The sequence below is a fragment of the Nelumbo nucifera genome, chromosome 4 (assembly GCF_055504915.1).
Source record: "Nelumbo nucifera cultivar China Antique chromosome 4, China Antique-T2T, whole genome shotgun sequence".
NCBI classification, from domain to species: Eukaryota; Viridiplantae; Streptophyta; class Magnoliopsida; order Proteales; family Nelumbonaceae; genus Nelumbo; species Nelumbo nucifera.
Window position 1 is genome coordinate 93,569,975 of NC_142652.1, and position 144,179 is coordinate 93,714,153.

At 38.1% G+C, this 144,179-nt stretch overlaps 9 protein-coding genes and 1 long non-coding RNA gene across 19 annotated transcripts in view; 6 read left to right on the forward strand and 4 right to left on the reverse strand.

Annotated features, from left to right (window-relative positions):
- Positions 1-465, reverse strand: part of LOC104610611 (putative receptor-like protein kinase At2g42960) — a 4,367-nt gene extending 3,902 nt beyond the window's left edge. Inside the window, exon 1 of one of the 2 annotated variants that reach the window (XM_010277322.3) lies at positions 249-465. The gene's annotated coding sequence lies outside the window, so the exon portion shown is untranslated. Of the gene's footprint in view, positions 109-248 lie in introns of those variants that run through there. The other variant, XM_010277314.3, reaches the window with a different exon arrangement.
- A 9,536-nt stretch (positions 466-10,001) lies between these two features.
- LOC148800866 (uncharacterized) lies at positions 10,002-37,869 on the reverse strand. Its single transcript, XR_016068589.1, has 2 exons — positions 37,594-37,869; positions 10,002-15,676 (listed from the first exon to the last, which is right to left on the reverse strand). It is a non-coding gene; the product is annotated as an uncharacterized LOC148800866 (long non-coding RNA).
- On the forward strand, positions 10,234-19,196 carry LOC104610605 (26S proteasome non-ATPase regulatory subunit 14 homolog). Its single transcript, XM_010277311.3, has 6 exons — positions 10,234-10,368; positions 10,614-10,791; positions 17,421-17,502; positions 17,917-18,093; positions 18,191-18,358; positions 18,616-19,196. Exons 1-6 carry the CDS (start codon positions 10,239-10,241, stop codon positions 18,805-18,807), a joined length of 927 nt encoding a protein of 308 aa, XP_010275613.1. The 5' UTR covers positions 10,234-10,238; the 3' UTR covers positions 18,808-19,196.
- Positions 36,811-69,834, forward strand: LOC104610595 (putative starch synthase 4, chloroplastic/amyloplastic). Of its 5 annotated transcripts, XM_019199967.2 has the most exons (17): positions 36,811-37,649; positions 38,238-38,381; positions 43,351-43,594; positions 44,671-44,752; positions 44,887-45,979; positions 46,133-46,184; positions 58,720-58,842; positions 58,965-59,040; positions 59,244-59,428; positions 59,533-59,724; positions 59,799-59,870; positions 61,181-61,390; positions 63,874-63,999; positions 66,813-66,962; positions 67,730-67,791; positions 67,901-67,976; positions 68,104-69,834. In XM_019199967.2, the coding sequence occupies exons 2-17, from the start codon at positions 38,245-38,247 to the stop codon at positions 68,281-68,283; spliced, it is 3,060 nt and encodes a 1,019-aa protein (XP_019055512.1). In that variant the 5' UTR covers positions 36,811-37,649; positions 38,238-38,244; the 3' UTR covers positions 68,284-69,834. The 5 variants fall into 5 exon arrangements, with proteins under 5 accessions (XP_019055512.1, XP_088742602.1, XP_010275603.1 ...); XM_010277301.3 differs by lacking the exon at positions 36,811-37,649 and having other exon boundaries at positions 38,156-38,381; XM_088886475.1 differs by lacking the exon at positions 36,811-37,649 and having other exon boundaries at positions 38,156-38,381; positions 63,904-63,999.
- LOC104610587 (chlorophyll a-b binding protein 3, chloroplastic) lies at positions 68,764-69,851 on the reverse strand. The gene has a single exon (XM_010277291.3). It carries the CDS (start codon positions 69,790-69,792, stop codon positions 68,983-68,985), a length of 810 nt encoding a protein of 269 aa, XP_010275593.1. The 5' UTR covers positions 69,793-69,851; the 3' UTR covers positions 68,764-68,982.
- Positions 69,852-74,679: 4,828 nt separating this feature from the next.
- On the reverse strand, positions 74,680-75,267 carry LOC148800867 (uncharacterized). The gene has a single exon (XM_088903855.1). It carries the CDS (start codon positions 75,265-75,267, stop codon positions 74,680-74,682), a length of 588 nt encoding a protein of 195 aa, XP_088759981.1.
- A 17,134-nt stretch (positions 75,268-92,401) lies between these two features.
- On the forward strand, positions 92,402-105,224 carry LOC104610569 (proteasome assembly chaperone). 4 transcript variants are annotated; one of them, XM_010277263.2, is made up of 7 exons: positions 92,402-92,667; positions 93,011-93,143; positions 93,605-93,789; positions 102,964-103,032; positions 103,112-103,187; positions 103,266-103,330; positions 104,739-105,224. In XM_010277263.2, exons 3-7 carry the CDS (start codon positions 93,613-93,615, stop codon positions 104,826-104,828), a joined length of 477 nt encoding a protein of 158 aa, XP_010275565.1. In that variant the 5' UTR covers positions 92,402-92,667; positions 93,011-93,143; positions 93,605-93,612; the 3' UTR covers positions 104,829-105,224. The 4 variants fall into 4 exon arrangements, with proteins under 4 accessions (XP_010275565.1, XP_010275575.1, XP_010275556.1 ...); XM_010277273.2 differs by having other exon boundaries at positions 93,018-93,143; XM_010277254.2 differs by lacking the exon at positions 93,011-93,143 and having other exon boundaries at positions 92,404-92,667.
- A 6,561-nt stretch (positions 105,225-111,785) lies between these two features.
- Positions 111,786-112,906, forward strand: LOC104610563 (chlorophyll a-b binding protein, chloroplastic). Its single transcript, XM_010277242.3, has one exon. It carries the CDS (start codon positions 111,881-111,883, stop codon positions 112,694-112,696), a length of 816 nt encoding a protein of 271 aa, XP_010275544.1. The 5' UTR covers positions 111,786-111,880; the 3' UTR covers positions 112,697-112,906.
- An 11,285-nt stretch (positions 112,907-124,191) lies between these two features.
- Positions 124,192-128,734, forward strand: LOC104610548 (receptor-like serine/threonine-protein kinase At1g78530). 2 transcript variants are annotated; one of them, XM_010277222.3, is made up of 7 exons: positions 124,192-124,414; positions 125,712-125,853; positions 125,951-126,289; positions 126,405-126,659; positions 126,754-126,887; positions 127,802-128,037; positions 128,401-128,734. In XM_010277222.3, exons 2-6 carry the CDS (start codon positions 125,718-125,720, stop codon positions 128,000-128,002), a joined length of 1,065 nt encoding a protein of 354 aa, XP_010275524.1. In that variant the 5' UTR covers positions 124,192-124,414; positions 125,712-125,717; the 3' UTR covers positions 128,003-128,037; positions 128,401-128,734. The 2 variants fall into 2 exon arrangements, with proteins under 2 accessions (XP_010275524.1, XP_010275531.1); XM_010277229.3 differs by having other exon boundaries at positions 124,274-124,414; positions 125,611-125,853.
- A 6,639-nt stretch (positions 128,735-135,373) lies between these two features.
- LOC104610542 (major pollen allergen Ole e 10-like) lies at positions 135,374-137,073 on the forward strand. Its single transcript, XM_010277208.2, has 4 exons — positions 135,374-135,531; positions 136,372-136,400; positions 136,508-136,742; positions 136,897-137,073. The coding sequence occupies exons 1-4, from the start codon at positions 135,465-135,467 to the stop codon at positions 136,920-136,922; spliced, it is 357 nt and encodes a 118-aa protein (XP_010275510.1). The 5' UTR covers positions 135,374-135,464; the 3' UTR covers positions 136,923-137,073.
- The last annotated feature ends 7,106 nt before the right edge of the window (positions 137,074-144,179 follow it).

Sequence of the window (144,179 nt, forward strand, 5' to 3'; positions counted from 1 at the left end):
TTGGTGGGTTTTCGTCCTTGTGGACGAGAGAGTGACCTGTGATAGCCAGAAATAAAGCTTGGTTTGCAATGGAGGAAACCAAGAGAGAGAGAGAGAGAGAAAAGCAGTAAGAGGAAAGCAAATGAGGTGAACAGGACTGGCATTTATAACTCGGTAGAGAAAATGTCAAAATAGAAAATACAGAAAAACCAAAAAAAAGAAAACTCAGTAACATGAGAGAGAGAGAGAGAGAGAGAGAGAGAAACAACCTCAACCCATGCAGGAGGGAACTCCAAATTTTAGTATTCCAGCAATCCAGCTTGCATGCTGGTTAAGCTTATTGGCCAAACCAGCCTTTGAATCAATGGAAGGTAATGGCCTTCTGTGAAAATTTTTAATAGAAACTTTATGATAAAGCCAGGGTTGTCATAACATCAATGTAGACAAACCAATGGACGGCCCCAATTTACTGCAACAACATGGTAGCTTGCTGCTCGATCAATCAAGCTCACATTTAATATACTACAGGGCACTGTACATGCATCGTCATCACCCATGGATTTGGTATCAGAGAGAATCATGGTGATACATGGTGGATATATGGGTGTTAAATATGTGAATTTCAATCCAAATGTCTCCTCCCTGTGGGACCACTAGATGGTGGGGCCTGACCCTCCATGGCCATGGGTGGGATGTCTTCTTGAATTCTGTCTCAAGACTCAAGTTACGAGAATTGAGATAATGAGATTATTTTCTTACTTCATTTTCTTAGGCAAATTTATTTATTGGGTCTTAATTAGATTTTTTTTTTCTTTTTTCTGAAAAAATTAGAGCTTATCTAGATTTAATTAGCAGGGCAGACATTGACTGGCATACGAAAATTTAAAATTGTAGAGTTATAACGGCTCCAAAGGGCATCTTTGTCAAATTATAAAACTTTGACCAATACTCAGAGACAAACTTCAACTATTAAAGTTGGAGGGGCATTTAGGTTGTCAAATGACTCAAGATTGGAAGAACTTTCTGAAATATAAAGACCTGGGAGTCTTTTAATTATTTAAAAAGCAAGAAAGAATAAAAGGGCACAAGAGAGAGATCTTACTTTATAAACAAATGTACCTTTCTTGGGTGTCATTTTAACTTGAGGCTGGAGATAAAGCTTACAAAGACTGATTAGAAGCATAACTTTGGATTAAAGTATGTCTTAGAGAAACCATCTCTCTCTCTAGATCAAAACTGTCCATTTTATGAGTCCCCGCGTGAAAGAACTCTAATGCTAGAAATTGACTTGAAAGGTTGATCTAGACCATGGTTGCCAATTTGGTGGTGCTTGTCAAAAATCAGACATCCCACAGGAATTAGTTAGACTTTCACTTCAATTTCATTGGATAATTGGACAAAATTATATTTGATTCAGTTTGCATTAAAAGCCCTGGACCAACTCACTAATTTTGCATCAAATACATAGGAACAAGGATCCCAAGTTTCTTACCATGTCATTGACTTTTTCTTTTTCTTTTTCTTTAGTCAGAACAAAGAACCCTAGCTTCAATGGGATGTGTTGTTGATTCCTTCTTGAGGGTTTTGGTTCAATGGGGATACTCTTCACATGAGATGTTGATTTTCCATGTCCAGTTGGAATCCATTTAAAAACCCCACATGCCTATTGGTGTTGGATTGAATCCCTTTTGAGTTTTTGACACCAATCCAAGAGTTCAAAAGTGATAATCCGGAAATGACCCATGAAAGAATCAGGACCTTTGATTTATGCAAAGTTGGGGTTGTGATCCATTGAATGGGCAGGATCTCTCTTGGTTTCAATTTTTGGGACCCAATGGAATGGTGGGGTCTGTCGACCTTCCACAAACACAACATGGGTGGCACGAGGTGAGGACCACAGAGCCATTTCCCCATCTCTCACAGTGATCACATAACATAAATGGCATTTAATAAAAGATCGAAAGCAACTTTTTTTTTTCCAAGTCACGAATCTCTCACTCATCTTCCCTTCTTTTTTCTTTCTTTCTCTGGTGTATTATTAATTAGCCAACACAAGCTGATGGAGGGTATACAATTCTTTGGCCTATCTGAGATGCAATTTATTCTTTTTTAAAATCAAGTTCTTCTTTAATTTAAGCAGGCAATTCAGTCTCCCTATAATCTTCTGCCACGTGGCAAAAAAAATCATTTTTCCTTTATCTCTATTGAAAAATACGTACTCTAGATTTTCAAGGATTAGTGTGCTTTGAAAGCTTGTAAGGCTTTGTGGTTTTAATGGATTGGCATTGCTCTTGTTCTATCATCATCTATGTATGTATTAATTTTCAAAAAGTGTTTTGAGCATTGGGTAATAATTACTTTTAAAAACACTGTAATAGGCCAAAATACTTGTAAGCCCCAAAGTAAAAAGCCTAAGATTGGTGCTTTGAACCCTGAAGCTTATCCAAACACAACCTGAAACTCATGACCTGTAAAATATTGTCTTTTGCCACTATAATTCTCACCAAAATCTCTTCTATAAATCTTTCCCCTTTTACAGCTAAGAACTATCTATCCCCATATCAAATAGCTTGCATTGACATAGGATTCCATATTAATAAAATCACCACTTGAACTGTAATATCATCAGAATTTTCTGTTTTCCATTTATCACTATTTTTTTTAATTTATAAAATTCGAAAAACCTTGTCAGTGTGTGACGTCCACTTGGCACATGCAGGGGTGGGGACCCATCTAAAAGCTCCATGGTAGGCCAAAAACCAACAGCTGTTATAATGATCCTAACATTCTACTCATATACCTTTATATACCTGTCAACACAGAATAATAGAATAGGTCAAATTGTAAGCATCATCAGATGATTCAGATCCCTAAACCATATCCTGCCAAGCATTCATCAAATGGTTGAAATTTTTTTCCTATTATTTTTATGAAGATCTTCCAAATATTATATAATTTAGCTGCAGGGGTTGAGGGCTGAGGTTCTGTAGGTTTTTGAGAGATGTTTTAGTTGGTTTCTCAATGTGCCCTCAACACCCAAGTGAGATGCTCCTTTCCTAGATGCTTGCACGAGGAGAATTCTTCACTTTAGCACATAAAATTAGAATAATTTATATTTTTTTAATTGTCCTCCCACACTCAGCCCATTAGCTAACCCTCATGTTTCATTAATTAATTTAATAATAATAATGATCACCACTATTTAGAATCTCTTTATATTATATATATAAAACAATGCAAATTTCATGAATTCAACTAAGATTCCTGCACAGTTGCAGCCATTCTATAGCAGTTTTATGGAAAATATACAATACATAATGGTCCCAATATGTATACATTTTCCCAACTAAATATCTATTTTATTTTATAAAAAAAGCTAAGGACCCATTACATTTCTCTATATGGCCGTTGTCTTTAATCAAATCGACTACTGTTAGATTAGGGTTTTGAAATTGCCACATCCTCTCATGTGTTCAAGTCTTTATTAAATACTTGGAGTACTAGTCCTTCCCCAAATAGTGATGATTACTATCTGATATAATAAAATTTACAGAGAGGTACACTGCTACCCATTGCAGAATTTTGAAATTACAGCCCCCCATAGTTTATTAGTAGCCCCTCCCCTTATAAACCACATCCTGTCCATGAATTTGGCATCAATCCATGGTTAAGATTCATCCCACCTGTACAGTAGGACTAAGAATTCTAAGCTGAGCTTAACAGTCATTCTCCCTAAAATTTATCTCGGTAAGTAGAGAGCGATGATTAGACTTGTTGATGGGTTGGATCTATCCAATAGAACTGAACCACCGAACCAATCTGTTGGTTCGGGTTCTGTGGTTTGTGTTCCAATTAATACTTGGGGTGGGATCAGTTCTCGTTACTCTGAACCGATTGAATTGTTAATTAAATTTCAAAGACAAACAGTATATTAAAAATACTTGTTTTATCATTTATTGTCATTTTTGTTAAGTTTATTTCTTGAGAGATGAAGTTCCAAGTTGTTATTATCATGAGTAATTATAAATATCAAGTATAATAGAGACTAATCAGGTTTAGGGATGTCAACGGGTCAAGTTCGGCATGCATGGTTTGCCTCAACCTTAACCCAACCCTTCAGTGTCCCAACCCAATCTGACTTAAAAATTGCACAATTTCGGAACCTGACTCAACTCCATAGAGCCTAACCTGATTCAACCCATAGCATTTTAATTGTATTTTTTTTTTAACATGTTTTGAAAATCAAATGACTATTAACTTAAAGTTAGAAATTTGTTTTATAAATTCTAAGGTGTTATTTTTTTCATTTTAAAAAAGAAGAAAATCAAAATCATCATGTAAAGAAATCCTAAACTCTAAGACTACAGAATTAGAAGTCAAAAAGTTAAAAAAATACTTTGTATATATACACGGATATGTCTAGATAGGGTAGAATCAGACAAAACCCGAATCCAAAAGTTAACCCAACCCTATAAAGTCACGTTAAGCCAAATTTACCATTTAACCCAATCCATTGACATCCGTAATCCAGTCAAACTCGATTATCCTTCCGAATAATTGATTTAGTTCTGAATCTATTTTATAGAACTGATTAATAACTGGTTCGAGACATGTCCAAACCCCTAAAATCATACCCGATTCATTGACAATTGATGAACACATTTAGCCCTTATTGTCCATCAAATAGAAGATTCCTAGGCTGTCTAATTATGTTTTCTAAGACAATTAGTCCAACTGCCACACATCTCCATTACCTAAGCATCTCTGGTCGTCCTCAGAGTTATTAGAGGTTACAGATACATATTTTTTTTTAAAATATTTTGTTAAATTACATTTCTTCAATGGAACCTCCATTTGTTTAAAGGAAATGCAGAGTGTGGCCACCAAAAAAGGAGATTCAGTTATTGGTGTCAGTCTTCAAAGGAATGTTTTAAAATATTGTTTTGCAATCCGATGCTGGTGATAAAAATTATTACATTTTCTTGTGCCAATCCACCGTTTTGGTGTTAAATTATTCACAAAATGAGTTTTCTCTTGAAAACCGTGTTCTTTGACTGGGCTGGGCTCATTTAGTTTAACATAAACATAGACTTTGGAGCTTCTCCCTGTGCTATTTCCCTTCATATTAAAGTATTGGATTCTCCATGTAAATTAGCCATCTTTTTGTTTAATCGATTCCTTTATTTAGTGCTTCATTTAGTCCAAGTGGGTGTATTAATTAATGATTATTTACATTTTGATCAATACATAGATCGGTTCAGAGAAAAAAAAATAAAAAAGGAAAAGAGGACGATCATCTCTCTCTCAAACACCCCATCAGGTATTCATATTTGCATCCATCCTATTGCACCATTTTGGTTCGAATAGGTCCTTCATATTTAGGTATTTATTGGGAGGGATGGACTGGATATATAGTTATATATTTGGTGTCTTTTGATAACAGTTGAAGTTGTTGAACCGAATGGCTTATTACATTGTTTTTAGTAGATAAAATAGCTCAATAATAAAATATTCGAGGATATAGTGACCTATCCAAATTCAGCTTTCAGCCATTAAAGAGTTTTGATATTCTTAAAATCTTATTCACTAAAAGATAAAGCAATTAGCTTTTCAGTTCAGCCACTTCAGTTATCATCAAATGCCCTTAAAATCTTATTCTTAAGACCGTCAGTCTACCATTGCATCAAGCAACAATTCAATTCAAACGGTTGTTATGCCCGACTCGAACTAATCGAATGTGATGGCTGTTTGACTGGCTGTGAAATCAATGATGAGGTTCCATGTCAATAATAAATTCATGAACCCCACTGTGAAAAGGTGCAAGACCCATATATTATATTACTGACATATAATCTTATCATTGATTTCACAGCCTGCTGAACAGCCATCCCATTCAACCACAGCTCTGTTATGCCACTCGGGGACTGCTACTCGCCATGCTGTGTGTAACAAGCTATATAATCATTACGCCAATGTTCCATAATATAGGTCTGTCATGCCACACCTGAGCTTTAATTTAATTACAAAAGTATCTATTTCTTAATTTTAGGTTATGGTATTTCAAGTTTTATTTATGACAATAAAACTTAAGGTGTCCATGTTTTGAAAAATTTTATATATACATACATACATACATACATACAATACATACAATACATACATACATACATACATGTTTTGATTTTTCGAGTGGATTTACTTTGACATAATGTTTTTCAAGCCATTAAATTTATATTAGTATGAAAACTTTATTTTTTTTTGGTGTATGAAATCTTTAATTTAGCAATTGAAATATTCAAATACATTAAGGTTTAGTTTGAAACTATTTCATTTAAAATATCAAGAATAAAGAAAGAGTCTATTTAATTATTCTTGTTAACCATAGGGAGAATAAATATTCTCCCAATTGGTGTATCAAGAACAAATATTCATTTAAAATATCAAGAATAAATATTCAAATACATTGGTGTATGAAATCCCAATTAGTATTCATTATAAAAGTCTCTTCTATCTTATTAACCAATAGGAGAATGACTGATCAGCCCAGCTCAGTATTCTTAAATTCTGCAGTGAGCTGCAGAGTACTTTTCCCTTTATTCCAACAAAACATTTTGACTAAAAGTTCAATTACTAAGTACAAATGTATGGGAAAATTTGTGATATTATTAGGTGAATAAGTTTTGGGGAATATGAAATCTGTATTAGAAACAAATGACCTCATATAAAAATGAGTGGTGATCAGTGCTGAGAGTAAAGTGTAATTACATCTTACAACTTTACAAGGGATATTCTTAAAAATGAAATTCTGTACAACCTAAACAGTTAAAGTAGAACAAAGAACAGTTAAATCACATGATGATCATTTAACAGTTACTAGGGATATTCTTAAAAATGAAATTTGTCCTTAACCACATGATATTGACAAATCCCCTTTCATATGGAAAGGCAATTAAGACTCAGTTTGGAAAGAGTACAAATATAAATAGAATGTAAAATCAATTAATGAAAAATGAGATAAAAAAAAGGGTCAGATCCACATGCCCATTCCTTCGTTTCAGATCTCCCATAAATGTCTTTCTCCTTTTCTTGAGTCTCAAGTAAAAGAGAATTCAATTGTACACTCTGAAGTCCCAAAACAATACTAAATATTTCTTAAAAAAATTCTAGATAATGTAAAGGATATAAAATTAAATCCAACCCCCATAGGCCATAGCCATTCCTTGATATCCACTGTAAGTGGGGAAGTGGGGAACATGAAGTGGGTTTTAGAATTTTAAGCTTCTCATGTCTAATTAGTGATGTTAAGTGTCAACAAATGGGATTTGGCATGGGCTTGACTCAACCCTTAACCCTAGTTATATTTACAAATATTTCAATGCTGTCTTGACCCGACCATAACCCGATAGGGTCAAATCGATGTGGGTTTACCATTTGGCATACTGTTTAAAATAGGGGTTAGTTTCATCAAACACATTTTGTAACAAAGGTGAAGCCGGGAAACCATAGACAGTTTTTCTTCTTCCAAGGCCAAAATTGATCATTGTTTATTATACTAATCTTGTATAGGTTTTCCTACCTCTCTTCCTTTTTCTATCTTTTCCTCAAATCAAACATAGCCTAAAAACTCGAAGAAAAACCTCAGAAATGAATACATCACACGTGTGATTAGGTAAGGTATGAAGCTGGATGAGCATATATAGTTAATCAAGATGGTCAACCATGACCATCTGGATGGATAAGTTTGATTGACTTAGTCCCACAATTCCATGTTAGTAGCTAAGGAGACAAGAATCTTGCGTAAATTCCATTGACTCGATAAGTCTGATGGATGTATAACTGAAATACCAACAAAAACAAATCTATTAACATGATTGAAATGGTCCATAACAAGGGATTTTAGTATTTTTTTTCCTCATACCAAGGATGATCCAATAGAATCCATCACAACTGAGGAACTCAAGTGGTGGTCCAGATTCTAGAAAGACACTGCATGCCCGTTGGATGGGCTGATCTGAAAATTCGGTTAAGTTTGGTTCAGCTGTTTTGAATCACTCTGGATGAACTATTAAAAGAGGCTAGAGTGGATAACCCTTCAAATGACTGACAGTCGACGTGGGTTATTCTGATTTTTTACCAAACATAGCTTATACGCTGTCTGTGTGGAGTCCACGTGGATATAAAACATAACTCGTGTCAAGATTTATCCCTTCAAGAGTGTAAGTTATCATTTTCAATATCTATATATAGATGCATTCCACGTGGATATAAGATTGGCAAGCGTCATTCTAATGAGGCCTACGAGGATGATTTTGAACAATCAAGATCTCCTACTCACAGGACACCACGGCTGCACATTGAGAAAAATACATCTCCCCATGACTTTAAAGTGTTTTGTCAAACAGTCCAGACATTTATAAGCCCACGGTTTTTTTTTTTTTTTTTCCTCTGGTTCTATGCTCTCTGTTCCTGCTTCCTACTGAGTTGAGTCCTCTGGTTCTATGCATTTCCTTAGCTTAGTGAACAAGGAGGTAACAGACACATCAATCTATCTAATGCTTCATTCATCCACACATGCCGGAAGCCTGCCTTCTCTGGCTTCATCCACAGTCATCTGAATAGAATGTTTCAATATCCCTACCATTAATTTCCTTCCTTTCTCTACCTTTTTTTTTTTATTATTTTAAACCAAACACAGCCTTATCGAAAGGAACATATATCTCTCATGAAGTGCATCAAACCTATTACTCTTCAAAATAGGTTCTACAACACTCATCCGCAGGAGGTGCAACTTGGGTTGATTTGAATTAGCATTTTACATTGCTTTGGATTTAAGGCTTTGGATGATTGGATCCTTTAGAATTTACAGAGCCCAACCCAAGCCCAACTAAGTTGCATCCCTATTCATCCGTAGCGGTCAAATGGTCTCATTTTGAGAAATGGAATTAACATTAAAGATCCAAATTAGTAAAATGAGAAACAAAAAGAAATCCTTTTAATTGAACATACATTAGGGTTAAAGTGTCATTTTACACTCCCATCTAAGAAAACCAATCTAATATACATGATTACAAAGTACATGGGGTATCTTAGGACATGGTCCTATTATTTAATATATTATAATAATCTATATAATATATGTTTAAAACATACATTATATTTTATCTAAATATAAAATATTATATGTATCGTTTTTAAGCAAAAACATGGTTTGATGATTATAAAAATTTGACATAAATAAAGCTTATGATCAAATAGAATGGTGTTTGTTAAAGGATATTATTACTGTTAAATGTGGAGCCGTGGGGAAACAACACAATTTCTTGTGTCTAAGACCAACGGGTCCAACCTGTTGAGAGAAAGAAGATTTCAGAAGTTGGTGATGAGTGGTTAGAATGCATCCGGCCGACATCCGCGAAATGGTTAAGATGCATCCAACCAATGCTACATATCGAGATGTATACGTCGGCCAAATACCCCTGAAAACTTTGTAGAATGGATTATGCAATGCTTGACTACTGTTCCTTATTGTGTGTTAATCAACGGTAGTCCTAGCAATTGTTTTGTCCCTTGGAGAGGAGAGGTCTCTGTCCCCCTTTCTTTTTCTCATCGTTTTTGAAATCCTATACGTTCTTTTTAAAAGATTAATGTTCAAGGTGAAATATTTAAAATGAGATTAAGATTATTCTTGTCCTACTATTACACACTAATTTATTTATTTTGTTTTTTGCGATTCATACACGTGGGAAGTGGATAGAGATCTTCAACAAATATAAGTTTAAGCCGTGCAAGCAGGTAAATCTCAATAAATTACATTTACAAGGGTAATTTATCAGAAATCCAAGGGATGTTTTTATAATTTTCATATAAAACATCACATATTCTAGCCCGGCCACAAATTTTCCGATCCGGGCCTTTGTGGCCGGGCTAGAATTGATCCTACATTACATGGCTACTTCAAACTCGGACTAGCGTAGTCCTTAGTACCATTCTAATATATCAGCAGTCTGGACGCAATGGCATATGGCCATTTGCGTTACTTGGGGAGTACTCCACATGTCCATTCCACACACAGAGAGAGAGAGAGAGAGGATAGGTAGCAGGTAGTAGATAGTAGTTCTTCCAGGTTACAAGTTCCATCCAGTCCACAACTGGAAGCTGCTCGATGAAAACTGTAATCTGATTCCAGTCTTTCCCAGATCAACCAGAAGAACAAAGCATAGTAGCAGGGGCAAGGAAAGTTATCTCAGGGTCTAAGAAGAATGGAGAGATTGCAGAGGATTTTCTCGGGTGCAGGTGGGATGGGACACCCTCCACCTGATTCTCCCCTCCTCGATTCCTCCGAGCAGGTTTACATCTCCTCGCTTGCCCTCCTCAAGATGCTCAAACACGGTATCAATCCTATAGATCGTTTATCCCCACATTACATATGGAGTTTGAATTTCGTGATTCGTTGGTTTAACTAAGTATGAATGTATAATTAGGGTTCTTTTAGACATACTCGGTGGTGTAAATATTAGAATTTTCTTTGATAGGTGATGATTTTGTAGTACTGTTTCCGTTATGTAAGTTGTTTGTTCTTTTCGTCCGTTGATGTATCATATGGTTTAAAATTGTCGAGGTTAATGGTATGACAGGAAGAGCTGGTGTTCCCATGGAAGTCATGGGATTGATGCTTGGTGAGTTTGTAGATGAGTACACTGTCCGCGTCGTGGACGTTTTTGCTATGCCTCAAAGTGGTACTGGTGTTAGTGTTGAGGCCGTTGATCACGTCTTTCAAACTAACATGCTTGATATGCTCAAGCAGACGGGGAGGTACTTCACTTGGATTTCACCATCCATAGCTTGTGATTATGCTTTTTTTTTTTTTTCTTGGTTTTTATTTTGCTTTTAAATACTGTTACTTTGAAAATTATGTATATAACAGGAAGAACGCTTCTCTTGTTTTTCTTTTTTTTTTTTTTTTGATCAATAACTTCTCTTGTTTTTCTTATTAATGCTTAATGCATATAGCTTAGTGTCTTTTCTTCAAATTGCATATGTTGGGTGTATGAACTGCTGACATCGATAAAAGAGTATAAATTGGCAACTAACAACACTCTCCGGAGCTGCAGCATGAATTCTATCGATTTCCAATTCTGAATTGTATATTATCATTGGATGTTTTCCCAGCCAAGACTGCCAAGTGCACTTGGGAGGTGCTGGTACACTGAACCTGATTATGTTGGAACTAATAGCTGGGTTCAGATTTCTTTGCTTCTTTAAACTCCTTCTCACTCAGTGACATACTTAAATATATTTTGGCCTCTCATATCGATTTTGGTTACAAAGGCCTTTATAAAGTCTAATGACAAAACATGATTCTTTTTATTGATAGTCAAAACAGGACTTATGTAACTGACCTAACATGGTTTGTATAAGGATATGTTGATTTCCCTTGATGTGTATGTTTATGTTTACTATCAAAAAAAAAAAAAAAAAGAAAACTTTATGTTGATCAATTTAGTTGACCTTTGGTTTATTTTCTAGTTAGCTTGTTTCTAGTATTTCATCTGTGCTTGTATTTGTACTTGTTCCTTTCTGCTAGCTTATAGCCAAGGCGGTTCTCTATCTTATGATTAATAAAATCTCCTTAATTTTGTTGCTGATAAAAAATTGCACCTTATCTTGCGCTGAGATCATTTGGCTACTTTTGTATAGTGATCGGACCATACCCTTATAATCATCAAGGAGTTTGTTATGTTCTTTTCTGCTGTACATTGTCTGATGTATTCGTTCCAATTTCTCTATTATTATTATAACTTATCTTTCTCAAAGAAAATCTTTAAATGTGTCAGCTTAATACTTCTCTCCTCACTACATATTACTAGTTACATTTTGTTCTTCTTAGTATTTTATGTTACTAGGTTTCCAGAGAAAGATGAATACTATTGTTATTAAATGAGATGGCAAACTGTCTACATCATTATGGGCTGGCTAAGAGACAACAAGCAATCTTCTTGGCAATACAGGCATGTGATGAGGGAGATCAGGCATCTTTCAACATAGCTGGGTGTCGCTTTTACATGGGTGCAAAGAACAGCCAACAGCTTGGCTGATCCAATGGGAAAACAAGGGGTGAATAGAGCACCATAGAGCACCACGCTTTTGGGGGGAGGGGGACATTCCGTAATGATGTACACACAGAATTGAAAATAGTTGGGATCTGATCTTTAACTAGCACAGCAAGACCTTATGCATTCTGTTGTACAAATCATTCTTTATTCATGTTAACAAAATTTCAAACTGTATAGCAGGAGTTGATTTGGAGGGTGGAATTGTAGAGTGTAGACTTGTTAGCAGCTTGCCTGGAGTGTTCTGTCACTTGTTGGCCAATAACCTATCTAGGTCTTAGGTGCTAACCCTAAGGAAAGCTATTTTTGGAACCCAATTTTAGAAAGGTGTGAAAAGAGGTAGGATCGTTGTGATAAAATCCACGCTAGCTAAGATGCCAATTTACTTTCTTTCTATTTTTAGGATTCCACTGAGGGAAGCAGACAATCTTGAGAAAGCGATGAGGGGTTTCTTATGGGAGTTGGGGGAGGTCGTGTGTGGAAGTAAAGAAGAGAGTGAGTTGGGGATTGGAAGTATGATTAAAAAGAATTTAGCTCTTTGTAGGAAGTGGTTGTGGAGGTTCTCGTTAGAAAGTGAGAGATTGTGGCATGGGATTATAGCTTGTATTCATGGCAGATTGGAAAATGGTTGGGATGCTTGTGTATCTCGTCAGATGACTTTGGCAGTTTGTTTGGGTTGGTAACTTTGTTCTTAAGGACCTTTTTCCACCATTGTGTTCTATTTCCTTGTACAAAAAAAAGGTTATTTTGAAGTTCCTCATTACTTCTTCACATGTTGTGGGTCTCAATTGGGATTTTGGTTTCCCATAGGGGTTAATGGGTGAAGAATCTGTTTCCATGATTGAGCTTTTACAACTTGATAGAGTGTGATTGGAACCTAATAATCTGGACAAAAGGATTTTGATTCCTTATTCTAAAGGTCTCTTTTATTGCACCTGCTTTTCATCTCCCTTTACTAGTCTCCCAATCGTCAGTTCTTTCTCTTTAAGGAAGTTTGGTGCAAGCCAATTCCCCCTAAAGTTACTACTGGAATGTGTTTTTATGGGAAAGTAAACACCTTGGATTTATTGCAAAAGAAGAAACCCTTTCTTTTTATTTCCCCGAATTGGTGCTTTCTTTGTAAAACTAATGGTTAATCTTGTTATCGCTTACTAATATCTTGTCCTTTTTCTGCAGACATTTGGGATTTGTTTTCTCTTTGTTTGGGTGTAGGTGAAACTTGCCAATGGATGTGACTATGCTATTTGATTTATCAACCTTTGCCTAGTCAAAGAGAAGGGAGAGAATAATTTGGAGGTGTATGAGAGCAGTAATGAGTTGGACCTTATGAGAGGAAAGGAATGCAAGAATTTTCCAAGAAAGGGAGAGAAATGCGCAAGAAATCAAGGAATGTGTAATGACTAGGGTTATTCATTGGAAGATTGTGGCAACAAACTATACTAAGGAAAATAGGGCCACCTTGGTTTGGACACCTCCTTTTGAAGATTACGTCAAGCTAAACTTTAATGGAAGTAGCTAAGGTAATCTAGGCCCTTTTGAAATTGGAGGGGTTATGAGAGATAAGGAAGGAAAAGTATTGTCTTTCTTCTTGGGACCAATGGGCGTTGGAGATTCTATAAAGACTAAATTGTTTGCTGCTTTCAAAGGAATTCGGATTGCAAATGGGTTGAACATAGAATGCTTGATTGAAGGTGATTCTAAGGTGGTAGTGTGATGGTTGAAGGAACCAGAGTCAGTAATGTGGTGCTTTAGGGAGGAAATTAAAAAGTTCAAGTGGCTAACAAGAAATATGAACCTAAGAATAGAATGGGTAGGGAGAGTGGCTAATGATGTGATGTCCTAATTCTATTTGTGGGAGAGGCTGCACCTCACACCACTCCAAGGGATATTTGTAATGCTTTTATCTATGATGTTTTTAATAAAATTTTCAATTATCAAAAAAAAAAGAAAAAAAAACTGTCTACATCATTATTAAATGAGATGCCAAAGTTATATTTTTTTAGATAAGTAAATGGCAAAAATTTTATTAAATGAAAGGGAATTACAGATCAGGGTGATGAGACAGCACCCGAAAACAAAGAAAAACAAAAGTGCTTACTACCAAATTAGATAACATCTCTCATGGGTTTGGGATAAATGGCTTCAGTTCTCCTTGGTTGATGTTCTACTACAGGTTCTTTTACTTGTCTATAGAGATCTTCCTCACTCTCAGTTATATGCTTCAATGTCTATGAATTACAAAGTCAGATTGGACCACGCAATCAAAGATCTTTTCTTTTGGTTCGCAGATCTAAGAAGTATATCTTCTTCTACATTTACTTTTTCCTGCCAAATGGAATGAAAGATGCAAGAACTGTACTGATTAGGGAACCCGCTTTCTATTTTGACTTTTTAGAAATAATTCCCTTCATCTGAGATCCATGACTCAAGTATTATGCCAGATCATTTTTTTCCTCTCTTTTTAAGGAATCTCAAATCTGACAAGAAAAACTACAAGAAATCTTAAGACATTCTGAACCAAGGTAGTAACTTAATGGCATAATTGATAGCTTATCAATAGCTGATTTGGCAAGCAAGTCAGCCATGGCATTGAGCTCTCATCCATCTAGCCTGGATATATCCATGGATTTTCTTATATCACTAAGGTAATGCACCAGCCCCCATGGGCACCATTTGATTGCATTATTGGAATCACCTTCAATTATCAAGGAGGAGATTTAGAGTTGTCTAGCTTACAAGCTCCCATAAGAAGAATCATATTTGATCAGTAAAGAAGGATAATTTTATTAAAATGAAAAAAAGATTATAGCCAGCAGGAGAACACAAAACACAACAATCGAAAGGAATTACAGAACTGCCCAGAATAGATCTTGTCTGTACACTCCTTGTTTTGCTAGTGAGTCAACCATCCCATTTGCAGTCCTTCTAATCCAAGTGAAAGTGGCATTGAGCTCCCTGGCTAAACTTTCAATCTCTTGCAAGGAATGTCTATAAATCCAGGGAATGTTACCTCTGAAACTGGACCAAGAAATCACCAGTTTTTAATCTCCTTCAACTCCAAATTTTTAAAATCTGCTTGTTTGGCAAGTTTTAATCCCTGCAAAAGAGCATGAAGCTCAACCTTTATGGAGTCATCTGCCCCTATAGGCCCTGAATACATAGCCAGAACTTTGTTTGTTGAGTCTCTGAACACACCCCATATACCTGCCAATCCCGGATTCCCTATGGAACTGCCATCAAAGTTCAACTTTAACTTATTTGCAACAGAGGGTTTCCATTCCATCACCATCTTTTCTTTCTTCTTAGTTGAACATGCCATTTCTTTCCAAGCCCGCAGGATATCAGCCACAGAGAAGCTTTGGAACAGCTTGAGTGTTTTTATCCAATGAGCAGCTTTTATCTTTACAGCTTCTACCAACTCTTCCTTTGGTCTGCATTGGCCATTGAATATTCTTGCATTCCTTTCCTCCCAAATTGTCCATGCCACAGCTGCCCTCGCTGATTTCCACATTGTTCTTCCTTTCTTTGTTGGTTGCCTTAGGAAGTTTGGGCTGAAGAGGCTCACTACATCCTGTGGGGAGCTCCACCTGGAACCAAATAGAGAGCAAACAGATTCCAAACAAAAAGCACATAAGGACAGTTGATTAGTAAGTGAGAGAGGGATTCACCATTCGCAAAACAAAGAAAGCACACATGAGGGGAGAGGCACAAATGAGGTCTCCTCCTTTGAAGCATATCACAGGTGTTCACCTTTCCGAGGAACATCTCCCAAAAAGTTTGAACTTTGGGTGGAATGGGCTTACTCCAAATCTCTTTCACTGGGATATCCTCTACCCCCCCCCCCCCAAAAGAATGCACAAGGGAGTTAAAGAATGCAGCATAGGAAAAAGAGCCATCGGAAGAAGTGGACCAGACTCTAGTGTCCTCCAAAGATTGGACTAGAAAAGCTGAATTGAGGTTATCAAAAAGGTTTAATAAGCTTTCATATTCACAATCCCTTAGACCTCTCCTAAACCCAAAGTCCCAACTCAAGGTGATGAAACTTGAGATAGGTCTCTTCTTATAGTCAGAAATCAAGTAAAGATCGGGGAAAAGAGAACAAAAAGGAGAGTCACCCCACCAAAGGTCTTCCCAGAACAGAACCCTGGACCCACAACCCACATATACTTGGGTATATGTCATACTTGAATATGATTGTTTTTTCTTGCAATTTGGTAATGGCAGCTAGCTTGTGCTTGTTATCAGCAGTGGTAGTTCCATCTGATCCTGAGTATGGATTATTTGAGGCACAAACCTGCTATTATTAACTGTTGCTATTATTAAATGGGCCTAATAAATATGTTCAGGGTGCTGTGAAATCAAGTATGGATTATTTAAGGCACAAAACCTGTTGTTATTAACTGTTGCTATTATGAAATGGGCCTAATAAATATGTTCAGGGTGCTGTGAAATACTCTATTTCCACTAGTAGCAAAGAATATTGGAACAATTAGGGATTTAGGTTAAAGGGAATTCCTCAGTTCTTGAGAAACATGGGGGACCATCTTTGAGTTTTTGAGTGGTGAGAATCTGATTGTTGGATACTGGTAAAAAGAATAGCTTTAACTTTTGTTATTATGGGCTTGTATGTGCTTTTTCTGTTCTTACTTCATATGTTTTTCTTATTTCTGATTGTCCTTGGAAGCATGGAACTTTAGGAAGACAATCTGGCTTTGTTTGAATCTACATAAGCCAAAAGACCTGGGAGGTGAGATAGGATACATCAAACAAGTATCCAATAGAGCAAATAGATTGATTTGTGGGAGATGCGGTTACTCTCTTTGGTGGAGTGGAACTGACTTGGTAGTTTATAAAAGAGCTTCTTTATTGGATTAATTTTTCCTAGGAAGCTTTTGTTGCAAATGCATCGAACTTTGAAAAATGCATAAATTGTCGTTTGTACGTAACCATGGTTTGGCAGTTTTAGTTATTGACAATCTTTTCCTTATTGGAGCTGTTCCATTAATTATCATGTAATTCCACCAATTTCTCTGTAATTTTTATGTCTCTAATTTGAAGACTCATACATTTATGATTTACCAGATTAAATGATCTTTTGGGTATATGCCTTCTTAATTCTTATCATTGCATAGTACTGTGATTTTGATCCTAAAACATGTCTTAATTTGTGCTTGGAAGACAAACAAGAGCAGTGGTTTTATATTAGGTCCTTCTGGACATGCATATTTCTGCATTCTGCCTTTTCTTATTTTTGCTTTCATAAGCATCTCTGTGATTAATTCCCCATCCCCCTTTCTCTCTTTTCTGTTAAATTTTTTTTTTTCATTGCAGACCAGAAATGGTGGTTGGTTGGTACCATTCACATCCTGGCTTTGGCTGCTGGCTTTCTGGGGTTGATATAAATACACAACAGGTAGTTTTGTTGCTTAAATAATTTCTTTTTATTATGTCACTTATACTAAAAACCATAAATGCAGTTTATAGGTTGTATGTATTCTGAAATGGCATTGGATGTGGTGATTTTGGGCTATTATTACATGTTAAATATTGTCATCAATAATAAAAAGTAATATCATATCTATTATATGTTGCACATAATAAGGTATCCAAGATTAGAAAGGAGGCGTTACAGCACTATGGTTTTCAGATCTAATATTTGTTCGCTTACTAGCCAGTCTTTCTCAATTTTTGAATGGCCCTGTGGGAATGGATTGAAGATACATGGTTTCATGCCTTTATTCAGTTCCTAGAGTTACATTACATTTTATGTTAAGATTTTAATGTCGATTGATTCCAGTGGTGTTCTCATTTCATTTATGTATCGCAGAGTTTTGAGGCTCTGAATCAAAGGGCTGTTGCTGTGGTGGTGGATCCAATTCAGAGTGTCAAAGGGAAGGTGGTTATTGATGCCTTCCGCTTGATCAACCCACAGACAATGATGCTTGGCCAAGAGCCACGCCAAACAACTTCCAACCTTGGACATCTGAACAAGCCATCTATCCAGGTAAGGGCATGCAATTGTGCCCCTATTAAGATATTATTGATCTATACACCAACCAGTTTTCACAATATGACTGTTTTTCTTTTATGATCAATTACAGGCGTTGATCCATGGGTTGAACCGGCATTACTACTCGATTGCCATTAACTACAGGAAGAATGAACTTGAGGAGAAGATGTTACTAAACCTACACAAAAAGAAGTGGACAGATGGCTTGACACTACAGCGGTTTGATATCCATTCAAAGACCAACGAGCAAATTGTCCAGGTAAAGGAAGTTGAATTTTTTGAGGTGGCATTTTTTCTCCGCTGCAATATTTTTGAATTCTTCTATGTAGCATGTGTTTTTTACTTGAAAAACTAGTTGAGCTCTTGTGGCTGATAACTCTCTTATTCTACTTCTCTCTCAAGCTGACTTCCTATTCTGTTTCTAGTGTGAAATTAACCAACATAATTTTGGAAACTTCTATACTTAACTATATATAGCTCAGTACTGAAATAAGTTTTATGTTGGTGAAATATCAGGAGATGCTAAGTTTGGCCATAAAATACAACAAGGCAGTCCAGGAAGAAGATGAATTGCCTCCTGAAAAGCTTGCTATCGCAAATGTAGGCAGGCAGGATGCGAAGAAGCATTTGGAAGAGCACGTATCCAATTTGATGTCATCAAACATAATTCAGACTCTAGGGACCATGCTTGACACAGTGGTATTTTGAGGGGAAATACTCTTGATTCCACAAGGTGGTAGATCCTGTTGACAACATCCACCAAGAGAAAACTTGAAGATTCAAAATCCATGTAACTATGGCAAGTAATCGGAGCAGAGTAATGGTGAATTTGTTGTCTTTCAACAATTCAACCTAAAGACCAAGGATCATATTTCTTATTTGTATTTTTCATACCAAAAAATTATGGGTTATAGTGATTAGGGGAATTTAATGTGAGAAAGTCAATTAGACAAATTTGAATTTGAATAACTAATGCTTGAATAGTTGTCGATACATCCACAGTCTACCATGTAAGTATTGAATGGTACTCCTGTAACGCTGTTGCTGGTTTGTCTTTCTCTTGATTGATGGAGTTTGGTTGCTGTCAATGTTCAAAATTTTGTCATGCATTGGGCGTATTGTATTGTATCGGCGATTGGCCAATTAATAGGTGTTTGGGGTTTTCGATATTTAGGGGTAGGCAAATTTAAAATTAACCCCTTGTGAGATTTTGAAAAAAAAAAAAAAAAACTAAAAAAAGGGAGTGTGTGATCAATTCCCCCGATACGCATATTCATTCGTATTGAGGTATGTTGATACTTTGAAGTTTGAACCTTTATTGTCTTTTCTCGTGGTGTTTGCCGAATTTTCTATTCACCGTCTCCTACCTTTCGAACACTGACCAAGAGCTTTTTGTTTCCAAACACCACTTCCATTAACGGTTGACCTTTAGAACTTAACTATTCCATCTCCTTTCCAAATTGCTAATAAGAATTACTCACCTAAGTTATTGTTTATCATTTTCCTTGTTTGAGTGCATACTCTTATCAACTAAACTTCGCAAGCAAAAAAGAAAATGAATCAAGCAAGAGAATCCAATGTTCGTCTTCTTCCTTTAACAACAGTGAATAGAGAATCAAATCAACTTGCCATCCTTCCAACGTTCTTTCTTCTTCTAAGTGTAGATCCATCATATAGAAACATCAAAGATACCATAAGAAGTGATCTAGGAGCATCCACAATCAAATAGATAGCCCCATTTTAGGGTGCATCTTCACTTAAATATATATATATATATATATATTACAGAATAGATACGCTCATCGTGCAGGAAAAGGAATCTACTCGTGTGAATAGATTAACAGTCTCACTAGGCGAACAAAGATTATATGTTATTCGAAAATGGCATAGAAATCCCTCTATACAAATACAACTTTGTTACTTTTGATAGTATTGTAGAATATATTGGCAAAAATGTTTTATAGGAATGTTTCATTTTGCTCTTATCATAGATAAATGTATTATGATATATGCTTTACCTTTTTTCTAACTTTTTTTTTTATCTATTATAGATGTTGGAGCAATTATTTACATGAACAACACTCCCTACTATATCCAAATTTAAAAAAAAAAATTATTATTATATCAACAATAAGTTTATGTAACATGCTCATGCATAATGTTTAATATGAAATTTGTGACATTCACTAGGACAAATTTTTCTATTCAAAAACTTTCAAAACTAAGGTTCAAGAACCCATGAATTGAGTAGGAAAATAACAAAATCACATGAGAGAAAACTAGATTTTCTCTTCAAGGTCAGTTTTGGGATTTGAACTAAATCAAATTAGATTTAAAACTACAAGAAAGGTTAGAATTTTACTTGATAAAAATGCCCTCACAAGTGCAAGAGCAGATGTGGTGTTCACACCTAAGAAATCAATCTCCTTTCTCTCGATTCAATCCAACTAAAAATGGTGCAACCTTTGATATTAAATGACTCGATCTCCTTAAAGAACAACTATGTTTGGTCATCCAAATCACCTCTATCAATGAAGAATTCTTATAGAAGAACTTGAAAAATCCCTTCTTAAATGTGGTTCAAAGTGATGAAGAAAGGAGGACAAAATGGATGAACGTGTAACATATTCCAACCTCTAATGGGTATTGATGAGGGGCATTTTGGTCACCCCGCACAACTACCGATATGTGGACACTATTGGCAACACAGTGTCCAACTCAAAAAGGCAGCTCGACAAACCAATACGTGGCAATCGACATCAAGTGTGTGATCGAGATGGGGTGAGCTTGGCCTGTCGACAACACCAGCTCACCCAAAACTGATCCGCGTGCCACACCCGCACGAACACCATTACCGCGATTATAGGAACAGCTCACCGAACCATACGCCACAAGACCTGTGGGCGACTTGTAACCGCCACGCGAATCTAGCAACTGACAGTCCAGCATGCCCTAAACCGCGGAAGCAGCTCGGTAGAAGACTCAGAGACGTTGATTGATGGCAACTGAACCTCATATAGCTATAAAAAGACCTCAGGATCCCTCTGAAAAGTATGCGCACAGAAACTCTTAAACTCTCTCACATATCCTCACTAAAATCTCCTTACTGACTTAAGCATCGGAGTGTCCTCCTAGGTAAAACCTACCCAGGCACTTTAATTCTTCCCTTTTTACAGTTCTTTCCAGCTCGGACCTATAGTTTCCAGCTCGACAGTACAGCTCGGCATTGGCAGATTAGAACTTGGTTTGGGCCCAGTCATTGACACGAGGAAGAGAGCAAATAGCGCATCATCAATTGGTGTCGTCTATGGGAAACACAACGAAAAACTAGCATTCCCTTCTTTCATTTCTTCCTTTCTTTTATTCTTCTCTAAGAAACCCTTCAATGGCATCTTCCGGCAACCCTTCTGCCAACAATATCAATGGCTAGATTCCTACTATTATGATTGGCCAAATAGACGTTCTGTTACCACCAGCTGTAGCACAAGGCAACATGAATGTACCTCCCCCAATAGCTAACCCTGCGGCACCTCCCACAATAGTCGATGTGCAACAGTTCAATGACCTAGCACAGTGTGTTCAGACCATGACCGAGCAAATTAGGTCATGGGAGAGCAGATTCGTCTTCATTACTGGACAGCAACAACAACATCAACACCAACTGTAGCAACAACAACAACAACAACAATATCAACAGCAGTGGCATCCTACAACGCCCAATCAGCTCGTGTCACGAGATAGCCAGCAGTTACCGCGTAATAGCTAGCAACAACCATTTAACAGCCAGCAAGTGCCAGCCAACAATTAGCAGGTCCCATATCACAACCAGGAGGTTCCGAGGAGTAGCCAGCGATTGCCTCCTCAGAACAATGGCCCGAATAATAAAGACCCACCTCGCCCACGGGTACGTAGTCAGATTCAGGTCCCAGACAGAGTAGACCCAACAACCCAGAATGAGCAGGCCCCATAAAGAGACAAGCTGAGGTTCCTACTAGGACCGATGCCGCTAGTTCCACCGAATGCACCAGGAGGAAGAGCAAGAAGTGCACACACCGTGCAGGAAGAAAGGTGCAGCTCGCCCACGCAAGTGGCGATGCCCAACATGGGGAGAACAATGTAGTGACCAGTAGGATAGTCTCCCTCTCAGAACCACCTAGCCTAACATGTGAAACCCCACTAGCACCTAAAATTCTTAAAGCACCGTGTCCAAAGAACTTTTGAGCCCCAACTTTAGAATCCTACGGGAGGAAGACAGACCCAGTGGAGCATGCAAACAACTTTCAGGCTTTCATGCTCCTCCATGGGGCAAACGACACCTGCATGTGTATCACATTCCCCACGACACTGAAGAAAGAAGCTTGGCTTTGGTATTCCAGACTGACACCAGGATTAATAAAAAATTGGGATCAATTCGCCAAACTCTTCATCAATCAATTCGCTACTAGTAAGAGACATTCCAAATCAGTGACCTGCTTGTTCAACGTTGTCCAGAAGTCAAATGAGACGCTCAGAAAATACATTCAAAGGTTCAACATGAAGCATCTACAGGTCCATGACCTGGATCCCGTTGTGCAGCTCATAGCAATGAAGAAAGGCGTGAGGAATCGCAAGATGAAATGGGAGCTCGAACTACACCCTCCAGCCACCATGGAAAAATTTCTTGATGTAGCCCACCGCTTCATCAAAGCAGAGGAAGCAGTAGGGATAGAGTCTGACATAGCAGGAAAGAGAAATCGTATTGAAGAAGAGGCGAGTACATGTAGAACCAAGTGAATGAGCAAGTTATAGAAGATAAGCAGATCGCCAAGGAGAAGGCACAACAGCTCGCCACACTGCAAGAGTAGGTCACTAGTCAGAAGATCAGGCCGATGGTCAACGATGCCACCAACATACACTAGAGTGTTTACCCCATTGAATGCTAAGAGGAAGGAGACCTTGATGCAAATCCAATCCAATGATTACGTGAAATGGCCACCAAAGATGAGGGGGATCCTATTACTCAAAACCCAAATAAGTATTGCCATTTTCACAAAGATGTTGGACACGATACTGAGCATTGTTGGAACTTAAAGAACGAAATTGAGAACCTCATCAAAAGAGACTACATGAGGCGCTTCATCAAATATGAACGGCAACCCGAAGTAGGAACCAACAGGGAGGCACCTCAGAACAGCAAACAGCAGGAGTCGACTCCCCAAAACCAGCAATTACAAGAATGGTAGGCCCAAGGGACCATAAAGACCATAAATGTAATTACCGGAGGCTCAATAATAGTAGGTTGCACCATGTTAGTGGGAAAGAATGCGGTAAGAGAACTAGAGCAAGAAGACAGCCAGCCATGCAAGCGCCCCCAAAAGGAGGAGGTTATTTATTTTACAAAGGATGACATGCATGGGGTCCAGTACCCCCATGACGACACCCTAGTCGTAAAGCTACTAATAAATGACTTTAGAGTGAAGAGGATTCTAGTGGATTCAGACAACTCGGCAAACATTTTGTTCGTAGAAGCTTTCAAGAGAATGGAACTTAGGCCGACCTGCATCCTGCCAACATACCACTAGTGGGATTCGGCAGTGAGATAGTTTGCCCGATTGGCAGAGTAAGGGTGCCAATTGAGGCGGGATCACTGCCCCACACAGTGCGCTTTGAACATGAATTTCTGGTGGTTGCTGCCTCATCACCTTATAACGCAATTCTGGGAATATCGATCTTACATGCAATGTAAGTTGTGGTCTCAACGTACCACCTTGCACTAAAATTCCCGACGGACACAGGTATAGGAGTGCTACAAGGAGACCAACTAGAATCTTGAAAATGCTATGTAGCTTCGCTGAAGGCCAAGGGCAAGATGACAGTTGATATTGACCTGGAAGCACCACCAGAGAACATAGAAGAAAGAGCTCTCCAACTAAAGAAACCATTGCAGTCCAAGTCTCCGAACTAAACCTGAGAAAACGCTCCAGATTGAAGCTCGCCTAAAAGAACCCCTGCAATCTGAACTGGTAAGCTTCTTGTTAAATAATTTAGATATTTTCTCTTGGTCAGCTGCTGAAATGCTTGGTATAAACTTAATGTTGACCTTACAGTTAGACCCGTCCGAAAGAGGAAGAGAAACCTCGCCCCAAAAAGGTGACACATAGTGGACGAAGAGGTGGGGAAGCTACTAGCAGCAGACTTCATTAAGGAAGTCCAATACCCGAGCTGGATAGCAAATCTAGTCCTAATAAAGAAGGTAAACGACAAGTGGCGGATGTGCATAGACTTTACAGACTTGAACCGAGCTTGCCCAAAGGACAACTTCCCCCTACCTAGCATAGATCGCCTGGTGGATGCGACCTCGGGATTTGAGCTACTCAGTTTCATGGATGCCTACTCAAGCTACAACAAGATCCTACTGGATCCAGAAGACAAAGAGAAGACAACTTTTATCACTAAAACAGGCTTGTACTACTACAAGGTCATGCCTTTTGGTTTAAAAAATGCTAGGGCAACCTTCCAGCACTTAGTCAATTCTGTTTTTTCTGATTTAATTGGTAGTAAGGTGGAGTCTTATGTAGATGACATGGTTGTAAAAACACTTTATTCAAAGAATTTGATTTCTGATTTAAATCTTGTGTTTAACATTTTGAGGAAACATAATTTAAAATTAAACCCAAACAAGTGCGCTTTTAGTGTGACCTCAGGTAAGTTCCTGGGTTACATCGTTAGCCAACGTGGTATAGAAGCCAATCCCGAAAAAATCCAAGCTATCCTAGACATGAGACCACACAGCTTGGTTAAGGAGACCCAAAGACTAACTGGACAAATAGCAGCTTTGAACCTGTTCATCTCTAAATCGGTTGGGAAGTGTCTTTCCTTCTTCAAAGCTATAAAGAAAAACCAAGCCTTCGAATGGACTAAGGGATGCTAGTTCGCCTTTGACGAGCTAAAACAGTACCTCAGCTCTCCACCTTTACAGACCGGGCCAAAGATTGAAGACAAGCTTAAACTTTACCTCTCCACGAGCGACGAGGTATTTAGCTCAGTCCTTATAAGAGAAGTAGACAAAGTGCAACGACCAGTGTACTACGTAAGTAAGGTCCTCCATGCCGTTGAAACAAGGTACTCCAACATAGAAAAGCTCGCCTTCGCATTGGTGCTAGCTGCTCGAAAGCTAGGACCCTATTTCCAGGCCCACACCTTTGTGATACTAACCGATCAACCTCTAAAACAAGTTCTTCAGAAACCTGAGGTCTCGGGGAGGCTTACCAAATGGGTAGTCGAGCTCAATGACTACGATATCTGGTATGAACTACGCACAGCGATAAAAATACATGTTTTGCTCGACTTTATTACCAAGTGTACCTTCCGTTCGCCATTGCCCGAACTAATAGAGCTGGAAGCAGAAGCCACATCCATCGCGACACCTCCCCCAGCTCGCGAGATAGCAGGCTGGGACGAGGAGCCCTAGATACTTCATGTGGATGGCTTATCCAACCAAGGCGGAAGTGGAGCTGGGTTAATGCTATACGGACTTAGCAATATAAAGTTGGAGTACACGCTCCAATTCCAATTCTGAGCTTCGAATAATGAGGGCGAATACGAGGCACTACTAGTAGGCTTGGCATTGGCAAAAAAAGTGGGATCTAAACACATAATTGTCTGTAGCAACTTGCAGCTCATCGTGAACCAGGTAAATGGGGTCTATGAAGCCCGAGAACCCTCCATGGCAGCATACCTGGCCAAAGTAAGAGAACTCCTTCCCAATTTTGACTCTTGGTACCTCCAATCTGAGATCGAAAAACACAGAGGCTGATGCCCTTTCTAGACTAGTAAGCACGATTGACTCGACGAAGCGAACTATCTACATCGAAGAATTACCTCGCCCTTCAATAAAAAGAGGGGGTGAGGAGGTTGCCAACATAACCGACGTGGAGCCATGCTGGGTCGACCCAATCTACAATTACCGGAAACATGGAACGCTACTAACAAAAAAGAACGCGGCTCGCCGAATAGAACGACAAGCAGCTTGCTATGTGATAGTAGGCGAGCTGCTCTACAAGAGATCCTTCGCACTACCTTATCTACGATGGCTAAGGTGAGCTGAAGCGAGCCAAATTCTACAAGAGATCCACGAAGGCCTCTGCGGAGGACACATAAGGGTAGATCCCTCACTCAGAAAGCCTTACAACAAGGATACTACTGGGCCACCATGAAAATAGATGCAACCGAGTTGGTCCAACGATGTAATAAGTGTCAACGACACGCGAACATCCTACATCAGCCCGCCACCGACCTGAGATACTTGACCAGCCCATGGCCATTCGTGCAATGGGGCATAGACTTGTTGGGACCCTTTCCACCAGCTAAAGGATAGAAGAAATTCCTGGTGGTAGTAGTGGATTACTTCACCAAAAGGGTAGAAGCTGAGCTTCTAGTCATAATAACAACTCGTAATGTCCATAATTTTTTCTGGCCGAGTATAGCTTGCAAGTTTGGCCTACCTAGAGTACTAATCTCAAACAACGAGAAGTCGTTTGAAGACGTTAAATTTCATAATTGGTGCGCTCAAATGGGGATAAGAAAAAACTTCACCTTAGTGGCACACCCTCAAGCTAATAGACAAGCTGAAGTCACCAATAGAGCTATTCTACGAGGACTCAAAGCTCGACTTTCTCGAGCTAAGGGTTTGTGGGTGGATGAGCTATCCAGCATGCTATGGGCATATAGGACCACTGTCAAAACAGTAACAGGTGAGATGCCACTCAAATTAACTTATGGAACCGAAGTTGTAATACCAACTGAGATAGAGATTCCAACTCTGCGATCTAAAGTATATGTTGAAGACTCAAATGAGGAAGAGCTGTGAGCTAACCTCGACTTGATAGAAGAAGCTAGAGACCTTGCCTACATTTAGACAGCAGCATACCAATAGCGTGTAGCTCGGTACTATAAATCTCGAGTCAGAAAATGCAACTTCAGAGTTGGCGACTTCGTGCTCAGAAAGGTTATGGTACTCGAAACTAGTATAGGGAAGCTCAGCCCGAATTGGGAAGGCCCCTATAGAGTTTCTAAAACCATAGATGGGAACACATACGAGCTCAAGAAGCTTGAAGTAAGGCAGTACCTCAAGCATGGAGCATGGACAACTTGTGTCGGTACTTTGTTTAAGTAGTGTTTCAAGCAGCTTTCCAACCGACAACCTGTTCAGCAGTGATAAATCAACAGTCACACGGTGAGCTCTCCAAAGCCAACTGATAGCCCGGTTAGCGGTAAGAAAGAAAAGCAAAAGTATCACCGTAACAAAAGGTAGCTGAACCACATTGATCAAGCAAGCATAAAGTACTAGAAGAAACAACTATTTCCATTAGCAAGAAGGGGAAGAGGGCAAAAATGGCCTTACAAGAAGCAAACCAAGTGGCCGCTTAAAAAAAAAAAGAGAGAGAGAAAAAGAGACAAAGGGAAAGTTTGAATAGCTTCGGACAATGCGGGACACGCAGGCCCCAGAAATCTTACAGGAGCATGAAGCTCCCGGAATAGTAGAGAAAACCACCAACACCACCATGGAACTGCCGACCGAGCTGGAGAGCAGACTACTCGTCACCACCGATATCATCCCGAGCCTCCTCGTCGCCTTCTCCCTCGACCCCCTCTTCGCCATCCTCCTCCTCCTCTTTTGGGGTCAAAGGCTCCTCGTCCACCCACATGATGAGCTCGCACGGGACCTTCCGTGCAGTGACAGAGCTGACGTCGAGATCAAGAAACTGGGACTTGAGATAGCGGCGACATAGCTTGAACCCTCTCTTCATTGAGGGGATACCATTTAGCACCCGCTACTTTCCGTACTCAGGAGACTCCAAGTAAGAAGCAATGGCCTCCTCCTAGCTCACTCAACTCTAGAACACACCTTCTAGGCACACTTCAAGTTCAACTCGGTCAGTTCACGCTGCAGGTTGAGGTTCGCATTATACAAGCGCTAGCGCTCCACACGCTCTTCCTCCGAATCTAGCCCGAGTTTCTACACCTCAACTTTGAGCAAACCAACACTAGCCTGCACTAGAGTGAGCACGGTCCAGCAAGGCCTAACCATAGGAGTTCTCCTGTGAAACCAAAGACAAAGTAAGGCACCTTGCGGAAAGAAACTAAGAAACCTTACGAAGGAAAAGATGACAAAACCTGAATAATGCACTAGGTCATCTGAGCCCCAGCTTTCGCAAGATCCATCTCGCCAATTCGACGCACATCCTCGGGAAGAAGTATGTCCCTGCCAATCCGGGGAGCTACTCGGGTATCACTCGACCGATCTATCACTTTCATGTCTAGAATGAAAGGAATGAAAGGGGGGATGTCAGATACATAAGGACTTGCCTTCCATGCCCCCTCGGTGAGCTGGGGATCCGAAGGGCCCTGCTCAGTGCTCATCGGGTCTCCCTTCCCCTCCAGGTCGACGATGGGAGGAGTCCCAAATGAAGAAACTCTCCTCCTGGGCAGCCTGCAATTAGCTCGGTGCTTCTTACGAGAAGACCTTAGCTCCTTCTCAGCAAACATCATAGAAGCCAAGCTCGCCATGCCTATAGAAACAGAAACATTAGTTGCCAAGCTAGAAAAAAGAAGAAATGAGTAGATGTGCGACCTGACAACCAACCCACCTATATGGCTCAGGCATGCCTACACAAGCATTGGCTTGGCTTGAAACTCCTCAATTCTAACGCATTCCTAGGAAACTTGTTGAACAACGACCTATAGCTCGACATCCTTGCACTCATCACCAACTTCCTGAGGATTACTGTACCAGGCAATGTTGACATCCCAACCGCCTTCCTTCTCAAGAAAAAAGAATCTCTGCCTCCAGCCTCTAACTTTGTTGGGAAAGTTAAAAATCTTCTTCCCGCTACGGAAGCGAAGGTAGAAGCAGAATGGGCCAAAAACTCTTTTCATTTGCACCAAAGCCGAGAAGGCCTCGAGACTTAAAGGGAAGCCACGGTGGTGGCACAAGCTGATTAGCCCAACTAGCATCCTAACCCCATTAGGGGCGAGCTGACCCAGTGACACCCTATAACGCCTCAACACAACGAGGATAAATGGATGGAGGGGGAAAAGGAGGCCAGCCACCAAAGACTCCTCATAAACACACAACCCCTCTCTATCGTGGCCCCAAGGATAATGGCTAGAAGCAGGCACAATCCATTGATACTCATCAGGAATCTCATATTTATGGCACAACTCAACTATCTCTTCCCTGGACAGCTGGGTCCGCCCATATGAACCTATCATGGTCTCTACCTCATCCCTTTTATCCACCAAAAAATGACTCAAAAGCATCTTCACCGGAGGAACTAGACTCCTCTTCTGACCTACGGCCGGATACCCTATTGTCGGCTAAGTTATGAGACATGACAAAAAGATAGAAGGAATACTCACCAGAAAATGCAAAAATGACTTGTAATGATAGCAATCAAACTCGAGAGAAGAAGGAACTATAGCTTGCCGACAAAAAATAGAGCTCGCCTCAATAGACCAGCACCGGAAACTCACTTGCAGATCAGTCTCCTCTCTCTAGAAAAATCCAAAAACAGTGATAGAGTGGAGACCTCGAGGGCCCCCGTATTTATAGCTCGCGGATGGAGAAATCAACAATCCAGATGGAGAGCCATAGCTGGCAGAAGTGCGCTGCTAGGAATCCAGCAGTGCCAGTGCATGACAGCTTGGCGACAGTAGGAATTCGGCATGCGTGCTTCACCCATTAATGCGCCCATTTAAAAAATTCAAAAGAGGCGTGCAAGCCTTCAAAATTCGAAAAGCCTGCCACCCCGCACACGTGGAATCGTGCCATTAGCACAAGAACTATCTAGAAAGAGTGTTCTAGACCAAACCTGAATCGGGTGAACTAAACCACCAGCCAAAGCGAGCAAGCCCAAAATGCCCCAAAAGGTCCTACTCTCTTTGCCTATTGGATAGCGGCTGAAGAGTGGGGGGCAATTGATGAGGGGCATTTTGGTTACACCGTGCAACTTCCAACATGTGGATGTTGTTGGCAACACAACATCCAACTCAGCAAAAGGCAGCCCGACAAACCAACACGTGGAAACTAACATCAGGTGTGTGGCTAAGCTGGGGCGAGCTCGACCTGCTAACAACACCAGCTCACCCAAAACCATTCCGCGTGCCGCACCCGCACGAACCCCGTTACTGTGACTATAGGAACAGCTCGCCGAACCATACGCCACAAGACCCGTGGACGACCTATAACCACCACGCGGATCTAGCAACTAACAGTCTAGCATGCCCCAAACTGCGGAAAAAGCTCTGCAGAAGACTAATGGCAATTGAACCTCAAATATCTATAAAAAGACCCCAGAATCACTCTGAAAGGTATGCACACAAAAGCTCTTAAACTCTCTCACATATCCTTTCTAAAATCTCCTTACTGGCTTAAGCATCGGAGTGTCCTCCTAGGTAAAACCTACCCAATCACTCTAACTCTTCCCTTTTTATAGTCCTTTCCAACTCAGACCTACAGTTTCTAGCTTAGTAATACAGCTTGACATTGCCAGATCAAAACTTGGTTTAGGCTCAGTCATTGACACGAGGGAACAAGAATATAGCGCATCATCAAGTATTTATAGACTTGTAGTAAGTTATAAATAAACCTTGAAAAAGTCAATCGAACTAGGAATTTGCTTGGTTAAGATAGACCATTAATTTAGTCTTAGTTTGACTAGTTTAGGCTAGTCAAGTGTCTAATCAAACTAGAAGACATGCAACTTTGTTTTGAACCACTTCTAATAGGTCTCTAGTTTCTCAAAAGATAAGAGAGAAGACATTCATGTATGGCATGGGTCCTACATGCCAATTGGTTCAAACCGTCATTGAACCTATTAACCCATACTAAGTGGGTTGGGACCATAGGTTGAATTCACTCTAATTAAAGAGTGGATCACTTATTAAGTTATGGGCCTAAACATTTCAGCCGATTAGTACTTAACATTAATCACTTATGCCTTAAACACCCTATGAGCCCATGTCTAATGGTCCAAATCCAATTATATGTCCATTGTTAGATAGTGTATGCCCTTAGCTCCAATCAGATTAATGTACCATTTACATTTATTGTAAATGAATAATAGTACATAATTGATTTATGTTATATTTGGTGTGTTTTTGTGTAATACCCTTAAACTGGATACTTATGAGACTCGTGTTAGTTTATAATGTTCACAGCCGTTGGATAGACCTGGGGAGGTTTATCCTGGCAAGGCTGACACTAATGTGTTGCTAAGTCGGTTGGGGTGGCTTGTCTCAACTGCCAGGGTAAAACCCGAAGCACATGTACTGTGGGTTTTCTTAAAACTCTGAACTTGACCAGTTTCCAATTGTGCTCTGGACCTTGGAGATAGATGGGCAAAACTGGAAAGTTACACTTAACCCCTAGACTCAATTATGGTACTGCACTAGGTGTTGGATTGGGTTGTCTTTGACATGCCAATCAGTGAGATCCTTAGTAGGGGTCAAAACCTGGATATGTTGGGGCAAACTGAGAATTCACCTAAGTGGGTGATCATAGTGATAGAATCAGCCCCTTTTTCGGACAAAGTGAATGATCGGGGACAACAGTCTCTTTGATGAAAACCTAAACTGCCGGTAGTGGATTTTAAACAGTCTCTTTGATGAAATTTGTAAGAATCATTCCATTCTTACAACCGAAAATTTTGCAAGAGAGGAATCGTTCCATTTTATCATGGACATCATCAAATTCGTCTACAATGTAATGTTCATCAGTTTTCATCAGAGTATGCGGAAATTTACTTTCTTCAAGAAGAGAGTTGAGAGGTGTTCGTGCTTGACCGTTGGACTAAAACCATTCCAAAAGACTTGTCTAGCAAATGCCCCTATAAATCATTTGTCGACTACAAGATTAAGTTCACAACAAGAGCAATGAGTGGAAGAAGATGAAGTTGACGACTTTCCTACTTGTAGTACTTACTATGCATCTAAGCTACCTTCGTCTCTTTTGAGGTGAGAGCTCTTGGTTGGTGGATTTTCTACTTATGAGGATGTTTTTGTGGTTGTATATTTTTTCTACTTATGTGGTTTTGGTTTCATATTTTTTTGGTTTTGGGTTGCACATCAACCACCTCTTCAACAAAGCATTTGTTCCTCACGAACGTAGGGGAACAACTGTCGCCATTATGAACCTATTAAGCCATGTCACCATTCCCAACCCAACTACCTAAAAATATTCATAGAATCTCTCTTTTAAGATATCACCTCTAAGTCATTAGGAACGTATCATGTTATTCCCGTCTCAAATCAATTCCTAAAATCTCTCCCCCAATCTATATCCACTCTCTCTCGCTTAAAGTATTCATATTAATTAATAAATTAGTTAGATGTGGTTAATATTTAATTGAACCCATATTCAATGAGTATTAAATAGTGTTATTACCAAAAGTTAATTAACACAGTTAGTAAATTACAAAAATTAATAAATACTATTATAAATTAACTCATCATGACTTTTTAAATATTTTGGGTAAATGCTGTTATATCCATGTTAATTAAAAACATTTATAAAAATTGAAAACTCTTTAACTAATTTCTATAAAATTGAGAATTATATTTAATAATTATCTAAAAACATAAAATTTTAGTTATTGTTATTATTATAGTTAATAACTAAATGCAGATGGGGGAATAAAATATTATGATGTTGGAAAATGAAATTATTAATTAATTTATATTGGAAAATAAAAGATAAATTAGTGTAATTTTGTTAGTAAACTACTTAATAAAAATAAATATTTAATAACAATTTAAAATAATTTTCAATAAATCTCCATAATTACACACATGTAATAAATTTTTCAAAAATTTTCATAAAACCACATTTTCGTAAAATAACATTTTGGAAATTAAAAGATATAATATTGTACTTTTGGAAAATTTTTGAAATTTTATTTAAAATGTATTAAATAATTATTGAAAATTATAGGAATATTTTAGAAATTTTAGAAAAATTTATTACATTTGATAGATTTTGGAAAACTATTGAAAAGTTATGTAATTTTCATTATAAATTATTTGAAAAATATAAAATAGAAATGAGTATGGGAAAGGGAAAACTGAAAATTGAACCAATAATTACACAAATTTTTAAGATAAATTAGTATAATATTGGAAAAAAGAAATTATTGATTAGTCTATATTCGAAAATATTAGATAAATTGGTGGAATTCTGAAAGTGAACCATAAAATAAATTATTTAATAACAATTTAAAAATAAATTTAAATAAATTTTCAAAATTACACAACTATAATAAATTTTCCAAAATTTTCATAAATTACATTTTTGAAAATTAAAGACACTTTAGTGTACTTTTAGAAATTTACCATATGGTTGATGCTCAATATATCCTTTTGATCATTTTGTCATCAAATTGAATATTGGGTTGATAGGGAGTGGGTGCCTTGCCTTGGACCTACCCAACATTAGGGACAGGTGGGGAAAATTTGAGGAATTTCCATCCTTGATGAGGAGTGGGTGCCTTGCCCTAAACTCGCCCAATATTGAGGATGGGGCTGGAAATTCGAGGATTCCCCATCCCTAACAAGGAGTGGTTGCCTAGCCTTGAACATGCTTACCACTAGGGACAAGGCAAGGACAAGGGTGGGGTGCTCCGCCCTATTGCCATTCCTATATAATTGTTAATTATTAGTGAAATTAATAAAAATGTTAGCTTTTGTAATTATTTTTATTTGTTTAAAGTCAATCAATATTTCATTTAAAAATAATGAAAATAATAACAATTATTAAAATTACTATAAATGATTAACAAAATTAAATTTAGTAAAAAATATTTGCTCATATTAAATTAACAATAATTATTTTATTATTAAAATTTTAAATATTAACAATAAATTTGAATAGTTTTAGTTAATTGTTATAAAATTTTGGTTATTAATTTATAAATTAATCAATAGTAAATAAAATTATTCAATCTTTCAGATTTTCTCGTGCATCACACATGTCCCTGCTAGTTATATAATATAAAATATGTACTATGGGTGTTATATTATAATATATATTTATAAAATATAAATATATCGTAATATAATGTATCTATATATAAATAAATAATATATATGGAAATATATGTAGGCTGGGCCAGATTTGAAGTATTGGGCCCAAAGCCCAGCCTAAAATTTTGTGGACCTAACATGGGACCGGCTGTGAACATTAACCTAGGAGCTTCCGGGGCGAGCTGGGCTAAAATTGGTCACTCTGGATCTACTATCCACAAATTGTTCCCACTTCCCTACCCACAAAATAATCAAATTCCTACCTGAATTTGGATGAACATTGTTTTCAGTATTTTAACTACCATACCTTTTCAGTATCGAAATGAAAAATATGGAATGGCAGCAATGGCCAGAAAGTGAATGGTCATGTGATAAGCCATGCATACTTCCATGGGAAATGCATAAAGTGTTCGGGATTTTTCAATGTAAACAAGTTATCTATGGAGCAAATTGAGGGCCCATAGTAACCCAATTTCTAACTATTGGATCAAGATAAGAGATACCAATCCAACAACTGATGAATAGGTCCCAAATCGCCTTCCAAAGTACTCCTCTGTTCGGAAAAGAAACCCCTATCAGCGGTTTATGCATTCTTTAACAGAAAATTTTGATAGGATATTGATGTAATCGTTTCTGGTCACGTACCAATTTTTTTTTTTTTGTGATGTATCAATTTTTGGCTAAGTACTTCGTCATTTGACTTGCTTCCAGGTGGCTTGTGGTGAGCTACTTGGTGACGAGCTCCCTGGTGGTGAGCTACCTGGTGACGAGCTCCCTGGTGGTGAGCTACCTGATGACGAGCTCCCTGGTGGTGAGCTACCTGGTGACGAGCTCCCTAGTGGTGAGCTACTTGGTGACGAGCTCCCTGGTGGTAAGCTACTTGGTGACGAGCTCCTTGGTGGTGAGCTACCTGGGTGGACTCGTCATTTGACCTGCTCCTAGGCGGCCTGTAACTCAGAGGATGGTGGAGCTCCCTGGTGTAGCGCAACCCGACTGCCCTCTGCATGAGGTGATCTCCTCTCTTTTGTAGGCGGCGAGAGCTGAGGGACATGCAAGAACTCCATCTTTTCCTCCTCTTTGTAGGTGGCGGGAGCTGAGGAACCTGCGAGAACTAAATCAGAGAACCCGGGGGTATTTTCCCGGTGGGGACTCTCTGATGCCTAAGTTAGCATTCTGATTGTAGGGAGCTTGGAGAGAAATGAGAGAGCTAAAGAGCAGGGATTACCTCCATTTTTTCATTCTCTCCCCTTGTCTTTGGGGGTCGGAGTCCTTATATAGTGGTGTCCTATCAAATCAGGCGTAACAGCCTCTGTCAAGTCAGGCGTAATCGCCTCTATCTCTCTGTCACAGCCGTTACTGCCAGAGCTGAGGTGGAGGGTGCAGGCGGCTACTACAGAGTACGGCTCTGCCAATCAAGGGACAGCTCTCAGGACTGGCAGGCACGACGCCGCCTAGCGAGAGACGTGGGCGCAGGTCTCCGGATCTTTCAGGTACGGTTGTCAAGCAGGAGATCTTCCTGCGATACGCCGAGCTGCCCCTAAGTGTCGAGCTACTTGTAAGTGCTGAGCTGCCCCTAAGTGGCGAGCTCTTCGTAAGACACCAAGCTGCCTGCGGAGTGGCCAGCTGCCTATGCCGAGCTACCTGTAAGTGCCGAGCTGCCCCTAAGTGGCAAGCTCTTCGTAAGATGTCAGGCTGCCTGCGGAGTGGCCAGCTACCTGTGGCAAGCTACCTATGCCGAGCTGCCCCTAGCTATACCGAGCTCCCCGAGCTATGCCAAGCTGGCTGTGGCGAGCCATGCCGAGCTGTCTGTAAGTGGCAAGCTGTGGCAAGCTCTACCGAGCTGCCCGAGATTCCCGAGCTACCTAGTTGTCAAGAGGCTGCACTTGATTTGCATGAGGTGCCAGGTGTCACAATTTCACTGGAGGGCCAAATCTGCCCTCATTAGATATTGTGCGATTTTTACATTATAAAAAGACTAGTAAGTGTGCACGTGCTTTGCATGTGGCAATTTTAGATGATGATAATAATAGTAATAATTGAATTATACACATTTATGATATTTTACTAATCAAATTAAAAAATAATTAAATTATGATAGTAATTAAATTGGATACATTATTGAAAAATTTGGATACATTATGATCATCTAGAATTGAAAAAAAAATGCTACTAATTTTCTATAATGATTTCTATTATAAAATTTTCTATTTTAATTTTTTTTGAATTTTTATATTAGAACTTTTAGTTTTATTTTAAAAAAATTATTTCTAAAAACTAAATTAGACACATTTATGATTTTTTATTAATCAAATTAAAAAATAATTAAATTATGATATTAATTAAATTGGATACACCATTGAAAATTTTGGATACATTTTGCACATGACAATTCTATATAATGATAATAATAGTAGTAATTAAATTATACACATTTGTGGTGTTTTTATTTCTATTTTTATTTTTTTAACCCCAAAGTTTACTCCCAAGGGAGGGGTGGTCATTGAAGATTTATTAAGATGCAAGAAAAACCTGGGGGGGGCGGGGGGGACGTAAAGCCTTACCCCTCAAAATCTATATAATGCTGGAAACCCAACTCATATATATGTCCAAGAAACCTAAAGTCAACGAATTCTTAGAAAAGGAATCCTAAGACCATCTGCATTAGCCAAATTCTAGATGTGGGAAAAAAGATTCTCTATGCAATCATAAACAATTTTCCGTAACTTCTCTATAGAAATGTACACAAAAGAAATCCAAACTATTCTTGAACTCTTGTACCTATAAAAACCAAAACCAAAGCTTCCAGGAGGCTGTACAAACTCCATTGATAACATCAACCAGAATTTTTAAATCCCACTCAATCATGATCCTATTCACTCCTAAAGCAATTACAAGGTGTAGGCCATCCAGCAGTGCCAATGCTTCTACAACCAAATGATATATCACTACTTAAGGCAGAACTCTATAATGTCAAGGAAACAAATGAATGTGTGTTAACACTGGAGAAAGAATACTCGTCTTTGCTAGCTAACTTGAAGGAGTTGGAGTCTAGAGTAGCAATTGCTCAGGACGATGTTTTAAAACTTTCCATGCTGAAATCTGAATGTAAGGACTTATGGAGGAAGATAGGAATTTTGCAAGGATTGCTTGAGAAGGCAACCAAGAAAGCAAATCAAGCTATTTCAGTGTTACAGAAAAATCATGACCGCAGAATGAAGGTTGATGGGTTGGAAGAAACACTGGGAGAAGTGGATGCATATAGGTTATCATCAAAAAGGCTAGTGCAACAGAAAATTAGAATTTTTGAAGAGCGTCTTCAAAGATCTGACCAAGAAATACATTCTCATGTTCAGCTGTATCAGGAGTCTATGAAAGAATTCCAAGATATACTTAATAGTCTTATAGAAGAAAGCAAGAAAAGGGCATCAAACGAACCTGTGGATGCCAATGTCAAGAAAGCATCTGCAGCGACTGATCTCCAGCGCCTAGAGGTAATTGCTTCTCAACTGCTTTCTTGAGCAACTATATGCGCTGCTCTATTTCTGCAAGGAACAGAAAACAGAAGAAATCGGGAAAAAGAAAGGGGAAGGGGAAGAAGAGAGATCCGGGGAGAGAGAGAGGGAGGACTTTGGAAGTCCGCCGCCGCTACAACAGCTAACGCCACTGCTGTTCGTGTATTGTGAGGTTGGGAAAGATTAACAGTATTTTTCTCCAAATAATTATTATAAGGGTAATATGGAAATTAAAAAATATTACAACGGCAGACTTAAACAAAAGACTAACCAAAGGGGTCTTTATCTCACGGTCATAGTACAGGAGGTCTTTATTACAAAACAAAATAAAGGGGTCTTTGTTACATATCCATAATACAGGGGGTTTTTGTAATTTATCCAAATACCCTTTTAAGAAATAGTCAAATAGAGAGTAATTTACTCCAACCAAACTTCCACTCTACATCCACACACTTTTATAATTTTATATATAAAATAGATTTGGTCGTTATAGTGAAGCAAACAGTTTTTCTAATTCTCTCTCTATCTCTTTGTGTCGTTCTTTTCTTGTTCTCTACACATTTACAGAGTTTTCATGGCGACAAAGCTATCTACATTCTTTTTCGGTGCTGACTGCCATGGACTGAATGGCAACAAGTTTAATACACGGCTGGCAGTTCGTTATCCTCGCTTGCTGCCAATCTACTGCAAGATGCGACCAAGGAATTTGAGGTATTCGTTTCTTTATATTTGTTGTTTGATTTGTCATTCGGTTCTCATCCATCTTTTCTATTCAAGAAATGAAGATACGATTCAATCGTGTCAGTTTTCATTCATTTTGGCTTGCTTTAGCTTGAATCTTGAGTTTCATTGAGCTTGGAATTCTTGTTTCTTGACGTTTTAATATTCTTTCTTCTTTAGTTTTTTAGAATTCCTATTTTTGGAATTCCTGAAAATGCTGAACGTAATAAGAAATTGTACTATTTATTTTCAGTTGTTTGATTTTTCGTTGATTTCTCTTGAATCTTTTCTATTCAACGAATGAACATATGGTTCAATCTTTCTGTTTTTCACTCATGTTGACTTGTCTAACTTGAATCTTGAGTTTTGTTGGGCTATACTGTGTTGTAGTTAAAGGTGTTGAACGAAATAAGAGACTATACTGTGTTGTTTGATTTGCCATTTGGTTCTCTTCCATCATTTCTATTTAAGAAATGGAGATACGATTCAATCGTGTCGGTTTTCACTGATTTTTTCTTGTTTTAGCTTGGATCTTGAGTTTCATTGAGATAGGAATTCTTGTTTCTTGAAGTTTTACTATTCTTTCTTTTTTTTTTTTTTTTGAATTCCTGAAAATGCTGGACATGATAAGAAATTGTACCATTTGTTTCAGTTGTTTGATTTTTTCGTTGATTTCTCTTGAATCTTTTTCTATTAAAAAAATTGAAGATATAGTTCAATCTTTTTATTTTTCACTCATGTTAGCTTGTCTAGCTTGAATCCTGAGTTCTGTTGGGCTCGGAATTTCTGTTTCTTGAAACTTTACTAGTCTTTCTTTATAAAGTTTTTGGAATTCATGAAAATCCTGAATGTAATGGGAAACTATATTATTTTTCTCTGCTTGATTTTTTTGGAAGAAAAACGTCATTCATTACTGACTGTCTGCTTGATTTATCATTAAGTTCTTTTCAACCTTTTCTATTTAACAAACGAAATATGGTCTAATTTTGTTGTTTCCACTGTTGGCTTGTTTAGCTTGAATCTTGAGTTTAGTTGAGCTTGGAAATCCTGTTTCTTTAAAGTTTACTAGTCCATTATGCTAAACTTGGTTTGAGAATAATTCGTATTTAATTAAATTGACAAATGAAAAGAGAAACTGGTGATTATCAAGTAATCTTTAGAAAGGCTGCTCTTATGAAATCGAGATCATAATATATTTCATTCTTTCCCCTACCAGATGTATGGTTGATATGAAATCTCTCATTTCACTTTGTTACTATTAATGTTGCACAGGCTGACGAGCTGTGGATTTGACTAGGATTATCTGGTTGTGATGTTGTTTCTGATCTATCCTATTCTATTCTTATAATCTGTGTACCTTTAATGCTGATTTTTGTTAGGGACTCTTTCGAGGGAGCCTGCCTCCTGAATGAGAGAGAGAGAGAGATTGTATTCCCAAATCGATAAATCCCCTCCTAGCTTCCTTTCCTTTTTTATATACTGATGTTACAATTCTGTTATACCCGCTTCTCCACTTGTCCAGATTGTTAGTTAGTTTGTTCTAGTGGTTGGTTGTTAGTTACATTCTTTAAAGGCTGGCGTGGCCTTTTTCTTGTACACTTGTATTCCCTTTATTTGTGTCTCAATAGTCCCTCCTCCCTTGAAAGCGACCTTTCCCTCAAGGTCAAGATGTGGAAATCTATTATGTAAATCCAAGTAAGGTTCCCAAGTTGCATCCTCAATTGGGAGACCTGACCATACCACCAATGCCTCTGGTTCGATGTGATTCCCTTTGCGTATCCACCTGAAATCTGTTCCTTAGGTTCTTGGAAGATCACTGAGAACTTCTGAAGTAGCTGCTGTAGTTGTGTGCGGCCTTCTTCGGATCTGCTTCCTTGGGCTAGAATGGAGCCGTTCCCGTGGGAGTCTATCTGCATTAAAACGATGTGGGCTGGGTTTGTTGCCTGTTTCCTTAGGGAGGCGAGACTAATAGGTCCTAGACCCTTGGACAGCTGCCCTTGAATATGCACCTATGAGCTGCCCACTTGAAAATCCATGGTGAGACATGCCCAATTACATATCACGGGCCCTAGTTGCCTTAACCATTGGACTCCGAAAACTACATCTGCTCAACTGATTTCCGGGGGGTGCAAATCGACCTAGAACTCATGTCCTTGTATCTTCATCTTTAATTTTGTGCACGTACTGTCGCATACCAGGTTGCTCCCATTAGCTACGTGCACCTGGAAGGCTGTATATGATTGGACCAGAATCCCTAGTTGTCTGACCAATGTTTGGGTAATGAAATTGAGAGTGCTGCCACTGTCTATCAGAACTGACACATGGCGCCCTTGTACCAGTCCGGTTACTCTCATAGTTTGAGAAGAAGCAAGACCGGTCAAGGCTTGCAGGGATACTTCCGGGTATTCCTTTGTCCATTGCCCCCATTCTTGGTTGTCCATTGGCTCTTCAATGTCTGTTGATTGCTCGACATATTCGGTTTCAGGTTGAAGGAAGAAAACTTGAGGGATCTTACAGCGATGGCCCGGCCCGAATTTGTCTCCACATGCATAACAAAGGCCCTTTTCCCGTCGGGCTTGCATCTTAGCCCAGGTTAACCTCTTGGCTGAGCTGGGGCCTGAACCAGAGTTGGCGTCCTTGCCTGTGATTCCTACTCCTGATCTGGGCTCCGATTTACCCAAGATACATGGTTCTGGGTTCGGTATACCTGGTATGATCGCAGCTCCCAGAGGTTGATTAATCCTTCTTGCCCGATTCAGTTTGTCTTCATGTAGTCGAGCTAATGCTACTGCTTCAAGAACGGTGGTGGGCTGCATGGCTTTTACCTCCAGCTGCAATTCTTCCCTGAGTCCACCAACAAAACTGCCGACAAGCGCGTTTTCTGGCCAGCCTTGCATGCGCACAGCTAATCTTTCAAATGCCATCTGATAATCTTGGACGGAGCCGGTCTGTCGTAGCTTAGCAAGGCTTTCATCATAGTTCTCAAAGGCCGAGACTCCAAATCGCATGGTTAAGGCGTCAGTGAAGTCTGCCCATGTGGCTCTTGGGTGCCGTCGCCGGTACCACTGGTACCAGACGACCGCTTCTCCTTCCAGGTGTGCAGAAGCTAATGGGACACGATCAGGTCCCTGTGTGTCGTGGTAATCGAAGTATCTTTCTGTTCGCAGAAGCCAGGATGTGGGATCTCCCCCTACGAAGATGGGAACTCGATTCTTGTTGTTCTTGATCCGCTTCGATGACTGGTGTCACTGCGCTCTTCCTGATTCGGCGTAGGTGGTGCCTGTGCCAGTCGTCAAGCAAGGATGTGAAGCTTTCTTTGATTTCTTTGACGTCAGCCGATATTCTTTGCATTTCTCCTTCCATGTTGTCGACTCTGTTCTCCATTGCGGATGACCTTGTGCTTGGCATCTTGGCTCTGATACCAACTTGTTAGGTACTGCCTAACTCAGGGACTCTTTCGAGGGAGCCTGCCTCCTGAATGAGAGAGAGAGAGAGAAAGATAGATTGTATTCCCAAATCGATAAATCCCCTCCTAGCTTCCTTTCCTTATTTATATACTACTGTTACAATTCTGTTATACCCGCCTCTCCACTTGTCCAGTTTGTTAGTTAGTTTGTTCTAGTGGTTGGTTGTTAGTTACATTCTTTAAAGGCTGGCGTGGCCTTTTCTTGTACACTTGTATTCCCTTTATTTGTGTCTCAACAATCTTTGACAGAATTTTCTGATTATTTGATGAAATATATGATGAATTTTCTGGAGTCCCATATTTTACAGGTGACTTTTTGTGAAATGGTTTAAATTGGGGTTTGGTGCTTTGGATTAAAGTGGCATCTATATAAGTATTATTCTGAGCCCTGTATTTTATGAGCCCTCGAGAAATCTTTATCTACTATTAAAGAAATATTTAGGTTATGTCTGGTGTTCTAAATGATCCCTTCAGTATTGAGCTTTTGTCTTGCATTTCTAGTTCCAGACCCAGTGAAGAAGGGTTTTATTGGTTGGGTCTCTTCCAGAAGTCTTTTAGATGAACTTGTCTCAATGTTTTGACTTATGCTGAGGGTTAGATAACATGAACTTAGATAGACTGGAATAGCAGAACAGGGTTGGTGTTGTTCACTCTTTGTATGTGGAACAATGGTTGGATGATGTTCAATCTAAAGGACTTGTCCTAAGCTCTTTGATCATTGACTATAATCCCCATATGTTTCATCATTGGTAGTTGACACCTGATTTGATTAGTTTTCTTCAATGTGGTTGAGCAAAGACAATTCTGAAACTCAAACTGATCTCATATCTGTTCCATTACTGTGAACATTTTTTTGGTACTGCATAACTAATATAGAACTTCTGTTTCTGCAACATTCATCATGACTAATAACTGAAAGCTGTAAAATCTAAACTTGTAGGTCTCCCATTGCTTGGATTCTCTGCATTGATATGTCTCTCCTCCACTAGCATAATTCCAAGCCTTTTTGTCCTCACATGGACATGCTTGATATGAATATCATAGGAGAAGGTTTATTTGCATAATGCCCTCAAGAAATCTTAAAATGTAACTTCGATCATAATATTTATATTGATAGTTGTATATGTAGAAAAGTTACTCATTTTAGAGGGGTGATTTTTCATCATATTTAAAAGAAACATTTGGTTTATTTTTTAAAGGGATAATTGTAAGTCACGTTTAAAACAAACTTACTTATGGTTTAGGTTATTAAATAATTGGCAAGTCAACTTTAATAGCATATTTATTGTTTCTATTGAAATTATGACTTACCAGTCATGCTATTTTGGTTTAAACTTTCTTAAATCTTTCTTAACCAAATAAGGTAATCTCAAGCACTTATTTTACTTAACTTTTTTGTGTACTTCTTGTGATTTGTAAATACTGCATCATAACTGTTTCTTATAAGTAGCTTTGCAATGTCCAATTGTCAAGAAATTGTGATTTTTTTTTCAGTTCCCAAAGTTCCCAACATAAGAGGCAACAGGAAAAGAAGTTTTCTCCTGAACGCACACCAATGGATGGGGAAATTCAGTCAAATGATGATGAAAGCAGTGAAATTCAAATTTCTACTGAAAATAGAATCTCAAATACAGATCAGGGAACCACATCTCATGCTGATGATGACACTACTATCACTGTCAAGAATATTGACTTGGTAGATTTTAACAGCTCAAGTCTTCTGGCTGAGAATTCTTTGGTATTCATCTTCAACCAAATAATTGCAATATAGTCATTTCTGAATATATATGTTTTATTATTTATTGTCTAGTTATAACCATGGAAAAAGTTTTGGCCCTTCACTGATGATGGTAAAAACATTGTAATTGTTCTTTTGAAAATTATTAAATAAGTAACATTTTTTTATCAGCAACAATAAAATAAGCATTTATTAATATGAAGAGAAAATCCAGCCATAGAAGATCCAACACCATGTTGGACACCCCCCTGTTCAGAAGCCTATGAACAAAAGGTATGTACTTGCAAAAAAATAATCAAATAAAAGAGAAGGGATGAATCAGGCCAAACTCTGTACATTTTATAAAACAAAGGCAACATCATATCTATGACAACTCTTGTCTTCATGCATATACTTGATAGACTTGTCTTTTTTTCTTAATATAGCTAATTGTATCTATGGAAAAGCACAAGACATAGGGGAGTCTTTTATAATGTTTATTTGGAGGTTGGCTACATTTATCTTGATTCATGTTGTTTAAGTCTACATGGATTAGTGAAAGTAAATGTCTTATGTCTCACACAGACTGTACAGTGCTTGCCATTACATTTAACACATTGCCTTTTTCTTGAAAGAACTGCATCTGTAGTTTGTGCATGCTCAAGAGCTAGGATCTTATCTCATATTTAATACCGTGTACTTTGATATATCCATGTATGGAATAGATTCGGCTCTTTTTGCTTTCTATCGCTCTTTCCTTTTATTTTTCATGGGAATTCTGTTATTATTTCTTTTACCCACTCAATTATTTACTATTTTCTCATGCAGCTAAAGTTAGAGTTAAGCTTTATATATGTCAATATCATGAAAGGTCTAATATGCAGAAATGCTTGGTTTCCCTTGGGCATTTCTATATTTTAAGTTTCTATTTTGTGCAGCTTTTATTCTATTTCTCATTGCAGATTTTTATGTATATTTGCAATTCCTTTTCTCATTGTACCTCAGAACCTCAGTTGACTTGTATATTTTGATTTCATATTTATCTTTTCTCACCCAAAAATAATACAAACTTAATAAGGACTGTATTCATCCAACAGATGGATAAGGCTAATCATGGGGAACAACTTTTAAAAGTTCAACTTGAGGATTTGATTGGCATGATAAGGAATTCTGAAAGGAGTAGGCAACTTCTCTGCTGTCTTGCTGAAATAGTTTATTTATTCATTCCTATAAGGAAAGGCTTCTCTTTTATTGCCATCTTGGTTTTAATCCATTTTATTGAAAACTACTTTTCTTTGGTGATTGTATGTTAGATATCTTGCTTCTTAATCAAGCTCGGGTTCGTGCGCTTCAAGATCTTGACAAGGTTCTTGGTGAAAAGGAGGCTTTACAAGGAGAAATGAACATCTTGCAAATGAGGTTAGCAGAAACTGATGCCCGGATTAAAGTTGCAACCCAAGAAAAGATACATGTAGAAATCTTGGAAGGTCAATTAGAGAAGCTTAAAAAGGAACTCTCTGAAAGGGTTGGCACTGAAGGGAGTGCAACTAGTGCATATAACAATGAGAATGACATTTTAAATGACAGAACCCTTCAATCACATGTTAATCAATTTAGTTCCCTCAGTGAGGAGCTTAGTTCCCTTAGAATGGAGAATGTGTCCTTGAAAAATGATATATCACTACTTAAGGCAGAACTCTCTAATGTCGAGGAAACAGATGAACGTGTATTAACACTGGAGAAAGAACGCTCATCTTTGCTGGCTAACTTGAAAGAGTTGGAGTCTAGAGTAGCAATTGCTCAGGATGATGTTTCAAAACTTTCCATGCTGAAATCTGAATGTAAGGACTTATGGGAGAAGATAGGAATTTTGCAAGGATTGCTTAAGAAGGCAACCAAGCAAGCAGATCAAGCTATTTCAGTGTTACAGGAAAATCATGACCTCAGAATGAAGGTTGACAGGTTGGAAGAAACACTGGGAGAAGTGGATGCATATAGGCTATCATCAGAAAGGCTAGTGCAATACAACGATCTAATGCAACAGAAAATTAGAATTTTGGAAGAGCGTCTTCAAAGATCTGACCAAGAAATACATTCTCATGTTCAGCTGTATCAGGAATCTATGAAAGAATTCCAAGATATACTTAATAGTCTTATAGAAGAAAGCAAGGAAAGGGCATCAAATGAACCTGTGGATGATATGCCTTGGGAGTTCTGGAGTCACTTATTACTTATTGTAGATGGTTGTTTGCTTGAGAAGAAAATATCATCAAAGGATGCAAAGCTTTTGAGAGAAATGGCATGGAAGAGAGATGGACGTATTCGTGATGCATACTTAGCTTGCAAGGACAAAAATGAGGGTGAAGTTGTGAAAGCATTTCTCGGACTTATTACATCACCAAAACAGTACTACTATTTCTATCTTTTCTCTCCTACTTTTTAATTGTTACTGCATCCAATTTTGTGTTCATCCCTATAGTTAAGGTATTCCATGTAAGATTCCTATATATTATCTCAATAGTTGTTGTTATAGCTTATGCTCCTTTTTGATCATCGCAGTCCAGGATTTCATATCATCCATATTGCAGCAGAGATGGCACCAGTGGCAAAGGTAAACTTATATTTGTTCATTTGTTGCTAGCATTGTTCAAGTTCTGTAATATATAAATATAAATGTAGATATGTTTGCTCTGTTTTTTCTTATTTCCTTTATGTCCTATTTGTTATGTTTGCAATGTTGTCTTAGATCTTGGAATTATGATTTGCAAATTGTGGGTATAATAAATATGAGTTACATGGGTATCACCATCTTCTACTTTTTTCTCTGTAAAAAAGCTGTCAAATTTCTACGTATCTTGTGCTTATATTTGTCAAATTGTTTCACTGGATAAAACTAAGAATGCTAAAAGTGAGCTGCTTGATTTACCCCAATGTGAAGGGTGGATGATTCAAAGAATAAAGGTTGCTTAGTAGCCATCAATGTCCAATTTGGTCCTTGAGCCTTATATCCAAAGTGTATTCATGGTATTATGCTTTATGAGGTTGAGTAATTGGTTCCTATTCACAAAAATTCATGAATTGCATATTCCTATTCACAAAATTCGGGCATATGTAATCTATGTTTTTGTCATTCTTGTTTCTACATTATTTCATCATGTGAGCTTTTAACCTAGATTTTGGTTTATGTTGAAATGCTGCGTTTTTGTATGTTTAGTACCGCAGGGGTACTTTAGTCCTTTCAGCATGTTTTATTTTAAGTTGTGTTGCCCTAGTATAAATAACAACAAAGCTGGCGCCGCCAGCAGCTTTCTGAGACTCCAAACTTTTGTCTCTCTTCTCTCTTCTCTCTTCTCTCTTCTCTCTTCTCTCTTCTCTCTCTCTCTCTTCCTTCTCCTCCTCTGGATAACATGGTATCAGAGCTAGACTGTTAGATCCGAAAGAAGAGATCGAGCACACCTTCCCTGTCTTCTCCATTCGCCAGATCCAGATCGAGATTCATTGAAGATCCAGATCCAGATTCAGATCGGACTGAAGTACTCTCTCTCCCTTCTCTTTTTTTTTTATTTTCTGGTTGTGTGCCAGAACAGAACCTGCAATTGGTTCAGACTGTTAATGTGAGGTGAGCAGTCCCTCTTCTTTCCTTTTTTGTGGGATCGGCTGATCCTTGTAACAGACTGTAGGTCAGTAATGACCTTTACATGCTGAGGCAGCAGCTTTTTGGTGAACTTCTAGGTCAGGTGATGACCTGTATATGCTGCAACAGCAGCCAAAATTGATTTGTAGGTCAAGAGAGGACCTGTATATGCTGCTACAGCAGCCATACCTGATTTATGGTAGGACAGTGATGACCTGTGAGTTCAGTAACAACAGCTAATTTTAGTTGAAGAACTGAGTTTTAAAAGAAGGGAAAGGAGGGGAGTGGTTGTTTCTATTTCCCTAGTACAAAAATTTTTTTTTGGGTGTACGGTTGCTTCTTTTTGGCCTTCCTTGTGTTCAGTTGAAGTGTAACCTGAAGTTGTGATTATGAGTGGTGAAGACTCTGCCACATCTGGAGTCTCCTCAATGCAGAACGGAACAAGTGGGGGAATAGATTTATCCTTCCCTATGGCTGTTATACCCCTGGATGGTCTGAATTACTTAGAATGGTCGAGGGGGATCAAGTTATACATTACTGCAAGGGGAAAAATAGGGTATCTAAATGGGAGAATTAAAGAACCGAATTCCGGGAGTGCTGAGTATGACAAATGGAACCAGGAAAACAACATGGTTACGTCCTGGCTTTTGGTGTCTATGCAACCTCAGGTGAGAAGGAACTTTATGTGGGCTGAAACGGCTTATGAGATTTGGGAGCAGGCAAAATCGTCACTACACAAAAATCTATCAGTTATAGGCAGAATCATCCACTTGTAAACAGGGGGAGAGGAACCTTTTTGCATACTATTCAAATTTGACCTCCGTTTGGAAGGAGTTAGATCACCATCAGAGTGTAGATTGGAAGTGTGATGAAGATTCAAAAGCATACAAGAAGCTTGTTTCCCAACAAAGAGTATTTGCATTTCTCCATGGTTTGAATCTAGTATATGAACCCATCAGAGTCCAGATCCTAGGCAGCAAGGATCTTCCCTCTGTCCAAGAGGTTTATGCATTGGTACAGTCGAAAGAGAGTAGAAGAAATTTAATGAACAGCTTCGGAGGGGATGCAGTTGTGTTGGCAGCAAAAGGGAACGTTACTACAGGTGGGGGAAATTTTTTTAAGAAGGGGGACCCTCAAAAAAGGGTGGAAGACAAAGACAAACTATGGTGCACCCACTGCTGGAAACCCCGACATACCCGGGAAACATGCTGTGATCTTCATGGGAAGCCCAAATGGACCAAGGATTTAAGCAAGAAGCAAGGTTCAGACCTGAATAAGAAGTTAGGACAGCAAGGTCCAAGAAAGTTCACCACAACAAATGTGGATTCTCAGGAGAATCAACCCCCTACTACTGCTATGACTCAGACATACACTTTTGGTTTGACCCGAGGGAGGGTATTATCAATTCCTTCCATGGCCATTTGGAACTCTATGGCAGAGCAATTCGTCAGATGGATTCTTCTCCTCCTTCAACTTCATTTGCATCTACATCAGGTAACTCTGCCAAAGTTTTCCATGTATCATTTCATCCCCCTGACTCTCCTTGGATAATTGATTTTGGAGGGTCAAAACATATGACTGGTAAGTCCACTTATTTTCATACCTACCACTTCCTCTCTGGAAGAGACAAGGTGAGACTAGCTGATGGTTCATATTCTACCATAGCTGGTCAAGGAACAGTAGTTGATCAAGACTACAATCAGTCTTGAATTTAAAAGAAAAAGAATGAAGAAATTTCAGAAGAGAAGAAGAAGAGAAAGAGAGAAGAGAAGAAGCACACGAAGAGATTTTGGAAAAGAGAGAGGGTTGGTCTTGACATCAGCCGACCCACTCTTAATATTTATATATGTTGACTAATTGTAAAAGGGCTTAATTGCCCTTATTGCTTACATGGCAAATAAACTAATAATAAAGCTGAAATAACAAATTGAAATTACTACCAACTAACACTGGCATAACTAACAGAAATATGCTGCCATACAAACACAGTGGGGACCACATCAGTGGGGTCCACATCAGTGTTCTCTACACTCCCCCTCAAGTTGGGAATAGATATTTGTCATTCCCAACTTGCATAGGTCTGCCTCTAACTTCTTCCTTGCAACAACCTTGGTGAGAAGATTTGCGAGCTGCATGCTGGAGGTGATATACGGGAGACACACTTCTTGAGATAAAACCCTTTCTCTGACAAAATGTCGGTCTACTTCAATATGCTTAGTTTTGTCATGCTGTACCGGATTATAAGCTATATTAATAGCAGCCTGATTATCACAATACAACATTAAGGGCTTCTCATAAACAATACCCAACTCCTCAAATAATGACTTCAGCCATAGGATTTCAGCCACACCGTTAGCCATAGATCTATATTCAGCTTCAGCACTAGAACAAGAAACAACACTTTGTTTCTTACTCCTCCAGGAGACAAGGTTACCTCCTACAAAAGCACAATATCCAGAGGTAGACCTTCTATCATCAACACTCCCAGCCCAATCAGCATTTGTATAAACCTCTATCTTCATGTGATCATTATTCTTGAATAATATACCTATACCTGGACACCTCTTCAAGTATGCTAATATCCTCTCAACTGCAAGGAGTTGAGTAGTTCTAGGAGAGTGCATATATTGACTGACAACGCTGACTGCATAACTGATGTCCGGTCATGTGAGACAAAGATAGAGGTGTTTTCCAACTAACCGTTGGAACATAGCTTTATCTTCAAGTGGCTCTCCACCCTCTGCATTGATCTTGTGATTCTGTTCAATAGGTGTATCTGCAGGCTTAACACCCAACTTTCCAGTTTCTTCCAATAGATCTAGAACATACTTTCTTTGAGAAACAAAAATCCCATGTTTAGATCTAGCTACCTCAATACCCAAGAAGTATCGTAGCTCTCCCAGATCTTTCACCTCAAACTCTTGATGAAGGAGTTGTTTAAGAGACTCAATCTCACTGTTATCATTCCCTGTCACTACAATATCATCCACATATACAGCAAACAAAGTCAAGGAAGAGTCCACTCTCTTAATGAACAATGTATGGTCGAACTGGGCCTATACGTAGCCGAATTTTTCAAGGGCTTGTCTGAATCTATCAAACCAAGCTCTGGGGGACTGCTTTAGTCCATACAAAGCTTTGTTCAACCGGCAAACCTTCTTTCCTGTCTCTGCATCATAAAATCCAGGAGGTAACTGCATGTAGACTTCTTCCTGTAAGTCTCCATTGAGGAATGCATTTTTAACATCCATCTGGAACAAGGGCCAAGAGTAACTAGCTACAAGGGATAACAAAACACTAATAGTGGTCATCTTTGCTACTGGAGCAAAAGTTTCCAAGTAGTTTATACCATAAGTCTGAGTAAATCCCTTTGCAACTAACCGGGCCTTGTACCTTTCAATGGAACCATCAACATTATGTTTCACAGTAAATACCCATCTACATCCAACCGGTTTCTTCCCTTTAGGCTGGTCAACTAGCTCCCAAGTATTATTCCTCAGAAGAGCATCCATTTCAACCTTCATTGCATCTTTCCACTTAGGAACTGACAAGGCTTCCTGCACTGTTCTAGGGATAGGAATATCAGCAATGGATGTGAGAAATGACCTATAAGAGGGGGACAAGCGATCATAGGACATGAATTGGGAAATGCAGTGAGCTATGGATGTGGTGCAATGTCGGTTGCTTTTACGAACTGCAATGGGGAGGTCAAGGTCATCCAAAGGAGGTAAGGGTGCAACAGTGGAAGGTATCTCAGTGGGACCTGGATCTGATAAAGGGACTGTGGTACCTGGATCTGGATCCGTAGAAGGAACTAGGGCTGGCCTAGACTGCTGATGATCGAAATCAACCTGCCTCCACCGCCTATGATAGACTCTCAAATCCTGACACCTCTGACAACCCCTCCCCATTACATCCCTCATCACCCAATGGAATAGGTAAAGGAACTTCTAATGAGTTAACCCCACTCTCACTACTCTCCCCCTGAGGAGAAACCCTAGGATAATAGGGTACCTCCTCAAAGAAAGTAAAATCCATCGAGACAAATCTCCTCCTAGAAGTAGGTTCATAGCAACAATAACCCTTTTTAATTTGTGCATAATCGAGAAAAATACATTTGGAGGCCTTAGGATCAAATTTGGAACGATGAGGTCCAAGAATCTGAACAAAGCAAGTGCAACCAAAGGTTTTAAGGGGAACAACAAACAATTCTTTATCGGGGTATAGAAGGGTAAATGGAGGCTTCATGTCAAGAACCCGTGAAGGAACTCAATTAATGAGATACACTGCTGTAAGAATAGCATCTCCCCAGAAACGAATAGGCACATTGGAGTTAAACATAATGCTTCTAGCCACCTCCAATATGTGCCTATTCTTCCCCTCAGCATCCCCATTCTACTGTTGTGTATAAGGACAAGTACTTTGGTGAATAATCCCATAATCAAGCAAATAAGAGGCTAATGAGTTGGTAAAGAATTCTTTCGCATTATCGGATCTGAAGATTTTGATTTTGACCCAAACTGGGTTAAAATCATCTGATGAAAGATCTGGGTCAAAGCAGGAACCTCATCTCGAGAATGCATAAGGTAAACCCAAGAAAAATGGGTATAGTCAGCAACAAACAACAAGAAATATCTGTATTCCCCCATAGCAGTGATGTGATACGGGCCCCAAACATCGGTATGCACAATATCAAAAGAATTACTACTTTTATTACTCAATGAATAAGATATTCTACAATGCTTTGCAAGCTCACAACTCTCACATCTCAAATTGGACATCTGAATAGACTCAGATAAATTTGGAAACAAACTTTTCGAAGACCAAAAGGATAAATGACCCAACCGATTATGCCAAAGCATAACCTGACTAATAGACTGAGAAACAAAAGACTTCCTATCTTCACTATCTTCGCAATGAGAACTCTCTCCAAGCAGATAGATCCCATTCGTTTCACGGCCAATCCCAATCACCTTCCTTGTCTCCAAGTCCTGAAAAACACATTGGTCAGGGAAAAAAGTTACTGAACAATTCTGATGTTTTGTAATGCTACTGACTAAAAGCAAGTTAGTATTAAGCTTAGGAACATGAAAAACTGAAAATAAGGAAATGGTATTAGACAACTTGATGTCTCCCTTGCCAGAAATGGAAACAAGGGAACCATCAACAATGGACACTTTATCTCTGCTAGAAAATAAGTGATAGGTAGTAGTGAATAGTGATGGCAAGCCAATCATATGGTCAGATGCACCTAAGTCTATTACCCAACAATGTTCAGTATTACCTGGAGCTGAAGCATGATAAGCTGAGGCCCGAGTACCTAAATGAGCAAAGGCTGATGTGGGAGGAGCTAATGGCGGCTGAGATGATTGAGCTGAATTCCCAACTTCCTTTTCCAACTGAGTCAGGGCAGCCCGGACAGCAGCTAGGGTGTCTAGAGGCGTGCCTTTTGTGCCCGATGAGGATGCACAATCAATATTAACAGCTGTATTAGCATTACCCCTTTTGTTCCTGAGTTTTGTTGGAACTAGATGAGGGTGCAGCTTCCAACATGTGTCTTTAGTATGCTTAGGTTTCTTGCAATGTTCACACACTAGATCCTGCTTATCTTCCTTCTTTATATCCCTCTCCGTATCACCCCCAGACTTAGGTTTAACTGCTGTCAAGGCTGGTGGGAAGGGCTGATGCTGCATCATGACCTTTCTCCTAGTCTCTTCACTATGCACTAAGGAGTAGGCTTGAGATAAGGTCACACTGTCCCTTGTTAGTAGTTGTTGTCTCGCAATATTAGTCAGGATTCAGACCAGCTAGGAATTCAAAAACCCTATTAGTTTCAACTTGCTTTCTATGAGTCTGTGCATCCTTCTAACTTTCCCACTCAAGTGTTTCTAGGTGGTCAATTTCATGCCACAGAGATTTCAAGGTAGAGAAGTAAACCGAGACTAGTTTCTCTCCTTGCTTAAGGTTGTTAACCTCACACTTCAATTCATAAGCCCTAGCAACATTAAGGGGTTGGGAGTAAGTCTCTTTCATGACATCCCAGATTTCCTTGGCTGTTTTTGCCCACAGATAGTTCCGAATGATATGTGGCTGCATAGAGTTGCACAGCCATGTCATAACCAAATAGTTCTCCTAAACCCATTTGGTATAAGTTTGGTCCTCCTTAGTTGGTTCTTTCACATCTCCCAACAAGTAGCTGAGTTTTCCTCTACCCCCAATGGCCATCATGGCCGATTGAGCCCATTCTAAGTAGTTTGATCCATCAAACTTCATAGTTGTAATCTGAAAGGCATTCTCAGACATGTTACCGAATTGCTAGTCCCAAAAACACCTTCCCCTTGATTCTTGAACTCCATTCTTGGTCAAGAATTAATAAAAAAAAACTTTTTTAAACTACTGTAATAGAAAAACAACACCCAAACAACTGATAACAGCCGGCCTAGGTCTTCGAAAGAATAAAGAAAACAGAATTCTGTACGAAACCAGTTCAAAATCTGATCTGAAACCAACAATAGTTCTGAATTTTAGGGTTTTCTCTCAAAACCCTAAAGGAAAAAACACAGATTTTCCAGCCGCACCTCTCAGAATAGACCAAGATGATTTTTTTCAAAGTTATTCTCAAGAAAAAACTTACTTTATGAAAGAAAATCTCTGGCCGCCACCTTTTGTCTGATGCAAAACCCTAATCTTGAGGATCCGAAGCCTTTTTTTATTCTTCCTGACTACTGGAACTCTCCCAGCCTTCTACAATCTTCTTAGTAGCAGCCACACACTACCAGTAACCTCCAAGAATCAGCCGATCCTCCTTCTTTGTTGAAAAACTTCTAAACCTAGGAGATTCTCATGTAGTCAATCTAATTAGACTAACATAAGAGCTCCTAGGTCGGCTCTGATACCAAGTAGTCGATCAAGACTACAATCAGTCTTGAATTCAAAAGAAAAAGAATGAAGAAATTTCAGAAGAGAAGAAGCACACAAAGAGATTTTGGAAAAGAGAGAGGGTTGGTCTTGACATCAACCAACCCACTCTTAATATTTATATATGTTGACTAATTGTAAAAGGGCTGAATTGCCCTTATTGCTTACATGGCAAATAAACTAATAATAAAGCTGAAATAACAAACTGAAATAACTACCAGCACTGACATAACTAACAGAAATATGCTGCCATACGAACATAGTGGGGTCCACATCAGTGTTCTCTATAGGAACCATCTCTCTTCCTTTTGGCCTCACCCTGACTAATGTCTTACATGTTCCAAAATTCCCCATTAATTTGTTCTCTGTTAGTAGTATCACTAATTCTTTAAACTGCTCAATAACCTTTTTCCCTTCTCATTGTGTACTCCGGGATTTGGCCTCAGGGAAGATGATTGGTAGAGGACTTATGGTGGATGGACTCTACATGCTGGAGAATAAGGCTGGTCTTACAATCACAGAGTCTAAGAGTCAGTCTAGTACAAGTCAGGTTTATTTATAGCATAGTCGTTTCGGTCATTTGTCCTTTGAGTCTTTAAAATTGGTGTTTCCAGAGTTGTTTAAGTCAATGTCAATGTCACAGTTTACATGTCAAACTTGTCAATTGAGTAAGCATTGTAGAACTCATTTTTCTTCAAAGAATAATAAATCTGAATTTCCTTTCCATATTATTCATTCTGATGTTTGGGGCCCTGTTATTTTACCGTTCGAGAGTGGCTACAAATATTTTATTACCTTCATTGATGATTATTCCAGATACACATGGATATATCCTATGTGAACCAGGGATGAAGTTCCCAAAATTATCCAAGATTTCCACCGAATGATCTTCACCCAATTTCAAATTGAGATCCAAATTTTCCAATCCGATAACGCAAAAGAATATTTTCATAATGATCTCACAGAATTCTTTGCTTCGCATGGATCACTTCACCGTAGCTCCTGTGCCCGAACACCACAACAAAATGGTGTTGCTGAAAGAAAGAACTGACACCTTCTTGAAGTAGCTAGGGGTTTACTCATACATATGAATGTCCCAAAACGTTTTTGGCTTGAGGCGGTCCTTTGTGCTACTTATCTCATTAACCGTATGCCCTCTCACTAGTTAGAGTGCAAAGCCCCACATCAGCTTCTTTTTCCCAAAGCTCCTCTTCTGTCTATTCCTCCTCGTGTGTTTGGTTGTCTTTGCTTTGTTCAAAATCTGGCTCCCACCCGTGGAAAATTGGATCCCCATGCTATTCCTTGCATCTTCTTGGGGTACTCCCTCACTCGAAAGGGGTACCGATGTTTTGATCCCGTCTCCCAGAGATATTATGTTTCTATTGGATGTCTCTTTCTTTGAGAGTGAGCCTTTCTTCCCTATTTCTCCTTAGGGGGGAGTGTAGAAATGAGGAGAAACTAGTTTAGTTGCCCCCCTATTCCTGATCCTCCTCCCTTTCATGTTTTCTTTCGACGTCACAAAGGCCAGCCAAGTTCAAGCGTTGTAGAGCATTCAGAAGCTATACCACCAATACCATCAAACTCTTCGGGGGTGGATCCTTTCCAACTAGGTACCTTGGTTCCCATTGATGTTCCTGACCCTATTGCCATTGATACCTTTATTGTCGATGACCTTAACCTTCCTATTGCTCATCGGAAAGGTGTTAGGTCTTGCACCACTAAACACCCCATGTCCCACTTTGTTTCCTATGAGAACATTTCACCGTCCTTTCGGGCCTTTCTCTCTGCCATTGACAATGCTCCTATTCCTAAGAATTTGGCAAAAGCTCTTTTGATACCTGAATGGACAGATGCTATGAAGGAAGAGATTAATGCTTCACATAAGAATGGTACATGGGAACTTGTAGATCTTCCTGAGGGGAAAGAACTAGTTGGGTGTAAATGGGTTTTCACAGTAAAACATAAGGTTGATGGCACAGTGGAGCGGTATAAAGCTCGTCTAGTAGCAAAGGGGTTTACACAAGTGTATGGAGTGGATTATGCATAAACTTTTGCACCCGTTGCTAAGATGAACTCCATTAGAGTTCTTTTCTCCTTATCTACTAATCTTGACTGGGAACTTCATCAACTTGATATCAAGAATACATTCTTGAATGGTGACCTTGAAGAGGAAGTATACATGGTGCAACCTCCTGGTTTCTGAGCTCAAGGTAAGGAATAGAAAGTTTGCAGGTTAAAAAAATCATTATATGGCCTAAAACAATCACCGAGAGCCTGATTCAGTAGATTCCATGTAGCAGTTCAGCAAAAAGGATACAAGCAGTGTCAATCTGATCACACCACTGTTTGTGAAAAGAGGGGAAGGAAAGGTTGCAGCACTAATAGTATATGTTGATGATATAGTTATCACTGGTGATTGGAATGATGAAATTCAAAAGTTGAAGAGTTTCCTTGCTACCCAGTTTGAAGTGAAGGATCTAGGTCCTCTAAGGTACTTTCGTGGGATTGAAGTGGCCCGCTCAAAAAAGGGTATCCTCATTTCCCAAAGAAAGTATGTCCTAGATCTAATCTAGGATACAGGAAAATTGGGAGTGAGGCCCGTTGATTCCCCTATTGATCCTAACCACAAGTTAGGAGACTGTCAAGGTGAACCCATCAAAGATGTGAAACAGTTTCAGAGACTTGTAGGAAGACTGCTAGTTCTTAGCCAGTTCATGCATGCCCCTAAGACTACCCACCTTGAAGCAGCAAAAAGAGTTCTCAGATATCTTAAGAAGTTCCTAGGTGTAGGCTTGTTGTTTCAAAAGCACGGGCATTTGAAAGTTGAAGTGTATACCGATGCTGATTGGGCAGGATCTTTGAATGACCGGAAGTCAACAAGTGGCTATTGTACCTTTATAGGAGGGAACCTAGTTACCTAGAGAAGCAAAAAGCAAAATGTGGTAGCTAGGTCTAGTGCTGAAGCTGAATATCGGGAAATGTCTCATGGAGTGGCAGAAATCATGTGGTTAAAGAATTTGTTGAGTGAGTTGGGCTTTCCAGTTGATGGACCTATGACTCTTTATTGTAATAACAAAGCAGCCATAAACATCGCTGGTAATCCTGTGATGCATGATAGAACTAAGCATATCGAAGTTGACAAACATTTCATTAGAGAAAAGGTTGTCACAGGGGAAGTGTGTACTCCCTATGTCAGTTCTGAAGACCAACTTGCAGGCATCTTCACAAAGGGGTTACATCACTTGCGACGTTATGATTTATGTGACAAGTTGGGCATGGTTGATATCTATGTCCCAACTTGAGGGGGAGTGTTGAAATGCTATGTTTTTGTATGTTTAGTACCACAGGGGTACTTTAGTCCTTTCAGCATGTTTTATTTTAAGTTGTGTCGCCCTAGTATAAATAACAACAAAGCTGGCGCCGCCAGCAGCTTTCTGAGACTCCAAACTTTTGTCTCTCTTCTCTCTTCTCTCTTCTCTCTCTCTCTCTCTCTCTCTCTCTCTCTCTCTCTCTCTTCCTTCTCCTCTGGATAACAGTTTACATATCCAAATATATCATTCAAAGTTTGAGATTTGGTGTTTTCCTCATTCCTTCTAGTATTATCTACAAACTATGCGATTAGAGCTTTATTGGCAAGCTGGAACTATTTTCTTTTCTTTACTAATTATTATCTTACTTGTGTTTCTGATACATGCAAAGATACCAAATTCTTGGTGTTGGTGTATGTGGTCACGGATATAGGGAATGGGATGACTTTCCATTTCCTAAAATCCCATACCATGCTTTCTTGTCTAGTAATCAACTCAATATTTCCATTTAACCATTAAGAAACTCACAACCTACTTAACAACTTATCCACTAAAAAGACACAGCAAGAAGTCATTCATTTCATCCACTTAAGTTGTTAACTTGGTATCCGTACAGTATCCAGTGTCATATTGGATTAGTATCATGTTTGACACTGGTACACTAGGTATGTACATGTATCTAGGTATCATTCCTTATAATCTACTTATGGTCTTAGGGGTCATTGGATAATGGCTGGAGTGCTAAAATTTGAATGGCTTATTTCTTTGCCTTTTAGTGAATAAAATATTTAGGGTTTTAGTAATCAACTCAATATTCCTTTCAGCCCTTAAGGAGCTCACAACCTACTTAATAACTTATCCACTAAAAGACAAAGCAATAAGTCATTCATTTCAGCCACTTAAGCTGTTATTGAATTGCTCTTTGTATGATCATCTGGATAACTCTTTATACATATTAACTCTTAATGTTTAAGTTATTCAACATCCTAGTATTTTGGGCTTGTGTCTTAAACTTGGTATCCATGTCTTTGTCCCCACTCCTTGGAATGTCTGTTTATTTTTTTTCTTGAACTGTTCTAAATTGTTTTTTAGTTCATTTTGAGTCTGGAAAAGTTTAAACATTTTCCTGTCATTCATTCTTATCTGTGTGTATTTACTGAAATATGCTCCACCAAATGTCTTCCTTTGCCTCTTTCCAATGTGTTTGATTTGTTTAAGGAGAAACTTTTTGGTGTTAATTTTAACTTCCACAGTAGATGCTAATCTATCTATTCATTGTTTCAAAGGTTGGTGGCTTGGGGGATGTTGTGACTGGTCTAAGTAAAGCACTACAGAAGAAAGGACACCTTGTGGAGATTGTATTGCCCAAATATGATTGCATGCAATATGAGCGTATTGGTGATTTAAGGGTATGCTAATTATCTGCTGAGGTGAAAAAGTTTCATTGAAGCTCTTTATATGGTTTGCACTGACATAATATATATAAAGATGAGAATATGAAAATGTTTATGTGGACAAATTTTTCATGCAGGTGCTGGATGTGATAGTGGAATCATATTTTGATGGCCAACTATTTAAAAATAAAGTCTGGGTTGGAACAATTGAAGGTTGAGATCCATTTTTTTTTTTTTTTAGGATCCATTTATTTCAAAGTAGAAGTGGCAATTTTTTTTTTCAGTTGAAATATTTCATCTGTATTTTCACCCTTTTTGTAGAAAAGTCATTGCTTTCCAATCCTTTTACATTAGAAAGAATGAACTCTAATAGGATGACATGATGGAGCATACTCACTTGAATTGTGACAATGCAGGCCTTCCTGTCTATTTTATTGAACCTCATCATCCAGATAAATTTTTCTGGAGAGGACAATTTTATGGGGAACGTGATGATTTCAAGCGTTTCTCATTTTTTAGCCGTGCAGCACTTGAGTTGATTCTCCAAGCGGACAAGAAACCAGATATCATCCATTGCCATGACTGGCAGACAGCTTTTATTGTAGGGACAACATATTTCAGATCTTAGTTCCAGGCTTTTATTCTTTACTTGAACATATTTATTTTTCCAGTCATCTAAAGTATCAGCAATTTTTGCATTTTCAGGCACCACTCTATTGGGATCTATATGTACACAAAGGCCTTAATTCAGCTCGAATATGCTTCACATGCCACAATTTTGAGTATCAAGGGACTGCACATGCTTCAGACTTGGCATCCTGTGGCCTTGATGTTCATTTAAATAGACCAGATAGGATGCAAGATAACTCAGCTCATGACAAAGTTAATCCTGTTAAGGTAACTGAATCAATGGTTCACCAATAACCAAGTTCAACTGATTTCTTAACTTCTCCCCATCCATGTTCATCTAGGGTGCAGTTGTATTCTCAAACATTGTGACAACAGTGTCACCCACATATGCTCAAGAAGTGCGGACAGCAGAGGTATAGATGATGCCTTGTAGAATTTAAATTTATTATTATTTATTGAATGCTTTCTTTGTTTGTTGAATGTTTTCTCTGTAACAACAAGATGGATTAACTGATGTTATTGGAACTATGGATTGAGGAACAGTGGGCTTAATTGATACTATTGGGGCTGTGGGAAGGCCCAATCCATTGCTTATCCCTAGGGAATCCATTATTAAAGAGAAGCAGTTTTTTTGTTTACTCCTGAACCAACTAGGACATTTTTTGTTAGTAGAATGTGAAAATAGAATAGGTTCAAGTCTAAGATCAGCCACTTTGTGTGGGAAAAAAAATGCTAAAGGTTAGATCTGTATACAGTGTACTCCTCCCATGAAGCAGTAGAGAAGACCAAACCTTATATAAGGAGACAACAGAGAGAAGTAATTGATCAAAAAATAAAAAAGGAAACACCAAAGAGAAAGGTACAAAAATGAAGCCCTATAACAGTAAGAAACCCAAGGGTTTAACTGTCAGTTGCATTTCATATTCAAAGGAGGAGACAATCTGAGATTCTAATGGTCTATCTATCCTAAAGGATCAGATCCCGAGAATAACTTATTCCAATCAACTGTGCCTGATTAGAACCCATATAAAAAAGTATTCATCCTGAGGGGCTAAGGACATTGCTTCTCCAATATGATGTCTCAAATGACAAGGTCATCTATCCTCAGGAGGTTACACTTGTACATATATTTCTGTTCATATTTAATAAAATTTGTTATTTATCAAAAAAAAAAAAGAAAAAAGGAAATGTCATCTAGCAAGTTGGGCATCCATCCTATGACCTCCCGAGAGTCCCTTATCTTCAATTTCTAAAATCTAATAGAGAAGAGGGTTGGCTCTGGAGTCCCCTTCCTGAGTGGGCCCCAAGTAAAAGAAGGTGATATGTGATTTGATATCTGAAAGTAGGAATTGGAATTAAGTTTCACCATTTGTGCATGCAATGAAAAACTAGCCCTGTTTGACATCCTCTAACAATTATATCATTGATACACCTAGCCATTACCCAACGATCTATTTGGGTTATCATTACCTGTTCATGGTTGAATTGTCATTTTATTAGAAATTGATGTCCAGACAGAACATGTGGATTTCTTTCACTGGCAAGCCTGGTTAGTAATGGGGTTATAAGTTATCCTTGAATGATTTAATGCAGGTGGTCATTTTTGCAATCATTTTCATGCATCCGTTTAATTATACATAGAAGAGAAATTAATTCTTTGCTCCTAGCATAAAGGCCTGATCCTTTATTCCTGTTCTCTGACCAAATTGTATTGTTTTTACAGGGAGGAAAGGGTCTCCATACAACGCTAAGTTCTCACTCCAGAAAGTTTGTTGGAATTCTTAATGGGATTGATACCGATGCTTGGAATCCAGCAACTGATGCTTTTATCAAAGTCCAGTATAATGCCGATGATCTTCAAGGGAAAGTAGAAAATAAAGAAGCTATAAGGAAGCACCTGGGACTCTCTAGTGAAAACTCCAGGCAGCCATTGGTAATTTTCTATCCTCATTCATGAGCATCTCAAGAATAACCTGATGAACTACAATGTGGCAATCTAGCAGCACAGTAATGGTATCTCTTCAAAACTTATTTCATAAGGGAAAAAAAAATCAAAAGTGGACATAAAGTGATTTAAAAGTATAAACTAAATCTCATAATGACCATACAGTAAAATAATGGCTTCTATCATACTATGATTGGCTTTTAATATTGACACGGAAAATCATTTGTGAATGAACACATTTCAGTCTGTCCTCCCAACACATTTCAGTTTGAAATTCCTTAAAATCAGAGATCTTGGCACTAATTTAAAGATTAAAACGTGTTGTATCAACTAGCTGCACGAAAATACTTGTTAAAAGGGGAGCTTCTACCATGGTTCACAATTTTTATATCAACGGACATTTCATTATATAGAGATGCGAAACTTTTGGGATATTTCACTAATTTCTCTAAGATATTAGGAATATCTAAAAAATCAGGGAAATTTTCTAAAAAAATATGGAATTAGTTAATAAACCTTCAATGAATTGTTAGAAGTAGTTGCACGTTTAAGATTCAAAAAACCATATTAAACAACCATATAAATCAAAAAATTAAGTGAATTAAATAGGTATCATTCACTTTGTCTCCTTTTTAGTTTTTTATCCATCTTGTCTTTATTACATATGTCATTTACTTGCCATTTTAACTTTTGTCTTTTTTTTTGTTACTGTACTTTGATAAGATTGAGAATCCTGTTAGCGTGCATTGTTTCTTTTCTTTTGAATTATAGTGACTTAGCAAGAGATTATATCAAAACAGTAAGCCAATCATCAAAAAACTGATTCATCATTGGTTATTTTAAGAAAATATTTAAAAAAATTATGATGATTTTAATGAAATATTGAAAATTTTTTAATAATATTCTAAAACTTTAAACCTTAAATGTATAGTCTATCAAAGAATTCTGAAATTATGACACATTGGAAACACTAGGGAACCTTTTTCTTGTAAATCCTTATACAAGGCTTTGAACCCCTCTCCCCAAAACCTCATTCCATTTCCTTCCAAAGCAATGTGGGAAGGCCCCTCTGCCCCTAAAGGATTTTTGTTGGGAAAGCATCCTCAACACTGGTGAGATGCTTCACAGAAGGAGACTAAACTGGTGAGATGTTAGAAGCATCCATCATTTAACGTTTGCAGCAAAGGTTTGGATTCACATATTTCATTTATTTGGCTGTTCTTGGGTTGCTTCATACATCTGCCTCCACATACAAAAAGAGGAAAACTAATGTGGCAGTGTATCAGAGCAGCCAACATTTGGGGCGTACAGAATGAAAGGAATGAGAGTTTTTAATGGAAAAAAAAAAGTAGGAATTGAACATCCTTATAGGGAATCTATCTTTAAAGATTGTGTCGGCTAATTGCAAGAGAAGAGTTCAAAGTAATACCAATGGACACCATTCATAGGGAATCCTTATAGGGATGCTAGCAAGCTATGTGCCATGAAGACAAACCTGCTTTGATGTAGAGAGGCCAGAAAATGCAAAGTGGTAAACAGAAACTCTCAAATTAGATGGTCTAGGTAATCTGGGTAGTCTCAAATTGAAGGAGCAATCAGAAATCATGAAGGCAAATTGAAGCTTAGTTACTTTGGACTAGCTAGAGAAGTAAACTCTTTGAAGACTGAAACAACAGCACTTCAATGGGCTTGGCCAACATAATCATAGAAGGTGACTGTAAAGTTGTGATTGGATAGCTTACAACGGAAGCTCATAAGAGAAATAGAATTATTGGTATCCAGAATGAACCACTTTTTCAAAGTAGAACCGCAAGTCAGCGAACAATCTAGTAGATATGCTAGCCAGGGAGGGTTGTATAAAAACCTTTTGGACTGGGGTTTGGCCAGTCCTGGGAGGGATTTGCACCAAGCACATTCTCAACAGTTGTAATTCTATATTTTCAGAAATGAGGTGTTTGTACTAGTCCTACATTCCACTTCTTGAATGTATGTTCTTTCTGATATGAATATATTCTTTATTACTGACAAAAAAATCTTCAATACAGAATACCAGGGTCAGGATTAGAATTGTAATATTCAATCTTCTTAGCATCTTGACAGGGTAGCAGCACTCTTTTTGCTGTTTTTCTTTGCACTATGCTATCCAAAACTCTGTATAATTTATAATTACCTCTTTCAGTAATAAATACTTGTTATTACTGCTAAAAAAAATCTTGAATAAAGAATACCAGGGTCAGGATTGGAATTGTAATATTCAATCTTCTTAGTATCTTGGCAGGGTAGCGGCACTCTTTTTGCTGTTTTTCTTTGCATTACGCTATCCAAAACTTTGTATAGTTTATAATTACCTCTTTCAGTAATAAATACTTGTTACTACTGCTTAAAAAATTTAAGTCTAAGGTGGCAGTCCTTCATGAAGCCATCTATTGTCATTATCTTAACTAAAAGTTCTTAGATATTTTCTAAATTAGGTTGGTTGCATAACAAGATTGGTTCCACAGAAGGGTGTCCATCTTATTAGACATGCAATATATCGGACACTGGAGCTAGGAGGGCAGTTCATACTTCTCGGTTCCAGCCCTGTATCACATATTCAAGTAATATTTTTCTATTCCAAAGACTTTAATGCTCATGTTTAATTTATAGTTACCTGTTTCAATTCATAAGACATTCTTCTGGGTTCCAGCCCTGTATCACATCGCATATTGAAATAATATTTTCCTATTCTGAAGACTTTGTTCATGCTTTGTTTGTAGTTAGATGTTTCAATTCATTTTTACATTGTCCAACTTGTTGTACTTGCCTGTATTTATGGGTAAGGGATGAATTTACAGATTGTTTCTGCTGAATTCGTTCACATGTTAGTATTCTTTGGTTCCATAAATGTAACAAAGAGGGACTGGTTTTCCTTTTGCATGTTAGTGAAACTGAGGATATTACCAAGACAACAAAAGAACAAAATAAGAACCTTAGGCCTATCCCCGAAGAGTCATGTTCTTTATGGTGAATTATAAATTGAACTAGAACATGAACAGACTCATGAAACTACAGTGGGAGTAAATCCAAAATTAGATCTAACTGGGGCGAAAACCAAGGGACAATTAGGATAAGAAACTAAAAGATGCCTCAATGTGACCATTTCTGTTAACTTGGTTTGATAATTCATAGCAAATAAGAGATTGGGAAGGATGTCAAACATAAAATTAGAGCAGGATCGACGAGGGGTGCATCTGAAGAATTTTTTTTGTCCAAGAAGACCACTTCAGATAAAAGAAAATCTTTTACAAGACATCTATAAGACAACAATATTAGAGCACAGAGTGTTAGGTAGCTATGGAAAACCATTTCCAAATTGAGTGTAGTAGAGATGCAAATATTGAGATGGATGAGTAGTAAAATGGGCATATAAGATGGTTTTTCTTGCTAGGAGACCATTTATCACTCAAGTAAGAACTGATATGCTGCAAACTGATACTTCACTGAGTAGTGAGGAATTATTCAAGTGTCCATAATTTGACAATTGATACTTCACTGAGTATTGGAAAAATGGCAGAATAAGATTCATGTGGCTGACTCCATAATTTGACAATTTTGTCTGTCTTATCATAATTAACATTCAATCAGTGGTCAGGAATTGTCAGTTACTAATATTGATGAAGATAAAAGCACCCCTTTAATATGTACAGAATTTTTTTTTTTGGTAAATAAAATGCAGAGAAATCTATGTAGCAAAAAGCCTCTACTTGGGGGGGGGGGGGGAGGGTGAGAGTGATAGGCAATGGTGGAATTCATTGAGTGTCAGGTGGGGATTTGCACTTTCTTTGGACCACGGAAGCATGTCTAATATAAGGTGCAAGGCGCACTAGGTTCTTGGCTTTTAAAAGGGGTTGCGCCTAGCCTAGGTGAGGCATAGGCCTTGAAGTGCACCTCCTGTTCACCTAGGTGCACTTTTTTAAATCATGATGGTGTGGAAAGACAATGATATACCTATTCACTTCTCTTCTTGCTTTTTGCTTGGTGCAATCTATGATACCTGAATACCTGCACATACCTAGCATACTATTGCCAAACAATGATCTGTACCCAATATGACATATACTACATGGACATGTGTAATTCATAAAATCAACACTTATAAAATATGTAAAGTGGAATGCATCAATTTATTTATTACAAAGAAACAACAAATGACACTAGAAGTTTGGTTAAATTTGGCAACTGGCAAGAGGGATGATGAAGGTCTGGGGATTAGGAGGGTGAGGGTGTTTAACAAAGCATTTTTGGGGGAAGTGGTTATGGAGGTTTGGGGAAGAGAGGAAGGTCTTATCGAGAAGAGTTATTGCTTATAAGTATGGCGTGGTGGCTTTTGGGAAGGTATCATGAGTTTCATTCAGCCTTATTAAATTTTGGGAAGATGATTGGATAGGAATTGATAGATTATGTGACATCTGTCCAAGGTTCTACAATCTTAATGAGAAAAAATATATCTATTACTCAATGTTTCAAATTTAATCAAGGAAGGGTTGTGTGGTGCCCATCTTTTAGAAGACCTCTATTTGATTGGGAATTGGAGAAGTATAGAAATGCTATTTTCACAGTTAAATCTTATTACAACTTTTTGGCAAGAAATCAAGTGGAAAGATCTAATATTGAAAGCATTTGGGGGAATTTGGTTCCCCAAGGGTGGAAGAGTTTGCTTGGTTGGTTGTGCTTGATAGCATTCTAACACAAGACCATTTAAAGAGAAGAGGAATTCAGTTAGTCAATAGATGTCACTTATGTGGATGTGAAGAAGATGTGCTTCACCTCTCAAGATGCATTTGGAGCTTCTTTATCAGATAACTTAGATTAGTCTTATGGAATTCTAGAAGTCCAATGGAGATTTTTGCTTGCTTGGCTAGTCCATAACAGGAGTAAGAAAGCTAAAATTGTGTGTTCATGTGTTCCCTTTGCGGCCTGTTGAGAGATTCGGAAAGAGAGGAACAGAAGAATTTTTTAGAATAAGGCAAAAATATCCAAAGAGAAGCTATGTTCAATAACCAGGAAAAGAATTTTGGAATGGATTATGATTCGTCAATAGTTCTCAGGGTTGGCAAGAGAATCTTTTAGGGATGTTTTTAGTCATCTTTGGAAGTAGAAGGGGGGTTTGATGTATTGTTATTTTGTTTTTTTATTTTGGTGATTTCTCATCATCCCCTTTGATTGTACTGTGATCTCTTATTAATGAACTTTTTTTTTGTATTTATCTTCAAAAAAAAAAAAAAGATGTCAAACAGTATGATAGTAGTGTTTTCATACTGTTGTTAACATGTCATAGTACTCAAGTTTGCTTTCTCCATTGAATGTTTCAAATCTCTCTCTCTCTCTCTCTCTCTCTCTCTCGTATTGATGCAGATCATGTTCTATGCAGAGTGAATTTGAGGGAATAGCAAACCATTTCCAGAGCCACCCTCACATTCGGTTGATATTGAAGTATGATGAAGCACTCTCACATTCCATTTATGCGGCATCTGATATGTTCATTATCCCATCAATCTTTGAGCCATGTGGCCTTACACAGGTATAATCCTCATATTCTTGATTGCAACTGCATAAAGGATGATAAGCCATGTGCTCTATTACCTGGATGACTGTAAATGCCTAGCACACAAGTGTTAGATATGATATTTACTGGATAGCATCAGATACTGCATGGACACTTCTTGATGCACTCCATAGATTTAACACTTTTAAAATATGTAAAACTGTACAATTTAAAAAATTAAACCATGAAAAGACTAGCAATTCAGAAATTTAATTAAATTTGGAAAGGCCTAAGTCTTCAGAAATGACACTTAGCTTCAATTAGTCAATATGAAAATATAATATAAACATGTTATATGCAATAATCGTACCTGTATTTGTGTCCAAGGCTTTAGGAATGGAGTTTCATATCCATATTTCTTGTATCTGTGTCATCATCATCCATATTTCTTAAGTGCCCTTACTTATTAGGACCCTCTAAATTTTCCCAGAAAAATCGTATGATCCACAAACTTTAGATGAGACACTACTTGGTCTCTCCTACCTACTCAACACCTCTACTAAATTTTCCCAGAAAATCGTATGATCCACAAATTTTCCCAGAAAAATCGTATGATCCACAAAAATCGTATGTTAGAAATGGAGAATTTTATTTCTGTTTCCTTTACCCTTTATGTATCGGTATCAATAACTGGGTATCATAAATCAAGGAGCCCTGCCTATAAAAACTTGAGTGTTGATGGAGGAAAGATTTTCTCTTTTAAGTTCATTATATATCTAAAGTTCCCTCTAATTATTTTACAGATGATAGCAATGAGATATGGTTCTGTACCTATTGTAAGAAAGACTGGTGGATTAAATGACAGGTTTGTTTTTTCAGTGAGTGCCTCTTTTAGTGTCTTTTTCATCTTCATCTTCTTCTTCTCTCTCTGGACTGTGTTTACTTAAGCTACCCATAAATCCTTCTTCTTGTAGTGTTTTTGATATTGATGATGATACCATTCCACTTCAATTTCGCAATGGATTTACATTTTTGACCCCCGATGAACAGGTAGTAGAGTTTATGACTATTTATATATTCTCTTTTTTTATTAATTCATTTTCACCTTTTTTTAATCTTTCAACTATCTAAAATTTTCTTCTCTTTTATTTCTTTGATTTTGCAAACATCTCAAAAGGGAGTAAACAGTGCCTTGGAGCGTGCATTTAACCACTACACCAATAACAGTGAGAATTGGCAGCAGCTTGTTGAAAAAGACATGGCAATAGATTTTAGTTGGGATTCTTCAGCATCGCAATATGAAGAGCTTTATGCGAAGTCTGTGGCTAGAGCAAGGACAGCTGCAAATAGGACTTGATTCTCATCTGGAATTTGTTAGTTTGCTTTATTGCATTAGCATTCCGGTTAAGGTCATCTAATTTTTTCCAAAATCCACTCCTTGCCCAAGTGATTAATCTGGATTTGGTTGATTTTTGCTACAAAGAAAGCCCAGAGATTGGTTGTACATTTCTTACATGAGGTCAAACCATTCTTTATTGCATTAGCGTTGAAGCAATTTCCTGGTACCTCAACACATATAGCATTTGATCCAAATGTGAACTTGTAAAATACATATAAACTCTTCATCAATACTCAGATACGAATGAAAATTGTCAATAAAATACTTGATTAAATTTTCATGTACAGTTTGTGCTTGTCTTTCCCTCCTTAAGGCCAAAAGATAAAAACCATTCCAAATAAATAGCCTTCTTTTGTTCCATTTCTTATCGATTCAATATTTTGCCTAAATTCATGGTTAAGTTTTATCGCCAAGTAACCTGAGCAGCAGAACAGAAGATAGAACAATGAGCTGAGCTGGGAACTGCAGCGTCAAACTCTTAATTAATAAATATTAAAGAAAAGAAAGAAGATGACAAGAAGAGACCTGGATTTAAAAACCAAAACAGATGAGAAAATATTCCGTCCGCACTACTAATACACAAAATTCACATCCTTTCCATGAATTTACATCACCAACAATAATCTCGCGTTCTCAATACAGTTTCTTCCCTCTGACTCACTTTCCAGGGACAAAGTTGGTTGCGTAGGCCCAGGCGTTGTTGTTGACAGGGTCAGCAAGGTGGTCAGCCAGGTTTTCCAAGGGTCCCTTGCCAGTCACAATGGCCTGAACAAAGAAACCAAACATGGAGAACATGGCAAGTCTGCCGTTCTTGATCTCCTTCACCTTGAGCTCAGCAAAAGCCTCAGGATCATCAGCAAGGCCAAGTGGGTCGAAGCTGCCACCAGGGTAAAGTGGGTCAGTCACCTCACCGAGTGGCCCACCAGCAATACGGTAGCCCTCAACAGCGCCCATCAAGATAACTTGTGTTGCCCAGATGGCCAGAATGCTCTGGGCGTGTATCAAGCTTGGGTTGCCCAAGTAATCCAGCCCGCCCTCACTGAAGATCTGTGCACCGGCCTTGAACCACACAGCCTCGCCGAACTTGACACCATTGCGTGCAAGCAGCTCAGGAAAGACGCACCCAAGAGCTCCAAGCATGGCCCATCTGGCGTGGATGACCTCCAGCTCACGGTTCTTGGCAAAGGTCTCTGGGTCAGCAGAGAGCCCGGCGGTGTCCCACCCGTAGTCACCAGGGAATTCACCGGTGAGGTAGGATGGAGGCTCACCGGAGAAGGGACCCAAGTACTTGACACGGTCAGGGCCATACCATGGGCTGCCAGATGAGACAGGCTTGGGCTTGACCACAGTCTTCCTCATGGTGACCCTCCCTTGGCCAAGAAGAAGTTCAGAGGCGGCGGAAGGGGCCAACTTCACGGCCTTTCCGGCCAGAGATGGAGAGGAGAGAGCCATTGTAGAGGCAGCCATTGTGTTTAATCTTTAACGGGAGCTGAGAAAAGCCTGTGCTGTGATACAACGATGGATTGTGAGACCTTAAATAGAAGTTGAGAGTTGAGAGCCAAGGGTCCTTATCCTTTGGTATCTGTATCTCTTCTCCCATTGGAGGATTGAAGTTGGGGATTTTTTGGAGTGTTTCCCAGTTGGCACTCCCTACACCACCAGTTGCCGAGATAATTTCTTCTGCCTTTACATCAGAGAAGAGAATCCCAACTGCCGATTCATCTCTCCTTGTTCGGACGAATATGGATGTTCCACGTATTGCTTTTAGATTTCATTCATCTCTTCCTCCAGTGGGTTCGGGACTGAGAGATGAAATTATCTTTGCATATGGGCTCTAGGATATCTCCCACTAGGATCATTTTGTGTGGGCCTGTTATCATCCAGACCTTGCCTCCGGATTTTCAAATTTGCCCTTGAGAGCTTGTTGTAGGTAGGGTAGGGCTTTTCTTGAGAGAATTCCTCTCATTCCACTCTCTCTCTCTCTCTCTTACTTGACCACCCCCATACCATTATGGTTGGTTGCCTCGAGATGAAATTTCAGGCTTTGTTTCTAGGGTTTCTAGCAGATAAGGGCAAAAAGTAAAAAGTAATATTTTTATAAACTAAATAAAATATGATAAATTTTTTGAAAAAATATCAAAAAAAGGCAGGGCACTGTTCATCATCTTCCTCGTCCCGACAGTCCATCCCTCTGCTAGAAACCCTGTATAATATAAAGCGGGGATACATCGCGCTTGGTCCGACACACATGACGAGCTCTTTCTTTCTGAAATTAGATACCGATTTTCTAATTAATCTTTGATCGTCTGTGAAAGCAAACAAAAATGCAAGCCATGAGGGACACTGTCTCAAACATTGTCGATTTGGCCATGGCCAGGGTGGACAAGACCAAAGAGCAGGTTCGTTTCGTTCCTTTTTCTATCTACGCCGTGTGATCGATAGGAATCTCAACGCTTCTTTTGTTTTCTACATTTGAATCGTTTTGGCTTTATATAAACTCTTGACAGGTGAGAAGATAATCAGCAACAACAGGGCGATAGTTGAAAAACAATAATAGAATAGTGACAAAAAATGCAAATAAGATTCTACAAACAAAGAGTATTTCCACTTTTCTTGATGAATCCAACAACACTTGAACACAATCTTGGACTTCACAAACCTAATAATACAATCCGAATTGGGCAGAACTTCTTGGAGGTTTTGATAGCCTTCCAATAAAGAGGATATTCAGTCGGTGTGTGTTGTAGTGTGTTAACAGGGATGATATCATTAAGCTACTCCATCAACGTGTGGCTTTTCACATGGCCAGTGGATTCTCCGACACATTGAGGATTCCAAATTGAGGGCCTAAGGCCACCCGTTCCAACATCTCCCACTTGGCCAATTAGGCCCGAGATGTTTGGTTGCTTCTCAATCCCATTGACACCACGTGCCTTTTAAAGTCACTAACCACAATGGGCTTTGTCAATGGATCAACAACCATATCATTTGTCGGCACGTGCTCTACCAGGATCTCATTCCGTTGGTAGATATCATGAAGATACCGGTATTGCAAGTCAATGTGCTTTCCTTTTGGACCAATTTCTCCATTCTTTATCGTCTTGATGGTCGCTTCATTATCATTATCATTGAACATTCTGATGTTGTTGTGTTGCAAGCTATGAACTCAGCTTCCATAGTATATTTGGCTACACAACCTTGCTTTTTGCTTGCCCAAGAAATGGCACCTCCTCCCAGAAGGAAGATGAACCCGGTAGTAGATTTTCTATCATCCAGGTCTCCTACAAATTTAGCATCACAGTAACCCATCAATTCTAATTGATCACAAGAGTATGCTAGTCTATAATCCTTGGTTTGTTGTAAATATCTTAGAATTCTTTTAATGGCTAACCAATAGCCCTGTTCATGGGCCGGGTGGCCCGACGGGCCGGCTCGGCCCCCAGATGGGCTTGAACATGTTTATAGGCCCGCGGGCTTAAACTCGGGCCAAAAAGTTTGGCCCGTAATAAATTCGAGTCGGGCTCGGGTTTTGTCAAAATAGCCCGGCCCGAGCCCGACCCGGCCCAACCTAAAATTAGACTTAAAATGGGTTATGTGATTATGTCCATTTGAATAAATATTTTGATTTAAGAATGTAAAACTATGTTTTAAAACGTAAAAGAAAGGTAAAAAAACCATCTTGTAGGCCCATTGTTCATTTAAATAGGAAAAAAACCATCTAAATTTTTAATTCTAATTTGAATAGGAAAAATTGTAATTTTTTTATTAGGTCGGGCTTCGGGCTTTTTATTAGGGTCGGGCTCGAGCCCAAGTTATAGGCCCGTTGGTTGGGCCAGGCTCGAGCTCGGGCTCGGGCCTAGCGTATTTCCATTAATGATGAGTAAAAGCCCGGCCCATGAACAGGTCTATTGACCAATGTGCAGTTCCTGGATTACTTTGGTATCTACTAACAAGACTAACAACATAAGACAAATCAGGTCTTGTACATAACATTGCATACATTAAACTACCAACTGTTTGTGCATAAGGAACATTCTTTATGTAACTTACTTCTCTTTCAATTTTAGGTGATGTCCTTAGACATTTTAGTCCCTTTGCAAATGGGAGTATTGATTTCATTACAATTTGTCATGTTAAACCTTTTAAGTATTGTCTGTAAATAATTTTCTTGTGAAAGAGATAATGTTTTATATTTTCTATCTCTTTCTATTTTTATTCCAAATACATAGCTAGCATCTCCCATGTCTTTCATTTCAAAATTAGTACTTAATCAATGTTTTGTTTCATTTATCATAGATATATTATTACTAGCTATTAGAATATCATGAACATATAAGGAGAGTATAATAAACGAACTCCCACTATTCATTGAGTAAACACAGTGATCGAATGGATTTGGGATAAACCCAAGTTTTGTGATGGAATTATGAAATATGTAATACTACATCCTAGAGGATTGCTTTAGTCCATATAGAGACTTGTTCAATTTATATACTTTGTTTCTTGCCCTTCTCTTATTTATCCTTCTGGTTGTGTCATATAAATTTATTCATTTAGCTTTCCATTTAAGAAAGTGGTTTTTACATCCATCTGACATAACTCTAAATCAAAATGTGCAACTAAGGACATTAAAATTCTAATGGAAGTAAATCTTGCTACCGATGAGTAAGTTTCATCATAATCTATACCTTCAACTTGTGTATATCCCTTTGCTACAAGCCTAACTTTGTATTTTTCTATAGAACCATCTACTTTTAATTTCTTTTTGAATATCCATTTGCTTCCAATTGGTCTTCTATTACTAGGCAAATCTACCAATTCTCACACTTGATTTTTATTTATTGAATTTAGTTCTTCATTTATGGCTTTTTTCCATTTTTCTTTATCGGGTGCATTCATAGCCTCCAAATAGCTTATTGGATCATCTGTTGATTCTTCATTTAAGAAGGTATAATAATCTTTCAATTTGGAAGAGGGAAACATTTCTCTTTGAATTTTTTCTAATGTATCATTCTTTGTTGTGTATGTTTCTTTTTGAATATCTTCATTTTCTATTTCAAATAATTGAGTCAAGACACCATCATTTTCATCTTTTATTTGGTCCTCTAAGAACACAGCATCCCGATTTTCTATGAATTCAATAGATCCATCAGATTTATGATTTATGAATTTGTAACTTTTGTTGTTTTTTGAATATCTTATAAAGGTGCATCTTATGCTTTTGTTATCTAGTTTGTTTCTTAATTGACTAGGAACTCTAATATAGGCACTAGAACCCCAAATTTTAATATTATATAGGTATGGTTTTCTACTTCTAACTTGTATTCTTTAAATTTTTCTAATACCTCATATTTTCTTTTAATCAAATAAACATATCCAAATCTAGAGCTATCATCAATAAAAGTCACAAACTATTCCATTCCATTGTGTGTCTTGACATTTAGTGGACCACAAACATCTGAGTGCACAATATCTTACAATTCTTTTGATTTTCTTCTTTTATTAAATGGTAATCTAGATGATTTTCCACTAAGACATGGTCTACAGTATTTAAAGTTAATTTCCACCTTAGGTATTAAGCCACTTGAAGACATCCTCATCATTTTGTCTTTATTAATATGGCAAAGTCTCATGTGTCATATATAAGCATTTTCATCCACATTATACACAATCAAAATAAGCAGAAGAGACATTCACTTTATTAATAGATAAATGATACAAACTATCAAACTTAGTTCCAAACAATAAGACTCTCCCATGTTTTTCAATTGACATTTTTCTTCCTTTAAAACAAACCTCAAAACCCTTTTCATCCAAGAGGGGTACAGACAAAAGGTTCCACCTAACACTAGGCACATACATTACATTATTTAAGATCAGATTTGTATTTTCATTGATGACTATTTTCACTTTCCCAACACCTAGTACATCACTATAGGTATTGTTTCCCATGAAGATCCTATGTTCGCCTGGCTTCATTTCCTTCATCTCCATAAATAGTTCCTTGAATTTACATACATGGCGAGAAGAACCCAAATCAATGCACCAATCAACATAATCAATATCAATAAGTAATGATTCAGAAACCACACAGATGATATATTTCTTTGCTAATTTATTATGATTGTTATCTTTATTCTTCTTGTTTTGATAACAATTATATTTGGTATGGCCTGGTTTCCCACAAATAAAACATTTGCCTTTAGTTTTCTTGAACTCCTTTGAAAAAATAGGTTTATTATGATACTTCTTTTCTTTACCTTTATGGTTCTCAATTTTTTCAGTAGTTTTATTAGTTTCAATTGGACTAGTGGCAACTATCAATGATGATGATTGAACCTTTTTGCTCTTTCGTTAAGCTTCCAGGCCTAGCAAGGTTGGTAGGTTTTTCATATTAATGTCTCTTCCATAAAGATTTAAGGCAACTACCACATTTTTCCAAGAGTCTGGAAGACTATGCAATATAGTAGACACCTGAATCTTTTCGAGGATGGGATTCTCAATTGCTACTAAATCTTTTGCAATAACATTCATCTTATTAATATAATCTATTACTAAATCTCCATCTTTCATCTTACAAGCATAATATTTTTCTATTAACATTTGAACATAGGATTCAGTTACCTTTCCATAAGCTTCCTTAACTACATCAAATAATTGTTTAACATTCCCATATTCTTCAAACAAGACTTTAATGTCTGGTTCCATAAAAGTTAACAAGCAAGAACGGACTGTTTTATTATCTTTTAGGTATTTCTGATAGGCTTTTCTAACAGCCAATGATGCATCATCATCAGGAACAGAGGGAACATCTTGTTCTACTATGTATTCAACATCTTCTTGATCTAATATAAGTCTGATCCTACGTTTCCAGAGAGGAAAATTACTGCCGTTAAGTTTTTCAGTTTTGCTTAATTCATTTGTTGTTGCAGATCTAACCATCACGTCTATGAATAAACAAGGAAGCTTCAAGCAAAAATAAAATGAAATTTATAGTATAATGGTAAGCTAATATGATTAACTATGATTAACAATTAACTGAAAATCATAAAAAGAAATCAGCTTTCTTAAATTTTGCTCCGTAAGAATGAGATTAATATTTTACCCAAGATAAAGCAAAGAAAATTTGTAGAAGCACAAAAATAAATGCTTAGCACACAATAGCACAGAATAGGTTTTGGTAAAGATATCAATCATACCAAGCAACAAGCATTCAGGATAAAAAAAAAAATTATTAAATACTACCTAAATGCTTTCTCAAAAGGGTTGAAACCCTAAATGTAAAAAAAAAAAATAGAAAAATACCCAGATAGATCTCTGTAATAGAGATCTCAAACCTCTTATGCTTTAACTGATTCTTGATGTCGTTTCAGTATACCAGATGTTGGAGTCGTATATCAAATAGGGTAAGTTTGTCCTTTTTGATAACAACTATTTTTTTTTGGGGGAAGACAATTGTGTATAATCAATGAAAAAGAGGAGACTCTTTTTTGGGGTCTGAAAAAGAAAACTGCCAAACCTAACATTTGCTCTTTCTTTTTACTTGCCCACAGTAATGACTGATATGGTGTAGCACATGCACATGCACACCATAAATAATAAAGTTCTATACCAATGAAAAACAATAACAGAATAATGACAAAACAAAATGAAAATAAGATTCTACAAACAAAGAATAATTCCACTTTTCTTGATGGATCCAGCAACACTTGAACACAACGGACTTCACAAATCTGATAATACAATCCGAATTGGGCAGAACTTCTTGGTGATTTTACACGTTGAGGATTCCAAATCGAGGGCCTATGGCCACCCGTTCCAAGAGGCAGTGGTAGAAACGCAAGCAACACCGGTCTGGCGTCTGGAGACGACGGCCTAGGTGCTGGGTTTGCAGGGAAAGAAGCCAACGTGGGCTGGTCAAACACGGGGGGAGAATGCCGCGTGTTTGTTCTGCTATGGTCTGCCAGTTCCACTTTAAATCAGATCTTCTGGGTCATCGACTAGTTTCTGAATCAACTGACGCCCGAGATTGAACCAGACTACTGCTGCTGGAGATGAATAGTCTAAGCGACCTTGCAATCGGACTCATCGTCGTATTCGCCCTCGCCTTCGTTGGTGTGATAGCTCAGATCCTTTACGTCCTCTGGTGTCGTCGAAAATTCCAACAATAGAACTCCACCGGGGATTCTTTTGTCAGCCCTTCCAAGGAGCTGCTCTGATTCTTCTGCCGGAAGAACTAAGTCTCACATAGAGCCCATTGTAGCTGGACTGATTTATTTTGGAATCAATAGTTTTTTTATTTTCGTAGCCGAAGAGAAAATTATTATTTTCCAAAGAAGATCTCATAACATATCAATGCTCTGTTCTTGCATTTTGCAATGGATTATAAGCAAATTTTGAAAACATTTCTAAAGGAGGATGGCTAGTGAACTCTTGGAGGACGATCAAAATTCAAGTATCTTCATAACTATAATATTTTAATCAATATTTAAAGTAAAAATACGGATTAATTTGAAATAGGATGACAATTTTTTCCATTTCCGATGGGGATCCGACTTTCCCGACCCGTATTTTCTTTTAATAACCATTACCCATAAATTGTTTTCATCGTCACAAACCCTTTTTACTTGTTTTGTTAATAAAGTCAGATTGAAAAGGCGAATATCCTTAAATCCCACCAATAGGTTTTATCGTCAACTCTTTTCATTCTTAAGAATTTTCCCATCAATTTTTAAGTCTACAGTGTATATTTTTACTTGAAAACACCTTAGATTTTGAGTGCTTTAGCTAATAACTGCCCTTGTCAGTTGTGAATGCATAACTGTACTTTGTGAAAAACACTAGGCAGCCACTGGACATCGTTGATAGGACTTCAATTTTGCAATGTTTGTAGATAGGACTTCAAATCCAATGTTTTTAATCCATCGTTGATCTGATGGGTTGAATTGTTCGAACTGTCACCCGATTAGGATTTTCAGGTTCAGTTCAATCAAGACCCATCAAATAATCAAAACTATTGATCCGTTCTACTCGGTGATCAGGTTGTAGGTTGTACATTCAATACATGCAAATTTTGGGAGGCCATAACTTTGCACTTAAATGTTTGATTGGAGTGATTTTTTTTTTAATTTGGGTAAATTCGAGATCTATGCATCCGAACCTTGTTCCTCTATTTTCGCAGAAAAAAAAACCCTTTTTTGGTCACAAATATCAAATTTTAATATTTTTTATAAATAAAAAATAAAAAATTAAACTAAAAAACATATATTAAATATAAAATAATACATATAACATACCTAAAACATATTTATGCATTATTTATTGCTAAAATTAGAGCTATTCACGGGTTGGGTTGGGTCGGTTTACTGCGGTTTTTCCAACCAACCCGACCTGGTCGGGTTACCTGACATAGAAACCGAAACCGACCTAGTCGGTTTGAGTTGGGTTGGGTCGGTTTCGGTCGGTTTCGGTTCTAAGTTCATCCCTGTGATAAAATCTTGCTAATTTTAAAAATAGTCATAAATTGAACATCATTTCAGCCATCTCCTATGATAAAATTTAAATGAAAAGTTAATCACAAAAGTTGTTCATTAATCACTATTCACTAATCCAAAGTTTCTTGCAACCATTCAAAAACTAGGTGGCCTAATGGGCTTTGGAACTTCATGTTTGAACTATGAACGAAGTCGGTTCAGTTCGGGTTGATTTCGGTTTTCTTGTGTGAAAACCGAAACTGACCCGAATCATCGGTTTAAGAATTTGCACAACCCGAAACTAACCCGTGCTGACGAAAACCCGACTGACTCGGGTTGGGTCGGTTTGGTCGGGTTGGGCCTTCTTATGAGCAGCCCTAGCTAAAATATATATTTAAACACACAGATATATATATATATATATATATATATATATATATATATATATATATTTATATATATATGATGATGCACGATTCGGTCGATCCTAGTTGCCAGTAACCTTGCCTCTGACGGAGCGGGAGATGCCTGAAATTGGGAGGAAACAAGAGATTCCCGGGGGAGGAACCCGATGGGAATGCTCCGACGCTCAAGTTAGCACTCTTGAGAAAGCAAGGAAGATGAGAAATTCTCTTAGACCAGAAGGCGCAAAGCATCACCTACCTTTACTCTAGGGGGAAGAGGGTCTTTTATAATTGCCCTGGTGCACTCACTCCCAAGTCTCTACTAGATCAGGTGTAACCGCCTCTGCAGGGGGGGGGGAGACATAACCGCCACTGTCTTCCCCGTCGGAGTCGTCTCTGCAACGACTAAGAAGGCGGTAGCAAGTGGCCGTTGAAGTGCGGCTATCATGTGTCAGATCCCTGATCAGTCAGGCGCGCCGCCTCAGAGTACGGACTTCTTTGGTGTCAGGTACGGTCGTTCAGTCATGCGACCTGGAGGCGAGGTACCGGAGTGATGCACGAGTTGAAGTCTTGAGCTCGGACAGGAGCGTGGCCCGGACTTACCCGAGGTGGTTAGTCCAGGCTTTGCCTTTCATGGTGTTCCTTGCAGGGCTCGGGATTTCTAAGGAAAGCTCGGGTTCTACCTCCCGGGAAACGCGGGTTCTCTTTTGGAGAGTTCGGGGCCCCTCCTCGGGGAGCTCGGGCCTCTTCTTGGGCTATGGCTATGTCGCTGTGCCGAGCTGACGTTCTTGCCAGGTCATACTCAGTTGCCTCCACATGTCGCGCGGCCAAGGGGTCGGGCCAAATCTGCCTCCATCAATTGCCCCCCACTCCCCGTGCTTGGGGTCTTGACCCAGTGCGGGGAGTTCACGGGATGACGGGTGGATTTGCCTCGTGGCGCGCTTCGTCCAGCTCGGTGATCCTCCGGTCTGACCCGCCTATGCCTTTGGCTCGATCAGGGTTAGCTCGGCTCGACCAAGGGCCAACCCGGGTCGCGTACAGCTCACGCGCGGACGTCAAACGATTATTAGTCTACGGACGTCAAAAAATCATGCTAAATTGATTTCACCTCGGCGGTCGTGCAACCGGTTTTTCTGAGAGCCGTTGGATGGCTTTGATCTTGGCCGTTGATGCACGGGTATAGCGGCTATAAATAGTGGGGGTCCTGGTCACTTTTCCCTTGCTAGTCTTCAGCACTTATTCTTTGAGCTCGCGTCACTTTTCCTAGTCTGGTAGCTTTTCCTTGGTGAGTCCCCTTAGCTTCTTTCAATTCTTTTCCTTTCGATATCTAGTTCGGGTAGCTTAGATAGTCTTTTGGGAGAGCCTGAGGTGGGGACCTCAGGTTGGACTGCTTCTTTCGACAGCCTTTTGGATGAGCCAGAGTTAGGGCCTTCAGTCCGGGTCACCTCTGGCGGCCTAGCATCCACTTCTCATCGAGTTCGGATGCCAGATAAGTTTGGACCTTCCACTATGACGTCTGAGAGACTTCGGTCTTTGGTTCGTCAGTTCAATCTGCCCGGGGAGTACACCTATAGTTTACCTACGGGCGACTTCCCTTGGGAGTACGGTCCGGATGAGATCGTGATTTTCCGGGAGCAGCTCGTCGCCGGGCTGTGCCTTCCTCTTCATTCCCTTATCGTCGAGGTCTTGAATCACTTCGGCGTCACCGTTGGTCAATTCCACCCGAACTCCATCTGCAACGTTGTTGGGACCATCTCCCTCTGTTATGAATATGTCCTCCCACTAGACTTAGAAATTTTCTCCGCCCGAGGTTTAAACTTCTACACGAGCTTCCAAATAAGGTCCCAGCGTGGAAGCGGGACTACTTTGTGGTCCAAAGTGTACGGGGTGGCCGTTCCCCACCCATTGGAGGGTGGCTATTCACGACCCCGGTGTCATGTTAGACAAGGACATGGCGGAGACCTTCCAGTCTTGGGCCCAGCTCGGGTTCGAGTACAAAGATTTCCTTACGGAGGCTAAGCTTATCCAGGTCGGTCTGAGTCCGAGTAGGTTCCTTACTCAGATTTTTTTTTTACTGATACCGATCTCATTTTGCAGGTGTCATGGAGGCGGAGAAGACTCGTGGTGACAACTTGCTCAATGGGATGAAGAGAAGAAAGCGGGTTACTAAGCGGGCTCGCGTCGAGTCTCCTCAGGCTGTGGAGACCGAAGTCCCAAGCCATCCTCCAGTCATCAACCTGGAGTCTCCCAGGGAGCCCGAGGTGGCCGGGTCTGATCCGGAGGTGGCGGTGGAGCCCGAGGTTGCAGAGGCTCGGGACGTCGATACTACGGAAGCTTCCCATACTCAGATGGTGTTCTCCAGCTCGGGGAGCCAGGAGGAGGTCGGTAGTGTGCTGACGCCGAGCTGTGCTCTCCGTAAGAGCAAAAAGGCCGTCTATCCTGTGGAGGTTTCGGAATGGGCTGACCTTCCTCCTGGTCACATCGGCGCACGCGTTGCGTCTCATGTCATGGTGGTAAGTCGAAGTGGTTTCCCTTGGTGTTTTTCTTATGCTTTATTATTCTCTTCTCGTTGGGATGACTTGTTTCTTACTTGGCAGGTGAACTCCTCCATCCACGCCCTAACTATTCAATCGGAGAGGAACCTGAAGCGGGCTCAAGCTGCTGAAGAGGCTTCCCGTGCAGAGCAAACCGAGCTAAGGATAGCTCGGGAGCGGATCTACCGACTCGAGGGTGACACTTCGACTCAGAAGAATGCCATCGAGACCTTGACGTCGGAGAAGGTCACAATGGACCGCGAGTTGGAGAGGCTTTGGAGGGAGAACGGGGCCTTGAGGCTTGTTGTAAAGCACCTCGCGAACTTAAAAGGGTCTTGGAGCATGAGGTGGAATACCTTAAGGTCGATATCAAGGAAAAGTCCGAGATTTTCTTCCAAGCCATCGAGGACACTAAAGTGAAGGTCGTCAAAGACTACATCACGTCGGAGCGCTTTGACGACCTGATGGTGGGCTCGTATCGGAGGGGTTTCAAGTTGAGCAGGTGGATGATAAGGCATAGTACCCCGGACTCGACACCCGTGCCATAACCACCTCGTACATTACTCCAGAGATGGCTCTCACGGCTGACGACGACCCAAACTCCGAAGATGAAGTAGGCGCCCCGAGTGCCACCGAAGTTCCTTCTGATGTCTTGGGCGAGGGAGGTGTGCCTCCGAAGTGATATGTGTCGAGCCTGCGAGCTCATTTTTTCTTTTTGTCTTTGCATTAAATTGATTGTAAATGAAACATTGGTAATGAAATACCCTTTTTGGTTAAGTGTTGTGCATTGTCATTCTTTCTTTTTGCCGAAATGACTATATTGCTGAACTGTTAGAATTAGGTCCCCAAAGTGAGGGGGTTTCTCGAGGTGAGTTAACATAGTAAGGTTATACGCCCGATCTATTCTCCGCCTAGGTCAGTTGATATCGGTTGTCTTTAACAGGCCCGACTCAGAGCGAGCTATGCACCTCGGGCTTCGTACCCGTGCTGCCTGCTCTTTCGGCACTAACACTTGGTCTACGTTGATGAGGTGCCAAGGTCATCATTAGCTCGGTGCCGAAGAGGCGACTAGGTCTTATGGTGTCGAGGTCCTTGTTAGCTCGGAATTTTGGCCCTTAGGCTCTAGGAGCAACTCATAGTCCACTCAGTTCGGTAATTTACAGGTAATATCGTCTTAAGTTGACGATATTCCATGCCCGGGGTATTTGTTTACCCTCCAGGGTTTCGAGCTCGTAGGCTCCTCCGAGCGCTCTCTTTACTCGATAGGGTCCTTCCCAGTTTGGTCCGAGTTTGCCAACGCCGGGCTCATGTATCATGACCTTGCGGAGAAACAGATCGCCGATGCGGAAGTTTTGCTTCTTGACTCTAGCATTGTAATACCGAGCTACCCTTTGCTGGTACACTGTGGTCCTGATGTAGGCGAGGTCCCTCAGCTCATTGAGTAGGTCGAGGTTGGTACGTAGCTCGTCTTCATTAGTCTTGTCACCGTACGCTTCCAGTCGTAATGAGGGGATTTCGATTTTGGCTGGGATGACTGCCTCCGTGTCATAGGTGAGGTTGAAGGGAGTTTCTCCGGTGGTGGTCTTCTCTGTAGTTCGGTAGGCTCATAGGACGCTGGGTAGCTCGTCCTCCCATAATCCTTTAGCTCGGTCTAGCCTGGCCTTCAGTCCCGGAGGATAGCTCTATTCATGACTTCTGCTTGACCTTTTGCTTGCGGGTGCACGACCCACGTGAAATTTTGCCAAATCCCCATGTCTTGGCACCATTCTTGGAATTTGATATCCTCGAACTGCTTGCCATTGTCGGAAATCAGTACCCGAGGTAACCTGAAGCGGCACACTATGTTCTTCCAAAAGAAGTTTTGGACGTTTCGAGCTGTGATTGTCATGAGAGGTTCAACTTCTACTCACTTTGTGAAGTAATCTACCGCCACTACTAGGAACTTCCTTCCACCTGTTGCTGGCGGGAATGGCCCAAGTAGGTCGATGCCCCATTGCGCAAAGGGCCATGGACTAGTGAGATACTTGAGATCAGCGGCGGGCTGATGGTGGATATTGGCATGCTTCTGGCACTTATCGCAATTTCTGACTAACTCAACGGTGTCTGCTTTCATTGTTGGCCAATAGTACCCTTGTCATAGTGCTTTTTGAGCGAGGGCCCTGCCCCCTAGGTGTCCGCCGCACAGGCCCTCATGAATGTCGTGGAGTACAAGCTCAGCTTCGGGAGGCCGCAAGCAGCGCAGGTAGGGGAGCGTGTAGGATCTTCGGTACAACCGTTCGTTTATTATGACATATTTGACTGCCTGGCGCTCTACCCTCCTGGCGGCATTGCGGTCTGCGGAGAGGGTCCCATGTAGCAGGAAGCTTGTGAGTTGATCGATCCAGCTTGACTCTGTTTGGACGACAGGAGCTACCTCCTCTGCCCCCCCCCCCCCAAGAATGCTAGGCCGAGGTAAATCTTCTATGTACACGGTCCTCATGGTGTTATCACTAGTGCTGGCTAACCGGGACAGGGCATCGGCCTCCGCATTCTCCAAACTCAGGATTTGCCTGATGAAGTGTGACTGGAAGTTAAGCAGAGCTTCCTTTAGTTTGGCTAAGTAGGCGATCATAGTCGGTTCGCGGGCTTCGTGTTCGCCTGTAACCTGATTGACCACGAGCTGGGAGTCGCCGCAGATGATGATGTGTCCAACTCTTACTTGTTGGGCCAGGGCTAGCCCGACTATCAACGCTTCGTACTTCGCCTCGTTGTTGGATGCCGCGAACTCAAAGCGTAGTGCGTACTCCAGTTTTGTGCCACTCAGACCGTGCAGAACTATTCTGGCTCCGCTGCCCTGCTGATTTGAGGAGCCATCTACGTGAAGGATCCAGGGCTCTTCATCCCAGTTCGCGCTTGGCCTAACCAGGAGAGATACCGAACTAGGTGCGACCTTATGGTGCTCGGACTCAACCGGCCTGGGAGCATCGAGCTCGCCCGAATTGGGGGCTTCGGGCTCAACCAGGCTAAGGACTTTGGAGCTGAATGTGCACTCTGCAACAAAATCCGCTAAGGCTTGGGCCTTGATAGCAGTTTGCGGCTTATACTGGAGGTCGTACTCACTGAGCTCGATGGCCCACTTCGTCAGTCGACCAGAAATCTCGGGCCTGAGTAACACTTGCCTCAGAGGTTTGTCGGTGAGGACGATAATGGTATGGGCTTGGAAGTACGGGCGAAGCTTGCGGGCTGCAATGACCAATGCGTAGGCTACTTTTTCTATCTCTGGATATCTTGTCTCCGCTCCCTGCAATACTTTACTAACATAGTAGATGGGTCGTTGGACCTAATCTACTACCTTTATTAGTATCGAGCTGACCACTTCATCACTTACTAAGAGATACAGCTCTAGGACATCGCCCTCTTTGGGTCGGGTTAAAACTGGGATACTGGCGAGGTATCTTTTGAGCTCGTCAAACGCGAGTGGCAACCTGGGGTCCATTCGAACCCTTTGCTTTTCATTGCCTTAAAGAAAGGCAGGCAGCGGTCTGCCAACTTGGACATAAAACGACTCAGAGCGGCTATTCTGTCGTTCAACCTCTGAATCTCTTTTACTTTTCGGGGTGGTTTCATATCTAGGATGACCTTTATTTTGTCCGGGTTGGCCCTAATACCGCACCGATTGACGATGTACCCTAGAAATTTACTCGAGGTGACACCGAAGACACACTTGTTTGGGTTTAGCTTCATGTTAAATTGGCACAAAATTTGAAAAACATAATGCAAATCTTGTATTAACTCATGTGAAAATTGGGTTTTGACGACCATGTTGTCTACATAACATTCTATCTTAGTGCCAATTAAGGGTTTAAACAGCTTATTCACAAGCCTTTGAAATGTTGCCCCAACATTTTTCAGTCCGAAGGGCATAACCTTGTAGCAGTACAGGCCAAACTCGGTTATGAAGGCGGTCTTTTTCTCGTCGACTGGGTCCATCCTGATCTGATTGTAGCCCGAGTAGGCATCCAGGAAGCTTAGCAACTCGTGCCCCGAGGTCGCGTCCACTAGGCGGTCGATCCTGGGGAGGGGGAAGCAATCTTTCGGGCAAGCTCGGTTCAGGTCGGTGTAGTCGACGCATATGCACCACTTGTTGTTAGCCTTTTTCACCAGAACGGGGTTGGCCACCCAGCTCGGGTAATGAACTTCCCTTATGAAGTCTGCTGCGAGGAGCTTCCCGACCTCCTTGTCGACTGCCCTCCACCGCTCTGGGGCTAGGTTGCGTTTCTTTTGTCTAATGGGTCTAACTACAGGGTCAGCATTGAGTTTATGAGTTATGAGGTTAGGGTCTATGCCGGGCATTTCTACCGCGGACCAAGCAAAAACATCTAAGTTACTGAGTAAGAAGCGTACCAGTTCGGATCGCAAGGGCTCCTCCAGTGAGGCACCGATCTGAAGTGCTGGGGCTGGGTCCTCTGCCGAGACAGGGATGAGAATGGTCTCCTCCGTGGGCGTAGCTCGCTCCTCGTTCTGTTCCACGGGTCGCTCCAACTCGAGGTCGCTGGCCACCTTGGCTTTTCCCTTGAGGGCAGCGACGTAGCATTTGTGGGACTCAAGCTGGTCACCCCGCACTACCCCGATGCCGAAGTCCGTGGGGAACTTCATGGCCAAATAGTAGGTGGACACTACAGCCCTTAAAGCATGGGTGATCAGCCGACCTACTATGGCATTGTATAGGGAGGGGGTCGCAACCTCCAGGAAGTCGTGTTTGAGCCTCATTGTGCTAGGCCACATGCCGACTTCCACAAGTACTGTAACCCTTCCCAAGGGCTTGACTTCCTCTCTGCTGAAGCCGACCAGTGGGGTGTTCGCAGGATTCAAGTCACTCTCGTGGAACTGGAGTTGGTCGAAAGCCGCTTTGAAAATGATGTCTGTCGAACTGCTTGAATCAACGAGGACGCGCCTGACTTCAAAATCATTGATCTTTACCTTTATGACGAGTGCGTCATTGTGGGGGTAGTGAACTCCGCGCACGTCGTCCTCGATGAAGAGTATGGAGTCTTCTGCCCTTGGCCGCTTCGGGGGATTCTGCTCTTCTCTGGTGGCCTCACGGGTTGATGCCCGAGCTGTGGCTAAGGTGCAACCCGCTACAATAGACCCTTCGATGATTACATGGACTGTTCCCCGAACTGGTCTCTCCTCCGGGGGTTGCTTTTGTGACTACTCTACTGACCTGTTGCTGGACTCGGGAGCATCCCTACTGTGCTCCCCCTACCGACCTGCTTTATTATTATTATTACCAATATTCTGTACAAAATTCCTTAGGTATCTGCGACGAATGAGTTCCTCTATCTCGTCGCGGAGATTCTTACAGTGCTCGGTACTATGACTGTGGTCTCTGTGAAAGCTGCAATATAAATTTTTATTCCTTTCATTCGGGTTCCCTCTCAAACGGGGTGGCCACTTTATATACGGGGCGTCCTTGATCACCATCAGGATCTCAGCTCGCTTCGCGTTCAAGGGTGTAGTCTACCCGATCTTCCGTGGAAGCTCGGAACGGCTGACTTGGCTTCGCCCCCCGAGCTGAGTCTTTCTTCCTCCTGTCCTCTTGGTTGGAAGGTTCGCTTTCCCTCTTTCTTTTTTCGAACCCGCCCTCAGCTCTTTGATTGATCTCCTCCTCCGTTCTTATGAACCTGTTCGCGAGCTTGAGGAACTCAACTATGGTTGCGGGCTGGTTGACCACCATGTGCCATTTGAATTCCTTGTGCGTCACACCCCTCTTGGCCGCTGCGAGCTGTACTACGGGGTCTAGGTGTGGTATCTATAAGCACGCGTCGTTGAATTGCTTGATATAGCTTCGGATGGACTCCCCTTCCTTCTGGACTATACCGAGGAGGCTCTCCTCAGTTCGGGGGCACCACTTGCTGATGATGAAGTGCGCAGTGAATACTTGCACGAATTGGGCCCATCTTCTTATCGACCCGGGGGCCATGTTCCTATACCAGGTGCGAGCCACTCCTCTGAAGGTGGTAGTGAAGGCCACACACATGCAGGATTCGCTGGCCCTCGCCAGGTGCATCTGTGACTGAAAAGCATCAACATGATCACTCGGGTCAAAGGAACCATCATATTTGTCTAGCGGGGGAAGTTTGAAATCCTTGGGCATGGGGATAGCGAGGAGTTCTGATGACAGGGGGGAAGGGACTGAAAGAATAGGAGTAACCTTTACCTCGTCCGAGCTCGCTTCCTCTTTACCTCTAAGCTCGGGTAGGATGCGGGTGGTAGTTCGGTGAGCTCGTTGGTGCCTCTGCGGCTGCTTGGAAGGCCCGGTGTTGGTGCTGCTTGCTTCGGTGTTGCCGAGCTCAATGGACTCGGACTGCTGGTGGTAGTCTGCGGCTAAGGCGCCAAACTAGTTTTTCGTGAGCGGGAGCCCGTACTGAGAGCGCCAAGGTGATGCTGACTTGATAGGCCGGGAGGTCCCCGATCCGCCGGCGTGCTGCAAAGCGGGGGTAGTTGGTCTCTCCCTCCTGTCAGGGGATGAGACTTGGCTTCTGGAGGGGTTCTGAGCTTGGGAAGCTTTTCCCCGGTGAGGGCGCCCGCCCTGAGGAGAGGGCTTGACTTGCTTGACAGCAGGGTGCCGAGGTGGGAGCTGTGGCTGGCTCTGAGGCAGTTGGGGGAACTGCTGTTGGTAGTGGTACTGAGAGACGTGATGTAACATCTGCTACTGGTAGAGTTGGTGTTGCTGAAGTTGCTACATTTGGGCTTGCATGGCCCGCATGCATTGCATCAAATTGTCGAATTGGTTCTGGCTGGTCGCCAGAGGGACAACGGTTGGTTCAGCGAAGGTTGTCTCAATAGAGGGGGGAAGGGGAACATTCACAGGCACCACTGTTCGTGGCACATTCAGGCTAGGGACTCCTTCCACCGAGAGGGGGATGGTGAACTGCCCGATGCAGACAGTGGGGGGCTGAGGGTGTTCCCCGACAGCATTCAGGTCAGCATTACGTCTATCACTGCCGGAGGAAACCATGAATGCTAAGTTTTCTTTCTTTAGGAAAGAGCTAGAGGTTGGGGGAGGCTTTTTGAAGCGCTTCCCACAGATGGCACCAAATGATGATGCACGATCCGGTCGGTCCTAGTTTCCGATAACCTTGCCTCTGACGGAGTGGGAGATGCCTGAAACAAGGAGGAAACAAGAGATTCTCGGGGGAGGAACTCGATTGGAATGCTCCGACGCTCAAGTTAGCACTCTTGAGAAAGCAAGGAAGATGAGAAATTCTCTTAGACCAGAAGGCGCAAAGTATCACCTACCTTTACTCTAGGGGGAGGAGGGTTTTTTATAACTGCCCTGGTGCACTCACTCCCAAGCCTCTGCCAGATCAGGTGTAACCGCCTCTGCGGGGGTGCAGACATAACCGCCACTGTCTTCCCTGTCGGAGCCGTCTCTGCAACGACTGAGATGGCGGTAGCAGGTGGCCATTGGAGTGTGGCTGTCATGTGTCAGATCCCCGATCAATCAGGCGTGCCGCCTCAGAGTACGGACTTCTTTGGTGTCAGGTACGGTCGTTCAGTCATGCGACCTGGAGGCGAGGTACCGGAGTGGTGCACGAGGTGAAGTCTTGAGCTCGGACAGGAGCGTGGCCCGGACTTACCTGAGGTGGATTAGTCCGGGCTTTGCCTTTCGTGGTTTTCCTTGCAGGGCTCGGGATTTCTAAGGAAAGCTCGGGTTCTACCTCCTGGGAAATGCGGGTTCTCTTTTGGAGAGCTCGGGGCCCCACCTCGGGGAGCTCGGGCCTCTTCTTGGGCTATGGCTATGTCGCTGTGCCGAGCTGACTCTCTTGCCAGGTCATACTCAGTTGCCTCCACGTGTCGCGCGGCCAAGGGGTCGCGCCAAATCTCCCTCCTTCAATAAATTGACCTCCGAGTCGGTTTTTAACACATTGTTCAAATTAGAACCCAAAAAGATATAGGGAAAGGGGATCTCCTTGTTGGAGACCTCTTTCTGGCAAGAATCTTTTACTAGGGGTTCCACTTACTAAAACTGGAAGGACAAAGTGGACATGCATTCCATTACTCACTTAATTCATTTTGCACCAAAACCTAATTTAGCCATATCCCCTTTTAGGAAGTTCTATTTTACCTTATCATAATCCTTACTCATGTCTAATTTTATTGCCATCCAATTATTTTTCATTTTTGATCTTTTAATGAAATATATTACCTCATAAACAATTAAGAATCTAGGATATTGTCTTGAATTAGGGCCCGCTTGGCAAGTCTTTTTGATAAGATCTTCTTGTAGCCCTGACAGCCAAAAGACGCATTGAACTTTTGACATAAGATCTGGGCAGCGCAAAGACTGTTTGGCAGATGCACGTCTTTTCCGTGCATCATTTTGGGTCTTTCCACACAAGATTAAAACGTGAAAGACGTGGGAAACTTCATTTGGAGCTTTCCGAAATCAGCCCAAAATGGGCTTCGCGTGTCTTTTCGGTGTCCTATCTTTTGGCGGCTAGATCTTCCGTGTGCCAAACGGAAATAGACCAATTTTCAGACTTCACAACTTGTAAACAACCGAAAGACTGAGCGGAAAGGCAAAATGTGTCCATTAATTATTAAAAAAAAAATCAAAACAGTTTTTAAAACATCACTTCATATTACCTCCTACTATATTATAAATAATATATAATACATTACATATTATAAATATATATATTATAAACATATATTATATAAAAAAAGGGTTCGACTATGATATGAAAAAAATATGATACTTGAAAAACTTTTGACGAGTCAAATAGAATCATAAACGTAGTAGCCAATCAGATGTTATTTGTCAAAATTTATGGGTGGGTTTTAATTGGTCAAAACCTTTCTCATACCATATTTTTCCATAAAAAATATATAAAAATATGATTTAACTACAACCAGTCTGTTAAACTTAGTCAAATTTTTACCCTAATAAGCACACAATCCCTTAGTTAACCATTAACCTGCCATATTATAAAATAAAATAAAATAAAATAGTTGACTTGGTCAATGCCCTGTCGACCTATTAACAAAAATAGTTGACAACGATCCATCCACCCAAAGGGTAAAACGGTTCAGCCTTTGCAAACATTGATCAAGAGTTGATTGGAACATGACGCATGGCATGCTTTTAGTGTCCAGATGTCCAGTCCATATAAAATGGCGGTGTAAAATTATGATAGTGCAAATAATTTCAATGCAAAATATGATTTATTTTATTTTATTTAATTGCAAATGAGACCTGAAATAGAACAAAGTATAACTTAAAATAAAATCAAACCAGAATTTACATTATTTGCATTTGCACTATCAAACATTGTACTAATACAAATAAAATTGCACTGAAACCAATCACAGTCTATCGCCCATAAGTTCTTCTAACGGTCCTTTCCACATGCCCAACCCAAGGGTCCAGCCTTTAGCCCCCTAACCTATTGGAGTACAACCATGAACCAAAACATCGATCCAATCCAAAAAGTAAAAGAATAAAATACAATAACCTCAATTTTTTTAAATACCCAGTTTACCATTATGCAAATTTTATGTAATCAACTCCTAATGACAGAAAACATGTGAAACTGTACATATCAACCATGGCAGTGATAGGAAGGTTCAGAGCCGACTCTGAAGCCATGCACCGCTTTGTTCGTGGAATCCTAGAGAACCATGAAGTCTGAACCAAATCCACATCTTTGAGAAAATTTGGACAGTCCAAAATCTGAGACCTTAGGCTCAAAATGTTTGTCCAAAAGTATATTTTCAGGATTTACATCACAATGGACTACCCTTTTGGTGTGCTTCTCTTATAACTTCAATTTGTTCTATTGTTTCTAAACACATCCATGTCGGGGTTAGGCCAATACACAGTAGAAAGGTCAGGCCCTTCATACATTAATCTCAAAACATTGTTGCTGTCGTCTTGTTGAAATACAGAATATAATGGCCGGAGTAGTACTAACCTTTGGCCTTCGCAAGGGGCAGAGAGTATCAATAGGTGAATCAAAGCTTATTTGCTAGGGGGCTAGATTCCCCGTATTGAGGAGCTCGGCTTTCTCTCCGGTGCCGGTGGTGTTAGTGGACCAGACGATGATTAAGCCGTTGGCATCGGTAATTAATTAAGCACCATTTTCCTATTCCTATGCAGCGAAACTTTGGATCGATGACCATTGACGGGTCTGTGGTCTGTCTAGGTAAGCCATCCACACAACAGTCTTGTCCGTTAAATTGGTATACCTGATTTGTGCCCGCTGGGTACAATCCACAAATGAACCATTTGTTATCTGGATATTCAGATAACTCCTTGGGGTTGAAAATGCAAAGGAAGAAGACGCTGAACATAAGAGAAAAAGGGATGACTGGACAACGAGGAATTGGGTGTCTCATGTTGGAGAAGAGAATTTGTCTAAAATATCTTTGGAATATTTGGGGGTTCCGCCCTGATTTGTGGTTTCTGTGGACAAATATTGAGTTAATAATGCTTTTACAAGGACACTCAAATTTTCAACGATAAAGAATAGTCATCGGCTAATCGTCACTAGAGGCTCATCTCTTTTTCTATTCAAGGTTCACTGAATTCATTTTCATTGGCAGCAGTCAGTGTTCGGCAGAACCTGTTGTTTGCTAGGAAAGTTGCTCAATCAAACTTCGTCGAAATTGGTTACTTAAGCCACTTTGTACAAGTTTTGGAGGTAGTTCTGATAATTCGTGACAGAAAACTCTTACGATTGCACATCTTTGCAAGTTCTGAAGGCAATTCGTGAAAGAAAACTCTTAAAATTGTACGTCTTCGCAAGTTCTAGAAGTAGTTCCAGCTGCCAGAGAATGTGGACTTGGAGTTGGTGAAGGCCAAGCTGTCCCTGGACCAAATCAAGGACCTTAGAGTGGTCGGAATTGAAGGTGGTGAGGGGGAATAAGCTAAGCTGAGTAAGGTCAGCACTAAGTTGTGCCAATGCACAAGAAATATATAAATTAATTTTAAAAAGGGTAAAATGGATATTTAAAAACATTTGATGCATCATTCTAATGTTTCTGTCGAGTTTTTTAAAAATTCAAGAGAGGTTTTAAAGGTTTTTATGATTGTTAAAAACGAAACTTTAGGGGAGATTTTTGTATTTTACCCGAGCAAGGTCCCTAACAAGGTGGCATGACCCAAATCGATCCATACAAAATTTAGACCTGCTCAGGTTGGATCATCTTTATTTTATACTATTTTCAAATCAGCATTGACCCGGATGGTTTAACTGTTCAAACTCAGATGGATAAATCCATATTTTATAAAAACCAACTCTAATCTAGGGGTAGGGTCCATCCAGCCTTTGCCAACCTAGTTCGAAATTGCATTGACCCGACCTGATCATAAGGTGTACCTGCTTCCCTATAGGAGATGCAAATGGATTGGATTTAAATTAGGGTATATCCAAATCCGATCCAATACTATTAATTGTATATCCAATCCGATTGGATCTCATAAACATGTATCCGATCCGATCTAATTTCATTTAAATAAAGAAAAACAAAAAAAATACAAATATCTTTTCAACTATTATAATTATTATATATACATATTTTTTATATAAAAATAAATAATATAACAAATTTATAAAAATAAATAAATAAATAAAATCTTCTTGCATTAGATAGGAGTGATTCGATTTCTGATCGTATCCCATTATTCAGTTGAATACGAAGATTCAAAACGGGGTTATCCGAATGTGAGAATATAGCATATAGGCTCCGACTTCGGATCGGAGATCCATTTGCACCCATATTTCCCTCTCTCCGCCCACAGCCTCTCTCTGAGTCTCTGCCCCTCTCTCTCTCTCAGAGTCACAGCAAAAACAACAACCAGCACATTACTATAGATTTATAGATTCAGACGTTGAGCTGCATCACCGGACCTACAGAGAACTAATTTGTGAACCCTAAACCCAGGTCTTCAAATTTTTTACACATCTGTACCATTATACTTCGTTTATATTTCTTTATTGTTACTGGTTTATCTGCATAATGGGCTTTTAGGTTTCTGTTTTTCTACTGTCATACCAAAATTTGAAATCTATAGGTTTTTGAATTTAAATAAATGTTAAATTCAAGGAAGCATGTTGTTAAAGAGATAAGAAGTTTTTCTTTCTTTTTTTGATCCTTTTGTTTTTGTAAATCATACTTTTCCTGGGAATTTTAGAAGCTGCCTATGATCAACTTGATAAGTTTTCAAGCTTTTTTAATTTTTTTTTATTCGTTTCTTTGTAAGTTAAGTTGCTATCTTGAGCTTTAGGCTGCAGGAACTCGGGAGGCCGCCATTGCCAAAGCTTCGGAGTTCAAAGTTTTTGATGCTGTTTTAATTTAAGAAAATACACGTCCCTGCAAATCTTAGTTTTCCCAGCTTTGAATTTTCCGTTTTTATTTTGGTAAGTCGTTTACTTTTGTTCTTTCTTCTTCCCCCTTTTCCTCTTTTTTTGTTTTTTTGTTGGTTAAATTTGTCTTCATTGGTTTCCTTCGTTAGGTTCCTGTTCTTAGCTGATTTCATGTTGAGTGATGGAAAAATATTTTAATTTCGGAGCATAATATTGAATGGGAAAAAGGAAATCTATAAGGTCTCGGTTTCAATGGCTTTTTTTTATGTCAAACCCTATTGTTTTTGAGCAGTATAGCTGCGAAACTTAAGGTTCCAGAAATCCTGAAAGTTAACATGATACATCTCAGAGAACCATTCAACCTAAAAGCTTAAGCTGTTAAGTGAGGTCCTTGAATAGGTTTTATTCTCTAACAATACATGATTCCTTAAAACTTCCACTTTAGTTTTGTTTTGCTTGGTGATTGTGTTAGAGGAAGCTTCTGACAAGTTAGAGATTCATTTCATATTTTCAAGTGAGAGTAATGGCTTCGGGGGAGTTGAAAGGACATTTTGATGTTGCGGTTGCCAAAGACTTATCTGGAAAAGAATCAACCAGTGCAGTTAGTACTGGTGACGGTGATGGAATACAGATCACATGTTTTACAGAAGATCTTAATGATGTAACCTTCCATTTTCAGATCATCCGGCTTGAGAAACAGGTGGGCGCATACTGTACTCTGTACAACTTTGAGCTGTTATTCTGTTTCTGTATTCTAATCTAGATAATTGACAGTGCATCCAACAACAATTAAAAGACTACGTTTTACTTTATTTGTTAGATTTTTTTTTTCCTTGGATTATCTGGGGTAATTTGCTTAACCTTATTTTCTTCTTTTTGACAATGATTAATCTATCTAACACTCTTTAATTGATTAGAGTTTTTGTTGTAATATCCTAAATTATTTGCTCTTAACCTTTTTCTAAGTGTTGGCTTTATGATTTTGAACAATAGAAAGGCAACATTAAGTGACATCTATATCTTTTGGACTGCCAGTTCATTCAATTTGATTTGACTTCTTTCATCAAGGTGAACAAACTAGGCTGCCAGAATTTAGGTGGGAGGAAAAGCTTGTGCTTGTTTCATCATTGATTCTCAAGATTGATATTATAAACATTCTGAAGCTCTATTTTGATGGTTCTGGCTAACATATTACTGCATTGAAAGAATATATGTTTTCTCTACTTGTTGAGATATTGTATGTCACTTAAATGAAGGTTGGATCTTGGGAACTCAATGTGGTGGATGAAAGTCCATCTGAGGACCATGCTTAGCTAAATTCTATAGATTTTTTTGGCTGCATGGAGAACCTGAGTATTTCTAGTCATGGTTATTTAAATATGTTTGCCTGGAGATTTCTAATCCTGATTATCTATCTGTCTTCCATTAGAAATAAACAGGACCCATGATATTGTCTAATGAGACCTCTAGGAAGCTCCAAGCCTGGTGCTCTTATGGGGTAGGTTTTGGTTTTAGGTATTATTGGAACAATTCTTGATTCTACCTATCAAAGATTAGAAGCTTTGTTTCATTCATGAAAGATCTTAATAGGAATGAATAAAACCTTTTGATTGATTAAAAAAATTTACTTATAAAAAAAGAATAAAAACCTTTTGATTGTTACTTGATCCCAAAAAGGCATACCTTATGAAATTAGTTAATTTACATTATTAACCTTTGTATGTAATTTTACTTGTATAATTATAAGTAAATTTATAGGTAACAGGATGAAGGATGTCCTCTATAAAATAATTTATAATTCTCAAGCCATCTTTTCTCTAGAAAGAAGCATCATTTAAATGTAATCAATGTCAATGAAATTTATTTACTATTTAAAATATAACAGAACATCTAAGATGCACGGCTTTGTACTTGGATGCTGAAAAAGCTTGTGATAATTGTGAATGTAGTTTATCAAAATTTTTTCTTGGCAATTTACGTTCCTGCTTAATGTGGATGTATAGAATTATTGCTTTATTTCTTTCAAAGTGCCTTTTAATGGATCTTCTTTCTGGCCCTTAAACCAAGCTGGGGGTATTAAGCAATGGGATCTGAAACCAATTTGGGGGATCATGGGCTCTGATATCTCCTTACCTTTATTATTATCTCCATGGAAATGCTCTCTAGATTAACTAACATTAAGGTAGAAGAAGGCATCCTCACCCTTGTTCCCATTGTTAGAAATGTTCCAAAAACTTGTATTACTTTTCTTAGTGATGATTCCTATTATTTTCAAAAGGTACTTTGTCTTAGAGCAAAGACTTAAAGGATATCTATTGATCTGTTTCATACATTCATTATTAGTACAGTTATACAGTGTAGAGGGTGTATTTTGGCTTGTAATGAGAGTTAAGTGTTCCTTTCTAAGTCAGTCTTTGTTGGTGGTCATCTCATCCTCATCTTTCTGTTATTATTATACATGTGTTACATGGGTGAAATTAAGTTTTTCATCGACAACCATTTCTATTAATTCCCTGTTTCTATCTAAGAACATTTTGGTTGGTTAGCTGGAGCTTTGCTTTTTATTTATTTTTTATTTTTTTCTTAGCTAGCTGGAGCTTTGTTTTAAATATAAAGGTTTTCCAATCAGGTTAAGTAGAGTGCTTCTTCATGACCTACCCTATTTCTATCACATAGAAGAATGATGTAGCAGATTCAGACCATCCACTAGGTAGGGGGCCCACTGGATTGGCTAGATGTTCAATTCCCCAGTCCACCTCAGATCTTACCCACCTTGTAATAAATATAAGTTGTTCGCATTTTACTTTTTTCAATATTAAACTATTTGATTACACTCAGATTATATGTTTGTATATATTCAGATCAGAAGAAAGAGAAGGAAAAGGGAGAGAGAAGGAGAAGAAGAAAGAGAAGAAAAAGGAGAAAAAGTCACAGCCGAACTAGAGAGAAAAATCAAATCCCTCTAGTCGGCCCTTCTTTTATTTATACTCTTCTAAGATATACAAGGGTTACCATTGTGCCCTCACTTAAGTGAGCCACATCAGCTGAGTAGTACATATATAACTAAACATAAAAGGATTGTACTATCCTTGTACAACCGACTCTAACACTCCCCCTCAAGCTGGTGAGTATATGTCATATAGTCCCAGCTTGTTACGTATGTAGTCCACTCTTCTCCAATTCAACCCTTTGGTAAATAGATCTGCCCATTGATTTCCTGTGTTCACATATGCTGTACTTATCACTCCACTAAGCACCTCCTCACGTACAAAGTGGCAATCCACTTCTATGTGCTTCGTCCTTTTATGAAACACTGGATTAGAGGAGATATGAACTGCAACTTGGTTATCACAGTATAGCTTCATAGGAGTGTCAATCGAATATCCCATCTCCTTTAGTAGATGCTTCAACCACACCAATTCGCGTGTCGTGTGAGCCATAGCCCTATATTCAGCCTTTGCACTGCTTCTTGCTACCACTGTTTGCTTCTTACGCTTCCATGTCACTAAGTTCCCACCAAGAAAAGTGCAATACCCTATAGTGGACCTTCTGTCAGATATGGACCCAGCCCAATCAGCATCCGTGTATCCCTCTATCTCAAGACTTCCTCCACTCTTATACAACAAACCACGACCTGGAGCACCCTTCAAATACCTCACAATCCTTAGGACTGCCTCCCAGTGTGGGATTCTAGGATTATGCATAAATTGACTCACTACGCTGACCGCAAATGAGATATCAGGTGGAGTGATGGTTAGGTAATTAAGCTTACCCACCAGCCTTCTGTACCTTCCTGGATCCTCAAACTCCTTACCTATATCACTACCCAATCTAACATTCAGTTCCATAGGTGTTTCAGCTGGTTTGGCACCCAACAACCTTGTTTCTTCTAGCAAATCAAGAACATATTTTCTTTGGCACAGATTAATACCATTCTTGGACCTTGCAACCTCTATCTCTAGGAAGTATCTTAATTTGCCAAGATCCTTTGTCTGGAAGTGATCATGCAAGTAAGTCTTCAACCTGTCAATTCCTGGTTTGCCACTGCCTGTGATAACAATGTCATCTACATATACCACCAAGAGAATCTTCCTAGCATTTGATTCATAGCTGAATACGGAATGGTCAACCTGACACTGTTTCATTCCAAACTTCTTCACCACTTCACTAAATTAACTGTCGGATCTATCGACAGTGACGAAGCTAGGGGAAGAGCCGATGCCTGACGATGTGTATACACTTGCCAGAGAGGTGGTCCTCTCTCAAGTAGCTGCACTGGAGGCGAAGACTGGGTCACAACCAGGACAAGAGGAATGGGATCCTCAACAGGAACTGAAAGAGGGGGTGATGGCAACAGAGGAGAATAAGTATCCGACTTGGAGAAGAAAGGAACAGACTAAAAAAATGTAACATCAGAACACACAAAAGAACGCCGAGAACGAGGGTTATAACACTTATACCCTTTTTGAGTCTTGGAATAGCCAAGAAAGACACACTTAGTGGATCTAGCATCTAACTTGTCCATTCCAGGCCCAAGATTATGAACGAAACACACGCATCCAAAAACTCTGGGAGTAAGGGGAAAAGGAAACAACGTGGGAAACAGAACAGAGAAAGGGGACTGACCTTCAAGGATAGACATGGGCATGCGGTTAATAAGAAAGCAAGATGTAAGTACAACATCACTCCAAAAGGGTTTGGGGACATTCATCTGATGTAAGAGGAACCGAGTAGTTTCCAAAAGGTGACGGTTCTTTCTTTTAGCCACCCCATTTTGTTAAGGGGTGTAGGTACATGAGGTTTGATGGATAATTCCATGTTGTTCCAAATATTCTTGAAAGTGTGTGGAAAAATATTTGCGGCCATTATCACACCAAATTGATTGTGAATTTCAGCATAAAATTTCTGGAAGATGGAAAACAATTCACTCTTTTCTTTCATAAGGTAAAGCCATGTCATCCTTGAATAATCATCAACAAAAATTACAAAGTACTTGTAACCATTATAAAACACTACTCTGTTTGGACCCCAGGTGTCCAAATGAACTAAAGAAAAAGGACTCGGATGTACAGATCAACTCTAGGACTAAAGGAGACACAATGATGTTTCCCAAACTGACACGACTCACAATTTAAATTAGAAAGACGACGCAACGACGGAACAAGTAACTGAAGAGCTCTAAGAGACGGATGACCAAGTCTGCAATGCCACTGGTGAGGGGAGAGAGATGATTGAAGAGTTGTTGCCGAACCACCTCCATCAAGATAATACAATCCACCGGTTTCATGCCCTCCACCAATCTTCATCCCCATCTTGAGATCCTGAAACACACAAGAGGAAGGGTAAAAAATTATTGAGCAATTAAGATACTGAGTCAATTTACTAACAGACATCAGGTTAAAGGGAAATTTGGTAACATATAAAACTGAGAGGGATAATGAGTCAGTGTCAACATTACCAATGCCACATATGGCTGATGTAGAGCCATTGGCAAGAGTAACATATTGGGAAGTGGAGGATGGAGAAATGGATGAAAACACACTTGGAGTTCCAGTCATATGATCGGAAGCTCCAGAATCTATAATCCAACGGGAAGATGTGGATGCCAGACAAGCCGTACCTGTGTGTGCAAGGGTAGCTGTGTTCTGTTGAGATGTACCCTGAATGAACCGCTCATACTCATCCTGTGAAACACTCACCATCTCCTTTCTGGAAGCATCTGTAGATGTAGTGGGGATCTGATCAGTGACTTGAGATTCTTGTCTTGAGCTACCACCATTTACAGCTGCATGATTCGCCCAGGTTGAAAGTGGGCCATGGAGATTGTAGCAAAAGTTGATAGTATGCCCCTCCATACTACAATGAGTACACATTTTTTGAGTATTACTACGTCCCCTACCATGGGCTCCCCCTGAGTCTCGTCATCCAACACGTCCACCACCACGATTATACATTCCACCACCACCACGACCATACATGGGTCCACCACCACTACCACGACCATGCTGACCTCCTCTACCATCACGACCTCCCCCTCTCGTAACTGCAAATGCAGACCTATCTGACGTAGTGGAAGTCTCTGTGGGTCCAACTGAAATCCTCCGAAGACGAGCAAACACTTCCTCAAGAGAGGGAAGAGCAGATCCACCTAATACCTGTGCCCTTACGAGTTCATACTCAGATTTCAGCCCTACTAAAAATCTGGTCACATCCAACTGCTTTCTTTGTTGTTGCTGAATTTTGACATCAGGTGTAAGAGGATGATAAACATTCAACTCATTTCGTAAATTTCTCATACTGGCATAATAGTCCTCAAGACTTTGATTCCCTTGTTGTAGATTGAAGTATTCTTGGTACAGTTGGTAAATCCTAGTAGTGTTATCTTGTCTAGAATATAGTTTCCTTGCATGATCCCAGACTTCCTTGGCTGTATCTAAAAACATGAAGTTCACACTAATTTTGGACTCCATGCTGTTCCATAGCCAAGTCATAATTTGAGCATCCTCCTGCTCCCATTCATCATATCCCAGAGAATCAATTGGGGGGTTATCTTCCCTCACATGTTTCACTTTCTTTTTGACTTTCAGGAAAACTTCAACAGACTTAGTCCAAGGGACATAATTCTCACCATTCAGTTTTATAGAGGTCATCTGCACATTCAGATAATCAGAAGGCACCATCACACTTGATTTGTATTCACTGCTGTCTCCCATAACTGCACAAAAAAACAGTGGGAAGTTGTACCACTAAATTTTTACTCTACTGCCCTAATAAATCACCACACTCCACACGAATGACTGAACACCACTAGGGTTCCTAGTACCAGGTTTCAGCAGCAACACTCACAACTATTCACCACTGTTTCAGCAACAATATTCACAACTGTTCACCACTTTTAGCAACAACACTACTGTTGCCGTTTACTGTCAGCACTAGAAACCCTCACAGCACACCTACGAATAATATTTTCAGTTCTGCAACATATAAAAGAAACTTGCTACATACCACAACTTAGTTCGAAGATCATGTACCTGTCGAGTAGAGGGTACAAAGTCTGCATTGTCACCATCACAAAACCAGCCCTCTTCGAATTGCGAGTAGAGGGTTTTCTACCAACCACACAAAACCACAACGATTGCATTCATTGGAGGCATGGAAACCCCCAAAAGGAGAAAACGACCAGTCCTTTTCTTTCTTTCTAGAAAACTCTCTAAATATCAATGAGAATTCTGCAAAACCCTAGAGAGGAACGCGCAGAACAGAGAGAAAAGGAGACAACTAATCTGAACTGATTATCGTGGCTCTGATACCATGATAACACTCAGATTAGATGTTCGTATATGTTCAGATCAGAAGAAAGAGAAGGAAAATAGAGAGAAGGAGAAGAAGAAGAAGAAAGAGAAGAAAAAGGAGAAAAAGTCACAGCCGAACTAGAGAGAAAAATCAAATCCCTCTAGTCGGCCCTTCTTTTATTTATACTCTTCTAAGATATACAAGGATTACCATTGTGTCCTCACTTAAGTGAGAGCCACATCAGCTGAACAGTACATATATAACTAAACATAAAAGGACTGCACTACCCTTGTACAGCCGACTCTAACACTATCCCAAAAAGAAGGGTTTATCATGGACAAGAAGCAAGTGCTTTGGACTGAAATTTTCCCCATGAATCATGATAGAGGCCAAAAAGACAAACAGATTGGTCCCTTTTGGATTCCCGTGTAAATTGTCACATTAAAGATGTCATTTAGGGAAGCTTATTAAATCACCTAACTAGAAGCCTCTATCTCTTTCTCTGTATTGTGTGTGTGGCTAGGTCCTTAAGATTCTCAAAGTTAAACTGGCTATGTGTTTGTGTGTGTGTGGCCAGGTCCTTAAGATTCTCAAAGTTAAACTGGCTAGTCAATTAGATAAGAATTTTGGTATTCCTTCTCTTAGAATAGGATCTCCATTCTCAAATAATATTTCCAGCCTTTTAGTGAAAAAGATCCTTGTTGGCCATGGCTCTGGAAAGCAAAGTTATTGACCTATTAAAATCACTTTGTTGAGGTCTTTTAGCGTTCTGTCCTTATGAGATGCCATCCCTAAATATCAAATAACTGCTAAGCAATCACCAAAAAAAAAAGAACAATCTTTTTTTTTTTCATTTTTCTTATGGGGTAAGGGTAATAGGAACCTATCTATCAAAAGGGTAGTAGGAACCAAACATGCATAAGAAATTTGTTAAGACATTGGTGATGGTGAGTTGGGTACTTGAACTATTAAGGGACAGGAGTTGCTCTTTCTAACAGACTTAGCATGTCATCATCTAAGCCTGAGGTTTGGTAATTGGAAAACATGAACATTGGCCCAAAACATATTATAGCCATTACCAAATGCTGGTCCCAGTTATCTGGGGTCTTGAGAGGGGTGGACTGGATATGAACCTAACCTTTGGCATTTTTTTGTGGGCACTCTCAGACTTGAACTTGTGATCTCATGCTTGTTACACAAAGCAAGTATTTGTTTTTTCCTTCAAATGAAATTGCACTAGTGAAAGGAGGGCATATTTGTGTGAAGTAATTTGCACTATTAATGAAATTGCGATAGTTTCCCAGATGGATGATAGTTCACCATCTTGAGATTTCTTGTCGGGCTTAGTGTCATTGTTGTCAAGTGGCCTAGAGGTGGAGGTGGTTGCGGTGGAGCTTGGTCTTGGGGATGGGGATAATGGTCTTGAGAAAGTAGAAGACATCACCTAAATGACAAAGACCGTGAAGGTGTTTTTGAAAAGGATACAGATGGAGAAGGAGATGCTAGGATCTGTTTGGCAAATGAGTCTTATCCTTTTGTTAATTCCTCTCTTTAGGAAGTGGTGATTGACAAATTAGCTGTTGATTTAGGTTGCAGAAGGAAGGCAAAGGAAAAATGTAAGACTGTTCTTGATTTGGCGGGTCCTAAGAAGCTTCGTGTTGCAACCAACACACATATCGTTCACGTCACAAAAAATTTTCAAGGCTGAATCTTGGATTGGTTGGGACAGGTCTTACAAAAAAACTACAAGCGAAGAAGAGTGGGGTAGAGGCACTGGACTCCTTTAGTTTGGATGATCAGGTAGTGAATTTGTCTCAAAAGAAGAAGAGTGGGGACGGGAGCGAGGTTGATGGGAAAGTTACTATAGGTCATCAGAAGAAAAAGTGGAAAAGGGAGGATGTCTGTCTCTTGAGAAAATCGTTGAGAGAAACGCTGAAGTTTGCAAAAGTCTTGGTTTATTCTTTTTGGGTGGTGAGGCTTTTGCTAGAAGAGCAATTAAAGAGTTTGAGGAGGGAAGAGAGCCTGAAACAGGTGTCGGTTGGAGAAGGGGGAGAGGTGTAGAACGAGGCAGATGTCAGATGATGGACAGGAGGAGATGTTCGAGGGGGAGGAGTAGAGGTGTCTCTCTGCCTGGTTTTTTCTTTTTCTGGAATTCACCTTCTGAAGCCAACTGGACAGCAGAACTATTAACTATATATACATCAATGACTAACTGGGGCTTCCATTAGAAAGACTTTCAGAAAATGGTAATATTTTCTTTACTTCATTTATGATGATTATAGGGTCATTCAGGCTTCAGGAGTCGCTGCTAAATTTGTTTACAGCCTCCATTATCAACTAAACTTGATGCAGTCGTTTCTCATGCCATTTTCTGTATTAATTGAGCTATAGTAATTCTGATGTTGCCTCAAATAAATAGGATTTAGATGCCTCTTAAATTTTTATTATGCCCAGAGTTTTTGTATTTTAATATTTTCTCAGTATTCTTTCTCTGTGGTATGATTTTTTTTTTTCTTTGAGGAGGTGGTAGGTGTATGTATGTGTGATTCTATTCACCATGTAAACTTAATGTTAGCTATAGATATATGCATGGATTGGGTGCAACTCTGCCAAATTGGGGCATCTATACGCTGCTGCACCTACTCGGCCTGTAAGTTGACCGTCTCATCACCAATTTTGTTGCTGATTCTGTTTTTGTTATTGACCTTCTATCTGATGGGTCATCACAGAACAATGCTGTGAGTGTTGCTTCCATACTTGGAGGGGCCTCTGATAACACCGGATCAAGCATTGCTCGTCGAATAGGTAAATTTTATAAACACATAATTATAGTTTCCAGACTGTATTCCTTATTCACCAGACTAATTTCATAATATTCTTCAGTACTGAAGACTGGTCTCAATGTAATCCTGGCCTGCAATATTCCCAAGAACAGCCCCATGCTTGAGGTACTCTCTCTCTCTCTCTCTCGCTTGCTCGCTCGCTCGCTTTGTGTGTATTCTTCCATGTGAATGTGATATTGCTAACTCTAACTGTACATTAGGTAATTTACCATCTGGATTGGTCATAATTCACTCCCTAATCCATGTTAGTAATATAGTAATGTACCTCTCCTTATATTGCACTTTAACCTAAGTGATATTGATCATCCAGATTCCAGATATACATTTTTCTTATAAAATAAAGAACTCAAAAAGTTTATTTTGGATATGTGGCAAGGAAATTTGGAACTCCATCAATAAAGGGTATTTAGTAAAACATGTGAGGCCCTTTTGGGCTACCAACTATGCTGCCACATTGTTCTAAGGTCTTTTTTTTTTTGTTTTAGTTCAAAGGTCATTTAGACTCGAGAAAATCTTGTTTATTTATGTCTGTCTGTTCTTTGTGTTTCATTTTCAAAAAGAAAAATAAAACTATTTATCTATGTATAAGATTATATTGTTAATGCATGTTTCTGATAGGGCCATGGGAAACCATTGTTCTACTTTTCAGAAACTTGAATCTTGGTGTTAATGTTGGTCCTCATGGAAGTGGAATTAATCTGTGTCAGTAAATTTAGTTCTTCAGAACATTCGAACTATGGAGACATGGAAAGATTGGAAATCTAGGAATTAGAATAACATTTTAGAAATCGTAGGATATTTATCAGTGCAGATTTTGAATTTTTTTCTTGGTCAAGGACTTTGAATTAATTAGATCACTTTAATATAGGATTAATAACGAGTGGAAATATGTTATATTGCTGGTTTGACACTCCAAAGATCCAACTTATACATAAAAAATGGTCCTTAGCCGTGGAAAATAGAATATCATACCTCTAGATAGACATACAAAAGAAATACAACCATTAGGTTCAGATGACATTTTCTAACTTATAATTTTTCTTTATCTAATTTATATTCACTTATTAATCAAAATTAAGTTTTTTTCTAACAAAATTTATGATTGAAATATTGAAGATACATTTGTTTCTAATTGATAAAAAAAAAGATACATTTGTTTCTAAGCTATATACTGTATGATTTGTTTTAGTTTCTGGACAACTTTTCTGTTTTCTGCAAGTCAGAAGGTTTTGAGTCTTTTTGACTAGTAAAATTAAATCTCTCTCTCTGTCCCTCTATTTTTTTTGGATAATACGAGACAATACTTGAATCATCATATCATCTAAACCTTGTCCCAACCATATGGTGTGGGCTATGTGAATCCTGTTTTGCCATTCTGTTCTGTTTAGTGCTATTTCCATAATATAATACAATACAACACTATCAAAATGAAAACTAATTTTCTGGAAAATTTTGGTACCGTGAATTCCTTGTGCATTTATGTGAACTTTGATACTATTAATTTGGCTCTCAGGCCGATGCAGAGAGAAAGCTAATGGAGAAGCTAAAAGAACTGGGTTATACGAGATCAAGATCTCAAGGATCAGTTCTTAGTAATTCATAGATGGTAAAAGGCATTTCCTTGCCAGAAAAGGAATAGTGAATGCATCGCTGTAACAGCATTTTGCAGATGGTTTGTTTGCACTGAAATTAGGTAGGTGACAGCCCTCAGATAGGAAACCACAGGGAAGAAAACTCGTTATTAACTATTAAGGGAACACATTTAACAGGATGCTTGTGTTTCTAAATCCATAGGATTTCTACGGACCTCACCTGAGAGGTTCTGAACACTGAAGTCGAAGGACAATCTGAATGCAATGCAGTGTTTTAAATCAGACTTGATAGTTAGTCCGGGTTAGACCAAGCTGGATCTGCAACTTCTGTTGAACCAGAATCTTCAAAGAACCCTTGAGAACTGATGATTTGACCGCCAAATATTATACAAACTAATTTGGTTTGATCTTTGATGGCAATTGGTTAAATTTTCAGTTAGTTGATTGGTCCGGTTTGACTCAGCGGAGAAAATCCTGGATTTCATGGAAGCCTCTATTCCAATCCAACCCACGAGGCCATGATACTATTTTGCTATAAACACTACAGGTTTCAATCAAATAATATTTCAAGACTACAAATACAAATATGTACAGTACAAATACATACAAAATACAAGGTTTGCACTACATCTACATATTTGTATTTGTACTCCTTCCAAACTGAACCTAAATAATTGCTTTTGAAAATTCAGACCTGTAAATGACATTGCAGGAGGAAAGTATTCTTTCTCAGCTGTCACACACACACACACTCTAGAAGGTAATTTTTATTTAGGAAGGAGAAAAATATGCACAAGGACAAGTATGTATTTGCACTGTGCAATGAACCCCTTTCCACTCCATTTTTACCCAAAACATCTGTTGAAGACTGAGCATTGGCTTTTGAGGCATTCACGCTATATACTAGCGGGGACCTGTGTGATGTACGACGGGCTTTGTTGCGTGGAAGTGAAATAATAGAAATATATAATAGTAAACACATTTTTTCTAGTCTTTATTGTAACATTGAATTAATATCATCATAGGCAAGGATTATAATATTTAAATTATATAATTTATAATTTATAATTTATACGAAAAAATAAATGTATTTTAAATACACTATGAACTAATTACATTTACTTCTTGAAAATTTATTGATAATTAATACATATTTTCAAAAAGTAATTTTAATGGTTATATTTTTTAATATTTGGTAATATATCATATATATTGGAAATCATGTTAATCCGTTTTTGGTTATTTTCTTGGCTAACTTTTGTTCATTAAATGTAATTTTTTGCTATTTATAGCTTAAATTATATTTAAATAAATTAAATATAATTACTTTTAATTACAATTTAAAATTTAATTATATTACTTATAGTTTCAAATATAATTTAAAATACAATTTAAATTATAACTTACATTAATTAATAATTTTAAAACTGTTAAGTAATGAATTAATAAAAAATATTAATATTTTTTAATAAATACTATAATTCATAATATTGCAATTATTGAAAATATTGCAAAATATGATTAATTATTAATATTGCAATTATTAAAAATATTGTTAATAAAGAAATACATTAGTTTTAATAAATAATGTTAATTAATTAAAATACTGTAATTATTTAAAGTAATATATTAATAAAATACTGTAATTGTTTAATTACTGTTAATTAATAAATATTGTAATTGTTAATACTATTTTTAATAAATTATAATTTACATTATATTAGTTAATAAATACTTTATATAATACTATTTTTGAATAAATATTGATAATTATTTAAAAATACTGTTAATTAAATAATAACATGTATTAAAATAAAAGGCCTTGAAAAACCTAATGGTTTTTTTTTCTCTAATAGCGTGTAGCTTTATTAATCTAATCAAGATAAGCAATGATTACTTTTATATATTTTTAAAATAATTATAGTGTATATATATATATATATATATTGGGGTTGAATTTTCATAAAGTTTAAATTGGCAAATTTAGGCTTTTGGCATCAGTTTGGATCAGTGCAAAGGCCATGATTAGGGTAGGGTTGGCCCTTCAACCATTACCCAATCATCTAATTTATAGTTTTATACCCCTGTTTTATTAGAGAAAGTCAACAGGAGGTTCAAAGAAATTTAAGAGGAAATGAGTAAGGGTGTAACTCGGATTGGCCTGATTTAGCATTTTACATTGCTTCAGGCTTGGGCTTTCAGGCTAGGCCTATTAAAATTTTGACAAAAGTCCAACCTAAGTCTGCCTGAGTTGCACCCGTAGAAATGGAGGACTTAATGGGGAAGGGTAAAACTTGAAAAAAATGGAAATGAGAGAGAGAGAGAGAATGATTTTAGTTTATTTTAGAAAAAATTCCCGATAACTATTCTGTACTTTAGGTCGAATGCTAGTTTAGTACCCGAACTTTAAAATGCGACAATTTAGTACCTGAACTTTTATTTTGCGATAATCTAATACCTAATTAACTGTTAGTTATATATCACGTGAGAACATGTGTGATTTAAAACTTTTAAAAATATCAAAATTACCCTTAGATACTGTTAATCAAAATTTCTTCACGGACCGAGGCTGAACATCGAGCGACAAAGGTCCTTCGATGATGAAAGGTTTCTCAGCGAGTTATCGATTGGTCTCGCTGCCCGACCAAGCGTGAAGAACTTAGAGGCCATGAACTCGCCGGGGGAAGGTCCTCCTACCTTGATACGCCGGCGTCCTCTTCTCGCAATTTATTTGATCCCTGGGATGCTCTGAGACGGTCGTTAGTGTACTTCCGGGGTCATCCTATTGGGACTGTTGCCGCTCTGGACCATAAGGAGGAAGCCTGGGGTCGTCAGTGCCTGCAACCATGCTCCTTTTTTTTCTTCCTTTTCTTCTTTCTCTCATTGTCTCTCCTTCATCTAATCTCCGGCGAGTCCTCGCCGGAGTCCGACCGTTAAATTTTCCGGAGAGGTGACTCGTTTTCCCGCCATTTGAGCTCTCCAAGGTCGGCTCCTTCGTCCAGATCTCTCAACGTTCTCCTTTCCTTTTTGTCCTTCATTTTCGCTGAATATCTGATTTTCTCAACAAATACTTCCGTTGATTTAGTCGGAATGTTTGCCATAATGCGGAAATTTCAGATTTTTTGCTTCTTTTGGGTTTTGTTTATTCATGCATGTCAATTGTCATTGAGGTGTAGGGTGTAATTCATTAATCCTTTCGGTGGATCTTGATCTGGAATTCATTAATTTTGTTTTGTTAGCTTGCTCTCTTCCATGTCTGTTTGATAATGCGGTCTATCTTGTCAAATTCCGAGCCTCTCTCTCCCTCTCTCTGTTTGTCTGTCTGAAAATATCTTCTTGAGAAAATCGAAACTTTTTTTCTTTTTTAGCAATAGTGTTGATAAATTAGACAGTTATATATTCTGATTTTGATCTCATGCTATTTTCGTTTGTTATATTGAAATTTGGGTTGTTTCATCTTTTAAGCAATTCGGTTTCTTTAGTTAGAGATCCTTCTACGGATTATAAGTCTCTGTTGCATCGGAAGAGGAGAGACGAATGGAGGGAGCTCGAGATGCGGGCCTCAAGAATGTAGCTTCCACCTCCTCGCTTACGGGGATGGGCGACTTTGATTTAAAAAAGCTTCTTGATAAACCGAAGCTGAACGTCGAGCGACAAAGGTCCTTCGATGAGAGGTCTCTCAGCGAGTTATTGATTGGTCTTGCTGCCCGAGCAAGTGTGGACTGTGGAGAACTTAGAGGCCATGAACTCGCCGGGGGGAAGGTCCTCCTACCTAGATATGCCGGCGTCCTCTTCTCGCAATTCATTTGATCCTCATCCAATGGTTGCCGAAGCCTGGGATGCTCTGAGACGGTCGTTAGTGTACTTCCGGGGTCATCCTATTGGGACTGTTGCCGCTCTGGACCATACGGAGGAAGCTTTTGAACTATGAACGTGAAGGTGGCACGTCTTTGACTCCCAATATTCGACGCAGCATTCGAATCGAGTGCAGCAATAAAACCGGCATCAGTACTAGCAGCAACAATAACATTAAGCCATGTGAATTCATAGATTGTTCCAATGACGTTTGCTAGCACGACCGAATTCGGTACATGAGGACAATGCTGCAATCGAGCTTCTGCCTGCAGCCCCCTGGCGAATTGGCGATACGCCAACTCGGCGACCTTCTACGGGATACTTGCCGGGTGCATACCGGTGTTCTTCAAGAAATAGTCGGTTAAGACACAATTCGGGTGGCAGTGAGGAGAGGCCAGGCGATGAATAAATAGGCGTCTCTATCGGTCTGGTTTTATCATATGATTGATAAAGAAAATTAGATGATACTTTAAGAATATTTTTGTCGGCAAAATGAAAGTTCTTAAAATTGGATTACTAAATTGACACTCAGCCTAGAGTAGAGAGTACCTTGAAATTTTCCTTTATTTTAACAAATGAAAAGAGAAGAGGGTCCCGCGAGCATCAGAACTGCCAATGGGTTGGGTCTGGTTCGGGATAGGGTGTATCAGTCCCTTTCCGATTATCAATTGGGAATAACTTTAATAAAACAGATAGTAAAATACTAAGCTGTTTAAATGTTGATAAAAACGTGTTTTTAACCACAATTATCTCGTTTATAAAATTTACCTTTTAGACATAAAATATAACAAAAATTACAAAAAAACATGTGATCCTTTTGTATTATTAACTATATAATTGGCATGGGTCCTAATCAATTTGGAATAACAAGAACTGGTCCCAACCCAATTATTAATTGGGACAAAACCATAGAATTGGAATCGACATAATCAATTTGGTCTGTTTGGTTCTGTCAAATAGACCCAATCCATTGGCAGCTCTAGTGAGCATTGAGATAGGAGCATTCTTAAATACTAGTATTAGGATAAGGTGCACAATAAATATTAATCATGTATAATGCATGATAAGGTTATTTGTTAGAACACACCTATAGTTTCATGGATTTATTTAAACCTACCCTATAGTTTTCATTACTAACACATCCTTTATATTTTGCAATCTATTTGTTTAATCGACCTTTCATTAAGAATTATTTGTTTTGCCATATAAAAATAGTAACTGAATAACATAATCACCTAAACTAAGGGAAAAATGTTCAAGGACATGGACCCATGGTTGATTATTCCAAAAGCACCCCCTAAACTGAGTGGAAAATGTTCATGGGTATGGACCCATGTTTGTTTATTTCGAAATTACCTCAAACATTTTTTTTTTTTTTGTATAGAAAACAATATTGACCAAATAGAGAAAAATAGAATGGGTGTTTATGTCTTAATAGGGGGGGGAAATGGCATTTTTTATTTTTAATTTCTTTTGATTAAATTTATTTGAATGAAAGTTAGGATTAAAACTTTCATGTTCAACTTTCATCTAATGGAAGGTTGATTAAGTAGATGGGTTGCAAACTATAGGGAATATTTTAGTAAAACACAAATTATAGGATAGATTTTACTAAATCCATGAAACTAGTGGTGGTGTTTTAATAAATGACCTTATATAATATTTGGATTTAACTTTATGACTGACATGGAACCCAAGACAATTACCTATTTATATAGAATAGATAAATAAATAGATATAAATTTCAAAAAATAGCAATGGGCTAACTGCCAATCGAGCTCTCAATCAGGGGAATATTTTTTAGCTCTACCCAAATTTGATGGAACAATGCTTTAGAAGAATTCTGTTCTTTTCAGATGGTTTGATAGCTAGGAGATTGTTGTGCTTTGTTTTTCTGCCGTCTTCTTTCTGTTTTACTTGTATTTTCTAGTTTTCTATTGTAAATGAAAATTTTCTTACTAAAGAAACACAGCTTGGGTTGGCCACCGGTTTGATCAGATTAGGATGAGCCAATGAGAGACCCACCAAGAATACAAGTCATGGTCCGGTCTAGGTCTCAACTTTTAGGCACACACACCACACACACATATATATATACTAAAATTCAGTTTTAACTGTAATAACCAAAAACTGAACCAAAAATTTTGGTTTCGATTATTTCAAGTTCGGTTTTGGTTTTTATATTTTTTTAGTTCAGTTTTTAAAATTTCAATTTATTCAGTTTAATTTTTAACTGAATAAATTGAATGATCACCCCTAGGTTTTATCTAGCAACTATTAAAAATTAGTAATAAAAAGTAACAAATAATTTATAACTTAACCTAACTCGATTAGATCTATAAATTTTTAAGCTTAAGCAACTATTTTCTTTTGAGTTAGGTCTAGCTAAGATATGCACTAAGTCCATACATTATCAGGGATAATCAAATTTGAAATCTAATTGGGTATCAAACTTTTGGAGTCCAATAATAATTTTAGTGGATAGGGCCCAAGGTAAAGAACCCCTAATAAGCTCAACTTGAAAGTTATATGTATATATGGTAAATATTATTATATAGTATTTAGATAACAAATTTTATATTAATATATATAGAAATGTTATATATTTTTGTGATACTTATAAAAAAATGAAACATTTAATCATTAATAAAGTAAAATAAATAAAACAGAACACTAACAAATTAAATAATATGAAAAAATAAATAATAATAATAATTATTTGTTAAAAATATTAATATAATTAATCTAAATTACTAAAACATTTTACAATAAATTATTAAAATAAAAATTTAATTATTTTAAACAATATTCACATCGCACCGATCCCCGCTTGTATATATAGAGTTCTGCTCTTTTGACTCAAATAGGACGTATATAGGCAAATGCTCAATGGTTGAGAAATGAGCCAAACAGCCATGCAGGAGATTCTTGATGTAGGGCCTAGAAAGCGCCAAGACTCATGTATCAATTCATTCCACGCCGACGCGTATCCCTGGGTAGTGCCAAGTGAACCTGCGAAATCATGATACGTAGAACGTACGAACCAACGGCAAGACAGAAATGGATCTCCAAAGATAAGGACCTTTGCTTCTCTATTGCTATTAATACCACCAACATTCAACAAGCCTGAAACAAAATCAACTAACTACACGTCTTCTCTTCTCTCAGCTCTCATCAGTCATCACACTCACACACTCGCTCTTCTATCATGGTCATGGCTGCCTCTGTAATAATGACTCTCTCCTCTCCTTCTTTGGCCGGAAAAGCACTGAAACTCACCGGCTTCACCTCAAAGAATCTCGGCGAAGGCGGGTTCACCATGAGAAGCACCTTGTCTCGGCCCAGGCAATCCATAACTGGAGGCCCGTGGTATGGTCCTGACCGTGTCAAGTACATGGGTCCTTTCTCCGGCCAGACTCCGTCCTACCTCACCGGTGAATTCCCCGGTGACTACGGCTGGGACAGTGCCGGGCTCTCTGCTGAGCCAGAGACCTTCGCCAAGAACCGTGAGCTTGAGGTCATCCACGCCAGATGGGCCATGCTGGGAACCGTAGGATGCATCGTGCCTGAGCTGCTCGAACGCAATGGCGTCAAGATCGGTGAGGCCGTATGGTTCAAGGCTGGTTCACAGATCTTCAGAGACGAAGGACTGAACTACTTGGGCGACCCGAAGTTGATACACGCTCAGAACATTCTGGCCGTCTTGGCTGCACAAGTTATCTTGATGGGCGCCATCGAGGGCTACCGTATCTCCGGAGGGCCTCTTGGAGAGCCGACTGACCCACTCTATCCCGGCGGCAACTTCGACCCACTTCACCTCGCCGACGACCCAGAAGAATTCGCCATTCTTAAGGTGAAGGAGATCAAGAATGGCAGACTGGCGATGTTCGCCATGTTGGGGTTCTACGTTCAGGCCATCGTTACAGGCAAGGGGCCATTGGAGAACCTGTATGACCACCTTGCCGACCCCTTCAAGAACAACGCTTGGGCCTTCGCCACAGCCTTCGACCCCAGCAACAGCTGAGCGAGAGAGGTGGGAAGAGTTATTGTAAACCAATGAGAAGTGAGAACTGAGAAAGTTCTAGCTCCTCACTCTGAGCGACTCTGTATGGTTTTGAATTTGTTGCTAGTGATATAAGTTGCAGAGTTGATGCAGAAAATGTGAATTACTAGTAGGAGTAGCTCTTTTTTTATATAATCGATCAACAACCGAACAGTTTGTTTATCTGTTTCATATTCACTTTCTGCACCAATGAACAGTTTGTTTATCTGTTTGATATTCACTGTCTGCACCAATTAATGGGGTTGATGTGGTTGTGCATATATGGTTGGAAGTGGAGGAGAAAAGTTCAAATTATTGGTCAAAAGAATATAGAAATGCATAGATGAAACTCGTATCAATTATTTTTTTATGGGCGTGGCAATTGTTTTTATATATTTGAAAAATAATAAGATTATAGTGTAGCATGGAGATGATTATTTGGTTTTCATGATTTTTTATTTTTTAAAAAAACCATAAAATCTAATTTACATGTGATTTGGTGAGTCTTTTCAAAGCTTGGGAAGAAGCCGGAAAGACCTATTAACTTTTTTTCAGTTCTTGAAATTGATTATTATATTAGAATTCCTTTAAGTTTTTTCTTGAAAATAATTTTTTTCTTCTTCCGACTCCCAACTTACTTTTTTCTCTCACCTCTCTGATTTTCTATGATTTTAATATTTTCAAAATATTTATTTACTAATTTTTATTCTTTTTTAAATATATATTACCATTCGTTATAGTCTATTTTACTTCCTATTTGCTTAAATTCCTCCACTTAATTTCCTTCTTTCACTTTGAAAATTGACATTTTATATTATTTTTTTAATTTTTTGTTCTATGCATATGTTCTTTTACTAGTTGAGTGACACGTGTAAAAAATTAAAAGAGAGTGGACAGAAAAAATGGTATAAAATCAAGGGAAAAATTTTAAATTTTTTGTTGTTGAAATCTCCATTGATGTTTACCTGTTTTGTAATTAAATCACCTAAATTTTGATACAGTTGTAAATAGACTTTTAGAATAGAAAAAGGTTAATGGAGCCTTTGATTTGATCGATAAGCATTTAAAAAAGGCTTAAAAAAATAAGTCTTTATTTTTAAAATAAACAATTATTTCAGATTTAGTTTTCAAATATCAATAAGTATTTAATGGTCCAAATAACTATTTATTTCAAATAAACACTTATTTTAAGGACTCCCAAACATGGTTTTATATATGGACCATGACCAAAGATGTACACCCAATGTGTCAACACTGCATTCATTGCATATCCCAAGTCTGAACCTAAGAATTCCTCAAGCAATTGAATGTTAATGGGCGGGCTCTGTCGAGTGCAGGCATATAGTAGTCGGAACATCCATTTAATAAGGAAAAAAAGGGAGATTGGTAAAAATTATGGAGAGAGAGAGGATCGAAACTGTTGAAGGGTTTTTTTTGATAAATAGGAGTGAGCAAAAAAAATTGAAAAACTAAATCGATTGAAAAAACCGACTGAAATAGAATCGAAAAATTGGTTAATAATCAATATAAAAAACCGGTAATTAACCGAATTGACTGGTATATATATTTTTCTATATATTTTTTATATATTTATGTATATTATATTATATACATTTTTTTATATATTATAAATTAATAAATATATATATTTATAATATATTATTTATTATTTATTATTTAAAATATATTATTTTATATATATTATAAAAACTAAAAAACCAAAAACCAGTGAACTAAACCGATGGTTAACCAAACCAGTCAACCAGTTAACCGATTGATTTTGATTCGGTTCCAGTTACCGGTTTTCCAAAAACTGGTACTATCAATTTGGTTCAAAAAAAAGGCCCACAGTTTGGTTACCTGAACCGTGACATCATGTACAAACGCATTGAACGGATGGTTAAGGGAGGGGTAATATTTGTCAATGACATCACCTAAGAGAGGAGGTTTGGATTAAATCCAACTTGAAAAGAGGGGATGTTTTAGCATTTAGGAAAAATCTTAAGAGTAGTTCAAGCTTGTAAAATTGTATAAATATCAAGGTTAATATGAGCACATAGAAGTTTGAACATCAACCAGAACTAGTACCTTCAGACAAGAGGTCTTTTTCTTTAAATACATGGCTAGCTTTTAGGGTTGTCAATGGGTTAGTTCTACTTCGACTCGACCGGATCGAATCTTATATTGGTTCTGGTTCTTAGATTTTGTCTCGATAATAATTGGGTCAGTTTGGGTTCTTGTTTGTTCTAAACCGTTTCAAATCCAAACTGATTATTTTATTACTAATATATAAATATCTCCTAATTCTCTTGTAGTTTTTATTATATTTTTATGTCTATAAATTTGATAAATAATATGTAAGATAATATTAGTTAAAAATACTTAATTTATTAACACATAAATATTTCACTAGTTTACTATCAATTTTTCTTAAGGTTATATTATGAAAAATCAAGTTTTAATTTATTATCAATGTAAATAATTATATTTATCAAAATAATCGAGTCTATCAGATTAGGCCTGATTATAGTTGGATGACTCTAGATATGTGATTTTGTGCCCTGTCACGACTCAGACCCAACCCATTGACAGACGTAGCCTTCTTACTAAAGGTGTAAAGAAAACTTAAAATTTAATTTCTAAAAATAAAAATATATGTATCATGTGCAACTCACATATTAAAATATATGTAAACTAGTAGTGGGGGCCTGTACAATGCATGGGCTTTGTTAAACGAAAGCTAAACAATAGAAATACATAAGAGTATATAATTGTTTAATATTTAGGCCAGTTTCAATTTAGCCATTTGTAAACTGACCAAAACTGAACCTACTCGACTATATATTTATATCTATATTATATAAAAGTGTAAAAGTAGTGTCGAAGGTTTTTTGGACTAAAATTACGCTCTATTTCTTTGTTTAAGAAAATGTATAACAATCATTTTATTATAGCTTTAGGTTCAGTGTGGAAGAAGTACAAATAATACAAAATATGTATAATGCAAATAGATACAAAATATAAGGTTTTTGCACTCTACACATTTGTATTTGTACTCCTTCCAAACTGAGCCTTAATGCCAACTTTAATAGTTACTAAAATGCCCATATTTGTATATTTAATCCATTTCTAATTGTAAGGGTTCAAAATGCAACTTCAATTATTACTTTCCACATCATTTAATCTCCTCTAATTAAGTCATTGTTAAAGTATTAAATCTCATTTTCTCTTATTAATTCATATATTTTTAAGTTATTTTTCATTAATAAATACTACTAACTAGATGTATGTCAATACTTTTAATAATATAAATCCATATATTTTAAAATTGACTCAAAAAACAAAACTATTCTTTATCCAAGTGGTGGTTAAGTAATTCAACCATCAGAGTCAAATTGATTAATCTACGAAGTCATAGTTAAGTAATAAAATTTTTAAAATAGAAATAAATATAGAAAATTACAAAAAAAAGTAGAAAAATTAGACACACTTATGTAATCAAATTAAAAAATAAGTGTAATAAACAACAATTATTTTTATTGATAATGAAAATGAAATACATAATTTAGAATTGGCCAAAAATGAAATATAAAAGTTAATAATAAATAGTTTAACTTTTGGGTTAAATGTATTAAAATTTAACATCATAAATAAATAATAAAATTAAGAAAATATAAAAATACAAAAATAAAAAATATATACATTTTGAAAAAAAAAACAACATTTCAGACACATGTATAATATCATATATTTATCATATTAAAAAAAAGTAAGTATAAAATATCAAAATTAGTTTCACACACAAAAATACAAAAAAACAATAGTAAAAATTGAACACATCTATAATTCTATGTTTACACTACTATAAAAAATATGAATAAGATTGTGGAATTTTCTTTTGACTAAAATACTCATTTTTGAATTAATCCATATTTAATTATAAGGTTTAAAACTTTAAATTATAAATTGAACTACTACTTTTCACTATATTCAATTCACTCTATTTAAATCTTACAATTTTTTATAAATGGACAAAAATATATATAAAAAAACATTACAAAATGAAGAATATAGCCAAGCAGTAGGGGTGCAAATGGATTGGATCATGATCCTATCCAAACCTTTTTTTTTTGTCGAAATCAGATATCCCCAGCCAGATCTTCAAATAGGATCGAGTCGGATAATAGGATCTGATAAGAAAGTGGATCAAATTCAGATCACTCCTTATCCTTATTTATTTATATTTTATTTTTTGCAAATTTGTTATATTATTTACTTTTTCATAAAAAATGTATGTATATGATGAAAATGGTTGAAAAGATACTTGTATTTTTTTATTTAAATTGTTATATTTTAATTTTTTTTAATATTTAAATTAAATTGGAATTGATCAGATCCAAATACTTGACTTCCTCATTGGATTCGTATTCAAATCCATGTTTATGAGATGCAATTGGATATTCTTTTAATAGTATTGGATCAGATTCGGATATACCTTGATTCAAATCTGATCCAGTCCGTTTTGCATCCATACCAAGCAGGTAGGCTTGTCAAAGATACCTAACACTTCACAACTCAATACGATTATCACATATTTGAATGAGGTGTTTATGTAATCAGATTTGGATTTTGCAATCTACATCCAATTAATAATAAAAAATATAAAATATAAAAACAAAAAAAAATACATAGAAGTTTATAGAAAAGTTTGGATATATTATTACTATCATTATCATCATCTAGAATTGCCACGGGTAAAACACGTACATGCTTACTAGAATAGTAATTAGAGATAATTTAAGAGATAAATAGGAGTTAGAGATAATTTAAGAGATAAATAAGAATTAGAGACAATTTAGGAGAAAATGGGGGAAAGTGGTGCCATTTGGCTAAACATTAGAAAAGATAATCCCTCCTTTGTGGTTGTTAGAAATAGTTAAGCCTATGTTATTTTCTTATTGGTTTAATGGCTGATTATGTGGATTAAAAAATTAAAAAATTAAAAAATTAAAAAAAAAAACAAGAAATTAGGAAGGGGGTTTGGAGCAAGGAGAGGCATGGTGATGTGGACTGTCTTGTTATATATATATATATATATTGGCTTACCCAGCCCATATAATAAAAAAGGCTTAAACTCATTAAAAAGAGGTAAAAACTATACTCCACTCCACCTCAGAATTCTAGATTCCACTGTAGACCTACAACAATTCAAAATTCCGAGTTGGCACCTACCCCAATTGTATGTTTAGTTGCTGCGATGGGGAAGGGAAAGTGGGAATATTCCCATAAGATTCCAGTTTTCCAACGTTTGTCCAAAGAGATGGGAAGGGAAATGTGTGGGACGTAGGTTCTCAAAATGGATGAAATGGGGTCGCATTGATTTGGTGCGACCCAAGTGCGAACGGAAACTTCTAAGAAAAAAGATCGGGCTCTTCCTCTTGCTTTCTTTCTAGACAACCCTCACTACGAACTTGCGTCAACAACGGTCTTCTCGCTAGTGCCGTTATCATTGATCTCTGGACAAGGTATGACCACCGACGACCGACGAGTATTTTTTATACTATTTTTGTAGTCGTCGAGCTCCTCTTGTCGATGGGAAGAGATGGCTGCTCTCCGGCCAAAATCCATTCTTTCCCAAATGTAACCTTGATTTTTTTCTATAGATCTACACTTCTATCTTGTAGATCTAACATTTTTTTGTGTTTTTTAACTTGTAGGGTCCAAATCTCCTTGTTCACTCTCGCAAAAGGTAAGTTAGATTCAAATCCAAAATGATGAACGACTGTAAGTTTTGTATTTTTTTGGGGTTTTGTGTTTTTTTTTTCAATATGGTACGTTTTGGGTTGAGATGTGTATCCCTTTTATGATTTTTGGGTTTGAGGTGTGTTCTTTTTTTCCTTTTTTTTTGAATAGTAGGATGTATTCAACACATTATTGGGATGAATACCATCATGTCAAGCAATTGAAAGAATCACACTGAAAACTGACAGATTTTCTCAGTAAACAAACACAAGAAACTGGTTATTTAGTATATTATTTCTTGGGAACTAAGAAAAAAAAATATTTTTTCTTCCCATCTCAGCCTTTCTCGGCAACCAAATGTACAACAATGTAAGGTGGAGCTAAGAAATGTTGGGGTGGACTGAATAATAAAAACCCATAAAAGAAGAACAGCTGTGGAATTTGAACCCACGCCCTTTCGGACCAGAGCCTAAATCTGGCGCCTTAGACCACTCGGCCAAACTGTCACGATTCGGTCTTTAAGTGATACCATATTTAATATAAAGATTATTCAATTAGTTTCATTTGGATTCTTCCAATTCTAATCGATTGTGGTAGGAGTCCAAAATTAGGCAATTAACCGTAGCCAGTGTCTCGATGCTCAGGTTCTTGTTACGTGAAACATAAAAAAGTCTTTAAAACACGGGTAACATTCTGACGTGGACGATTTTGATTGGTCTCAACTCCCGAGTAGCCTAAGCCATAATTTTGGAGTAGCCAAAAATGAATTTTGAAATTCAAGTCCATCCTGCTATTGGTTGGGGTTAACCCGCTTGGTTGGTTCGACTGAACCTGAAAATTTTGGCTATAAACCGAATATTTTGGGTCAGGTAGGTTGGCTGTTGACATGGATGAACCCAAATCAAAACACCGACAGGCTGAAATTATCCACTTATGATAATGACATAACATAACATAATGTGATTGATTCCCCCCACATCTTGTCAAACCACAGACTTTGAGAATTGGTCCACAATTCGTAAAACAAGAAGGAAATTGCTTGGCCGGCCCAGGGAAAATCACTTTTTGGCTGGTTGCTGAGCCGGGTTCCACGGCGTGGAATTTAGATTTAGATGCTGATAGTCGTAAAGCATCTTTTTGGACGATTTATGCTAGGGACTGCCGGACCGGACAGAAATGATAGTCCACTACGTCGGCCCTTGGGCTGGGCCTACTCAAATTTTCACAAATATTCAACCCAATTTGGCAGTGATGTTGGGGGACCATCTCACCTGCCTTATGACAGAGGTGTTCTTTTTGTGAGCATTTACAAGAGTCGATCATTTCTGCCCGGGCCCACATTGTTAGGTCCAGCCTGGCCTAGAAATTTTCGGACTCAGGCAAATATTTTTCTTCCGAACCTCTATACTCAGGCAAATTTTCGGACTCAGCACAATCCAACGTTTATTCGGGTGCAGGTTGGATTGGGCTAGGGTTTCTCTACCTAGCCTTTAAGGTCATGATACCCCTAAGTTTTATATAGGGTATTCCTGTAATTTGCTATAATTTCTAACCCCACAATCTTAGAGTTTAGGATTTGTTTTCATCTTTGTATTTGTATTACCAAGTGACACCTTTGAAGCCATAAACGTAATTCTAACTTAAATTCATGGCTCTAGGGTTTTCAAAGCTTGTCATAATAAGAAATATAATTAAAAGCAAGGTTTTTAAAATTAACTCGGACAATGAACCGGTCAGGGTTCAGTTTCTAGGTCAAATGGTCCAGCCGTTTGAACCGAATAGATGGCCCGTTCTAAAAAAAAATAAAAAAATAAAAATTGGCCAAACTGTTGAATGGTTCGAACAGTTTGACCACACAAGTCAACGATTTGCTGATTAAATCAACAGTTTTAAGCGAAATAACAATTCTGGATTAAAACAGAACTGGTCACTTCCCATTTTTCTGGTCTGACCATCCAGTCCAGTCCAATTTTAAAAACCATGATTAAAAGACTGTGGATCAAATCAAGGTGGTTTGAACCCTATAAATATAATTATCAGGCCCCCAAGGTGCAGGTAGGTCAGGCCCAGGCACCTCAAGTTATTCTTACTATCCCGTTCCCATGATCATATTTATCATCATCACTGGACATTCAGAGCAATTCAAGACAAACTTTAATGCCTTCCAGAAGCTGGAAGAGACCACCAAGAACTCTTGGTGAGGGGTCTTTTTCTGTACAGTCTAGCAATCTGATCATTATCTTAGTTTAGGGCTCAACAGTTTGGACCAGGGCGGCAAATGAATTGCATTGAATTCATTATACATAGATCCAAATTTGGTTCATTAATATTCGGATTTGAATTGAATATCATCTACCAAATTTAGATCAAGTTCTAATTGAATTCGGATATTGAATGCATTGTTAAATTAATCTAAATAAATGAATGGAAATTGCCTTGGGGCAGTTTTTTTTCAAAATAAAAAGATAAAATTATTATATATATTAATAAAATAATCTAATATTATTGTGACGTTCTATATCATGACTAAAATTTGGTTATGATGCTACAAAGACATAATACCTGAAAAACTTATAATCCATCAACCGGATTGGTTAAAACCTTTCCAGAATCATGTCTTTCAGGCATCATAGATTTTTCCACAACATTCATATAAATTTTACTAATGATACAAATATGAATATTATGCAAATTACCAGATTGGATCATATTGAATCAGATAGGCTGTGTTTGGTTGCAGTGCAAATTTATTTGCATTGGTGCAAAATTATGGTAGTGCAAATGATTTAGATACAAATTCTGATTTGTTTTTCTTCAAATTTTACCTTATTTTGTTTGATTGCAACACAAATAAAATAACATAAGACTTAAAACAGAATAAAGTAAAACTCAAATAAAATTAAACCAAAATTTGCGTTTTATTCATTATGCCTATGCATTTGTACTGGTGCAAATAAAATTGCACTGCAACCAAACACAGTCATAGGGGTGAATCTATGGAGTGTACATCTGCTGCAAGTCAGTGATGGAAATGAAATAAATTCATATTATAGTGCCTATGTTTCATTGAGGGGTCCCATCTTCCTGGGGGACTTTGAATTCAGATCCATGTTCATGTTCAATGCAATTATAAATTAAAATCGGCAGATCCGATGTTCAAGTCATTCTTTTGGCCTCATATGGTTGTGAGTGTAAATTCATTTGCACTGGTGTAAATGCATAAGAATGCAATTGGACCAATCCTGATTTACTTTTACTTCAGATTTGACCTTGTTTTGTTTGTTTGTAAGAAGTATAATGATGTGGTCCTCAATTTATATGATAAAGAAATAATGTCAGTGGATGGTTATTTATTTTGAAGAATAAAATAACAAGAAAATTGATGTACTCATTTTTTATACAAGAGAGAATTAAGATAGGAGAAATGGTACAATTTTTTCATCAGGTAAGAGTGGGAATGATAGTCATAAACAAATGGATTCAAAACTGAACCAGGTGCAAAATTTGTATCCAGTTTAAATTTGCAATGCCAATAAACAAAGCTAGCCTATGGAATGGATCCTAGGCCCTGTTTGGTTCAGGGGAATAGGGATCTGGAATCAGAATTGGAATGGGCTATTCTGATTCCAACTGTTTGGTTGGGCGGAATTAGAATCTCATTCCCATTCCTGCTAGAATAACATTCTCCCATTTGAGAGAATGATCGTTCCCTGCCCCTTCCTTGGGAATGAAATCCCATTCCTGTTGATTTTAATTCCGATTCCTATTCCTGTCTGAACCAAACATATTATGAGAATGGAGCATTCCAATTCTGATTCCGGAGGATTTTAATTTCGATTCCGACTACAAAGCAAATGGACCCCTAGATCATCTCTTTGGGACTGACTTTTGTGGTTCCAAGTTCCAAAACATTTGTAGAAAGTAAAAAAAGGAAAACTTTTTGATATGGACATTTCCTAAACTTTTATGTGCAAATAAGGAATGTGGAATAAAATCTTGGCAAAATTTATGGTCTAGCCATGGAATCAGGCAACAGAAGACATTAGTTCAACGAATTAGTAAGTACATCTTATCAAATGTGGAAGTACATTTTATGAGAAAAATATATTTATGAAAATAAACAAACTTTAACGTGATTGATTCATGCAGCCAAAATTAATGAAAGCATATAGTTGAATTATAAAATATTTGCCAAAAAAACTCTTCCAATGGAAAATTTTACCCAACTAGTTTTAAGTTTTATTATTATTATTTAGAGATTTTACCAAAAGTGAAGTAGGATTTTACCTTATATTGGACAAAATGATCCTGAAAAACTAAATTTCATTTCTTCATTTTTATTATTTACCAATAAAATATTAAAATAAAAATTCAATTGGTGGAGTCTGACTTGGGACAAAGTAAATCAGTCCCAGATCAATTAAGTTATATAAGATAGACATAGAATAGAACCACTATTAATGGGGACATTGAACCAAATTATACTTAACATCTATAATTAATTATGATAATAAACGATTTAGAACTTCATTTTTGATAATATAATCTTAATAAAATTGATAATAAATAGTAAACTATGTATATATTGATAACAAAGTGTTTTTAATAAGAACTATTTTATATACTATTCATAAATATGTATATATAATTGGTTGAGAGCAAAAAGAATCCGATCCCAACCCAATCGGGACATAAAAAGTTCCATTTGATGGACTTGACTAGAGATGTTCACGGTTTAATTAACTGTGGGCCTATTTTTCAAACCGAATCGATACCACTGGTTTCTAAAAAACTATGAACTAAAGTCAAACTGAAACCAATCGATTAACTGGTTAATTGGTTCGGCTTTTGATTGGTTTAATCCGTTGGTTTTTCCTTTTTTTATATTTATAATACATATTAAAATAAATATATAAATATATAATATAAATAGTAAATATATATATATATATATAGTATTATATATTATAAATATATATTTATCTAACCGAATCGACTGGCTCGATTTCATCGATTGGGTTCGATTTTTCGGTTCTTGATGAACACCCCTAAACCCGGCCCATGGACGGCTCAAAAACATTCAAATTTCAAAGTACAATGATTGCATTCCAAAAAAATCTGGAGATCTCTGGTTTTGAATATCGGTGGGATCTGCTGCAAACAAGGCCTGTCAAACAGGCTACGACGTAAACAATCAATGAGTGATCAACCAGTGTTCTGTTATATGGGGCCCACCATGGAACACTGACGTGTTCATTGTTGATTGGTTCGCAGAAGATCCAGACACCTCCAAGAGACTTCTCTTATCTTATTAGGTAAGATAATCAAATGCTTTCACATGATTCCTGATTCACGCTTTCACATCTGGGTTTGGTGTCGGTCTATGATATCAGAGGGAGATAGATGATTGAGATCTCCTGCCAAAAAAAACTCATATTCCAACAACCATAGAAGTGGGACTCGCTATATATGAGATGTGTGGTGTTAGATGATGTTAGGAGGGTGTTGGAATGAATTTCATTGTCAGGTGATCCGGACTCGGATCAGAGTTCTAATTCAGTCCATACAAACATAATTCATGTACACGTGTCTCTAGATCGCCCCATCTTACGTGGGCAGTGTTTTCACGTGCTGAGATTACTCAAAGCAAGCGTCAACAAAAGCGGACACACGTCAGAGTTAGTTGGTCGTACAGCTGCTACAGTTAAAAAGAGCATCAGAGTCCAAGGATTTCCGGACTGAATTGTTCTTAGCTGAAGGCTGAAGCTTTTCTCTTCTCTGTTTCCTTTCTCAAATTGGATAACAATGGAATCTTCATGACAAGAAACTAAAATTAAGTAGGGTTTGCCTGGGATTTTGATAAGAAATCCTTGTGGGGAGTTGGAGAAAACTGCAACTCTGCAAGAAAGCTCTTATACAATTTCTCCATAGCTGTTGCTTCCATCTGTGCCTCGGAATGTAAGTTTCTTGTTCTGGGTACTCTTAGATTTCCCAGATGCATAGAATTTGGTTTGGACAGAGTTAACCGTTGCTGCTTTTCTGCTGTATCTATTATGACTTGCCTCATCAAACGGCACGCCCAGTTTTAATGGGTTTATGCTGTTTCTATTATGATTTGTCTCATCAAACAGAATGTTTTCTCAGGTTATTTAGTATTATGTTGTTCTCTCAACTTCTCTGTAGAGTGTAGAATGAAGAGAGAATGAGTAGGAAACAGCATTTTTTTTTTCTTTTCTAATTGTTGATACCTGTGTATGTAACAGGCAATTAATGTGCAGCTTTTAAACAATTGGTACAAGAATGCATGCTTGGGTTTTTTGTTTCTTTATGCTTTGTGCTACTGTCTAGAATTCTGTTCAGCTTTTTTAGGCATCAAGCATCTGGGTTGATGGATCAGAGCTGGTTATGCGTGTTTGTATGAGTGAACGTCATTATAGGTTTTATATTGTGCCTCTAGTGCTTTCTGAAAAGCCAAATAGAATAAAAGATTTTCAGTTTAGTTTTCCTTTTATGAGCCTTCAGCCTTGGAAGCCACATGGGATGAACTCATTTCATCGAAGTTTTACTGAACGTAAAAGTGGCTTCATTACAGGGATGTTGTTATGAACACGAACTAAATATCTAAGCTCTATTATGAATCTGTCAACAGAAATTACAACTTTGTTCATTTCTTGAAACTTTCTAATAGCTTCATTTGATTTTTTTTTTTTTATATCCCATGATGTTAGATGGTAAATTATGCTTTCAAATATTAAGAAAGGCTGAACTGAAATTATGCTATTCCATGTGTTTTCCAAATTCCCCATTAAGTTTAACTTTATTGGATAGAGGAAAATGGAAATGTCATATTCTTTTCTACTCCTGTCCCTTTAGGTTATGTTTGGTTTGAAGGAAAAGGTAGGGAAAGGAAGGGAAATGGAGGAAAACCTATACAAGGTTTGTAAACGTTTCCTTACCTTTCTCTTCCTTTCCCTACTTTTTCCTTCAAACCAAACACACCATTAAAGTCTAGTGACTATTGAGTAGTTAGGATTGGTATATTGATGTTTATTATGAACATCTATAACTAAATGATACAGAAGGTTGTCTAGTTTCTTTGGAGTTTTTTCCTTTTATTTATCCTTTGTTTTAACCTGGCTGTGTTGATATTGCAGTGGGCATTGAACAGACAGTAGCTCAGTATTAACCAGTTGATTCTGATTCTCTGTGTTTGATTTCTGGCATCCTCTGAGTCTATATCTATTTCTATGTGTAGAAATAAATGGGCAATGCTGGGGTCTTAGCATTCTACATCACAATATGCTGTGTGGCCTTTGTCATCTCAAAAATTGTTGTCTCTGTCCTCCTTTACCGGAGATGGCAAAGGAAGCACAATGTTATCCAAAATAGCATGTCAGGTAATGATCTTTCTTTTGGAGCTCAAGTCATTAAAAGTTTTGAGCCAGTGACTGTGAGAGGAAGTGCAATATCTAACATATCCAGGCATATTGACAGGTGGAAAGATGGTAATGTTCAGGTCTGAAAAGTTGCAGGCACTGACCTCAGAAGCATTCTTAAAGAAGACAATGAAGTTAACCAACAAAGATATTATTGGCTCTGGTGGCTACGGAACAGTCTACAGGCTGATCATAAATGATTCCATAGCCTTTGCTGTAAAAAGAGTAAACAGGGGTAGTGCAGACCGTGACCGAGGATTTGAGAGGGAGTTGAAGGCAATGGGGGACATAAAGCACCGGAATATTGTCACTCTCCATGGATATTGCACTGCTCCTCAGTTTAATCTTCTTATATATGATCTAATGCCTAATGGAAGTTTGGATGCATTGCTTCATCGTATGAAATTTATAGTTTTGCCTGCATAAGTTTTAATTGGATCCTATTCATTATTAAATGGATATTGCCACTGCCACTTCTTGGTTTTCCCAACTTAAAGAACATACTGATGCAGGTAGATCAAATGACAAGAAACCTCTGGACTGGCCTTCAAGATACAAAATAGCTGTAGGTTCTGCAAGAGGCATTTCTTACCTTCATCATGATTGTATCCCTCATATAATCCACAGAGATATTAAATCAAGCAATATATTGTTGGATAAAAACATGGAAGCTCGAGTATCTGATTTTGGATTAGCAACATTAATGGAACCAGATAATACTCATGTTTCAACATTTGTTGCTGGAACATTTGGTTACTTAGCACCTGGTACATCCCACAATCCCACATGACCAGATTACAATTAGTTCTCCAATTACCATGTTATAATCCTGTTAGATGATGCATAAATGCTGTTTTGCAGAATATTTTGATACTGGGAAAGCAACAGCAAAGGGAGATGTCTACAGCTTTGGTGTTGTTTTACTTGAGCTTCTAACTGGAAAAAGACCAATGGATGAAGCATTTCTTGAGGAGGGAACCAAACTGGTAACCTGGGTAGGTTTTCCAATTGAAAAAACCTTCAATATATTTTAGTTTTCATTTTTTTTTTGTTTCTATAGTTTTTTTCCTTAGAAATTTCCACGTTTTGCTGCATGACAAAATTGCAGTCCTAGATAAGTTTACATGGATCTCGTCCACCCTATCTTAAGATCCCTGGTTTATCTGGCACTTCATTTCATTATTTCCACAAATTCAAATGACATGGAAAATTAAGACATGGATACCATTTTCATATTCTCGAACCATTTAGTAATGAATAGGATCTAATTAAAACTTATGCAAGTAAAACTATAAATTTCGTAAGATGAAGCAATGCATCCAAACTTCCATTGTGCATGATATGGTTTTCTCTGTTATTCTTGTTATGAAATATTCATCATGTCCTCTGTCTTCAATTCTTTCCTTTTTTTTTGTTTTTCCTTATTTGAGTAGAGAGAGAATCACCTTTTTAGTGACAAGACTACTACTAAGAAATGCATAGAATACCTTTTATTTGAAGCTAAACATAGATTGAGATTTGTTCTCTTCGTTCAACAAATATCATCAAGAAACCACATGAAGTAATTTCTCTCAAAATGTCTTAGTTGTTTAGAAAAGTGGGAATTTCAATCCCAATTTTCTCATCATCAGATGAAGTTGTTCAAATTACCTTTGATAACATATACTTTCATTTTTTGGATGACAATAGAGGGGTTTTGTTAAAGACATCCAAATTGCTTTAGTTCAGTTCTCCATTATGCAAGGAACTTCAGATATGATAATTGTATGACAATGACAATACATTTGCTATTTTATGTCACATTCCTCAATTGTTTCATGGGTTGACTCTTCTTGCTGATTATTTTTCTCCTTGAACTTCAATTTTATCATGGGAGATGTTTGACCATATTGATTTGGATATGCAACAGGTAAAAGCAGTTGTTAATGAGAAGAAGGAAGAGCTTGTAGTTGACAATAGCTTAGTATGTTATCCAATGGATGAAGTTAACATTGTGTTCCGTATTGCGCTAATGTGCCTCGAATCAGACCCCTCCAAGAGACCAGCTATGGATGAGGTTGTCAAAATGCTAGAGCAGATAAAGTCTGATAAACTTGTATTGGATTATTGATATCTGCTTAAGCATTTTCTGTTTTCAAGTTAAAGGTATTTCCATATCTCATTTTCCATGTGTTTTTGATGTTGTGCAGACAATGGGTTACAGTTTGGCCGGTCATTCATCATTATTGGATTGGCATCTAACCAACCAACTCAATTTCTAGATGGAAATTTTACTGATGAGTTTACAGCATTTCTAAATTTGTCTCCTTTTTCATCAAAACCCATGGGGCCTACCCATAAATATGTTGGTCTTGGGACCATGTATCCCCCTATTCCATAGTTTCAGAAGGGAAAGGGAGTCTACAATTTTCTTTTTAGATTCAATAAACTCTTTTTTATCTTGTTGCTAAAGAAAACAAAAAAATCCATTGATGATGATGCTTAACCTTCATCTATTCTTTCTTACAGGGTTTTGATTGAATGATTAGAACCACAAATTTGAGAAGTTCAGCCTCAGCTCTTCCAAGACAACTCTTCTCGACTCTTGGCTACATCAAGGTTGCAAAACAAGGACCTGTCCATTTTGATAAAAGGTTCACCTAGTTAAAGCTGTAGTTTACAATATTAATCCCTTTTCAGAGTGACATTTTGTAACTGAAAGTATATACTCTTCTGTAATTATGGATCCATTAGGTTGACCTACAAGGCCAACCCAAAACTGTAAATGTAAATTATGCATAACATTTCAAGAAAAAAAAAAACTTCTGAAGCACTTTTGTGCTGGTTAATTTCGAATCTTCAACAAGAACTGATAAAACATATATTAACAATTTCTTGATCATGTGGAAATTGAGTGGGAAAGCATATAGACCAAAAAAAGATTCCCTTACAGTAAATAAGCATGACGTCAATTCAATATAAGTTTTGTTGCATTTGTATTTGCTCAACTAACCAAAGCAGGAGATAAAAATAGAGAAAAACAAAATCTTATTGAACACAGGACTTGACAATTATATATGATGTCACAATTTTCAGAAGCGTGTTAAGATGTATCTGATAGACAAAACATAAATAAATAACTAAAGTTCTAGAGATACATGTCCTTGACAACCTTTTACTAGCATGAGAAAACAAGGTCATGCATTGATATCTAAACTAAGTACCTTAGCAGTTATATGGACTGCCATAAGATCAGTCAAATACATTAAATTTTCAAAATGCATAAACTAGGTACCTTAGCAGTTAAACTTTATGTGTTCTCCCAGTTGTTGAGTGGTTCTATGGATCGTGTACAGGATATGAGAATATATAGCTAGAATGGGTGGGATCAACAGGATCGATTGCTTTATTAACCCTGAAGAATCATCTAACTTTGACATTGTAAGTAAACTGGTCCAAAAACTTCTTTAGGCCCATAGCCAACTAGTTGAAGTACCAAAAAATAAAACCTCTGGCTGATTCTACAAATGGTAACATTGCAAATGATGAGAAATGATTCAAGGTGATCATATTATCCATGTACACTTCAAGGTGATCATGTTGTCCATGAGAATAAAACAGTCATTGCCCTTTGTTATCTTGCTTTTGCATTTTGATCTCCAAAGACCATGACCTGGTAATGGAATGTGCCTGATGGAGTTATTCTTGATGTCCTTTTTCTCTTCTCCTCTTCCATCAGTATTTGATTCTTAGTTGTTTCTCATGTTATCTACACTTGTTCAGCCTGGTAAGCATCTTCTAGTGTCTTTTCATGTCTTGAACATTCTAGAAAAACTTGTAATGTCACTAAAACATAAAGAAATTTGTCTATGGGAAATTTTGTTATTTGTTATGAATGACATTGAATGCTTCATGCATTGAACCACAACCATGTAGGATAGCATGGAAGTAGAACTGGGCTTTTACACTTCATAGCTTTAATGTATGGGACTAATTTGGGCACACATCCCATTTTTGATAAACCTGGAACATCCCTAATGATACTACAAGGAAACCATTGTTTTTATGATAAAAAGTCAAAAATGGGGGATTTCATTTGTCTTTTAAAACATGTGCTTTCTGTCTAATGATTGGGGTATTACCCCCTTTATCAGAAATGGGGTGTGCCTAAATGTTTTCCATGTTTCAACCAACGCCCTCTATGAGATAATCACATATTAAATTAATAAATTATACAAGTTGTATTTATCAGTGAAATATTCCCTAATGATCTTCTTCCCGCATATTATCCTTTTCTTGTTATTATAATTACAAAGAACAATAACAACCTGCCCATTTTGTCCTTTCCATTGCAACTTTCAGTAACTGACCCTATAACCCCCATCCAGAAACTACCTGGATAACAAATGGAAGAAATGGAAACAAGCACTTAATATCCATCCCACTTAAAAGGAAAACCTCCTTCTCTAAGGCTGTGTTTGATTTGATAGAAAAATAAGAGGCAAGCAAAAAGTTGAGTAAAAATTCTTAAGGATTTAACTATAGAAACTGAGTTATTGGGACTTACAAGGTGTGAATTTTAATGGAATGCTTGGATTATGACATGGAAAAGAAACTCTCTATGTACTTAATAGGTAGGAGGTTTCCCATTATCATGGGTTTATGATCTTAGGCTGTGTAGGGAAAGTTCTTTTGTCATGGGGATTAACTTTCTATGTGCTTCAAGTGCTTGACAAGAGGAAACCTCCTACTTATAATTTCACAGGAAGTTTATCTTCCATGTCATAACCCAAGCCTTCCATCAAATATTCACACCTTATACATCCCAATGGCCCAGTTTTTTAAGGTAACTACCCATCCTTATTTACCATAGCATTCCAGAAACTCCACTCTACATAATCTAACTTACTAACCTTGTTATCTACCTTCATCATCTAGTTCATCATGCAGGCACATAATGAAAGTGGGAAAGAATAAAACAAGTCTGTCAGGTTTTAGCAGAAAATGGTAGCTTTCTAGAGGTTAATATTAGGTTTCAATTTGAGTTCAGAAAGACCTCACAAAGCTCTTGGTTGGGCAAGTTTATTACTGGGTAAATTAGTGGCTTGGTTTTACCAAGTCTCAAATGGTTGTAACAGAGGGCTTAAACTAAATTTGCATTCAGGGTTTATGAAACAGAAATGGGGGTTAGATTTTAATGCAATTTGGAATCAGCCGGTTTATATCTATGTGGAAGGAAAAAATAGGGTTTTTCTGAACTAAGAAAGGGTTGACATAGGATTTATAAGTTGGTTGATGAGGAAGTTATGGATGCAGCAAAGCTAATAAGAGGAATTATGTGGATATTCTAATGTACAATGAAGTAGGAAGAAAACGTGAATAACAGTAGTGGAATTAAGCGCTCTGTTGCAAGTTGAAGGGGCTAGAAAGGCTAGGTTCAGACATATAGGACATGGATTGAAGTAGTAAAACTGATTTAAGCGCTCATAATTTAACAATAGATATGTGACACTAAACAGAACAGAGTTGAGACAGGATTCATGCATTGGACCCATACAGTTGGGAAGAATCTTTGATGATGATGAACAATAAAGTGGAATTACCACTTCAAAGTATAGTATGTGATAGAATAACATCAATGAAGAAAATTCGTTCCTCCAGCACATTTCACCACACTATAGCGGCAATGATACCATCAAGAGATATGCTTCTTGGAGACAGTGAACTAATACAGGCTATTGCTTAATCTAGATCATATCTTCCAGCACAAGAAAACAACTCTAGTGGTTAATGAAAAAGAAAAAGAAAAGAGATGCATGGGTTTCTCCTCTCTCTCTGTGAATATAGAAATTACAAGGTCGATGTGTGCAAATACATAAAATATATGAATTGGACAAGTATGACTTCTTACCCTCCATTGTTCCCCCTCAAGCTGATTCTATGGGAATATTCATGCTCTTCACAGGTCATAGCCTTAGTAAAGATATTAGCAAACTAATGCTCCAAAAGATATATGAAGATGTATAATATGACCACTTAAAAGAGTGATCAAATGAAGTGGCAGCCAACCTTAATGTGTTTAATCGGGCAATATCTATGATGCCAGAAAGGTATCATATTAGAAGAACTTAATACCAACTGATTGGTTACCATTTTTGTGATACCAGTTCATTGATTATAAGTTCAAAGAATCTTAAGATATTGCATGTCATAAGGAAAACGAAGTGAAAATAATTTCTTGAGTCTTGAATCTATGACTTTTTAGTAAACATACAACCTTTTTTTTTTCTTTTGATCCACGGGCCTACACAACTGGGAGGGGGTAGCCCATCCCCCATCCCCCAAATCCATAACCCCCCACCCTGGTGCAGGTGGGATTCGATCCTAAATCTTCGCTACAACCAGCCAGTTGGCACCTTGCACTAAACATACAACATTTAAACCAGAATAAAAAGGCCATTAATCTAGCACCCAGTAAGAATATATATTCAAATATCATGAATCAACTGGGGTGAATCCATTTTCACTCCAGTTATGAACATGTCAAATTTGAATCGCTCTTAACTAGATAGGATTCAAATTTGAATTCGAAGGATGCATACCGTTTGTTCCAAAATCCGAAAAAGTTAGAAGACCCCAGATAGCTGGGACCAACATTGTGTAATGGCCTGATACAGATGCATACCGTTTGCGGCCCTACATCAAAGGCAAGGCTGGCCTTAGCACCTAGTATAGGGGGCTTAGTGTAACTGTAATCTGGGTTTGGCCTGTCCTGACCCAGATCAGCCCTCGGGCCTGAAATATAGGCTGCGGCCAGGCCTTACACAAGTTCAGAACGTACACACATATGGCTGGGCTAAGACGAGCCTAGGATATTGCGCCTAAGCCCAGAAATTTGCAGGCCAGACTGACTGGACTAGGATCTAGGAATAACTACCCTAACTCTCACGATGTATAGGGAAGGTCCTTCAATTCTAACCTATGGTTGAGTTGTCAATGTCTGTCCTAGCCATGCCTGAGTTGGGCCTTTTTTTTTAGCTTTTCCGACTTGGGCCCTACAAGGATTGGCCATTTCTATTCCCATCTTAATTCCTCAAACAAGCCTGCAGCCAAAACTCAAAAGGTCACCAGAAGGCCATCCCCCTTCATGGCCCACACTGAGCTGCCTCCATTTGGAATCAGGGTAACCCTAAAAATAAAGCAGGGATTATCAGATGGATCCATATGGTGGCATGGGCCAGTGGGAACGTTAAGCAAAGTTGGGCTATAGGCCTATGTCATTCTTCAGTCTACTCAGCGCCAGATGATGGTGAAGATTTACACTATCGTGGGCCCCCATGATTCCTACCAAACTGACTAAACAAGGCTAGCATGGAGCCCACCGTCCTTCATCTTGTTAGAAATAAAACAACCAACAAAAATGTAAGGGAGAAGTGGAGTACGCCGCACGGATGGCACTGTCTATAAACACCAAAAGCTACAAACAAAACCTGTCAGAATGGAAGAGCTTACTCTGATGGATCCTGCACCCACCAAAGAGTGCAAGATAGAAAACTAGAATGGTGTATTAGGATGATCATAGCCGTCCATTAACTGAACAAAGAGAAAGATAACAGATCAAACTTTTTCTTTTTTTTAATCTAATGAGCTGAGCCCAAGAGACTGCCTTACTGCGTGAATCAGAAGTGTAGAGACTATCTGAGTTAATAGAGTGTTACCCTTTATCAGACTTTGGATTGACTTAACTCATTTTTTAACAAAAGGACAACATTTAAAACAACTGTGTTTATAATTTAAAATGTTGTCAGATTTGGACCAAATCAAATCGAGGTCCAATTATAAATATATTAAATCAGATTACTATAACTAGAATTTGATTCAAATTTGAATTAGGACAAACGAATATTGTTTGCAGCCCTACACCATCCAAAAAGAATTAACAGCAAAAACAATTCCACATGTGCTCTATTGGTGGGTCTACCAAAAGTCCCAGACCCCTTTTGAGTGGGCTTTTAGCTGAGAAGCTTTAGTTGAGTTGCTTTAGCTGAGATGCTTTGCAGAAGCCACTAAAGAGAAGCTTCAAGGAAAAACCATGCAAATAGTTAAATGGTCAATTTAATGTTAGCTTTCCAAGTGGGTCTTACCCCAAAAGCCAGAAGCAGCAATGTGAAATCCCTCCCAAAGGTGCCCTTTTGGGAGGGTTTTGCATGGAGAATCTTACCTGGACAGATCATAAACAATGTTTAGTAAAAATCTGCAAAGCCCAAATTAGCCTGTCCTTCAGCAAAGACAAGGGCTTTACACCGAAGCTTCTTTCAGTTGCTTGTCCAAAGAAGCCCTACCAAACTTTCTAAGAGAGTCTGTCTAACTGCTCATAAACCTTGTAGAGAATGACCATGTCCATTTAATATTCAGATGGTCACTTGCATCCCTCCCAACGATCCAGTAGCTGAGATGATCACTTCATCTTCGAGAATGGAGGTATGGGATCAAACCTGTGTAACTGTAGGCTCTCCGTGGTATGATTAGTGGATCACATGCCCACCCCTCAATATTCCATACCTTGGGAAAAAAAAAAAGAAAGAAAAACAACTAACTCATCAACCAATGAATGTTTGGTTTGGTTCAGCATTTGCCCATCTATAGTTCAATCTCAGTAACTTGGTTTTTTATATTATTTATGTTGTTTTACGAAAAAGACATGTATACCCCATTTTGTTTTAAAATAGATATGATAAAATGATAGTAATTTTATCAATAATATAGACCTAAAACGGGGAATGATCAAAACCCTTCAATTGAATTGAATCGAATCGTTTTTGGATATCCAATAAAATGATACTAATCGAATTCGATTTTGAATTTGAATCATATACATTTTCTATTAAATTGAATTTAGAAATACCCTGATTTGAATCCAATCCGATCTATTTACATCTCTAACTTTATAACCCATGTTCCATTTGATCACCTTAGCTACCATGAAATGGGAGGATGAGATTTTCCTATACCTTCTTCTTATCTGATTCTCACGAGTTTAAAATTTATGAATATAAAGGGTAAAAGGGGCATCATGATAATCCTGCAAACACCACATATGTCTGAGGGGAGGAGAGTATTTGTAGTTAATTAGTACGGAAATCCAAAAGTTAGGTTTAACCCTTTTTGATAGGCTGCATCCCCTGTGAATAGACACAAGGTTGAAGGCACCCCTCTCTTTAATATAATTATTAACATCATCACTTAGGTTGCTTTATTCCTTTTAAAATTGTTCTAGGGGTATGCGCTTAAGGATAATAAACTTTTTTTTTTCTTTTGGTATTAAGTAGGATAGTAATTCACTGTTAATTAATCTCTTTTCACTTCTTTACTGATATATTTAACAACCTTGCTTTAATAAATTAATCTTTGGAATTTCTGTTAACCAGTGGTCTGTCAGTTCAGTACAACGGCTCGTTAGACATAGCCGTTACTGCCTTTCTTACCCTTTAAATATCAACTCCCTAGTCCCTCCCCCCTGCCCCCTATGCTCTCAGCCTTGCTCCACGGAACCCACAATTGACATTAACATTCTATTATCCTCTCTCTCAGCAATGGCTAAAGTTGCTCTCTCTCCTAACAATATTTTCCTTTTTGCGCTGCTTTTGTCCTTCAGCTCAGGTACTTGTCACTTCATGGGTTTCTGAGTTCATTTTTTTCACTTGATTTTGTACTCATTTCTTCCCTCTTTTTGGGATTTTCTTTGGGGTAGACTCAACTGTATGGAAAGATTTTCTTCGATTTGCCGAGTTTTTTTTTTTCTGAAAATGTGAACTGTGTCTGGTCTGCTAGTAAGATTTTCTATTTATATCTCAAGTGGACATTCGAGATTTATTTGTCTGAACTAGTTTTCCCAAAAAAATGAACCCTTGCTTCTACATATTTGAACTTTTTTTCTCCCATTGGATCATGAAATCGGAACTTGGTTAGAGAAACAAACAGAAGTTTACATAAATTTGAACTGGGTTATACTTGTTCTGTTTTACTTAAAAATCTTCCTCCAGCTTTCCTGCATTGCAGGTCATCCATTAGATCTGAACTGGGTTTTCCTTAATTTCATTTCTTCTTTTCATCTCTAAATGCACTAACCTTAAATCTGTGAGAGTCATGCTGTCGGTATCATGACTTTCATGTAATTCATGTGCTTACTTTTGAATCTGAAGTAGATTTAGCTAACTCTCCACTTTTTGTTAAATATTTAACTCAAATTTCCTGAATCAGAAAGGTTTCAGTCAATTTGATCTGGATTTAGAATACCCATTTCATTTTACATCAAAGTCTAGTCCTGGAATCAGTTCACTCTGAAGTTGGTTTGATGATCTGAGTTACAGTCTTTGAATCCATTCAGCTTCCACCCTGGCAAACAATTCTAATCTTTTTTCTTGTTTAATATTACAATTTATCTGTATGACCTATAATTCTTGAGATGTAGTACTGATCTGCCTGTATAAATTTTTGCAGGAGGAACCCTGAGACTAGTGAGCGGACAGGTAATCCAAAAAGCGCATTACAGAATAATGTTATACACTACAGTCACAGTGAAGGGAAAACTTCATCTCATTGAACTGACTACTGTACAATTCTCATGGTATTGCAGAAAACTTGGTGTGTGGCCAAGCCTTCATCAGATGATGCAACTCTCTTAGCAAACATCAACTATGCCTGCTCTCAGGTGGACTGCCGCATTATCCAAAGGGGGTGCCCTTGCTTCTTCCCAGATAATCTGATTAACCATGCTTCTGTTGCTATGAACCTCTACTACCAGTCCAGGGGCAAGAACAGGTGGAACTGTGACTTCAAGAACTCAGCACTCATTGTTACTACTGATCCAAGTAAGCCCTCTTTTCCAATAGTTGAAGAAGAAAATTCAGAAGTAACAGAACTATCAAATTGGTAGTTCTCTGCAAACTGTGTAAGAAATCTGCTTGCTGTAAATGTTATATGTTGATAGTTGGTACTAAAGGATTTGGGTTTTGCATTTTGCAGGTTATGGTAACTGCATTTATAACTAGAAAGTATGAATGAGAATCCCTGCAGAGGATTATTGAGTCCAGTTGTTTAAGCTGCTGCTTGAATATAAATTTATGTAAATGTGATGAATGCGAGGGTCTTCTGTTTCAGGAACATTCATTCTTCCTATGAATTCAGTATTTTGCAGAGAAACGATCTAATTTTGCATCTATTTTCCTTTTTTGTTGTTTCACTCTGTTTTTACTCTTGCCTCTCGGGTTGTCTTATTTAACCCCATAGTTACAAGGATTAAGTGGCTGTCTGCATCCCTACAAGGTGACTTCTGTGGAGAATGTGGAATTGAACAGCACATTCATTGTATTTGAGATTCCATTACACTTTATGCACTGGAGATGCCTCCTAGTGGGACACATTCTATCAACTTTTTCACAATGAACAGAATGAAGCTGCTCATTTCCGCACAAAAGAAAATGAATTGAGATTTGCTGTAGGTTAGCCTTTTCTTGTCATTTTTGCCATATCAGAGAATCATTGCATTCTTGTTAGAAGAATGGTTGCTCCTAGTGTGTGTGTGTGTGGGACTCATGCACACATTTTGATGGTTAGGACAAGATGAATTTGAATTGAAAATGGATTTGGCCCAAAAGCTGCTTAGAGAGCTTTTGATTGATCTACTTACCTTTTGGAGTCTTGTTTTTAAAGATCAAGACCATTTGGTAAGTATCCTGGTCTATCATGGTCTACTAGTTTAATAAAAGAGTTTAGGTGTGGAAAGAGAGAAGCTTATTGATTTTCGACCATTTTGGGCTTTCACAAGCTTTCTAGGTTGCAGGTCTTTCCGACTTCCCCGTCTTTCATTGCCAAACATAAAAGACCACGAGTCAAGCTTGCAACAATTTTAAGGAAATCGAAAGTTCCCTCTCTTTGATGGAGAGAGCAGGCAATTGTTAGGTAACTACTGGTTTGCCTTTGCACATGTATGAAGGTTTCTTCAAATCAATTTACAGCATCACCACAAGATCGCTCAGGATGAAAACTTTCATCCTCCCAGCTACATGATGCAATTCCAACCATTTTTTTCTGACATTCTCCCCTATCTTTCTATCTCTTATTATCTACATGCATATGACAATGTTAATTATGTCATTTTGTATGGGGGTGTTTTTCACCTTAGATCGACATAGGTAAATGATACGAGTTTTTTTAATCAAAATACTGATGTCTTTGGTTGCATGTAAAATGAAGGAAAATGAAATATTTCTTTTCGAAAAATAGTATTTGATATTATGTAATTAATTTAAAAATTGAAAATAACATAAAACACACTTAGGATTAAAATTTGAAAATAACTCAAAGTTGGTTAATGTAAAATAGGTTGGTTCCTGCCTTGAAATTCATGTTTGCACTCTCATGGCCAAACAAGACACCATAAATTTATGACTGCTAAACTGAACTGGTTTGCATCCAAATATTTGAATAAATTTGTATTCACATCAGTGCATTCGTTTTTTGCACTCTTACCAAACATAAGCACAATTTTACTTTGGTGCATTTGTTTGGCTCAATTTGAGATGAATACAAATACAAATATATGTGATGCAGGTACAAGGTTTAGAAATACAATATTATATATACAAGGCTTTGCACTGTATATATTTGTATTTGTACTCTTCCCAAACAAAGCCAAATGAAGAATTGAGATCAGTTTTGGATTAGTATAGGACTACACAACAGGCCGATATCATGTATTTTCGACATCATAGTTTATTATTATTATTATCATTGGCTTCATGGGGCTACACAAGGGTAGTCCATCCCCCAAACCCATAACCCTCTGAAACCCTTGTGGAGGTAGGATTCAGTCCCGAGTAAGGGTGTTTGGTCTGGTCTAGTCTTAAAATGGTTTGTATTGGTTTTAGAATATCTCATACAGTAATGGTCTGTTTTCTAAATTTTAGAAACCAAACCAAATGAAACCGTAAACCATATTAAACTGAATTATTAAAAACATGTTTATTAATGTATATAATATATAATGTATATGTTTAAACATATGTATGTAAAGTATGTATGTGTATATTCATTTAACATTTCATACATGATTGTTTGTTTCAATTTTTAACTTGTAAGTTGATGTCCAAGGAGCTGTTTATATTTGAGAAGGTGCAAATATAATTCATATAATAGTACTAGGTGGCACTTATTAACATTTCAATTTGACATTTGAATTATATTAGTTATTTATGTAGATATACATGTTATTTGGGCTTTCTAATTGGGTTAAGCCCAACAGAATGGCCCAAACCATATTAGAAACCGGGCCAGATTGTAATAAAATGATTTGGTCTAATTTGATTCCTATACTAAAATGGTTCGGTTTGGTTTGAGAATTTTTCAAACCGTAATTTACTAATTTGGTTTGAGATCTTCTCCAAACAATGAACACCCTTAATCCCAAGTCTCTGCTACAACTATCAGAGACCTTACCAACTAGCTAGTTGGCACCTTGCCAGGCATCATAGCTTTTTCCTAAATAATAAAGTTGCAACTCAGGAGGGTTGGGCTAAGTTGAGAGCCAACCTAGGCCCAACTTTAAATGTAAAACTAGGGCTCTGGCCCCTAGACCAACCTAAATCAAAAACATTATCAGGCCAACCTTGGCGTAGCTAATTACTTGTGACACGAAAGATTGTTTGGATTTGATCAATGCAAATTGGCATACAATTTTTATTTTAGACTGTTTATAGTTGAAACAAACATAATTTAAAAATGTATCTCTGGGAGACAGTTTGTAAAAACACCAGTTTACCATCCAGGGGTGAAGTCATTGTAGCTAAAGTGACTCTCATACAAGGCAAGCAAGATTTATCCAGTCCCCCAATACCAGAAAAAAGATTGGTTTGATTGGTCTGGGCTCAGGTTCAACTCACCCAATTTGCAGCCCTAGCTAAGCCCCTAAGTACCAATTAAGTGCCACTACAAAGAGAAAGGATGCATGGGTTGTAATGGTTGTAAAGATATTTATATCTATTAATAACTGACATAAAAATTTGACTTGGGCGCAAAGTTTTAACTTGATTGGGTTTTGCAGTGCAATTTCATTTGCACTAGTGTAAAAGTTTGGGAGCACAATATCCATCAAAAAAAAGTTTGGGAGCATAAATGATTTTATTGAAAATTCGGATTTATTTTTGTTTTTATCTTTTGTCTTTTTGTTTGTTTGTTTGTTTGTTTGTTTGCTTTATTGTAGACTAAATATGATAAAAACTGAAGCGAAGTAAAATCCAGAACAAGCACCGTTCTCCTTTGCACTATCATACACTTTACTAGTGCAAATGAAATTACACTACAAAGATCAGATTAAATAGTCAAATAGACAAAACCCTTTTTAATTACCAAGTAAAATGGTGGTCAAATTTTACTAACCATTTCTGAGTTTCTATTTGTCTAATGTTGTGAAAATACCTATGGGGTGTGCTCTTACCAGAAATATTAGTGTCAAAATGTATATGTATCAGTTTCCAAAGAGAGGGAGGTGATACTTGTGTTGAATCCCATGTTCTCTTGTATCCAAAGAAAAAAAAAAAAAACCCAAGTTCTCATTAATGTAATGAGTATCAATTTGTATCGCAAGAAACCTATCAAAAAGTCCAAGAAATATCTAAGTCTTTGGTTTGATGGAACATAACAAAGAAACAGTAGGTTGAAGCCTTTAAAGGAAAGCACTCAAGGCTATGCTTGTTTGCATTGCAAATCTGAACTGGATACAAAATTTTCACTAGTTTAGTTTTGCATCTATTTATTTGTAGGTATGATTTCCTACTTGAAACAAAATCTATATATTTTTTTGTCTCATTTGCAATTTTTGGCAGTATATTTTTGGATGCAAAATTTGCACCACCTTCCTCTTACCTTAATTCTTTATCATATATCATATAAAGTAGGAATCATATCATCTTACTTCTTATCATACTCCCCAAAAAAAATAACTTCCTAACCTCCCATCTCCATTCCCTTCCTAACCTCCAAACAATGGTTAACTAATATGATCCGATCCAAGTAGATAATATATATATATATATATATATAAGAAAGCTATTAAAGATTTTAAAAATACTTCAAATTAAGCAAATGGTAAAAGGGCAAGCAAATTAATACCCAACCATGCAAATCAATGAGAAGAGGGATGTACAAAACAAGCGAAGCAATAACAAGCATGAATCGCGATGAATAAAATGTTACATTGTGGAGCACAATTATTTAATAAGCTCCATAAACATTGATAGGATTACTATGGAGCACAACTATTTACAAGGTTGTTAAGGGTTATGTTTTTTATTTTTCTTTCTTTATTTATTTTTTGTTAGTTTCTTCTCCTCCTCCGCACTATTACAACTTTCTTTTGGATTTTCAATATACTTCATTTTCAAGTTATTTGGCTCCTTTTAGTAATCTTGAAATGAGATGTATTGAACCATTAACTCTTTAGTTGAAACTCTAATATTTGTTTGAAATACTTTCCAAAAATATTAATTGGTTATCTGATTCAATTAAATAATTTAAATTAACTATGTTCACTAAATGAAATTAAGGTAATTAATAAATTTTAATTCTTAATTTATGAAGTTAAGTTCTTAGGTTATTAATAAATTTAAGTTACCTAATTTATATTAATTAAGTTAACTTTGTTAAGGTAATTAATTAACTAAATATTAAAAAAAATCAGCCCAACCCAAGAACCAGTTTCTCGGTATTTTGAAAAATGAATTTCCGAATTTATCTTCCACCAAACTTGGATTAGATTTGAAACCCGAATCTAAAATTGATAATATCTTATATAAAGTCCACAATTTGTAGCTCTCTAACCGATAGTTCACACCCAATATTAGACCTAAATCGGCTTTCAACTAAAGATGACACAACTATATGTGTGAAGCCAATTCAATGACACTATCTTTGCAAAACCGAGCTTCAACTTCCTTGGATTCGACGCAACTATGTGAGCCCGATGTTCTCTGGTATTTTTCTTCAAAAACATACCAAAGGACTAATGAGAATTTGCCCTCACTATGGCTGGTGCAAACTAGGGTTTTGGGGTGCAAAGGAGAAGAGAAAAGGAGCAAGGGAGAGTGGGGAGAAAACTTGGTTCGCCCCCTCTCTCTAATCCCTTTTATAGATCTCTTTCCTAACTGGATTAGGACTTAATCCAAATCAGATTTGGATTATGTCTTAATCCTCTTATAGAATGGGAGCTCTATACCCATATCCATACCAAATTCGACCCATGTGACTTCTTAACTAGTCTTACTAGTAATGGGCCTAAGGCCCATTTTCTTTAATAGTTCATATATATAACCATTGCATGGCCACTTAGGCATGATTATTGTATGACATGGGACCCACAAAGGTCACACACAAGTTCATATGGGTTTGACCCATGTTTGAAAAGTGAGAGGCAAACTCATTGCATAAGGGCAGTAAACCCCTGAGCTAAAAAAGTTGGTCTCAGTTTGGGCCTATAAGTGAGCATTGGGTTCAACCACCCTATGAAACCCAAGGATGATGGATTGATGTGAGATAAAGCCTATTAATTTATCAGCCCTCTAATGGTCTCTTGTAGATAACATCTCAACCCTTAATAATTGAAACATACACAAGGAAGCACCTCTTCTTTGACTGCAAAATATAGTGTCACATCCTCCACTCAAATGGATATCAAAATTAAAACCTTTTGCAAACATTTTTTTTTTCAGAAAATAACATATAATCTATAAATGCATTTTGCAAATCCAATTTCAAATACTATTGAAATCGATTGCTAGTAGTTTTAGGTTTCCATTAGAAAAGTGTAAACCCTAATATTCATTTTGTCTAACAAAGGGGTTGATCTTATCACCATGATCACCCATTCAAGTAGTTTCCTAAACTAATGCAACATGTCTATGTATTTAACCCTCAATAGATCTCATTGTTTGGAATATCAAAAGCAACGTAGTCCAAGACCTAGTGCAATATAAAAATCAAGTTTGGGGATAAGTGCAACTTTCCAATTTTGTTCATTTGTCTTTAAGGTCTAAGGCATAATTAGAAATTGGTCCAGATTCAATTTCTTCTAAACACCTATTAACTGTACTTGGGGTCTAACCCTAACAACTGAGACAAACTACTTCACCAATTCAATAGCACATTGTTTCAACATTGTTAGGATAAATTCTCTAAGTTTATTCAATGGTTAAGAACATATTAAACTAATACAAGTCTCACAAATGTTCGGTTTAAGGAGTAATTCGCAAAAATACACCAATTTGAACATAAAAAAAATAATGTACATATATTATTCAAATACAAAAGTTTGTGTACATCAATCTGATTGGAGTTAAGGGCATAGGATATTTAACATTATAAACTACTAATATAGATTTTTACTAGCGAATGCTTGATGATCAACTTTCTATTATTAGGTAATACTAGTGTGAAAACTTGTGCCAACGAACAATGATAATTGGCCATCCGTCGATAAAAATATATGCTAGCAGTTTTTTACCTAGGCCAGTAGCCACTAGCATAGAGCTCCATTAAAAAATGAAAATGATAAATATGAGGCATGATTATATAATGTTTTACCATATTTTATGACTTTCTTAACATATTATCTTTATTGAATATACCATTATCATTTCGTTGAAATTGTTAGACATTTCGTACTTGTTCATGTTATTAATTTTATTTTTAATTTTACAATTTTACAATTTATTTTTTATTTGTAAGTTCCATGCTCTTTTCTTCATTTGCATAACTACCTACTCAATTCGTCGAACTAATTTTCTTTTTTAATTAGTTTTAAATAGATGATAAGTTCTTCCTTTAAATTTTCTTTGTGCAACTAAACGCAAAAGATTTTCTAGTTTCTTGATTGTTTTCTCTTTTTTACATTTTATGTTATTGATGTAGGGCCCACATGATTGATTTGTGTTTTGTTGGTGTGGGTCTTATATGTTCCCACTATATATCTACTAATGAGTATTGTATGCATACCTATATTATTATTTTGATTGATTAAAAAATGAACAAAAATTATTTTCATTATTGCCACAAAAGAATTATGTTTTCTTTTTTTTTTTGAAAAAAAAAGACATTTGATTCATAGCAGCATTTTTACATTTTTCCCATTTATACCCATTTGTGTCCATTCTAAAATTTTTTTATTGGAAAGATTGAACAAGAATGTTGGTCAGTTGAACCAAACATGGCCTAAGGTGGCATTCGATAGTGTGTAAATATCGTGGTGGTCATCGTCT

Bases quoted from the DNA above. Each gene is read 5' to 3' on its own strand.
- LOC104610587 (XM_010277291.3), bottom strand. From the start codon at position 69,792: ATGGCTGCCTCTACAATGGCTCTCTCCTCTCCATCTCTGGCCGGAAAG.
- LOC104610595 (XM_019199967.2), top strand. From the start codon at position 38,245: ATGGCGACAAAGCTATCTACATTCTTTTTCGGTGCTGACTGCCATGGA. The intron at 44,753-44,886 runs GTAGGCAACTTC...ATTGTATGTTAG, and splicing joins GATAAGGAATTCTGAAAGGA to ATATCTTGCTTCTTAATCAA. The intron at 45,980-46,132 runs GTACTACTATTT...TGATCATCGCAG, and splicing joins CTTATTACATCACCAAAACA to TCCAGGATTTCATATCATCC.
- LOC104610563 (XM_010277242.3), top strand. From the start codon at position 111,881: ATGGTCATGGCTGCCTCTGTAATAATGACTCTCTCCTCTCCTTCTTTG.
- LOC104610542 (XM_010277208.2), top strand. From the start codon at position 135,465: ATGGCTAAAGTTGCTCTCTCTCCTAACAATATTTTCCTTTTTGCGCTG. The intron at 135,532-136,371 runs GTACTTGTCACT...AAATTTTTGCAG, and splicing joins GCTTTTGTCCTTCAGCTCAG to GAGGAACCCTGAGACTAGTG. The intron at 136,401-136,507 runs GTAATCCAAAAA...ATGGTATTGCAG, and splicing joins TGAGACTAGTGAGCGGACAG to AAAACTTGGTGTGTGGCCAA.
- LOC104610605 (XM_010277311.3), top strand. From the start codon at position 10,239: ATGGAGAGATTGCAGAGGATTTTCTCGGGTGCAGGTGGGATGGGACAC. The intron at 17,503-17,916 runs GTAGTTTTGTTG...TATGTATCGCAG, and splicing joins TTGATATAAATACACAACAG to AGTTTTGAGGCTCTGAATCA. The intron at 18,359-18,615 runs GTAAAGGAAGTT...GTGAAATATCAG, and splicing joins CCAACGAGCAAATTGTCCAG to GAGATGCTAAGTTTGGCCAT.
- LOC104610569 (XM_010277263.2), top strand. From the start codon at position 93,613: ATGGCTTCGGGGGAGTTGAAAGGACATTTTGATGTTGCGGTTGCCAAA. The intron at 93,790-102,963 runs GTGGGCGCATAC...TGTTAGCTATAG, and splicing joins TCATCCGGCTTGAGAAACAG to ATATATGCATGGATTGGGTG. The intron at 103,331-104,738 runs GTACTCTCTCTC...TTTGGCTCTCAG, and splicing joins AGAACAGCCCCATGCTTGAG to GCCGATGCAGAGAGAAAGCT.
- LOC104610548 (XM_010277222.3), top strand. From the start codon at position 125,718: ATGGGCAATGCTGGGGTCTTAGCATTCTACATCACAATATGCTGTGTG. The intron at 125,854-125,950 runs GTAATGATCTTT...GCATATTGACAG, and splicing joins TATCCAAAATAGCATGTCAG to GTGGAAAGATGGTAATGTTC. The intron at 126,888-127,801 runs GTAGGTTTTCCA...GATATGCAACAG, and splicing joins GAACCAAACTGGTAACCTGG to GTAAAAGCAGTTGTTAATGA.
- LOC148800867 (XM_088903855.1), bottom strand. From the start codon at position 75,267: ATGGTTAGATCTGCAACAACAAATGAATTAAGCAAAACTGAAAAACTT.